The sequence below is a fragment of the Hesperophylax consimilis genome, chromosome 8 (assembly GCF_061612785.1).
Source record: "Hesperophylax consimilis isolate HC1 chromosome 8, BYU_Hcon_1.0, whole genome shotgun sequence".
Classification (NCBI taxonomy): Eukaryota; Metazoa; Arthropoda; class Insecta; order Trichoptera; family Limnephilidae; genus Hesperophylax; species Hesperophylax consimilis.
The window spans coordinates 36,812,270-36,956,448 of NC_142843.1; the positions used below are offsets into that span (position 1 = coordinate 36,812,270).

Below are 144,179 nucleotides of genomic sequence, written 5' to 3' on the forward strand. Positions count from 1 at the left end.
AGGCTTTAGTTGTGTCCAGCATTCATGTTGTTTGATATTTATTTATACGGAAATCAATTTTAACATCTCGGTTAATCGATAAATTATATAACAAATAAGCAAAAGGAGGATGGATGCGACAAGAAAAAAAATATAATCTGTAAAATGAACACATTTTTTTCCTAGAAATCCTAACTTCATAATACAACGACAGGTCTACAAGCAGTGCACTTTTATTCGCCTTGTGCGAAAATCACAGCATACCCCCACGGCAGGCTTTCTCACAATTTATCACCCTCGATCAATTTCAAGATCTTTAGCAAAAATCAGATTACGCGTAAATAGTAGTAAAATATTAAATCGCCATTGAAAAATAAATGCTTTTAAAAATTTTCGAATACGATCGAGGTGCGATTCAGTAATTCCATCACTAATGTCCACGTTTATTATTTATATTGTCTATGGTTTTGACATCGCCGGCGTTTTATCATGAAAAGCCGATAGCAAAAATATTAATTTGAATCGTCTAGATTCGAAACAACGGTAGCGGCTGTCATTTGCCCCGGTTGAATTAAAGTGTATCATTGTTTTTATTTAATTAAAAAATCTGTCGGGTGGGAGTTTGACTAATTAATGTTTTAAATAACAAACTCATGAGTGACATTTGTGTAGCAGAAATAACAAGGCATAAATTATGGAATGGCTTTCAGTCATATTACTGAATACAGTAGTACTTCTACTCCTCGAAACTTCGGGAGTGACCAGCATAGGTGAAATAATTTACGCGATCAACGCCGGCGGTGAAGCCCACACGGACAACTATGGCGTGCGATACGAGCGGGACCCGCTGCAGGGAAAGGTCGGCACGGCCTCGGACTACGGCAAACAGCTGCTCATGATTGGGCGCGTCAATCCCAATGACCAGATTCTGTTCCAGACGGAGCGTTACCACCACTCCACCTTCGGCTACGACATCCCAGCCAGTTCGGACGGCGACTACGTCCTGGTGCTGAAGTTCAGCGAAGTGTACTTCAACTCCGCCAACATGAAGGTGTTCGACGTGGTACTGAATGGAGACCACACCATCGTGGCCGATCTCGACATATACGACAAGGTGGGACGCGGAGTTGCCCACGAGGAGTATGTACCTTATAGCATTAGCAAAGGGCGGTTGTATTACAATGAGGAGGAGTCAGACATCCGGGGTGGCAAGATCCGCGTGGAGTTCATTAAGGGTTACCGTGACAATCCCAAGATCAATGCTATGTTTGTGGTGCGCGGCAAGATGGAGCACGTGCCCAAGCTGCCGCCGCTACTTCCGGAACCCGAGGTGGACGAGGTGAAGGAAGAGAGTGAGGAGAAGGTGTCCAAGACACGGCGACCCAGCGGCCCTAAGCAGCCCGACCCCTACTCCATGGACGACACCTCCATCATGCTGCCTGTGTTCATGGCCATTGGAGCCTTCATTCCGCTGCTGTTCTGCCTCTGCAAGCTGTGATGGCCGAGTTCTGTGATTCCATGACCTCGTGACACAACGCAATCGCGTATTGTGATACAATCCCATTTGCAATAATACAAATAGTAAGTTTACTATTTATCTAGTCTCATACTTATTCCGGTAAAGTTGATGAATTCCGTCTAACGCACGCAACTTTAAAATAACACTAGATTTCAACTTAATTACCACTGAAAAAAATTGTTTAATTTGGGGGATATGTAAAACATCCACAAAATAGGTTTTTTGGGTTATTTTAATAATTCGTATTTCCTAATCTTCGAACTTAACTTTGATTGAGAAAAAATTAAACTTTAATACATCTTTTACCATCTACCCCGACATAAATAGTTGTTTCTTGAAGTAATCAAGATGAAACATACTGTTATTTTTAAATTTGTACATATTAAGCGAGGCGGAATTTGGCAACTCTATCCTTATTCCAATTATGGATGAGAAATTCAATTATTTGCATTGTCATCTTTGTTTAAAATATTTTAACATGCCATTCATTTTAAATTTTTGTGACAAAATGTAGCGTTTGATTTTAATAATAGTCTGTTGCTTACTTTGTAAATTCCCAGTTCGTCAACCGTCAAGCCTCTGTTAATATTAATTATATCACTTGCGTAGCGCAGTTTTGTGTTATTTCACTTCAAGTGCGCATACCGTATTCACCTGTGAGTCGTAACTCACTCACAGAATGTTCAATGTACAAATTGCTATTTTATTAAATTATTATAATTAATATATCACTTAGTTTGCTAAAGAATAACCACCGTCCTCGTCATGTTTCTCTTTTCTAAGAAATAGAATATTTAAAAAATAATTTTATCACATTTATAAAATCCATTCCAAATTATATTAAAGCCAGCCCTAAGTCTTAGAATTTAATCTCACATTCGAGAACTTAGTAGCTATGCAAAAATTGTGTTGAATTTTTTATTATCACTTCTTGAAAAATCATAAATCATGTTTATGTAAAATAGTTATTCAGCTTTGAATTTGAAAGAAAATTTGTGCTAGTAATTTTTTTGCTGGAAAATTTTGATTCCATTCTTGATTGAAAAACCATTGCAAAGGTTGTTTTGCAAACTAGCAAAACCCTATGGACAACATGCTGTCAGAAAACCTCTTCAATATCACAATAATATTGCAAATCTTATTTAAATACAGAAATAAATGGCTACTATTTAACATGCAGAATGGCAAACAAGTTAATGTGTATTTTTTGCATATTATGCTTTATGCAATTGTGTTTGGCTATGTGAATAATCAACATCACATAGATATTTTAATTCAATCTGTTTTCTTATTCTCTGTGTTATTTTGCACCTGTGGGAATTGTTATAATTTTAATAACATTGATCTGCCATCAATTCAAGAAATCATAATTTAGGAAAGCATTTTCTGACTTGCCATATGTAATATTCATATTTTACATATTATTGTTATACCGATGTTACTACCTACCCTAGCAAGGTACTTTTTTTTAGTATCACTAATACATGAGAATGAATGAATGGTTGAATGTGTATTTCAATTCTGTCAGCAAGTTTTTTTTTGTGAAGGCAGATCAATCAGTTTTATTTAAGAAAATCTAATTATATTATTGTTGAAAATAACTTTTAACTGCTACGTTTTTCACCCACTACTTTTCAGAATGGTTCATTTTATACAATTAAAACATCTAGGTCAGGGATAAAACAAACAAAAAATCATATCTTTGAGGTTATGAATTGTCTTGTTTATCATCAGGCAGAAAGTGAGGTAAACATAAACGCCTGGAAAGATGTTGTAAGCTTTTTTTAAATCATTATATGTATTACAATTGAATTCAACCATGAATAATTAAACACTACTTCAAATAATAGAAATTTGAAAAATTGGATGCCATTCTGCCAGTACAATTAAACAGCTGTACAAATTTGAAATCATTGAGTGATTCTTTTGTATTTCTCTTTGATGTAAGAATAAAACAGTTTTGTCAATCCTAAATTATTTCTTTGATGATTGTTAACCCCACAGACCTATTGACCGTTGTATTTCTTAAAGACGCTGTCAGATGGTGGAAGAATTTGTTTGTATTTCCGCTTTGCAATAAAATCCAAATAAATGGAATATTTCTGAACTTATCTGTAAACTAAAAACTGCTTTTGAAAGGTAATGAAATACGATTTCAAATTTTATTATTAGAAATGAACATATATTTTTTTATGCAATAAAAGTTTTAATGCAAACTCAAAAAAATTTCAAAAATGGCTCATATTATGTTTTTTCGTCTAAACACTAAACAACTAAAATTACTGGTAATGAAAAAAACCACATTTTATTAAAATAATATACTGTAAACATTATAGTCATGTAAAAATTTCATAAATTTTTCTCAAATTGCGGCCTTTGGTTTCATAGAGGTGTTCATTTCAATTATTTTGCTTTTAACTTCTAGATTTGAATATAAAGCGTGTTGTTTTCTCTTTCAACACTGCTTAAATCTTATTTCTCATCGTGACAGTAATGGAGACGCAACGGTATCTATTACACCACAAGAGCTGTTCATAAAACTGAATATTGAAGTATTTCAAAAACATTGCCTTGGAAATATTGAGATTTTTTATTTTTACACAATGGCGATTAATGCTATTTTTACTATCGATTTTAAGGGGCATCAATGTACATGACAGACACGCAAGTAAGAATATTGTAAAAGCTCACCTTTTATTTCAGTTTAGCTGTAAAATTTACTTTAAGCATTGTCTCATTCGTACATTTCATTGTGTTGTCGAGATGTTCAAGAAGTAGTTGTATCTGAATATTATGAAAAAGCACAAAATATAATAATACACTTGATTTTGTATTAGTAATAGATGTTGAACCTTGGTTTTAACTTATAAAGCATAATGTGTTGTGTTCATATAAAGTATTCATTATTTTTATAAGGTTGGACCATTAAAATATGCAAGCTTGAATTCTTCGTCACCATACGGTCCTGCCGCTGAGAGCTCCATGGTTGCCTCTCTTTCTTTTACATGCTTCATTCATGAGAAAGAGGTAGCGGTTACATTGGAGCTATCGGCGGTATGCCTATTTTATACCTGGCTGACTGGAATGAATGTAAAAAATATTGCCTCATGAGTTTGTGATTATTTATTTGTCGCGCAACGACATCTGGTTGCAGAATGTTTATCCTTCTAAGTTTTAGCTACATATTTATTTGTTCTTGTAAATGCTGTGTTTTGTTTATATGAAATAAAAATAATTAATAAATGACTGAATTATTTATCAATTTTGATGCTTAAAAAATATTTGTAAAACTGTATTATATATATTTGCATTTATTTATATTATTTTATTGGCAATGTGTTGAATTTTACATAGTGATTTATGTATATGGGATTATTGTGGACGTGTGAAATAAAACTGTTTTCCATAATATCATATTTCTTTATTTTTTTCCAATTAAACTTATTTTTTCTCACATTTGATGGAGACATTAAATCTAACATTATTCTTCAGACAGACAAATTTTCAGATATCAGATTACTTCATTATAATTTCAATTGAATTATATTTCATACATTCATTGTTTTATTCAATCAGTTTAAAAACAGTAACACCAATTAAATAGCCTTCAGGTTGAAGTAAGAAATTATACAATAATATCTCAATTCACAAAGCAAAAAACATGAACAACTCATTAACGATGACTTAATAAAGCCAATGGTTAGCTAAGTTACTTAAATGCAAAAATCATGTTTATAATATAATAATTACTTTATTCAATATTTTTTATTTGAGTATTTTAATCGGCGCCACAAACTTTCGGAATGTGGTCCTTTACCCTGTACAATTTGCTTTTAAACATCAATATATTTATTGTTTTGAGTTAAGTCTCTTGTTGTGTATATGTGTGGGGGCGGCTTGCATTTGGTGGGAGAGCTGAATTAGTTTCCTCAATCTGAAATAATAATAACAAGTTAACTCGGTTCTTTCTGAGAATTCTTCATAAATTGTTAATTTTTGTGAAATGGTTCATTCTGAGAATTCTTCATAAATTGTTAATTTTTTGTGAAATAGTGTTTTCTGAAGAAAAATCACTAATGTAGATTTCTAAATTGTTCTAGTCGATAGGCAAATCAACTGTTTCAGCAATCAAACAAAATCAAACATAAATTCTATACTTTGATATTTCAACAGACCAGAGATTCAATATTTTACCAGCCCAGTGTTTAGACATTCTAATAGACCATAACAGACAACTCAGTTTTTGAATTTCAAGTCCAGAGTTTAGACATTCTAACAGCCCAGAATTTATGTATCAAGCTGGTGTTACGGTACATAATCTAACAATCCAAAGTTTTGATAACATTCTCAATAGATCAGTGTTTAGACTTTTTAACAGCCCAGTGTTTTGACATTCTAACAGTTGTGTTTAGACATTCTAACAGCCCAGTGTTAAGACACAGGTATGTCAGTATAATTTTCAGTCCAAAGATACGCATTGTAACCAGAGATGTGCTTTATTTCAAATGGAAATGCAAAATGGGTATTTTCCATTTTGCATTTTAAATGCTTTTCTAAAAACCATTTTGCATTTTGCATTTTAAATGCTTTTCTCAATGGATTTTCCATTTTAAATGCTTTTATGCAACATTCTTCCTACTATCTCCACTCATCTTTTTTTCATAAGCCCCAAATATCAGTCGGTCCTCAACCTCGCTATGAGAGATAATTTACATTTGTCAAGTTGCTCCCTGGTAGGAGCCCTGGCAATTGAGTGATACCAATAATATGTTATGCACAAACATAGAAAGCAAGACCGATATTAAGTACCTAGGCATAACAATAGACCAGCGTTTAAAATGGTCCCAACATATAAATATTCTGAACGACAGAATAAGGAAACTAACATATATATATTTAGAAGTTTAAGAGATATTTTAAACGAAAAATTACTTAGAACCACATACTTTGCTTTCTGTCAATAAATTATACAATATGGCTTTATAGGCTGGGGCGGTACATATAAAAATCAAACACAAACAATTTACATAATATCACAAAAACTAATAATAAAAACCATATTAAAAAAAACCCTATTCATATTTGTCCGAACTTTTATTCAGGTCAGAAAATTAAGTGCACTCATAGACATATGAATATTAGTAGACCTGCCCTAAGTGATTAAAAGCGTATTATCCCCACTCCCCATACCGGTTCCATTGGAGCCGGCTGGGCTCGCGTATGGCCTCAAGTGAAATTTGAAAACGTGACGTCATCATTCTTGTGCGAACTATGGTCGAGGCATCATCGGTTCATTTTACGAAATAACACGGCAAAATGTTGACTTGTGATATGAAAACTTGTAAAAATAGATGTGAAAAAGAGAATAAACCCAATTGTCGTATTACATTCCATAAGTAAGCATTATTTTACTTTATTTTAAGCTTATTCACACCGTATTATATGGATCAGTTTTAGAAACATATACTATCACATCACAATGTAGCGATTCTCAATGTGCTCATCGTTGTTTACTGGGGTAAGTAAATTATGAAACATTTGTAAAAGTGTCTTAACTAAATACTCTGAAACTAACTACGACTCTGCAAACAGAAGAAATTTACTTTGCCGAATTTGGACTTCGCAAATTAGTTCATAACGTGGCGAGTAATTTGCGCTCCCATGTAAAAATGTCTATTCATTCAAAAGCAGATTTTACTTTTAAGAACTAAATGGTGATATTATAATGCGAGATGCCTATTTACTGTCAGATTGATTTATTGACGTATCACAGTCAGCTTTACCCCCTTCGTTCTTCAACAGTTGATTTTACCCCTCGCCATTATCTTCTCGTCTATTAATTCCTATGTCTGTGAGTGCACTATATTTCTACCATGCAACATTACAAATTTATAAAAACAATATTCTCAATAAAATTGCACCCTTTAAAAATAACAGAAATCTTAGACAAACGTCAATACTTCCTACTCCTAAATGTAAAAAAACAATAGGACAGTTCAACCATGAATATCTCGGAGTTAAATTTTTTAACTCATTACCAGAAAAAATTAGAAACGTGAATGCAAATATAAACGAATTCAAAAGCCACCTTAAAAAGTATTCCGAACAGTTGAACTGAATCATATCAAATATAAACCAATATAACAACACCCCCCATACACACAAGCCCTGCTTAGTTATGGGGGTACATCAAATACTTATATTATATTATGTAATTAATAACTGTACTATATTGTGTAATGTAATTCGTGTATCTTTTTTTACTAATAAAAAAAAAAATAAAAATAAAAACAAAAAAAAACCATTACAAAAAATACTGATTCAAATACTGAACATGGCCATGACGCTGTTATATTAACTACTAAGTTCCTATGTTTTTACGTTGGCAACATTAGTCCCGCGCAAATTTTTTGTTGTCTCATAATCTGTAGTCATGGTGTTTTTGGATTTACCATCATGTAATATTTATTTATTTATTTATTGGTAAAGGTAAGAGACAAACAGCTTATACATAAAATACAAATATAAATATATACATGTTAAAAACAGTCAAGCCAAAAAAGTCTCCTATATTAATATTGATTGGAGATGGAGTTTTATTGCATTAAAAAAAAAATATATATATATATATATATATATATTTTAGGTGAGGAGGGGAGGAATAGGAATTTAGGATGAGGATAGGAGATGCTCTGGATACATTCCATACTATAGTATTAATTTTCGATCGTACGAGTTACTTCTATTCGATATTTGTGAAGTGTATTGCTAAAAATATCTATGTTTTGAAATTTAGTATTATATTGGGCACATATACGTGGAATTGGTGAATTTTTTCTAAAGTTAGTTCTACATGTAGGTAAATGAAACAAATGGGATTGCCGTGTTGATCTTGTTGGAATATGAATATTTATTAAATTCATTAGCTCTGGTGAGTCGAGGCCATTGTTAAGAATTTTAAATAATAAAATTTGGTCAAAAACCAAACGTCGTGTATGAAGTGAGTTGAATTTGTGGTAATTAATAGAATCGGCGTAATTTGAGAAATGTAAGTTTTGTTTATAATTAATGTGTTTAAAAAATTTTTTTTGAATTCTTTCGATTCTTTCAATGTGGGCTTGGTAAAAAGGAGTCCAGATCGGTGTGCAGTGTTCTAGGTGGGGACGGATGAACGCTGTGTAAAGGGAATATAGAGTCTTACGTTTGTTTATATGTTTGTTCTACATTGATTTCCATTATTAAATGACAAAATTGTTTAAAAATTCTATAATTATTTTAATTGTTTGACCTCAGAAACCATTTTGCATTTTCAATGCATTTTGAAAATAGGTATTTTGCATTTTGCATTTGAAATTCTTTTCTAAAAACCATTTTGCATTTTCAAATGGAAAAGTTTTGACCCATTTCCATTTTGCATTTCAAATGGTTTTGGGTACCCATTTTGCACATCTCTGATTGTAACACATACCAGGAATCATACCACGGTCAATCAATAAAGGTTTTATCGATAATGTCGGTAACTTGTCATCGTTCCTGAACAATAAATCTCGAGTTATCATTATTTAAGCATGTGCTTAAACAGCTTACTAAGTATTTACAATATCTTTTTAAATTTTTATTGCTCGTATATAAATCTCAAGGGTTCTTTAAAGTTAGTGTGATAATAATTTAACAAGTATTCTATTTTTTTTTAATAATATTTTGTTTTCAATTTAACTTATAATTGTAATGTAAAGGCCCAAAATGGCTTTAATAAATAAATTGAAAAAATGGTGACTGCAACTCTATAACGAACAAACAAAGGTTCAGAACGACTAAGGACTGGTTGTTTCAAAGAATTTGAACAATTCATCAAATTTCAAACTTGACTTTAAAGTTCTATGAAGGTTCTATTCAAGTTCTGTTATTATTTCAGTTTTGTGAAACAACTGGCCAATGATGATATAATAACAACTTGAATAGAACCTTCACAGAACTTAATCAACTTTGAAATTTGATGAATTGTTCAAATTCTGTGAAACAACCCGTCCTTTTAGTGTTGTTAATTTATTCAACTTGATTTGTTGTTTGTACATTAGTGATCTGCAGTCGTGCTCGGGAACGATGACAAGTTATCGATCGACCGTGCTAAATACCCAGAATCAGCCTTTAACAACTTCTATACGATTTTCCAGTTGTAATCGATACTATAATTATCTGATAAAAGTGGGCTGTGCCCACTGTCATTTGTCCCTGTTATAATTACTACAGATTTATGACGAGGCTTTATAAATCTGCTGAATAAACAACACATTGATAGAGTGATTGATTAAAAGTGTAATAATATCAATAAACGATAGCAAAATTTATTGAACCACACTATCAACGGTTCATTTGGCTGTTTAACCTTTGATATGTGTATTTTTTATATACCGGCGCCATCTAGTGGAGTGAAAGTAAACTAATATTGAAAATCTGTATAAAGCATCATAAATAAAGCCATTTTTTTTTTATTTATTATTCCAAACATGATTTTTTTTAATTCAAGCCCCGTTTATCAAAATTACACTTAGAATTTATGTATTTTTGTTTATTAATGCACTTTTTAGATGCAGGGTTATGATGCATTATAAATTTGTAATATGAACATAACAACACCAAGAAAAATGTAAATCTCCATGGACACTCAACAAAAATTAACATTATTCCAATCCTAGGAAACACTTCCTTGCAAAAGAGTAGTGGATACATGGAACAAACTTCCACAACATGTCATCTATGCTACTAATATAAATCAATCTATAGCTCCATTGGATTCTTATTTGGAGAAAAGAAAAAATGAACTTATTTTAAATTTAAAACAACTCGGTTACTGTTAATCTTATTGTTAAATCACATATGAACGCATCAGCAGACTGCTGCCTGCTATGTATGTTTGTATGACTTGATGTGCACTAGGTAAGTGTAAAAAACGACAATTGCTGTTTTTCATCAATCGCATAACATCGGAGGTCTGGAATAATTCACTGTCTAAACGAAATGCGTCTGTACCATAGATAATAGAAACAATGGAGATGGACCACGAACCATTATGAGTATCTGCACGTGCATTTCATGTTGCCAACATCATTAACCCATCTTTCTGCAAATCGCATGTACGCAAGACGGTGCTCCACCTCTGTTTCCATCTACATACCAAACGCATAACATTCATTTGTCTGTGCAGTTTGGTCATAGCTTGGCGACAGTCAGCACGCGTCCATGCCAACTCTGTGTAGTAAATAAAATAGTATCCAAGAAAACTCAATGACCTTCCCTTACGCAATAATATTTTTATTCAGGGACTAATGTAATACTTACAAAGTTTGTTGTGTCGGTCTCTTTATCTTTGGCCTGCAAGTTCCTCGTCTATCTTTTCTGTATCCGTCAATGCACTCCGCTTGCGTTTCTTCAACAACTGTCGCTGCTGTAGAAGTCGAGCTGTTTTCTGGCTGAACCGTTGTGGCACCTTTTGTTTCTTTATACACAATTTCCACTGGGGTTGTCAAGATCTGAACTGGAATCCCCGAACTTTCAGAAATACTGATGGGTTTCTGGGTAGTGCCGACTTCTTGACTGATTGGTTTTGAGTTTTCGGTTGAACTGTTTAAATGTGTGGTGTTTGGTTTGGGTTTTAATACCGGAGATGCTGGAGTTATTGCCACGACCCTTACAGTTGTGGTGGGTACAGTTTCTTCTACAATATTAGTCTCGGAAATCTTCTTTGTGGTTGTGGCAGCTGTGGAAGTCGTGGTTTTGTTTTCACTGGATGGTTTCACAGTTAACTCTGCGTAGTCGTAATTGTAATCATAATCCTGGAAAAAATAACTGTTTTTCAGAAATTTTTATTCATAAAACTTAAGAATACCGCCATTATTTGGTGGGTATGTACCCACCAAATGGTGGGTATGTACGCTTTCTTCTTCCTTTGCAAGCAACTATTTTTTTATGATTTATTTTATAAATTACAAATACATATAATATACAGCACTTTTCTAGATTTGCTTTTATTTATTACAATTGCATATTGTCAAATTCCTACTTTTGTAAAATAATACTAAATTAATGTGTAATTTTTTTTTGACTTCGGTACCATGTAGGTACCTATTTTTACTGCTGGGGGTCATCTGGGGGTTACACCATATTTATGGGTTATACGGTGACTTAGGCAAAAACTAAGCAAAACTAAGCAAAAACTAGGTTGCATGGGTAACTATTAAAATAAGTTTTTGTTTCATCGCTTTTCATGACTCTGTATCACTTTTTGGTGGTGTGTTGAATTTTCATTTTGATGAAATATTATGAAACCGGGTTATGTAGAGTTGGGTCCTATGAGTACAGATACAAAAAATACCGGTGACAAAATACTCAAAAGTAATACTGACCTGAGGATTGATTCAGAATAAGTAATTTCTAATCTGCACTCTCATAAATTCTGCCCACAAATTTTCTACGTAAGCTTGATTCCCCCATTAATTATTCAAAATCCATGGGGGGGTTGTTAGAGAATTTCTGTAAAACATAATTCCCCACAAAAAAATTTCTAATGTGTTCATCCACACAAAATATTTCAAATTTATGGGGGGGGGGTTGTTACAGAACTTCTGTGAAAAAAAATTCCCATTAAAAATACCTGGTTAAAGTACGTATAAAAAATATTTTGTCCCGGTATAAAATACTTGAGTACTTTGGAGATTTGTCACAAGTAGAAAGTATCGCATGAAAATACCCGGTATTTTTACTGGGTACGATAAATACGCCTCACCTCTAATACTTAGGATATAGACATTACCATCGTGAACTTTTCTGTAGGCCTTAAGATATAGGATTCCGTTGTATATTATTTTGATGTATCTCATAAAGTTTAGCCACATTTAGCAATGTAGGCGCCCGAAAATATATTTTTTACGACTTGATTACAAAACATTGGCTGTTTTCTAATTTCTATAAATATAATCTGCATGTATTATATATTTTAACCTTCCGGAAGAAATTATCTAAATGATAGTGTAAACCCTATCAAAATCCGTTGCATAGTTTAGAAGAACTAAGCGCATAAACAGACGGACGCGAAAGCGAAGTTAAAATTTGTCAAAAGTAGAAAAAAAATATTTCTCTACCTTTACAATGGCTTGTATTTTGTGTTAGTTTATAAAAATAAACACGTATCTATAATTAATACGAAGAAATAGTGTAATATAAATTCTATTTTATAGATTACCTAGAAGCTGCACTCCGACATATAACATAAATTAAAAATAATCTCACGTATTGCATTTCATTTCTAGGAATCCGATTCACTGTTAGCCATAAATACGGTAAAAGAATATGCAAATTTTTGAAACTTCGAACCAACTACAATAGACAAACAACATAAAATAGAAATGGGCATTTGGTAAAATACCGTAAAAATTAAGGTACCTACCTCTGACCCGCCGAGTCCACCTCCCAAAAGCGCCACAATTTTTACATCTTTTACACTTATTTGTATATTTACATGGCCCGTCTGTCTCTGATCATATGTGACGACAGGCTCAGTGGGAGATCCATTTGTAATTGTACAAATTAATAATAATATCACTCCGCACAACAATAAACTTTGCCTTTGTAAAATAGACATAATTTAAAATTGGATAGTTGGTAATTAAAACTAAGTATTTGAGATTTTTTAGTTTTCGTACAAAATTATAAGACTTTCAATATGTAGCGGTGATAGCTTCCGCGCGTGGAGAATGCTTTACTGTGAATGATATTTCTCTTGCGTTTAATCGAAAGCTTCTTCAACTATCCGAATAATATGTATCTAGAACGAGATTGACAAGATTTTTTGTCCAGCCGAAACAGTTATCCCGGTGTGAGCAGGTCGATAGCCTTTCGACACCGCACGACCTTAGCATTGCTTGCATCTTACATCGCTTCCATCTGTTACCTACTTCTACTTCCTGGTAATGGTAACTGGCAGCTGTGGCTGGAACTGGAAACTGGAACCGTGGAGTCTGGAAGCTCGCAGTAAATCGGCGCTCGAGGAAACCCTGTTTTAATGGCAAGATGGAAATGCACAAAGAGCCGAAACAAGGGCTTTCAATTTTAATTAACAAATGAAAATATTCATCAAGCTCATACAAGTTTACATAAATAATGTATTGGTACCTACCTAATAGCAGTCCTACCGTGTTACATATTTTTATTATTAGAATATTAGGTTTAGTTATTTCATAGTTTGAACAAAATTCATCAAATTTCTGAGTAAATTTTAAAGTTCTGTTATTATTCTCAGTGTTTTCAATTCAAATAATAACAGAACTTGAAATTTGATTAATTGTTTCTTGCACCCGTATGCTTATTGGGTACCTACGGTACCTACATATATGAGATATTATGTCTTAATGAATCTTTGCACAGCTGTGCAACTTTATAAAATCTACAAGTTTTCTTTTGTTTTAATTGTTGCGATTTGCGATCGACGACTTCCTCGGGTGTTCTCGACTTTTTCTACTATTTAAATTTGCGTTATATATTCTCATTATACTTTTTTACATCGTTCATCCCATAGAATAAACAAAAACACAAGAAATACGATGTGGGCGTGTTTCGTGATCCAAAAGTTTGATTTTATTTGCTTAATTCAAATACAGAACTGTATTTCATCATTTTTTTCATTTGGGTAGGTCAAATGGGATGGTGATATACGATATCAGGCAAGTGTATCATCGTGAACTAAATGGGCTAGAACCAAAATGTACTAAGTCAGTGGTGACATTGGTTTCCGTTCAAATCTAAACAGAAGCATTTTTAGTGTGTATATTCTGTTCAATTATAAAACAATATACAGGGTGTTAAGGAACGTACTCGAGTTACTTTAATCAGTGATTCCGGAGGTCAAAATTTTATCTGATTTTTTTTTACTGCAAACAATGTCAGAAATCACTGGTAAGTCGAGTACATCCCTTAACACCCTGTTTAATTATAATAACAGGTAAAAATGTCACCTTTACATTCGCACTAGAAAAAAGGGTAGGTATTGTTAAATCATTACGTGAATGCACATTACTACCTAAACGTCTTGCATCTACACAAACTCGCTTTTAGTTTTTATTTTATTTTCATTGATCAAGAATATTTTTTAGGCTAGCTTTAGACTTAGTTTTTTCATAAATTTACGACTTCTAGCCAATGGGCATATTGCATTTTGAAAATCCAATACGCCCATTGGCTAGAAGTCGTAAATTTACGAAAAAACTTACAAGTCTAAAGCTAGCCTTACGTAAGTACCTACTTTTGTATTAGATTGGTGTACCTACTTTCCTACTTGGGTAGTTTTAGCAACTGGTCCGGAAATAATGTGGTAAGTACTTACCTATATTTATTTTTTATTTATATATTTAATGCCCAGAGGACTTTACATGTAGGTGGTACAATTTCGATGACAGAAAATTTTGAAACATGAGAAAGAAATAATAAAAATAAAATTACATTAAAAAAGAAATATACGCAGAAACAGAATTAAAAAGAACGAGAACATAAATTAAAAAATACAGCGATTTGACTGGTTTACAAAAATACAACTTCCATTTAGGAATAGCGCAAAGTTAATATAAAATATATCGACATCACTTAAGTATTGGTTTCCCATAGTGTGAAACCATTGTATTGTGAAGTTCGCAATGTAATTGCGCTTTTATGTGTGTTGCAGTGGAATAGTGTATTTTGTCGTGTTGTTATTGTAGGTATTCGTAAGTTTATGAGTTGCAGAAGTTCGCAACAGTCGAATTTAGAGTTTAGAATTTTTAATAAAAAAGTTAATTCGTTTATTTTACGCATGTCTTCCAATGTGTGTATTTTTAGAGTATTTAATAAGAAATGATATTGTAAGTCTTCTAGTGGGATATTTAATTTAAAATTTATAAAGCGTAGATTTTTTTTGTATTCGTTCAATGTTATTAATGTGAATTTTGTAAGAGGGAGACCAAACTTCTGAGTTGTATTCAATTATGCTTCTAACTAGAGATATGTATTACAGTTTAATGGCAGTTTTTAGCTGTTCTTAATACGAAGCTTAGTGTTTTCATGCCTTTGTTTACAATTTGGTGGATATGATTGGCGAAACTTAGTTTTTCATCCAAAATAATTCCGAGATCTCTCATTTTGTCGTATTTAAGATACCTACTCTTATTACACTTCAAAAGTTTAAAAATATATAATTCACCCCTGACAGGATGGGGCCATACACCATATCGGATGGTACATAGTCGTGGGGAGTTGTTTCATAAAACTCCGTGGGATATTGACGGAGAAAAGGATATAAAATATACGAAGAAGGTCTAAAAACCAGTTTATCAGCAACGAAACTCCGTTACGTCGGTAAGTCCTCATCTTCAACAAAGTCAGAAGCCATTGGAGTAAATTAAAACACGATTAAAGAATTAACGACGTTTAGGAGGTGTAAGTCTGGAAATAATAAGATGAAATTTCAACAAAATGAAACATTTATTACACAGTTACGTCTGCCGATTTCTTTTTCGGAAAAAATACTGTTACTTATTTGTATTACATACCGAGTGGGGTATGTTGAGGCTGAAATGAGTTGATAAGGAAAGGAAGTAGGGAGAGGAAGGTTGGGAAGTGCCTGGCTATTCAAACATGTTCACCAAATACGGCTAAAGCCATTTCAAGTTACGTTTCACATCTGAATTGTAATTTTCACCAGGGCGATATGGAGAGTATCATCCCCACTGGGTACATGCTAGGTAGGTACCTACAATAATAAGTATAATAATGGTTGCCAAATCTACAAAAATTATGATAAAATAATAAAAAAAATAAAAAAATTTATTCCTATATTTTTCCCAATTTTTACATTAATTATATACAACATTATATACATCAATACGAATAATGGGAACCCACTAAGGCGCAGCCTGTGCGTGGGTAATATATTTGAGTTATTGTATTATTGTACCTAGAAATAAATAAACTGTGGGCATATAAAAAAAAAAAACAAGATACAATACATTTTGTCTAAGCGGTTTGTATAAAAAGTGTATAGTGAAGTTATAAGTGTTTAGTGTAATATATGGTGAATATTTTATGAGAAACATAAATTGATACAAATTAAATAAAAAAGTTCCAACTGCTGTATCGAAAAGCCATAATTTTAACTCTTTTAAACATTGAGGAAGTTTAGTAATCACTTGAATATTTTTCGGTAAAAGATTGAAAGTACGAGGTCCAATGAAACTGCAGTGTGTTTGCATTTGTTTTGTGTTCGTTTGGGGAGTATAAAATACATTATTATTTCTAATGTTGATTCTGTTTTCATTTATTTCGAATTTATTTTTGTTAAGATGTATTTCAAAGTTTGCAAAATAAATACTTTACGGAGACAGAATAGTTTACATTCTTTGTATAACTCATCTGTTGAAAATGTTCTTTTCCGACTATACATAACTTTGATGATATAATTTTGAGTTATTTGTAAAATAAATAAAGCGCACCGCCCATCCTATTATTCCGTATATGAGTGAAGATTGCACCAAAGAAAAATAAATAATTTTCAGTTTTTCAACATTGAGCACTTCTTTTAGTCTGTAAAATGTGTAGATATGTGAGATATCTTAAGTTACAGACGGTATTAATATGCAATTTATTTTTTCTACCTTCAACTCTTGCGGTGATCTGTCTTTTTATTACTACTATCTGGCTGTTATTTACTTTACCGGTTTTGTTTTATATTAAGTGCTAAATTATGATATGAACTAAACTTGTCAATTTGACTGGCCTAAAACAGGATTCATTCTAGTTGGCTAGTCAAAGTTTTCGCATGTTTTATTTTATGTGAAATAAATTTATTATTATTATTATTGGGTAAAAGTCATTTTATTTGCTTTGCATATTGATTTTTCGACAAAAATATTTTTTATCATTTACTAATGTTTAGCATAAAACCATTTTTTAAACACCACTTTTTTACATCTGATGCCGACTATCGCTATATTATAATACTCCGGTTATAAAAAAAAATGTATTCTGCAGATCTCTAAATAATATAAAAAACAAGTCTTTGTTTTGTGCATAACTAGGATCATTATTCAACAATTTCTTATTATTTATGTCTCTTCCTTCAAACTTCCGACATTGAAAGATTATTTTTTTCTGTAATCTAATCTTTAATCCGTGAATACTTGTAAAAATATGTTGTTTTCATTGAAATATTGATTACCTTACATAACCAAAGTGAACATGTTTTGATGAGCGTAGTATTACTTACGCTTCCATAAAATATACCAACAGTTCTATAATAATATTTTCAGTCTAATTATTTTTTTCTGAAATATAGATAAAATATTATATAGTTTATTTTAAATTTCCCACGTTCTATTTAGATCCAGAAAATAATTCATTATTACCATGGCAACTTGGCAACACATGAGTTTTCTTCCGACCGTCTAGAAGCAATCAGAACTTGTCGAATACTTTATACAAATATTTCCTATCTATAATATCCGCAAATTGCACGAAGGGTCTTATTTCTACAGCAATAAATATTTTGAGATATTTCAGTATATATGTATCACTTTTTCATTTGATATTCTAATAAATTATTTTCTAAGTTATTATAAAGACAATATCATATTCGGCGATTTTATATGTAAGTAATTAGTGCATAAATTGCGGTTTTGGTTAAATAGTTAAATATTTTTTCTCGTAGAATTGGTGTGCTTATAGCATTGCGTAGTTCACTTTTCTTCCCATGTTTATCTGTCAAAAGGTCAGCCAATAACTAAGTAGTGACGTGAGTTATTATTCTGCACGGTTCTTGGCTTTATATTTGGCTACCGTTTTGTTTGTAGTGTGTAATAAGAACTATCGGTAATTGAATTGTCGTGACACCTGACGGCCGAATCTGATTAAATTTGGCGTAATGTCTTTGTTTATAGAACCGCGTACCGTGTTGGACCGAAAAAAAATGTAAACAAGTCCGAAAATGTTGAAGTTTTGGAAGAATACGGGTAAATAAAAATGATTATAAAATACTCTCAACCGACATGACCTATAAAATATGTTGTTTTAATTTTTTATGTTATTTTAGCGAGAGGGAAATCGAAATTTTCTACTCGGCCGCCCGAATCGCAAAAGGAACGGAATTCTCCCACCAATTCCATGGGAAATTTGGGGGCTTCTTCGCAAAGCCTCGTATTCAGCTTTGATAATATTACAGATGATACTGGTGGGTAATGTCTTTATATATTAATTCACTTGCCTGGGTGAAGATGTCTATAACTTGTTGATGACATTATTATTTAGAATTTTCTGTCTTATCTCTAGTAATCTTACTGACCCCACATTTTAATTTTTAAATTTCATTAGTAGTGGTTACCTTATATTTTACTTACTTTATACATTTCTGAAGTGGACAGTTATAATATCCCATGACAATTACTTTAACCATTGATTTGTAAAATAAGTTTTAAGTATTTTATGGAATTTGCCTAATCTCCCAAAGAACAGGGAAATGCTTTCAAAAATACAAATATTTTCGTTTGTATTTGCAGTTTATTGACTATAGATTAGGTTTCAATAGCTTTATCCCCCTTTTGTACAATCCGCTCAATCGTTAGGCTAATCTATTCAAGGGCAGAAGATAAAATGCTTTAAAATATACACTCTATTTTGTTAGCAAATAAGTGTGACTTTGTATTTCCCACTATGTTCGGAGATGTTTATAAACAATATTAATTGGAAATTTTATGATTTTCCAGAAGTAAATCAAGATATCAGCAGTCATTCGTCCCGTTTATCTAAAAAAATAAATGATATACTTTCCGACAAACAATCACTATTGTATTTCGCCCAATACTTGGACTCAATTTCGGCATCGTCGATGATAGAGTTTTGGATGGAAGCTGAGAACTTTAAGAAGGCGGCAGAATCTCTATTCAAAGCCCAAATGACCAAAAAGAATAAAGGTATCTCCCACGCCAGCATCAACAGAACCGTCAGCTTTGACTCTTCCATCCCCATACAGAAATTTGAAGACAGAAATTCAGTCAAACTGTACGGATTTCCACAAATAACTAAAAATATTTCCAATCTAGAAAATGTTAAAGATAGAAGCTGCGCTCCGTACGTACACGCCAGCTGCTCTGACATATTAAATACTAACCGCGATCAACCAACTCAAATCGATAACAAACAAGAACTCCTCAACGAAGCTGTTAGAATATTTAAAACGTTCATCGCTCTGGAGTCCCCGCATCGTTTAGACCTCCCGGATGAGATTAGAAACTCCATCGTTTCATCAATATGCCACCCCGAAGGTTTGATTGATCCTGACATCTTTGGAATTGTGCAAAAGCTTGTATGTGCCCAATTGGAGACGCAACATTTTGACAACTTTACACAAAGCGCTTACCACTGCAAGTACCAAATAGACATCCTCACCGGCGGAAACTTGACCATCGAGGATATTATCTTTAATCAAATGGCACTCTTCTACTTTACGGAATACATAGAACAAGAACATTGCACTGTTTTGCTAGAATTTATCCTAGCAGTTGTCAACTTTAGGGACCAGCTCACCAGCGATATAAATTACGATGCGGAGCAAGCTCAGAATGATGCAATTATTCTCTACGATAAGTATTTCTCTCTGCAAGCCACGAGTTCATTGGGGTTTCCTAGCGAGGTGCGTCTGGATATCGAAGAGAACATATGCAGAGAAGGGGGGCCACTCCCTTCCTGCTTCCACAAGCCCTTTAGGCTGGCCCTCAAGGTGCTGCAGCAGTACATATCCTCATTCCTCACATCACAATTATATTATAAGTATTTATCGGAGATGATAAGCGCAGTGGAAGGAAGTTGGCAGGATACGAAGCGAAAGAAGTCGTCGTCAGATTGTAGCAGCGAGTTCAGCATCAACGCCAGGAACACGCTTTTAGCAATGGAGGACTTTCCTTCGAGTAGCCGGAAAAGCAGCAAACGCAACCAGGCAACAGACATGCGAATAGACTCCAAGCAGCTTTACAATGGAGATCTGCTGTGGCGCAGAAAGACAGACCGGGGATTGTGCTTAGGACGAGTGAATAGTCTAGGAAGGTTCGAGTCCTGCATGGAGCCCGACCCGGAGAAGAAGGAGTCTGTGATAAAGCGTGTTGTGAACCGGCTGGTGCATGGGGACAAGGAGAAGGCGCGCGAGGAGCTGGCGTGGCAGGTGGCGCACATGATAGTGAAAGACATCACGGATGTCACCATGGGGATACCTGAAAATCAATTATGATACGTAACGCAATTGTGATAGATAATACTTATCTTTTAATCATTATGTTAACCATAGACATTTTTAATGTAGTTATTTTAGTTGTCATTTAAAAATAATATATATTTGGTACAAAGCATTTATTGAACAGTATTAGATGTAAAATTAATTATGTTTGCGACATTTAGTTGTTAACCCATTTTATTGCATTATGTATCTCTATTAATGAAATTAATATACTTTTGCAGAGAATGTTAGTCCATCCGTTCACAGGGCAACTGAAACTGGTTGGCGATCAAGCTTCTTCAATCAATCAATCAATCGAATTTCACAAATTATCTAAGCTTGTTTAACCATAGAATGAAGAAGAACACTTCAGCTGTCATCTGTCACTATCATATTCCGTTAAAAAATGTCTGCAGAATCTAGTGATGACGAAACTGCCATTATTTTTTTTCTTTTCTTGCATAGTCAGAAAGCCTATAGTCGTAAATACACAGAAATTTTACAACCTTAACAAATTGAATGTTTTCCTGCTCGGAGATATCGTTATCTTACAGCTTTTGAGGCATGGACAAATTGCAAATTTCTTGAAAACTTAGATATCTATAACTGGTAACTGGCAATTGAAAACGTGCATGCGGAGTTGCGAGCGAAAACTGGTTTTTGGTGTGCGGACTGTCATTGAAATACATAGGATACATAAATACAAAGCAAAACGAACTCTAAGCAGAATTCTTGCCTGAACAGACTATGCAATAATTACAATAGCGTATTATCCAAGGTTGATATTTTCAGTTGCGAACTTACCAAATACAAGAGGTCCATAAAATAATATTTTTCTGATAGTTTGTGAATAATGTTTACGTTTATATATCTATAATGATTTGATTTATATCTACAACCTCTCTTCATGGCTATAAATTTATTGTTTTGTAAATTTTTCGTTTTATATAATCTTTTGTTTTGTATAAATTTTTTTAATTCATATTCCTTTCTCACAAATTTAAATAACTTATTCCATATTATGCTGTCTCAGTAGAGGTAAAGTCACAAGGAGGAAATCCATAATTGATTTTATTTTACTACATAATATTTATGTACAAATTGAATGGAAACTGTCGATTTTCTGAAAATGAATAAATAAATAGCAACTTGAATCGCCAACTGGTTTTTTTCAGTTGCCACGTGAACGGATAGACCAAATTTTATAGGCATTAAATTTTAAAAAATGACATTAATAAATTACTGAATAGATTATCAGATGATAAAAATTGCAACAAAGAATTAGTTCAAATAGTGCCAGTTATGACAAAATGACATAAACCTTTGGTACAATGCAGAAAAGATGTATGTACTAATATTTTGCGATGCAAAACAAATACTATTTATTTAACATTTACCAGAATGTATGCTACTTGATTACTTACTTTTCAGATTAATTTTATGTAGATAAAAATATGTAGATAATATGTATCATAATGATTGATATATTTAATATGTGTGTGAAATCACAAATTTTGATTTACTTTTTGTTTTCAGAGAGAATATTTATATTACCTACTTTTACGTGTTGATTACTATTATGTAAATACTTTCCAATGTCATGAAGTACATTAAATAAAATATAATACAAAAATCTAGAGAATGTTTATTTTCACAAGTAGGTTAAATCTTTTCAAAATAAATAAATTGGTTCCATCAAAAAATGGCTCCTCAAAATGACAATTCGACACACCTTTGAAAGGTGATATAAAGTCATTAAAAGTTATGAAACAAAAGCTATGTTAAGTAGTTACATATGTAACCTATTTAACCTAGTTTTTGTTTTATTACTTTTCATAACTTTATAAAATTTTTATAGGTGTGTTGAGTTGTCATTTTGACGAGTTATCTGGTCACCAAATAAATTATAGATATGTCGTTTGTGTTCTAGGAATTGTTTGAAAGTAAAAGCCTAGTAAATTTATTGATTTAACTACTATAATAGGGGTAACTAAAAACTCAAGGTTCCATGATGACTCAACACAATGACAATTCTACATACCTTTAAAAGGTGATATAAAGTCTTTAAAAGCCATGAAAATAAAACGTTCACCGGATAACTCATCAAAATGACAATTCAAAACACCTTTAAAAAGTTATATAAAGTCATAAAACTGATGAAAAAAACGAGTGCTGACACATATTGTAAAAAATTAATAAGAATTGCAAAATATTTGTGATAAAAAAAAAACAAACAAAATCAGCACATAATAAAAATGTAAGAAAATATTATTCTGTAAAAGTATTTTACCAAGTCATTATTTCCAGTAATCCTTCCTCATACTGGAATATTTTTATTTTTTCTGACTTTATGTCCGGGTTAAATCTTCCCCACAGCAAAAACTAAACCCTTCCACACACTTTTCCACAAATGATCATCTAGTCAATCCACATTATGCAAGTGCATAATATAAGCTTAATAAATACAAGAACAACACGTCAAATCACCAGAGATCAAATGGGAAAATGATTCACCGACTCCAGATATTTTCATATCAGAGGGTTCGGCTCTGTAGAACTTCTAACTGGACCTATAAATCCTACTGATCCCTCAATATAAATATTTTAAAAATCTTTCGTAATCCTACATGTATTTAAAATGACTGATTTTTGCATTTTTAAATATAAATTCATTGACAGATCTAATACGCGCCAGTAGCCGAAATAACAAATGGTAATATTTTTATAGTCTGAGAATGCCAAATTCTTTTAATCCCATTTCCTAAATCTGTGTATTTTCTTATTTTTTCAGAAACAGATTTTTGAATATTACGGGAATTTGGAATAGCGACATCAATGATATAAGTTATTTTTTTAATTTTGTCATGTAAAACTATATTGGGTCTATTTTGACTAATCGTTCGGACTGTTGGTGTAGTTTTATCATAATATATTTTATAAAATTCATTTTCTAAAAATGAATTTGGTTCGTATTCATAATATGGTACTTACTATATTACGGCAGTCAACGTGTAATATGATAATATGTAAATATTATATAATACGTACAATATGATAATTACATATACATAAAAGAAAAAATTCTCTATATAACTACAAATTTACCATATATTTTATTAAGTCATTGAAATTTACAAATTGCATTTTGTGAGATTTTCTCCAAATACGTTTATGTGTAATTTAACTAAATATCTAACAGGCAGTTACTAACCATCACACCGTTTCACGCAGGGGTAGGCAGAGAGGATGGCCCTTCAAACAGATCGGTCTTGGCCCACACTCTTTGCTTGATTCACATTCATATATTGTCTCATTTGTGCCCCTCTGTTATTCTGGCTCTTGACATAAGTACTTGATTCTCTTGGTAGTTAAAACTCAACTTAAAGCTCAAAGTTAACACACAAACAAATCAAAGTTCAAGAAGCTTACAAAGCTCCGAGCCTGTAGTTTAAAACTTGAAGCTTAAAGCCCAAACTCAAAGCTTAAAAAGTTAAAATCTTGAAAGCTCGAAGCTTAAAGAGCTCAAAGTTTAAAATTTCGAAGCACAAATTCGCTTGCACATCATGTATCAGACAAGAGTCCTTTACATTGACTGTAAATAGGCGGTGCTGGGTTTTCTATTCGGTGAGCTGCTATATGTTCAGGACCTGATCCAGTTGCTGTAATATCCAAGGAGAGAGCAATCGGTAGTCCAAGGAAGCGCAAGGTCTGAAGTCAAAGGCGGTTGTAGTGTTTCCAATATGAATCAGTGGGTCCTCACTCTCAGCCCGACATTGGTGAGGAAATCCTTATAACTACTTAGTATTAATGTTTACATATTTCAATCTTACTTTACAGCATAGACGCGAGTCGAGCCTTTCAACCTCTATATTTTTATTTTGTATTACTGCGGCGAGAATCTATCATTAATTTGCGCAATATATGTAAACACAGAAATATTTTACTAGCTATTTCGTCTTTGCAGTGATTGGCTGACGGTCGCCGGTCAGTGTTTGGCCTGGCTTCGCCTGGGCAAAAGAGAGGGGATGCGACGTAAATACTGTGTCTGCAGCGCGCGCTGTACTCAGTACTCCCCGGCTAGAGAGGGGATATGATGTAAATACTAGCTTTCTTATCCTTCTATGCTGCTTTGTGGCCTTTGGATAGCATTGCGTTCGATACACATTATGTATTGTCCTACTACTATCTATCTATTCGTAATCCGGCCATACTTTGTGTTTTACCCACGTACTCCTCATGACACATTCTTTTGGTGGAAGTAAAATTGTACAAAATTACTAGTAGTTCTGTGAACAGAATTCACAAAGTGTTGATTACTCCGACTTGGCAGCTCGCAACAGTCCCAACGCTCATGCTCTCTTTCGGAATAAAAAGGTACTATCAAACGTGGCTACCATCTTAACAGGATTAACCAGACACAATAAAGTAGCAATGGGTCATGACCATTGATGTAAATTAGTCAGTATTAATGACTCTTTTTATTAAGAGAGGCAGCCACGGTACCAGCTCAATATTTTACCCCGGTACGACTCTCCAGCTACGGCTCCTAGCATATGAAGAGCGTCTCTTGGTACCAGTATGTCAGAAAATAAGATGCTAGGTAGTTAGTAGGTGTAGATACATATGTCTGTAGCGATGCTACGAGATTCGTCTAGAACGTCTCGCCAATACAAAAAGCATCGTAACCGGAACATTCCAGACAATGCGAAGCGTTCCTACGTACCTACCTGCCTACGAGCTACCTACTTGTGGGCGAACTACCTACGTCAACACATTGCGAGTTGGACTAGCACATTCCGCACATTCGCTAGAAGGTTCTAGCCTATTGCCTAGGCATAATTCCAGTGCCATCGAAACTACCTTACTTACTACCGCCATCGGCCAGGCTATATAAATAGGCTCGACGCAGCGAGCAGTCAGTCAGTCATTACTCGTTCAAAAATTTGCAAGTCTCGCAAGTGACAACCCTCGCACCTCCGCTGCGCGCAGGACAATATACACGGCTCTGCACGGTTCATTCATGGACTCCAACGGGATCACAGCGCCCTGGCCCCATCGTTCCTGGCCAGCGCTACATCGGATCACACAGCGCCCTGGTTCCAGCACATCTGACCAGCGCTACATCCACGCACCTAGACCCTGCGGCATTCTCGCCGGTCTACGCATCTCCCGCACAACCGCCGAGGTCAACCGCACCTTCGGCTTCCCTGTTCAGCACTGGAGCACCCGGAAGACCCATGATCTTCACCAGTTCCTGATACAACAACGAGTCCGTCACCAGTAGCGGCGTCGACTCAAAGGCCCGCGCTTGACCAGCACTTCACCGCCTGCATCCGGAGTCTTCATCATCGGTCCTCAAGTCATCTCAAATACGGCAACCTGACTCAAATAAAACTCTGTGACCTTCACAACCTTTTTCATTGCGTGCCTCCTCACCAGATCCCCAAATGTCTAAGTCTAGATGTCGGACTTTTAGACGCCGTTCACGACTCTCTCTGAGTATGTAATCAAAATTAATATTTGGATAATTGTAATGGAGCTATTTTTTCTAAAATATCTCCTGATAGAAAATAGTTAATGTTCAATGAAAAGCCGTGGTACGGTTTACTGGGAGTCGTACGAATACGGCTCATCAAAAAGAGCTAGCTCAATTGTTGCGCCTCGCTTATGAACGACTCATCGCTAATATAAAGACATTAAAAGCGATGAAAAAAAAACCAACCTACATAATCTACTTTTTGTTTCATCACTTTTAATGACTTTATATCACTTGTGTGTGGTGAATTGTCATTGTGTTGAGTTGTCCATTACCCATAGTAATAAGTGAGGGGGTGAACGAAATCAAAAATGTTGTTTTTTGTTGACTGGTTTTTTTTTTTAAGGGCGGTGTCAGTTTACACGTAGTTCCTATGAGCATTTAGGCCATAGGCCCATTGTGCTATCTCCCATTTTACCTCAATCCTTTAACAACAACCCAGTCCCTTTAATAAAGTTCACCAGGGTTGTTTTGGGTATGTGGCTATGTCTTCTGGTTCTACTGTATGTCTCCCCAGGTATCTGAGCCTAGTTCCCACCAGGGCAGGACATTGGCACCATAGGTGAATTGTAATCTCTTCAACCTCTTCACATTTCCTGCATCTATTGGTGTTTTCCACTTCCAATATCTGCATGTGTCTCCTGAGATGGCAGTGTACCGTTAGTAGTCCTACCAGTTCCCTCAGCGAGTTTCTGTCCATATCGAGTAGTTTCATGGTTCGTCTAGGTGTTGAATGCATAGTAACAATATGATTCTGCAATGTTATGCAATATATTTCTAGGTTGGCATTTTTTTATACATTTGTAATAAGTCTTTGTAAAAAAGTTTTAGTACTGGCTGACTTATAGGCTTCACCCAAACACCGAGATTTTTTTTATATTCCAAAGAATGATTGTATCGGTAAAATATTGGGATTAGGAAAGCTTTCTCAAATATTAAGCATTTGATTTTGGTCAGGAAAATTTTTCCGTCTTCGTTAATATTTACTTTAATATTAATTTATTACAGCGAATCTTAAACTCCTGCTTTTGAATAAAATATGTATATAAATATGATCTGTTTTTTGACATATTGATATTATTTAAATGTTGATGTCACTAGCACAGCACTCGAAGTGGTCACTTGGTGGAATTGACGCTTGACGTGCTCTCGTGTCTCACGTGTCGTCACGCTTGTGTTGTATAGGTTAATTAAGCATATATATAAATGAAACAGAATGAGTTGTAAAGATTTATTTAAAAAAACTTGTTTTTATTTTGAAATTTTTTTTCCCAATATAGGTATACAATATTAAATTTATTCGAAACAAAAATCACACATAATATACACGGCTAAATAAGTCTTATTTTTTTTACCTTGTAAAGTTCCATACGTTTGAACATTAGCCATCAGTGCCAAGTAATTTATTCAAAGAAATTACATACAAAACTATTTTTTACAAAAAAATAGCACTATTCAAAAGCACATCTGGTATAAATTGGTGATGAAATTTAAATATTTAAACAATATTTAGTATCAAAGAACACTTGTGAGACGGCCACTCTAAATCACTGAGCAACCGAGTCAACCTATAATTGAATATTTAATTAATTACTGTTGCAATCACTGAAGAAGATAAAATTAATAAATCGAAACGAAACATAAAAGACACAGAATAAAAAGGTTACAGTCGCAATTGGGAATTGAACCCAGGACCTCTATCTTACCGGGATAACACACTTACCTCTGAGCTACTGAGACCTGATTATTTTCCACCATTTTTATCGATTTAGGAATTAGTAATATTATCTTCAATTATCATTATTTACTAGCGCAGACCTGTGAAAAATCACAGAATAGTCTGAATTCTTGAAAATACAATTTTGAAATGGCAATTTAAATAATTTTCTGTTAAAATGTTTACTATACTACAGGTAAGTACTTTATTGCATATCGGAATTCTTCACACAATCAGTTCCAATTTTGAAAATGACAATTAAATTCAAAACAAATCCGAATTCATTGAACCAGAGTTACACATACAGACAGACACAATCAAAATTAGTGTTTTTGATTAATTTTATCTTTTTCTTCATTGATGCACGAAACTGCGCTACACAAGTGTTATATTATTATTATTATAACCTTTAAAGTTATTTAAAAAAAAATATTATTTTTTCAATTATATTTATTCACAGGAAACCAAATTCTTAATAGAAATCATTATGTGGGATACTATTTTAACCTTTTCTATGCTGGATATTTAACCTTTACAATGCAACTTCATAGATGACGTATGTGTGATTCATACGGGGATAGCTGCCGATTGATTCATACGCGACAGCGGCAATTTCAACACAATTTATCCCATCACGTGGCACATATTGACACAGAATATGTGTTGACACAGAGAACACATTCAATTTTGCGCTCAATACTAATTAACAGTCTACATTTGTTTTAGTGAAACTTCATGAATAACGTATGTGTGATTCATCAGGGATAACTGCCGATGGATTAACGCAACAGAGGCGTAGATAAGGTTAAAATGCATTAATAATTATTGTAGATTTTTATAATTCTAAAATTAATTTTATAATGTAACTTTCAAAGAATGCATTCGTGTGACTATGATGAACACAGTAAAAAATCAAGTGCAGATGTAAAATAATATGGCATTGTTTATTATTAGATTTTAATTATTATTTTAATAACTACGACACAGGGCTATTATAGAAATACACAAGGGCATTTTTAATGGTGGTTAATAACTACTCGAGTGATCTTTGGCATATTATGGCAAATTTATAAAAATGTTTTGAGCAATCGCTTGTCATGTACCGAATTTATAGAACTCATTTTGTATATGGGATAAACGGTAAAATCTAGGTGGATTCATTGGTTTTAAACCGCAGTAAGCAGTTTCATATGATTCTATATTAATATTTTGAGGAATGGTATTAATTAAATATTATGGTAAATATGTATATATACAACTAATCTCTCGAGTGGTTATAATTCAGCCTTAAAAATGGCCCTAAATATATAACTTTGTAATCTGCTAACTCAAGCGATACCTCAAATGATTTATACGTTAATTCTTTAAAGGTAGTTAGGAAAATGTATAAGTGATAAAATTTTTAAAACTAATCTTTTAAATTCTACAAAATACATGCCAAATACAAAATGTGCAGTTTGAAAACGCTTACAGTCTAACAACTTTTTTCACTAGAACTGGAAACCTTCATACATTTTCATAACTATCCATATAGAATTTACAGATAAATAATTTGTGGTATCAGACTAAAAAGCGTATGTTTTTAAGTGCTGACACTTATTGTAAAAAGATAGAAAGAATTGTATATTATTTCAAAAAGATCAGAACGTAATGTGTGTAAAAATATTATTCTGTAAAATTGAGTAAAAATTATTTATACATATTTGACATTAGCAATGCTGCTGGCCTTATCAAGGCAATCTATCCCGTCACGCAACATGTTTTGAAACAATATATCTGGGTTTTTGTGAAACATTGTGGATCATATCGTTGGCTTAATTCTTTTTTAAGTCTGCAAAACTTATCTTAAACTAATCTCAATGAACTGACACGCCCTCTGTCTCTTATACTCTCCAATAAGTTGTTCAGCTTACTAAAAAAGCGAGTGATTCGGCTGAGCATTTGGCAGGTGTAATTCGGCCTTAAGTATTAATGGAGTGCAAAATGGTACCGTGGACATTTTACTAATTTGTGTTTAAAAAAAGGTTTTTTTTTTTATGAATTTACAAGTTTTACTATTCGAAGAGGGACTAATTTTAACATAAAATGGCATTAAAATCTATATACATGGTGTCTGGAAAGTGGTGATTATCAATAAAACTAATTTTCTTTAAATTTTTCAAGGATTTAGATTTTTTTTTTTTCGGCAAAGTATTCAATAATTTTGGAGCCGGGTCTATGCTTTGACACATTTTAAAAGACATTAAACAGCTGATATCAACGTGACTGAATTTTTCAAATTTGGCGTAAAAAATTCCAACTTCGGACACAATTTACTAGAAAACGAAAGCTAAAATTTAAAAAGAGTTAAAACTGACTCCAAATGTGATGAAGATTCATCAGTTTCCCGCTTGTACCACTAGTTTCCGGACACCATGTAAATGCGAAATCTGCGTACGGGGACAGCCGCCAATGGATCACATACGACAGCCACAAAATTAAGCTTAAAAAGGAATGTAAAATTAATGAATATATTTGATTAAATATTTTAAAAACTACATTAATATTATTATTGCTGCAAGTACATCAATTTCGAGTTAGCACTTATCTCTTAATGGCACATAAATCAATTAATTTTAATACCGGAACCACATTATTGCATTGTAAATCTATAATAATAAAAATAAAATTACATTCGATCATCGACTTGCTGGAAAAAAATTACCAACTATAAAGCGATATTTTCAGTTATAACGACATTTGAATACAATAATAATGAATGGCATTAAAAAATTATATTATTAGTTTAAAAACTCCAAATTTTTAGTTGACTCACAATAAAATTGGCAAAAAATAATGTTAGTTTGTGAAATCCTGTTTATGACCCCACAAATATGTTATGTAGATTGTGACCTTTCTGTAATACTTGCCGAGTGCTCGGCCGAGACTGTGAATTTAGAACTTTTTAGGAGTGTGTGACGTTTGTTGTTGTAAATCTTCATTTTCTCTTTTTCCTCCTTCGCGAAACCATTTTAACAGCACTTTAAACTAATCTCAATGAACTGACACGCCCTCTGTCTCTTATACTCTCCAATAAGTTGTTCAGCTTACTAAAAAAGCGAGTGATTCGGCTGAGCATTTGGCAGGTGTAATTCGGCCTTAAGTATTAATGGAGTGAGTCGATGAAAAATTTGGATAATATATTCCAGACGAATTCTTTTGTCATAAAATATAATTAGAATTAGTTTTCTACTCCCCTGGAGTCTATAATAAAAAATAATTTGATGAATTTGAGCTCGACTCAGAGTTCATTTTAAAATCACAATTAAAAAAGACACATTCTAAGATGTTTTGTTCAAAATTCATATAAAAAGGCACACTTTGAAGATTACAAAAAATTTAAACGATATACATTTCAACATATAATTATTTTTTTAGACTTACAATAGTAAATTTTTACTCATAAGACTATTTCAGAAATATCCATGGGTGGAATAATTTATTTTAAAAGTAATTTTGTGTATTTCCTAAATTTATTTAAAAAAACTTAAGTTAAAGACACTAGAATTTTTGACTTGATTAAAACCGTATTTGTAGTAATATATCGCTAGCAGATAAAAGCCGATGCTGTTTGAAAAAATCAATGATTTGTTTTTTAAATAACAGAGGGCGCCACTTCTGTTTACAACAATCCTCAACTGTACAGTCTTTAAGATAATAATACTATCAGATAATCACTGAAATGATTTATTATTTTTAGGATAAAAGTAACAGGGTGCCTCTGTTAAAACTACATCATATTTTGATCTGACTTTTAGCAGGATTATTATTACATCCCAGTTCCATCATTCAAATATAAAAAAATTATTCAATATGTTGATGAGTTTGTATTCAGATTTTTCCTCTCAAGTGACAAATCCTAGTAATATGTAACTTAACCTGGATATTTTCCAGTTGCCGGCTTATATATCTATATCTGCTTAACTTAATCTAAGTTATCTCGCTTCAAATTAAAGGCAGTGTATTAATAATTCTAACATATTATAATGTTGAGACCAATGAATAGACAATACACACTAGAAATGCCTTTTATGTCGCCATTGGCTTAACCTTTTGGTTCTAGTCTATTAGGCTCCATCTCTCTTACACGGCCTGACATTGTAAATCACCATTACATTTGATCGAAATGAAACTCTACGATGGTACACAGTTCTGTATTTGAAATTTATGTTCGATCGTTCACTTTTGTATCACGAAACACACCCGTGAGACTGATAAACATTAATTAATATCATATCTCACATCATCTCTTGCTGACCTCTACCGATAAAATTGTGAAGAATAAAAGTTTTTATTTTGTGACACAACGTTTATATATAAAGAGTCAAGAGAGATTAGAAGAATGCTAACCGGTAATCATCACAATATATTCCCTCAGGAATGGAAATCCTGTTTTTAACATCCCACTGCTAGCAATGCCAGTACTGCTTTTAATTTAAGTAAAATATTGTAATGTACATGTATATATTAGCAGGGGTTCATGGGGTGAGGATAGTCTAGGTCCTGGCGGCGGATGCCACTGCTAGCAGTGGGATTGTTAGCTACAACAGCGTTGTCGTTAATTTAAGTACCATAATAATGTAACATAGATATATCGACCACTCCTACGTAAACTATTGTATCTTCAAAATCGTGATTGTTGAGGAGAGCAGTTTAAAGTTTTTTTTTTCACACAGCACAAAGGAGTTACGATAAATGACCGTGTAAAAAAAACCTGTTTACATATTTTTATAATTTTGTTTGTTAATTCCCATATATATTATATATTCCACATTTAGTTGATAGTCCGGTATTGCTAGAATTGATAAGCTTCCGGATTCCACAACGTAATACTAGAAGTCAGGATTTATTTCAGTGAAGAAATTCTGTGACTAACTACCATATGTATTCCTCTTTGCCCAGAATACTAATGGAGGGAAACAATTATACCAAGTCAGTGGACATCTTCAATTTATCTTTGAAAAATTTAAGCAATTCAGTTATGTACAATAAATAATATATATTTCTTAATATTCATATGTAAAAGCCCCGAAAAAGGGTGTTAATTAAAAAAAAAAAAAAAATTGTATAGCATCCAAACTAGATAGGATTAAAACACACAAAATTACCATTTTGTTGGTTACGATACTTTCAGTAGGAGGGGTCGATATTTACATGCAAATTTTTTTGAATGAAATTTAAATGTTTATAAGTACAAGTTAATCAACAATGCTTAAGACACGATTTAAGAGTAATTTTGGAATTATTTTTTATCAGAAATGATAACCTCTATTTTTATTAATTATATTGTTCTATAATAAATTCATGAATCATTGCATTACAATTTTCTTTTTACAGGATCACAATTTGACCACAAATTATTACATAAAAATTATTTTATTATTAAAAAAAAAACAAAGGACTGAGCTCTGCTGTATTGAAATAATATTGTCTTTCGAGAGAGAAAATATTTATCAATCTCGGCAATTTAAAATCGGCAAAAGGACACACATGTTCAGCCCTCATGATTGGCAAGAAAACTGGCACCTTTATAAAGTACAAATAAATTTTATCGTCAATTAACAAACAATACAATACAGCCACGAGTCTCAAAATTCTCTTTTTTAATCAATAGAAATTTAATTTAATTTAATTTTAATCCACTTGATGTAGTTCTCGACCCTAAATAAGTTTAGTTATCATATCCCGTACTTTTATTTTTGATAATATACAACAAATCTAAAACAAATTACTCATTAGTTTATTGTTTCTATTTAATCTTTTCAATGCCGGAATTTTCGACAACTTGTTTCCCACCATGTGACACAATGTTTGTGTTATAGCGAAACTCCATAAATCACATATGGGACATCTGCGTAGATCGGGTTAACAATAGGAGATTGTTTATTCACTGACGATACATAAACTCTTTTTATACTCTTATTAAACAAGAAACTAGGATGCTACGTGGCTCACATGGACGACAAGGCGTTGATGCTGTTTCTGGGGTGGTCGGTGAGGCGGAGTCTCGAGGGGGGACGGTGGCCGAGGAGCGGGGTCTCCGCATCGGGCTGCTCCCGGCGTGACTTGAAGTTGGAGAAGCAGTTCACATCGAACGGTAACTTCAACTTCTGCATTCCCGGTGTCCATCTTCTGTAGATGATGGCGTTGAGTAGCGCTTGCAGGGGATTCATCAGGGCCTAGATGGTAATATTAAAAGATTAATTTTTTATCATACTTATTAACCCCTCCGAAAATCGCCATGTAAGCACTTTAACTGTCTTTAACGAAATGACATTTTACGAAAACTTTTTGTTATTACCGCTTCACAATTAAAGCTCTATAAATGAAACATTTCTGAACGTAGCCGAATAGTAAAAACTGTTTTAGAAAAGTTACAAAATAAGCTTTCAAATTATTATATTACAAATAAATATTAGCATTTTTAAATATTAAAATTTAGAACGCAAACATTAAAAATAGGTTAAAAATGACTCACGTCATGTTTTTAGGTGAAAATGGTACTAAAATCACAGATTATGTAAACAAAAATATTTATTCTATTGTATATATGTGTAATAAACACTTTTATCACCTCATTTTTTTATGATTTCATATAAAAATATTTTATAAAAATTTAATATGTGAAGCGCGCGGCGCTACCGGCAGACATTTTGCGCGGGTAAAAATGTTGTGTCAATTATGCGACTGTCAGCAGATTCCTGTTTTGTATTTCCATAGACAACTTGGTAGTGATGTGTAGCTTGATCTATAATCGACCTTTTAGTTTTTGTTTGAGGGATGTAACTAAAATAATAACAGAGTAAGAACGATTTCTATGGAGAGACACGCGTTGACGTGTAAACACGCTTATTGTACTTGACTGCTATCGTTATTTTATCGTGTATATCTGCTTACGTTGCTGACCGGTTAATAATTATTATTAACCTGTGGTGTCCCAGGAAATTCCAAGCTCAATTTCCAAAGGCTCAAATTCCAAAATCAAAGTCAAGTGTCCACTTAAATTTTTTTTGTGTCGCATTATATAAGTATATGATAACAATTCTTCCAGATTTCGGTAGTTTATACAACTGTTGTTACTAATAATATTATTTTGTACAAGAAACCTGTAAATAAATAATGCTAAAAATATAATTTTTATGTATTTTTATAACAGTACTGATGATGGTACGGAGGTACCGAAACCGGTAGTCTTTAAAAATTTCAATAAAGTGACTTTAAACAAAGTGTTTTCCTTTTTATTATTTAAAAATATAATTATTCATTTTGACGTAAAAATTTTGACATTTCTTACGAAGTTAATTTTCTTGGGTGAAATATTATAAAAATTACATCAAAATAATGTAGATAAAACTATCTTTCTGATGATACCTCAAATCTATTATTTCCACAATCAATTTATATCAAAAATAATGAAAGAAGACGCTTTGACACTAAAAACGCGGCAAATATTTCGTTGGCATTCCACAGAAAAATTCTTTGTAAAAAATCTGAAAAGCTAGAAGTCATTCTGGTATTTGCTGCGTAAAGAACGAGAATAGCCCAAGCGATTGTGACCTTGTTCTTCATACAAATTCCTTATACATAAGGGTCCAAATCGCACATAATTTTTTATTTTTTTTTTAATTCGTAGATAATGTGCCGCACTCACATATGCGGTCCCGGGATATGACGGGTTAATGAGCACGTCCATAATGATGGGAAAGTTATATTAAGCAAAGCAATGGTGGATTATGATGTATATCAGGATACAATATAATAATACATGTAACTATGGTGGCAGGGCTGGCTCTGAGCTGAAATGGCGCCTGGCGCGAGAAAAATTTTGACACCCCTAATAGATGCACTGGCAAACACTGTAATCGTTGATTTGTATATTTGTGTGGCGCCGTTTTTATGAAAAATAATCTCAAGGGAGATATATTAGATATTATCGGCGTCTTGGCGCGTTGTCAATTCAGCGCCCGGAGTGGACTACTCCAATTGCACCGGCGTAGGGCCGGCCCTGTATGGTGGACAAAAGAAAAAACCGTATCTACTTTACAAATTTACTATATTTCATGAAGCTTTGGAATCGGCGATATTAGCATTATTTTTTGATGAAATTTTTGAGAAAAGCGATATTAGTTTTTGCAAAAAAAGTGTGTTGTCTTAACTTTTTGATATATTGCAATAAAAAAAGGGGTGAAAAAAAAAAATGTCAAAACCATAGGCAAAGAAATATCTAGAATGTGTAATATGTATCACATGCATATTTTAAAATAACAGAAAATCTCATGAATAATATGAAAAGTTGCACTATTTGCCTGAAAATTGCGAATTTTGCGTTACTCTAGTGAAAATGGCAAAATTTGTGTTTTTCACATAAAAGTTAGCATCATTGCAAATGCAAAACATTCAGTTCTCTATTAGTATTTGCAGCACACGAAAGAATGGGAATTTTTTATAACAATAAAGTACGCTTGAATACTCTGTTCATATTATAATGAAGAACCATGAAATACTTAAATCGTTGAAAGAAAACAAAGGCCGAAAGACAAAGAACATCCTGACTGAAGAACCTCGGAGAACGGTACATTTATAGAACAATGTGATTGTTCAGAACGTTTGCCATTAAAGTAACAATGGCCAATCACCCAAAGGAGAGCGACAATAAGAAGACATGAATCTGTTAAATATTCTTGCAGTTTAGCCAATCTTCTAGATTCATAAAAGCTTTATAAAAAGAAAATATCAAATATTAATGCATGCAAATAAATTAATTGGAGAATTTTTCCTTACCATGATGTACCAGACAACGATGATGACTTTGATTGGCAGATTGAACCAGAGGGTCCACAAGAGAATTCCATTGACGATGTTGGGGAGCCAGCAGAGATAGAAGGAGATGTTGATCAGCGTAAATTTGAGCTTCAAATCGTGAACCAGACTTCTTTCCTTGCTGGTTATCTGGAAAGAAAATAGAAAAAAACAGTTAATACTCCATTTTAACATCAGGAATTGGCACAACCAATAGTGAGATAAACGCATTTACAACAACCTCTTTATTTATTTTTTATCCATTCAGTACACCACTACACAAGTAAAGGTCTCTTTGAAATGATTTACCTGTAGTTTTAGAGTATTTTTCCTGCATTTTCCTACAGCTGGTGATGGCCCCGTGTTATGGCAGACGTTAAGCTGTTGATGTACCTGTGTTACGGCAGACAAATGACTATCGGATGCATCTTTCAATCGATAACTCTTTAGTGTTCCATCCTCCACACTTACTTCTTTCTGTTCTTACTTACATATTATATTTGACACATACAATAAGCTAAATATTGGTCATATTCAGTGCCTGTTCTATGGCAATAGTAAATATCTATAGATACAGCATTTTGGATTTACTATGGCGCTCAATCAATTCCATTCATCGACTTACACAAGGAATTGACAGTGGCACAATGCTGTAACAGAAAATAAACACATCTGTAATGACAGAACATTACAGTTTAAAATACAGCATACTGTTTTGCTATTACAACACCGTTGCCATGCGGGAGATGTAACAGCATATTGGCCTCATATATCGTTAGCTACCCGTGCCATACTATGTGTAAATCGCATGCCCATCACGTAATGTATCAATATACTATATCTCAACATGGCTAGTTTTGAGATTGCTAATGTTAAACTTTTTTTATACAACTTGTTATTTTCCTCACAAACTACATAATGGTAATTAACAATTGGTTAAGGGTTTGATTGAGAAATAATTTAAAATGTTTAACTCTCTGCACGCGGCCGTATCAACTGTTGCTACGGCAAAAAGTCCATACTCACACGCGGCTGTATCAACAGTTGATACAGAAACTTTGAATGCCGATATTCCAGCGGTCTTTCCTCATAAATTTATTTCCCGCTAGCTTGAACATTCGTAGAACTATCACGATGCTGACATCTACAAGAATTTCTCAAAAATAAAATTGTATTTCATAAACAAACATCGATAATCAAGTGCGCCTCTTCGCGCCCTCGAGTGCCATAGTTTACAATTTTGTCAACAGATGGCGCTAGTTCAATTTTGTTATCTACGCTTGCACGCGCCGAGTTAATCTGTGGAGTCTGCCCCGGTAACATTCTTTGTTCTTGTAGATTAAATTATTACGAAAAATTGAACTTTATTCGTTTACTATAGATATCAATATATATTTTTTTAATTTCTCATGTTTGGTATAACGAATTTAATTTTACTGCATCCGCAAGCGACCTTGTTGTGCCGATTGCGCGTATTTTCAACGTTTTACTGTGTTAAAAAACTGAGTTGTTGACTTCACTATATACTTTATTAATTTCAATATATTTTGTTATATATTAGTTATATATTACTAAGTGTGTGTTATTTTCGTGTTTTACATACTATTTCAAAAATTGAAATGTGACCGACAGAGATTCCTCTAAATGCTTTAATAATTAAAACAATATTTATTACGTGACATAAAATTTATGTGTTATTTAGTGTTGAGTTTTAGAAAAAGTTTTCATAACTAAAAATGATAAGTGATCATGGTGTCCCACTTGTGTCTATCAACGCAGTGGCCTAAGTACACACACGCCGAGTAAATGGTGCGACCACATTCAAAAGATACGGTGCGTTTTTGTATGAAATTTTATGTTTTTGTTTTTATAAACATTTAAGAGTGTTGACATATAAGGATTTGTTTTCATATACATAGTCCAGAATAATCTGTTCTGTCTATATAGTCCAATAAATCATGCCAGAATGCTATAATTTGACATTTAATTGTGTACATAGGTATTTGAAAATATGTACCGCGTATGGGTATAGATAAAACGGAGCAAATTAACGCGATCAAAAGGTTAAGAAAAAAAAAACAAATATTTCATGAATTTTAAAATACTCAATACATTTGTATTTATTTTTATAACATTTTAAATGAAGGGTCAATCTAACCTTTCACCAAATTTGAAATTGCTACTACTATTAGTTCGCGAGGATAGTAACAAAATGTCCAAAATAGTTTAAAGTCATTTATCTCAAAAATAGATTTTTTGAGATACAGCGTATTGCCATTACAAGGGCGTCAGGCAATAAAAGTAGAGGAAATGTCAAATGACAAACCTGTGAGTAGGCCCCAAAGACGGCGATCTCCATATCCTTGGAGGAGAAGAAGTAGATGATGGGGTTGGCCACCATAACCACCGTGATGGGGATGTAAGTGGCGCAGTAGTTGGGCAGCACCCGCACCAGGGCCCCCTTCAGAGATTGCAGGTTGTGACAGCTGGGAAAGACAACCAAATCCTTTATTTATTGTTATACTTATTATGATTATTACTCTTTGTGAAGTTCTAACATTGACAATGCACTGTTAAAAACGTTTCTATTATGAGAGTATCTTCCACTCATGCCGAAATATACTATATGAATCGTGTAATTTCTATACCCGCTATATCAACTTTCATTGATTTGGAGAAAACCGCAAAAAACTGTCACATCTCTAGCGTACATGAGTAATTGCATTACAATTTTTTATATAATGAATTGGAGTAATAAAATTTCGAAAAGCATTTATTTTTCTATATATGTCTAGCAATAATTAAGTAATTTCGATAAATAAAATGGATAAAGCGGATTTTGATACTCACTTCGTGATATAGAGGCTTTTGAAAGTCTACCATAAGTCAACTGAGACGATATGGCGGGTTTAGAAACACACGCGTAGATCATTTTGACACACGAGCGTGGCGTCAGAGCTGCGGCCATATTGTATTTTGGCAAAATAACTGCTTGCGATTGGTTGAATCCGATATAGCGGGTTTTGATAGTAACTTTCTGTATGATATAGCGGATTTGGTTTCTCACTCGCAGTTTTAACATGGTTTTTGGTCGTGATAAGGAGGGTTTTGAAACTCAATTTTAGGCTACTCTTGTTGCTCGCAAAAATCTGAACAAGATGTCATACTCAGATCATTTTGTCAAAAAATCGGATATACCGGGTGTAGAAATTATAGGATTCATATATATTATTTCAAAAGAGTAAATTGTGAAATACACAAAACTATCAAATAAAACATACTTGCGCACTCCGAGATTTGAACTCGCGTCCTCCAGCATGCTAGCCGAGAGCCCGAGCGACCACGGAAGCCGTCGAATAGAATAAAGAGGAAAACTAGATGTGCCTTCCATACAAATTTGATTGGAAACAAATGTCGTCACACACAACCCTGGTGAACTTTATAAAAGAGACCGGGTGACTGTTAAAGGAATGAGGTAAGATGGGAGATAGAACAATGGGCCTATGGCCTAAGTGCTCACGGGAACTATACGTATACCGTCTCCGCTCTATAAATAAATAATAATGTCATCACTGTTACTGTACCTTTTGGTCCTAGACCATTTAGCAAAAGCTTTGCCTTACTTAAAATCGACTGACGTTGTAGATCTCCAACACATACATTATTTAAATTTCATAATTATGATGAAACAAAGTTTTGTATTGGAAATTAAAGGCCTGATTGACCAAATATTTGGATCACGAAACACGGCCACGTGGCATTTTTTGTGTTCTTCTTTATTCAATATTTGTACCATATTTTTCAATCGTTCTGAAGTAATTGTGCACTACCCTACATTTTACACGTTACGGTGACAGACAGCACAGATTATACAGGGTTTTCCAATAGTAGGTGTTATTTTGATATTCAATCGTAAAAGATCAATGGTTTCGTTGCTTGTGTGGCACGTAGCGCCGTCTTGTTGAAAGTAAACGTTGTCCAGATCAATACCATCCAATGCCGGCCATAAAAAATCATTAATCATCTCTCGATAGCGCAATCCATTCACCGTAACTGTTGCTCCAGCCTCATTTTCGAAAAAGTAAGGTCCAATGACTCCGCCGGACCATAAACCGCACCAAACAGTCACACGTTGAGGATAGAGATGCTTTTCAACAATAACTCTTGGGTTTTCCGAGCCCCAGATGTGACAATTTTGCTTGTTGACAAAGCCACCGAGGTGCAAATGGGCCTCATCACTCAAGATGATTTGCATTTGATTCACTCAAGTGAATTTTGATAATTTCAATGCGTTGTTGAAGCGTGTATCGTTCCATTTTTATTAATGGCGTAGTTTCTACTTGTCAAATGTCAAAAAATGACAGCTTCAAAAGTAACATCTACCGAAATAGCGGGCTATTCAAAATAACACCTCTTATTGGAAAACCCTGTATATAATATTTGTGGTTAAAAATTGATTCTTATTATTTTAGGTTCAATGTCATAGCTAATAATTATTTCTCAAACCAATATAGATTTCTAAGTAACTTCCTGTATTACCGACACAAATAATATGTACATTTTTGAATTGTGTATATTAACAATTCAGTTCAGTAAATCATTCTCTCCCATGTTAATACAACCAAAAGAGTTAGATATCCTAAAAAGGGTTCCTTCAAAACAACACTAAGGTCATAATAATAATAATAATAATAATAATAATACTTGGATGACTTGTATAGCGCCGTTTTTGTGCAAAAACACCTCAAGGGCGCTGTACAAACTTATAATACATTTCTACAGTGATCTATGTTATTACTTAACTATTTATGGAGAAAATATACAGTACAATACTTACCTGGTAGGTCACTTGAGATTAATACTTATTTAACATTATCTAATTGTTTATTGGCGAAATTTAGATACAGGATTTAGGACTTAATTGAAAAATTGAATATAACTGGACTTTCTCTTAGGATTGGTATATTTAATTTAAGGGTACGGCAGCTTAAAAATGTAAGTTTTTAGTTTAGACCTGAATTCTGTTGGACTTGTTATGGATCTTAGTTCCGGAGGGAGTTTATTCCAAGCCTTCGGCCCAGATACTCCGAAAGCGCGATCACCAAACTTAGTATTTGGCTTGCGCATAGGTTCTATCAGTCTGCCTACAGCTGCTGATTTTGCTGATCTAAGCGTTGACTGCCTCAGACCAGTGTTTTCCGGGAAGCATAGTTCAGAGATGTAGGGTGGGGCCATTTCATTGATGGATTTAAACACCATTCAGCACAGTTTGTACTGGATTCTTTCAGGGCACTTGAGCCAGTGAAGGTTACGAAGGTGTTCTGAAATGTGCGAATATTTTGAAACCCCGGTTATGAGCCGTGCTGCTGCATTAAACACTGATTGAAGTTTTTCAATTTGATATTTTGGAAGGCTGGCATAAATGCCGTTGCAGTAATCGAGACGTGAGACTACGTAAGAGTTTATAAGTAGTTTTGTTGCTTCTGAAGGAAGGTTTCTTCGGACAGACTTGAGTTGTCTTAGGTGAAAAAAACCGGTGCTTACAGTCCTATTTATTTGACTTTTAAACGAAAAGTCTGAATCTAAATTGACACCGAGAAGTTTGACTGTTGTTTTTGGGATGATATCGCTGCCGAAAATAGTAATAGGTGAATTGTCTATGAAATGTTGACGTTTGTTTGTGGCTGCCCAGAGAAACTCAGTCTTAGATGGATTGAGCTTCAGCTTGTTTGAAGACATCCAACGAGTTATTGCTTCTAGACATTCAGTTATACGGATTTTGAGACTATTGATTAACTCTATATTGGTATAACTCTAAAAACTCTATCAGGATTTGTAAAGTGTTATGTACAAGTGAATAAAACAATACGATCTGATATTACAGAAGTGTTTTATATTACAAGATGCAAGTAGCACCGAAAATCTCCATCTGCTGAAAAAACAAAGAGCCCAAAAAGGTTAATTATGTATGTTGTATCTATGAAAGATATTCCACTCACTTAGCATTTGGATAGTAGAGGATGGAGAGACCAGTAGCTGTAAGAACGGCGGGGAGGCCCCACGACACGCTATGGTACACAGTGGTGTGGCTGTCTCTGTTACGCAGCAGCAAGTGCGTATCTATGGCGTAGCATAGCGTCCAAATCCATGTGGCCGTGTAGAAATATTGCGTCCAAGCCTGGAAAATACATCAGTAATTTATAATCGGTAATATTTTGAACGGGCCGCTTGCACGATAATTTAAAAAAAATATATTATGGTTTTGGATTCAGTCACGTCCATTTAAAAAATCATACCTCCGAATATCAATACCTAAAAATATAGAAAACTCACATCTACTCACTGTGGTTTAAAGTCAAATATAGAATACTCACATCTACTCACTGTGGTTTAAAGTCAAATATAGAATACTCACATCTACTCATAGTGGTTTAAAGTCAAATATAGAATACTCACATCTACTCACTGTGGTTTAAAGTCAAATATAGAATACTCACATCTACTCACTGTGGTTTAAAGTCAAATATAGAATACTCACTTTGGTTTAAAGTCAAATAATCCAAATATATTTATCATATTATATAATTTTTCCCATATATTTAGCTTTGAAAAACTTAAATTTGGGTAGCTATCGCTGAAGGGCATTAGCGGTTTTATCCAAATTTGGGTAGCTATCGCTAAAGGGCATTAGCGGTGTTATCCAAATTTGGGTAGCTATCGCTGAAGGGCATTAGCGGTGATAGCGATGATATATAATTTGGTTAGCTACCACTCGAGTGGTTAAAAGGCGTAACCAAAATAGAGTTTCATATTTTATTCATCCAATTAAGATTAATAAATTTTCAATTTCAAACATTGTATGCTAAATTACAAAGGCCGACCCAGGGTTGGTATATTACTTATATTAAAAAAAAAAACAGTTCTCCGTGGTACAATTCTTCAGTTGGCAGGCATCATAGAAATATGAAAGTAACTTAAAAAAATTAAGATGAAATCACTTACCGATGTTATGGCACAAAATAGAACGTTAGAAGTATCATCTTCTATAGGAATCATGCTTTTGTAGTTCATCCACAAGGCGGATCGTACCATCACACCTGAGATCAAAAAGAAAAGTTTTAGGAATTACTTCACCACCTGTGAGTAAAGTGTCGAGTATCTACGCTTCAACTAACTTTAATCGCAGGAGCCATTGCTGTAAACACACAGGGATTTACTTGATGGGTGTTACTCAAAGGTGTTGAAACAGATAATATACGCTACCGAGTAGCGCTGATCGGCAGTTTACTCAGCAGTGCAGAAATAACACTTAAATGTATTTATTGACTTTTCAAGAGCCAAAAGTACTCGTTGGATAGGAAAAATTTGTATTCATAGAGCGCCGGCTTATCCATACGATAATCTGACATTCATACATTGTTTATTACCCTCGCTACACTCTTGAAGTATTGGGTCATGGGAGCTCGGCATTCCAGAAGTTAACAGCAATAATTTTACTGTGAACTTATCTGTTCACTGTGAAGAAATCATATTTACAAAGGAATAAACTTGTGGGTTCGTCCCATATCCCACGTGACATAGTTTTAATATTAGCTATCCATTCTTATACAAATAAAATACCAAAACAGGCATAATGTACGTAATATTCATAATAATAATATTGCAATCCGACCTAAATCTCCACTAATGAGTGTGTATTGTAAGACAGCAATACTTTGTCTATGCATTGTTGGTACTTAAATATGTACATATCGTAGCCAAGGAAGAAAAGTTTTGAAAATATTTGTGTTAATACGTCTTGACCACTGAATATTGAAAGGAACGAATAAGGCAAAGATAACACACTGGTGTGATAGTCAAAAGGGTTAGGCCTCTTATGCCTGCATCTTCCGTTCCTCTTGAAATGCTATGGCTTATAGATGCTCGAAAACTTCAGCTGTAGTCGCCGCCATGATTTGTTCAAAATACCGCATGGCAGAACTAATGTTCTAGCACAGCATAGCATGACACGAGAATGGCGCTGAGAACGAAATTTCTGAGAGTGGATGTATTTATTTCCTCTTTAAATAGCCTTAACAGGTTCACTGCCAGTCTTCGACAGTGAAGGCTTGAAAAACCATTTTTTTTTGAAAAATTTCATTTTATATCATAAGATATTTTTAATCATACAATCTGTCAAATAATGACACTCCTTATAATGTCAAGCACACTTCCTTTCCTTTCATATTAATTAAATCACAAGGACGTTTAGGTCACAAGCTTTTTATTGTTTCGTTAGAAAATTTGAAGAGAAATAAAGCATGAGAAAACAAAAGAGAACTGATTATCTACTAAATTAACAAATAAAATGGTTGCTATTGTAAAAGTGACATCTTTTAACAATATTATAAATAAATTTTTAAATTAAACACAGTCCAAAATATTATTTTAATTTTCTTTTGTTTTTATATTGAAGCAAAACGCCAATTGGCAGAGTTTGGGTGCGGAGTTTCTCAGAACCCAAATGACGGAGAAGTGTCAGAATGAGAAGATTGTATTGTAATTGGATGAATAATCCGTCAATATGAAAAATAAATAAAAAATCCATTGAAGTGACTAAAAAGTAGCCCTAATGTCATGTCGCTACAAGCGAGTACCTCCATATACTGCAATGGATTTTAAAACAGTGACGAAACTGTTTCCGTGACAAAAGTAATCCGTGTGTGCCTGGCCTGGTATTAATTGATATTATTTCTGATGTGATAACTCGCCTAGGGAAGCCAGGAGATCAGCCACCGCCAACCAGATGATGATTTGCCTCCCTCGGGTGCTAACATTCGGTCTAACGTGCTCTTCTCTCGGAAGAATCTGGAACAAACGTATGGATTGAAAACATCTACGCATGGCTTACATTTTTTAAATTTTAAAAGATTACAATTTAGGTGATTTTCTCAGCTACCATACTAGGCTAACGCCCGTATTATGGTAGTCTTACATGATTATTGTAAGAATAACAAAATAATATTTTGTACATATAACAAATAATAAAACATAATGGAAAAGTACAAGTTATGGTAAAAAAAACATTTATTCTAGAAACCATATTAGAAATAAAATTTAAGATTAAACTTATTGATAAAAAGATATCAATTATTAGATATAATATTATTATTAATTAGACATCAATTAAAGAAAATAAAAATATTAAAATACATGAAAAATTATACCAAATTATTATATATAATTTTTTTTTCTTTAACACAGGTTAATCGTTGTATATGTACTTATCTAGAAATGTATATTATCTCCATATAAAGTTAGTACTAACATAGATCATTGTAGAAATGTATTATATATTTGTACAGCGCCCTTGAGGTGATTTTGCACAAAAACGACACTATACAAATCGTCCAAATATTATTATTATTACCTATTTATGGTCACATTTAAATTTAGCGATAAAAAACAATTATAGAGTTAAAACTTAAAACAGCGTTAGGAACTAATGTATTCTTTAAAGAAAGCTCACCCCCTTTCAAACAGCCAATGTTGAAAACGGATAGTAAAAAGGGATATAGAATTATTTGATTTTATATCGGTGTTCTATGCATTGTATATTTTAGAGCAGAATATTATTAAAAATTCCAAAGAACATACTACATAGAACATTACCTTAGTGCTTCTAAACTACGCAACGGATTTTGATAGGGTTTTCGCTAACATTTAGAGAATTTCTTTAGAAGTTTATATATATATAATACATGCATATTATAATTATAGAAAGTAGAGAAAAGTCTCCAAGCAATGGTCTTTCTTAGTGCAGTGGAGAGGTTTCGTTTTCAGTCTGTATATGGTGTCAGTATATTATCTATTTCTGATCTCCCCGTTTTATTTTGGTATATTATGTATTTCTGATTCTCCATGTTATATATCCAGCTTTTTATTAGATATTTAACCTTTTGAACGCATTAATTTGCTCCGTTTTATCTATACCCGTACGCGGTACATATTTTCAAATACCTATGCACGCAATTAAATGTCAAATTATAGCATTCTGGCATGATTTATATGACTATATAGACAGAACAGATTATTCTCCACAATATGAAAACAAATCCTCGTGTGTCAACACTCTAAGATGTTCATAAAAACAAAAACATAAAATTTCATACAAAGACGTACCATATCTTTTGAATGTGGTCCCGCCATTCACTCGGCGTGTGTGTACTTAGGCCACTGCGTTGATAGACACAAGTGGGACACCATGATCACTTATCATTTTTAGTTAGGAAAAGTTATGAATGACATACAAGTACTAACGCCATCCGTTGACAAAAATATAAACTAAAGGACTAAAAGGCACACTTGATTATCGATATTTTTTTATGAAATACAATTTTATTTTTGAGAAATTCTTGTAGATGTCAGCATCGTGATAGTTCTACGAATGTCCAAGTGAGCAAGAAATACATTTATGATGAAAGAGCGCTGGAATATCGGCCTTCAAAGTTTCCGTAACAACTGTTGATACAGCCGCGTGTGAGTATGGACTTTTTGCCGTAACAACAGTTGATACGGCCGTGTGCAAAGAGTTAAATGTTACAATATTTTTCTGAGCTTTGAATGAGAGTGGGATTTTGTTGTCGAGTTTAGTGTCATATTATAGGAAGCTTTTTTGCCCAAATGTTGTTATTCCACCCGAGCGATTTTTGGCATAATATTATGCTAAGTTTGTAAAAACATTTTAAGCGATCCCTTGCCATAATGTGCCAAATTTATAGAACCTAAAGATATGGTATAAACAATGAAATCTAGGTGGAGTCACTGGCTTTAAGCCGCAGTAAGCAGTTTTATATGTTTCCATATCAATATATTTAGGAATCGTATTAATTGAATAATATGGTAAATGCATATATATATGACACCAATCGCTCGAGTAGATCCTGAGGTCTAGTGTTTCTAATGTATCATTTTAACTTTAACTCTAACTTTTTATTAAATGAACGAGAAAAAGATAAGTTACAGTTTTCTTACAAATTCCCCAAACAAAATAAATGTGTTTTCGAAATATCAAGTTCTCTCAATTTTTCTACGATTGGAGTAGAAATTAATTAAATTGGTTAACCTTTTTGACAACACTTTTAACATTTGATATTAAAATTTGATTATTTAGAAATAATTAAATGCATACATCGGAAATAACATTTGATATTAAAATTTGATTATTTAGAAATAATTAAATGCATACATCGGAAAGTAAATTTTATCTAGTTCCTAAAACAGTACTTGTTTTTACGTAAATCAAAATATAGCGCATTTGAAATACTCAGAAAACATTGCAAACTGAACAAGAGTGTTGAAAATACTGAAGGATTGAGGTTATAACATAAAGAGTGATTTAACATACTTATTTATTTATTGATGTATTTTTAAATGTAAGTATGTTAGTTGTAAGTGAACAGTAGTTATGGGCTTTAGTCAATAGATATAAGTCGTAGATGTAAGTCACTAGTTTTAAGTCATTAGTTATAAGTCTTAGTCGTAAGTCACTAGAAATAAGTATTTTATGTAAGTCACTACTTGTTATGAATCCTAGTTGTAAGCCAGCTGTATTTATTAATTAATAAATATATTTGTACAGCGCCCTTGAGGTGATTTTTCACGAAAACGGCGCTGTATAAATTAGCCAAATATTATTATTATTATCTTGTGGACTTGTGAATTTGATAAAATCACTAAACAAATAAATGACTACCTGGTACAAAGCCCCCAAAATTCCGATAATGGACGACGTCAGACACAAGGCATTGTACGAGTTTGTGTTGAATTCATCCATAACCATGACGGCCATGTCTGTTCCATTGCGGCCGTGGTGGCAGCAGAAAGTCTGTATGGTGGGGTCCGCCATCATGCCACTGTTAGACACTGCAAACACAAACTAACCGATAAACAAACAAACTCATTGCAATCTAACAAGAATCACTTCAGATTGACACAGAAACATCCATCAATGAATGCACATAAAAACAATTACAAGTTAAATGTTATTTGAATACAAAACAAACCTATAGGACACGGGTGAAACATGATTAAAATTATAGTATAAATTGATTGATAAAATATTAAATAAAATTCTTTCACATTAATGATGAATAAACCAAGAGAGTTGTTGGCCTACCTACATCAAACTATAATAATTCGACTAAGATTTCTAGGATGCATTTATTTATCTATGTAGGTAGATCATTTTGTAAACAAATGAAGCAATATGCATTGCACCTAAACCCATTGATGCATAGTATTGCTACTAACCTTTTAACACTGCAATTGTTTTGATAATTTCGCTATCGAAACATGTCTCATTAGTTTAAGTTATAATGTGAAATACACATTTTTAAATTGTTTATCAGTTTTCAGTCATTCACACTCAGAATAATTAATATAATGAATATAACAGTAAAACTAGGTACTATAAACTATGCATAAATAAACCACCCACAAACTATGCTCAAATTGGCTCAAATCATGCTAGAATCTGCTAAAATAGCAGAATGATAGTAGCATGATAGTATGATAGTAGTCATAAATAAACCACTCGCATAGTAGTTGACATTTGAGAGGTTTCTGGTGTTGCCATCATGAAAAATAAAATATTTACATATTACTACTTTTTATAATGCTAAATAAGGCTCCGACCATAGCTATTGCTCGTGTTGGTGACTTGTAGGGCTGAGATAGCGGTCCACCGCTGATGCCCTTTTTATTGTAATTATTTCGTATGGAGAAATTAATGTTTGTGTTGCCAAGAAATATATGCAGTGAGTGGTTTATTTATGGCATAAATAAACCACTATATAAAAAAGGCACCGGACACCAAAACGTTATCTAAGTACTAAAGTAGGGGAAGCCGGGGACAATTGTCCCAATTTGGTTCTCTTATTTTTATCTGCGTCTTAGTTTAAAAAAATACTCATTCTCAACGGCAGATAATTTGGTTGTCTTCCAATTCTTATAATATTATTTCTCTTAATCTTATAGAAATTAAACTATAAGCGCATAAACAGATCAAGGGAAATGCTACAACCCGAAGGTCAGTTTTATCAGTTGTGGAATTTTGATAAACACAGAATTTAGGCAGCAATTTTAGTAATATCGGCGAGGAAACAGTTATTTTATTAGTTTCTAATATTACTGTTCAACATTTTAATTGTATTAGACAGATAGAGATAGAGACATAAGACTTTAATGACGGGGGTGCTCGACGCTCACATTTTAATTATTTCTGATGAACGTATTACTAAAATTTCAAATGTTTCTAGAGGGATCTCTACGTATGTAAGTTATTTATATTTAAGATTAATAAAAACAAGACTTTACCATTAATATGTTTTATTTAAAACTGTTTGAAAATTTTATAAAACAATTTTCAACTATAAAATTAGCGGTAAGCTACAGATTTTATTTTTCTAGACGATGAATTAGTAACTGCTCACTGCGGTTTAAATCACATTAAGACAATCGATTTCTCAAAGTTTGCAAAAGCCAACTTGGCATAGTATGATTAAAAAACCGCTCCAGTGGGTAGGCAAGGGTAGGGTAGGTAAGTATGTAAGTGTGTAAGGTAAGTAGGTAGGTCAATAATTGTTGAATGATTTTTTTTGTCTAGCTTCGTTTTTATTAAAAATAACCTCAATGGCGATGTGTTATGCTGCATAAAGACACGAGAAAAAAGCGCAAGCCAAGTCATGAATTACAGGAAAGGAAGAATCAACCGCCATCTTCGTTTCGCGCCATTTGCGGTTGCTTTGTTTGTTTCCCATAAGTCCTGGTTCAGCTCTTCAGTACGGCTCGCGAGTTTATACACACCATTAGGTATTATCAATGCCTTGACGCTTCAGCAATTCGGCACCCGGAGCGGACTGTTAAAATTGCGGCCATACAGGGCCGTTCCTGGCGGCACACCTAACATCTAACAGACCTAACACATCGCCCTTGAGATTATTTTTCGTAACATTATTAATTATTGAATCACCTACCCAGACGTCGAACAAGGGGCGCCAAAATTTTGCTCCCGCTAGGCGTCGCTTGGCTCAGAGCCGGCCCTGTAAAGAGATTCCGATCTGAAATGAGTCTAATGGCGTTGTTGTGATGAAATTTGAACCAGGAACTAAATTACTAAGTTAGCGAGCAAGTGGAATTAAGGAAAGGTGTTGTGTTAAACAAAAGGCAGACGTCCATTACGGCAGTGTTCCGCAAACTTTTTGTTAACTTTCAAGGTACACCTATCAAATCAAGAAATTTTAGAGGTACACCAAAGAAAAAAGCAATATTTATTTATTACTAAAATCAATATACCTAATATGAAAAGATGTTTAGTGAGAACTGTGAGCCTGTTTAACCCATTAATGCCCACAGGGTCGAAAACGACCCAACCACTTTCAGCTGCTCTCCACTTTTTATTATTATTTTTTTTTTTTTGTTTCCCTCTTAAATTATTTCTTGGTTGGTACTTCTGCAAAAGCAATAACATATTTGATACTGCAGTGACATCTGTGGTCACTAAGTGAAAGTTTCTAACTACCGTTGACTGCTGTCAGTTTTGCGAGTTGTCATCCTAAGATAAACATGTAAGTACTAATTACTGTATATATGATAATGAAGCGTTTTGCATTTTTAAATCACTCACATACTATGTACATACAATTCAGAATCATTGAAAGTCTTCAATCTTTGTTAGGATTTTATTTATACATGGTCAAAAATCATCTGGGTCGAAAACGACCCAGTAGGCATATATGTGTTCTTTTCATCCATAACCTAACTTTTCACTGTTTATTATTTTGTCTTCTTTATGAGTCACTAACTAATATATGTATTCCGAATAGGTCAAGAAGGACTCTCACGGCACTGGAGATATTGGAGGAGCTAGACACCTTAGACGACATCCAAGCAAACTCCGTTGATGTATACCTCACTCCGCCCGACGATGGTGGGCCAGAAACTGACGGAGATTCGGGAGATGAAGACGACTGTGATGATCCGAACCGACTAAGCCGGAAACAACTAATGGCTGAGGCAGAAATAATCTTAGATAATGGTGGCGTGTCGAATGATAATGAAAGTGTAATACCACCTTTAGCTGTCGCGACTGTTACCAACAGTGTACCAACTGATAATAATGGGACAAAAATGTTCACCGTTATTCGTGGTGGAAGAAAACGAGTGGTGAAGGGAGGTACTTAACCTGATCAACGGAAATGGGTAGATGGAGATTTGCCGCAAAACCGCACTATCGGCTAGTTAGAGCCTGAGCAACTTGTCAACAGCCTACTGAATGAAGGCAGTCACCCAGCCGATTTTTTTGAATTCTTCATGCATACAAATGTTGTTACCAATATTGTAAAACATTCAGTCAATTATGCAGTTTCTAAGAATTCACCATCCTTTGAGTTGTCTGTTGATGACATGTACACATTTATGGGCATTCTTTTTGTAAGCGGATATGTGCCGCTCCCACGCTGAAGAATGTTCTGGGAGTCACAAGACGACGTGCACAACGTTTTAGTTTCGGGTGCAATGCGCCGCAATCGCTTCGAAGAGATCTTTCGATATTTGCACGTTGCGGATAGTAATCAATTACCGGAAGGTGACAAGTTCGGCAAAATAAGGCCATTGCTGAATGAGCTGAACGATAATTTTCTGAAATATGCTCCTATCGAGGCGGAGGTATCCATAGACGAGTCTATGATTCCGTACTTTGGGCGTCACGGATGCAAACAATTTATCCGTGGGAAACCAATCCGTTTTGGATTCAAAGGATGGGTTTTGGCCCATAGACTTGGGTATTGCCTCCAAGTTGATTTATATCAAGGGCGTGATGACTTGAGGGTTCCAGAGATGGGTCTTGGGGAATCTGTGGTTCTAAATTTTGCAAATACATTGAAAAATTCATTCTAAAATTCAAATTTTTCATAATATTTTTTGATAATTTTTTCACGTCAGCTAAACTTATTACAAAGCTGGGTGAAATCTGTTTCTTTGGTACTGGTACCGTGAGAGACAATAGAAGCGAAAGATGTCCACTTACTGAATCTACAGACATGAAGAAAGCCCAAAGGGGCACCTATGATCATAAACTTGACCAAGTCAAAAATATAATAGCTTGCAAGTGGAAGGATAACGCTGTTGTGACGGTCATGTTCAACGAGACGGGTGTTCATCCACTGAAAAAAGCACTGCGTTACAGCGCAAAAGAGAAGAAGAAGGTTGAAGTGCCTCAACCACATATGTTTTCCATGTATAATAGATTCATGGGAGGAGTAGACCAAATGGATAACAGCGTCGCGAAGTACCGCATTGGGATGCGTGGTAAGAAATGGTACATGCCAATTATCATGTGGCTTTTCGATGTCTGTATTAACAATGCTTGGCTGCTTTCAAGGGCGTGTGGTCAAAAACTGGACAATTTGGGTTTTCGGCGAGCAGTCGCACGATGCCTAATCATAAAGTATGGTGTTCGACCTGCCGCTTCGGGACCATCTCGGCCGGTGAGCAGTGCATTTAGTGTGCCCGTTGCTGTCAGAACACACAAAGCAGCACATCTTATTATTACCAAGTAGGCTCGAAGAAGATGCGCAGTTTGTGCAAGCTAGACTACGAAGGCCTGCACAAAATGCACCGTTGCTCTTCACGATAAATGTTTTGTGCTTTTTCATCAAAAGTAAATAATTTCAAGTTATATTTAAAACCTATATGAATAAGAAGTAATAATTACTTAATAAATAATTATTGTAATATAAGGAATTGATATTGTAACATATGTTTCACATTGTAATAAAGATTTTAAAAAAAATGAATTGTATACTTCATATGCCCACCGGGTCGTTTTCGACCCATTGATTATTTAAGGAACCGATCTAAAAAAAGAAAATTCCAGAAATTACTTTGCTTGTATAAAAATAGTGAGCAAGTTCCCAAAGTTTCATTCAATTTAGATTCAAAAATAGTTGTGGGCATTAATGGGTTAACTGAGCACAGGCGATGAAAATTTGGAGCAATCGTTGATAAGGCTGCTCTCATCTCTTCATTGGTCGTCCTCAGGCGTTCTCTTTTTTTCGATGTAATAGTGGTGGGAGTTGAAAATCCCAATTCGCATAAGTAGGCTGTGGCAAATGGTAACATATTTTAAACAGCACGCTTTGAAAGCAGTAGATGCTCATTTTTTATATGCAGCCAAAAATGTGCTAGCTCTACTTTGGAAAATTTTAGTTTTAATGTGCGATCAGTTTTTAACTCCATGAATTCTTCCTGCTCGTTTATCGGCAAGTGTCCAAGGGAAATGTTATCCTAGAGTGGATTTCGTACGCAGTCCATAGGTTGTAGGTCACACTTAGGAAAATAACAGTTCATTTATTCTGCTAATAGCTCCAAGTGTTTCACTATCAAAGCCTGCACTTTTTTCTGAATTGGCATCCATGACATTTGGAAACAATTCATTACTACCATTGACAGCGTGGCTGATCCACAATACCAACTTAGCGCGAAAGCTTTCAATTTTGACCGAAGACTTTAAAATATAAGAATTCTTGCCTTGCATTTTTTTGTTGAGCTCATTATATATGCAAGTTTTACTACCCATTCTTCTTTTTTACAATCAGAAGCAAAATCTGAACCCTGGGCCTCTAAAAACGTCTGGGATCATGGTAATTTTAATAGCACTTTTCCGCGAGAAACCCATCGTACTTCTGTATAAACAGAAGTGACTGATGATCTGCTCCCATTTGCTTTATCTTCACAATACCTTGATTTTTTCCGCAGCACACCAACTGATGACCACGGTACACCAGTGCGCCGCGGCACACGCTTTGCGGAACACCGCATTACTGAATAGTAGTCAACAACATTCGTCTGTTTTAAGCAGATTTTTTAACATTTTACCAGGAATTAAAAGGCGAAAACAGAACTTGTTGATTATAAATTGTAACATCTATTTGAAGGAATGGATGAAGGACACTTGAAGGAGATTATGGATCCGCAGGATGTGGCTTAAACCACTGCCGGTGTAATCGAGAGCCTGTTGTGGTAGGTAATAGCGGAAGCGCCTCATAGGTATAGAAACTCATTATCTTCTAACCTCAACATATTATATAATGTACCTAATAAGAAACTAATCAATCAAAATGAAACATGAAGCAGAACAAGGCACAGAAAAATAAATAAAAACAACCCGTAAAAAATAAAGTCTTTTACTGTAATATATATATTTTCGAATGTCTTTTAAAACTTTTTTTTTTGTTTTGACTGAGGATTAATCCTCCCTACCCGGGAACTGGAGTCGACAAATGAACCAACTGAGCCAAATCACTTTTGGATAAGACCGACATTTATTGCGTATATTAACTGCTGTAATATCATCCAATTTCAAAGAACTTCGTAAATGTTCGGTGTGAATAAGTGATTGACGAGTTTCAGCTCGATCTTATATCGGGATGTGGGCTAATTTCCACTCCCAAGTTTGCATTCCAATCATTCACGAAAACAAAATAGAAATTCAAATAGATGTATTTAAAAAAGTAACGATTGCAACTGGAAATCGAGCCCAAGTTCTATGTCTTACCGAGACAACGCCTCTAACCACTTAGCCATGTGACCTATTTTTTTACGTCATATATCTATCTAATTATACAGGGCTTTCCAATAAGAGATGTTATTTTGATATTCAATGGTAAAAGATCAATGATTTCGTTGCTTGTGTGGCACGTAGCGCCGTCTTGTTGAAAGCAAATGTTGTCAAAAGTTGTCCAGATCAATAACATCCAATTCCGGCCATAAAAAATCATTAATCATCTCTCGATAGCGCAATACATTCACCGTAACTGTTGCTCCAGCCTCATTTTCGAAAAAGTAAGGTCCAATGACTCCGCCGGACCATAAATCGCACCAAACAGTCACACGTTGAGGATAAAGAGGCTTTTCAACAATAACTCTTGGGTTTTCCGAGCTCCAGATGCGACAATTTTGCTTGTTGACGAAGCCACCGAAGTGGAAATGGGCTCATCACTCAAGATGATTTGCATTTGATTCACTCAAGTGAATTTTAATAATTTCAATGCGTTGTTGAAGCGTGTATCGTTCCATTTTTATTAATGGCGTAGTTTCTACTTGTCAAATGTCAAAAAATGACAGCTTCAAAAGTAACATCTACCGAAATAGCGGGCTATTCAAAATAACACCTCTTATTGGAAAACCCTGTATAAAGAAGAATTCCTGTGGTGGGCGGACGGAGCGGATTTGATTTGTATACAAATCTACAGCTTTATACGGAGATTGAGGAAATTTTGTGGACACTTGACCTTCAAAGATCTACAAGAGAATGGTTTTCAACTGGATAACAACATGATGCTCCACTTATTTTTTCTAAAAATCTTCACAAAATTATTTGTTAGGGGCCTCCCTTTTTTTAATGATCTGTTTCAAGTTTCGTTTATATTACTTAGTATTATCTTGTTCTTCAAAGATTTATTTTCTTTATTCAGTGTTTTTATTTGTTTTTACAGTTTTTAGGTTAGGTTAAAACCACCAAGCTAGGCACATGCCCGTGTTATGGTGGTTGATTATATATACAGTACAAAAAAATAATAAATCAAGTATGAAATATAGAAGAAACTAAAATAATATAAAAAGCATACAATTTAAAAGAAAATAAAAAGTATATAGTTTAAGATAGTATGTGAAATACATTAAAATAATTTGACACATAGCACTCTTTTTAGGGTGAATTGCCTAATACAAAAAAAAAAAAATAATAATTTGAAAGAAAATATCAAAAGATTGAAATATAATAGATTATTTAAAAAAAAGTATGGAATATAAGACATACAGTAAAAAGTAAAGAATTGAAAGGAGAAAAAAAAATATGTATAAGAAGTTATTAAAATTATATACCTATAGCATCAAAATGAGTATGTATTACTAGGTAAGCAAATGTAAAAATATGGTAAACAGTTGATAAGTATGTGCGAGTTACAGTGACATAATATATGGATACATTATTCTTCAGCATTATAGATTCTTGTTTGAACTCCGGCTAATAATACTAGAGTGAAAAAAATATTGTCACAATATTGTTCTCAACAAATACTGAAGCAATCCTAAAGTACATGAAACCTTTCGGTGGTGTTAAACCAATTTAATTAATTAATGCAAAAAATAATTAATCTTTCTGTTAATATTGTGGTAATTTAAAAATGAAAACTTTTTATGGTGGTATAGATTCATTTTTCCCTTATTTATATTACTTTGATGGGTATAACCTTCAAAAGTAATTCCAATAAAATGTTAATATTTTACGTAAATGCAAACTGCTGATAGCTCCATTGTAACATCTCCACCTCTCTTGTAAACAGCGCATGTAACAAAAACTAGAAGATACGACGACTGTTTTTGCAGAATTATAACAAGCAAAAAAGCGAACAATTAAATCCATCTTTTTTTTAATGGAGGAGATTGATTTTTCATACTGGATATTATGTAGGTAGGTACTTACTTTCAATCTCCTAATCCGCATTCCAGTTGAAGTGTTTTTATAACCTATGGGTAGGTACCAACAAATTGCAAAGAAAAATGTTACCTGCCTTCTCACTCTTATGGTATTATGGCCATAATGCTCGACTGTCATTATTATAATGAATATTTTAGCACTAAACTCTGTTTCATAATGTTTAACTCATGGCAGATATTTAAAAATTTTTCCACAAATTATGAAGTTTAAAATGATCATCAATCAAACATGAAAACAGATTTGGCAATTATTTATTACCATAAGCGGATTTAGGGTTTTTTAAATGCGCCAGGAGTATTAAAAAATGTATGTAATAGCTGTTATTATAACTGTTACAGATTTTCTCAGATCTACTGCTTATGTAAATGTAATCAAAACTTTACAAAGGCATTGCTTATTTCAAAAATATGATTGTCGAGTTTAGAGCCCCCCAAATCAGTATTGATTTAATCTACTCCAGATCGTTTAAAAAAATCTTTGAAAAATTCTTGTAATTCAACTTAGCAACAACGATACCTTTATTTCACGGTAATACATACGTAACGCATAGTAGATGCAAAATCCACGCCAAGACAACAGTTTTGATTTTTTTTAAACGTGATGGCATTTCCGACAATACGTTTTATGACTCCTTCGCAATTTTGATGCAAGTAGTTCATTTTTATAATGATTAATTTTGGGGTATTATGCTGTGTTGCGCTACCTTATTTAGCCAAAGTTTCAGACAACATTACAGTGTCCATCATCAGGGGAGATATTGTAATATTGTCCGAAACGTTGGCTAAAGAAAAAGGTAGCGAAATACGGGAAGACCTCAAATATATATATATTTTTTTTTTGGTGAATCCAGTTTGTGGCGCAACAGGGCATTAATTAGTTAAATCCGCCCCTGTATCGGAGCAAAGGAGTTATCAAAACAAGTTTCTGAAATAAATAATATGTTTATTTTTAGATAACCTACTCGTAAGAGAGATATCATTATGGCAAGACAGCATAGTTTGTAAAAAAATATATTTTTTGTTATTGTTTTTAACACATTATTTCTTATTAATATTAATTAATAACCTAAACATATGAAATATAAACGACGCAAATTGGGTATTGGCGTTTTAAATGTATTACAAATAAATTCCTTTCGAAGAATATGGCGTGGGTACCTTCTGGGAAAAACACCAAGCGTACATTGTATATTCAATTAAAAGTACTATAAATATGTTTTCTTAACATAACTAGAATCAACCATCATAATATTTTTATGATGCTCAAATTTCACAGAAATGAAATAATTTAAAACATGACATATTTTAACAAAGTCAATGCAATAATTATTTCTTAATAAGGTAATTATTACTAAGACAATACGAAGTACAGATTCTCGAAAAAATGTATAAATTGAATGAAGAATTATCAGCCAATTATTTGCCATTATCAGAAGGTAGGAGAGTAGTCGAATTGGGTGGTAGGGTAGTTGATGGGTCGGAAGGTAAACTAGTTATCGATTCAGATGTTGAATTAGTAGGAGAAGAAACGATTGTTGAATTAGTGAGAGAAACGGTTGTTGAACTAGCGGGAGGAATTGTTGTTGAAGTTGAATTTGAATCCGGGAAATCACTCGCTAATTTGGCTATTATTGCTGGTGCCAATGGTATCACTCTGAATTCATCCTCGTTCAAAAGTTCGTTGACTAATTTGCAAGGGGGAACCAGTGGGTCGTACGCATCCGAGATGCTGGTACTAGTACAGTTCAGTTTCCCTGGTAAAGGCTTGTTCGCTTCTTTGTTCAAGTCCGTCAAAAAAGAACAAGGGATTGTTGTGTTCTCCGCAACTCCCTTCCTTAAAACAGTTATGGAACACTTATCTCCAGTAGTAGTAGATTTAGGAACAGGTAATACGGTTTCATTTACTTTCACGTTCGGTGCAAATGAAGTAGCAATCTCGCAAGGAATTGCGATGACATTATTTGTTCCATTTTCAGACAGCAAAGTCAGCGTGCAATTTGAAAGATCTTTTAAAGGTGCTGCATTTTGCGTCGGTGTATTTTGTGTTGGGTTTCTGTGGTTATTGTAGCTAGAAGAATAGCTGGGCGAATCGTGGTAGTAATGATGAACGTTATTCGAGTGACCTGTTGATCTTGCCAAATTCCATATTGCCAAACCACCCAAAACATTGGTTAGGGTGGATCCAGAATTCGAGTGGTAACTTGGAGCGTACATGCCGTATCCAGCATACGCTGGAGGACTGTACATGGGTGGGTGGTAGGCGGTAAAGGCCGGCGCGTGGTATACAGGTTGGCTGTTGAATCCATTATAACCAGGAGCCTGATATCCATATCCACCGGGTGGACCTTGCACAGGGTGATGTGCGCTGTAGGCTGGGGGGTGCTGCGCGCTGTACGCAGGAGGGTAGTGGGCGCTGTATGCCGGGGGATTCTGAGCACCATACGCAGGAGGGTTGTGAGCACCATACGCTGGAGGATTGTGAGCGCCGTATGCTGGTGGATTGCTGTATGTCGGTCTCATGTTTGTGGCTCCCGAACCAGATAGGCCACTACTAGGGGGGTATGCCGGTGAATTGTGCGAAGGAGGGTAACTAAAGCTCGGCTTCATGTTGACAGCAGGGGGAATAACACCGTGCGAACCTGCACCAGACAGTCCATCGCTTTTCGGATAGGAAAATGAATTGCTCGGAGCGTGCACTGGAGGAACATAACCACCAAACTGAGATGGATTATACCCATTATACACGGGTTTCACATTGGTACTAGTCAAGCCTCCAGGGCCGCCAGACAACCCACTGCTAGGGGGGTAGGAGGGGGAATTGCTGGGCGAACGAATTCCCCCAGTCCCCGACAGTCCACTGCTCGCGGGATACATGCCTCCAGATGTGATGGGAGGTCCCTGGGGATGCATCCCAGAAGTTCCTGACTGCAGCGAAGTCTGATGCACTTTCCCCACACTCGGTTGGTAGGAAGGGTTGTAAGCAGGCTGATGGTATGACGGTGCCGGCTTTGGGGCGGAGTACGCCGGATATGAAGGCGATGGCTTTGATATTGAGTGCGAAGGTCTGGAGATAGAAGGAGAGGGCCTGCTGCCCCAGGAGCCCCAGGAATGCGAGGAGCCACCGCCGCGGGAGCCCCCGGAGGTTCGCCCCCCACCCCCGGACCTTCCAGCCTCATTCTGCACAACGCACATTAACAAAAACACGAATGATAGTCCGAGAATCTTCATGATTCTGATTTTAAAATACAAACCACGTTTAAATTACAATAGTTCAAGTTTGGTTCACGACCACAGTTTTACAATGTTAAATTCAATTTAATACTAATAAGTTATCAGTTCCGTCTGTCCGTTTCGGACAGATTCACGCTATCGACTGACCTCTTCATATTGCTCTTACGTCTAGCCGTGAACCGGTTTATATCATTTAGTTATGCGTTCTTGGTGTATGTTTTTTGCGATAAGTAAGTCTTGCGGTCATGGGTCTCAACAAATTACTTGGTAATTCTTAATTATTAACATAATAAGATATTTTTTAGGGATATTGTGGCCAGCTACTAGTGACAATCATAACTGATACCATTATTAATGTTATTCTGCGATCTACGTTGGATTACAGTAGTAGTACTATTTGATTTGTTTAATAATGCCTTTTCCTGCAAATGTTACCCAATTTTTGAATGTTTAAACTTCATCAGGACTTCAATTCGAATGGAAATCGAACTCTCATTCCTGGGATGCAATCTAAACTACACCACCAGCAAAATCTTCTTTTATTTATTTATACACAAATTGAGCTACACATAAATGGAGTGCTGGTATCTACCCTGATGTATGGAAGTGAGGCGTGGAACTGGCAGAGAAAGGATGAAATTAGATTGAATACTGTTGAAATAAGATCCCTGAGGCGTATGTGTTGTAAAACCATGTATGATCTTGTGAGAAATGTGGAGATCCGCAAAGAGTGCAAGGCTGATGTAAGTGTAATGAGTAAGATAAAGAAAGGGACGCTTAGATGGTTTGGGCATGTAGAGCGAATGAGTGAATTATAGGAGCCAAGTGTAGGAGATATATGATGTAAATTCGAATGGTAGCAGAAGTCGGGACATGCAATGTTTACATTAGCCAAATTTAAAAAATGGTCCGACGAAAAATTATTAACCATTGTTGAATTTGCGAACATAATATACACTTTTAAGTCGGCAAATAGGTGAGATACGTTTAGGCCTTTTTACTTGCATGTCATATTGTATGATGCAATAACAATAGGGTCAAATTTATATTCGTCATAGTTTAATCATACTGAATGATTGGACAAAACAATACTTTTTTTTTTTTTTTAATTTTTTTTTTTTTTTTTTTATTTTTTTTTTTATTTAACATTTTTTTATATAAGATAATGTGTCCTTACTGGGGTACCCCGTTCTAAGGTCACATTGTACATGGTTATATGTTTGAAATAGTATAAGTACATATGTTAAAATACTACATAGAAAATTAAAAAAACAATATTTAGAGAAAAAATAAAACATAATACGAGCTTTAGTCTTTGTTGGGTTGCAAAATTATATCTATATTCTTCCTTCCCTTATCCATAATCCATTTCTTAATGTTTCTTTTGAAGTCAATTATTTTTTTAATGTTTTTTATTTCAAAAGGGAGGACATTAAATAATTTTATAGAATAATACTGCATATTTCTTTGTCCAAAAGTTGTTTTAGTTGTAGGTTGGTGTAACATGTGTTGTAATGTGGATCTTGTGAGTCTGTCTGAGTTTGTCTGTGTAAAGTTGTCCTGGTTTTTGAATGCGTAAATTAGTATATCTTTTGCGTATAATTGTTTTGGTGTCATTACATTCAGGGTTTTAAAAACATAGTCGGTAGGAGTTCTGATGGGGATCCTAAGTATAATTTTGAGAATTGCCTTTTGTGTTATGAGGACTGGTTTTATAGTGGAATCGCATGAGCTTCCCCATCCGATAAGACCATATTGTAGTTGAGATTGGGCTAATGCGTAGTAGATTTGAATTAATTGTTCTTTGTCTAAAATGTTTCTTATTGTTTTGAAGAAATAAGTTAGTTTTTTTAATTTGTTGCTCACATTTTCTATTTGGGAGTTCCAATTTAAGTTTTGATCAATAATTATCCCAAGGTATTTTATTGTTTGAATTTCAATCAATTTTGGGCAGTTGCAAGGAATTTCATGGTTCGCGGTTGAACAATTTTTATGAATTTTTATGTTTAGATTTGAATTGACTTTATCTGTCTGTTTGTTGTAAATTTTGAATTTAATATATTTAGTTTTTGTATCATTTAATGTTAGTGAATTTGTATCAAGCCATTGTTTTACCTGATTCATCCCTTCTTCAGCTTTTACGAATACTGTCTCCCACGACTTTCCATGGAAGAGAAGAACTGTGTCGTCTGCGAAACTAATTACTGAGCCGTGACAGTTTAGATTACATAGATCATTTATATATATCAGGAATAAAATCGGCCCTAAGACACTGCCTTGTGGAACTCCGTATTGAATGGGTATTGGTTGACTTGATTCATTTTTAATCCTGACTAGTTGTGACCTTTCTGACATATAGCTTTGAATGAGATTCAGTTCACGACCTACGATTCCAATCTTTTTGAGTTTTTCTAGAAGATATGTATGATCAAAAGCGATCGAAAGCTTTACATAGATCTAAAAATATTCCGATACACTTATTACCATTATCGAGACTATGTTTTATACTTTTTACAATAGAGGCGATGGCATCGGAAGTTCCCATATTTTTTCTAAAGCCGTATTGATTTTCAGATAGTATGCGGTTTTTTTCAAGATATTGAGTGAGCTGTTTCTTAATAACTTTCTCTACTATTTTTGAAAGATTATTCAATATTGTTATCGGTCTATAGTTACTTATATCCGCTTTATTTCCGGCTTTAAAGATTGGTATAACAGAACCCAATTTAAGCGATGCAGGAAAGATACCATCCTTGATACATCTGTTCACAAGGTGGAGAAGTGGTTGGATTAGTTCATCTCTAGTTGATTTAATTATTCTCATTGAAATGCCATCTGATCCGGAAGTGAGTGTTGGTTTCAATGAATCTATAATGATTTTAATGTCATCTGCCGTAACTGTAACTGTATACACTTTAATACAACTTTATACCAAACACATATTACGTCCATTTTCTTTTTTTGTGGTTTTCTAAACCTTCAAAACATTTTTTTCTGTATTCACTAAATCATATGTATATTTCAAAGCCCAGGGCGTTGATGATTAATAATTAACAAAATTTTAAAACGACAGAAAAATCGTTGAATGTTCTCCCCTTAATGTAATTATCTTAATAATTTCCACTTTTTCATTGAAGACGAGACATAATAACACATTAAATATTTTTTTCGATTGGTTTTTGTTTTTTATTAACATTATGATTCTAACCGTTTCAGACTTATCTTCATTATTTAACACCCTTTATTTTAATGTTAAGTCAAATATTTTATTGAAAGAAATAGATTAATTATTATGTTATTGGAAAACCCATAGAATATGACGCACAATTAGTTAACGCAGCAGTTATTCAGAATTATTACTGATTTTACAGCTGGGCAGGAAAACAACTTCGTTTTACCTCCAAGACCTCTTTCGTGAAGGTTTATCTGGTCAATTTGGAACATATTATAATGACCGAATTTTGCACTACAAACTACACTCACTGACGGTCAGACGTAAACTTTCTGACGTACTGCTCCTACACAAAATTATACATGCATCAGTTAATACACCAAACATTTTATCCCAAATTAACATCAATATTCCATCAAGAAAATCAAGAAGGAGGATGAAAGACATTTTCTATATTAAAGCCTACCACACAAATACAGGATATTTCTCCCCTGTACCGCGAACATTAAGAAATTATAACATTATACATGGCTCTAATAATCAAATAGACATTTTTAATGACAAATTTAAACACTTCAAAAAAAATGTATTACCTTTAATCATATTAAGCTGATATTGTGATGAAACCATTGATGTGTTGTATTTAGTCTATGGATGAAACCCTTTATTTAATGAGAAGCAACATTGTACCTACCTAATCAGTGTCTCACCAGTACAGGTGTGACAATAACAAATCGTTTATGAACATATTTGTATTTACCTTTTACCCATTCTTATTTGTTATTTACTTCTGCATATTTAGCTTATTCATTTTGTTACTATTTTTGTTATTATCATTTTGTTATTATTATGTATTTAAACATCCATGTATGTAAATTCTTGGGCACCATGCCTGTTTTATGTACTTAAATAAAAAAAAAATAATAATATAAAAAAAAAAAAGACGTCATCTAAACCAGAGGTTCTCAAAGTGGTCTATATGGACCCTCAGGGGTCGATATCGGCTTGCTGGGGGTCTATGTTAGCGAGAAAAAAATTTGGGGGTCCACGAGATTCAAATGGGGGTACATACGAGCGGACCCCCATTTACCTCAAGTCAACTTTAGGAGTTCCGAAAATGACACAATAGACCTAACACAAATATAATAGACTGAGAAATTACTTATATGATATTTGCATTTTTACATTTCGTAAAGTTGTTAATTGAGGTATATAAATGGAGTCTACGTTCCTTTTCTCGTCAGAATTAATATATTCGAGCAAAACATTGCACATTGGAAGCCGCGAATTTTCATAATTCCATAATTTTGAAAAACGTCCAGGGTAATAATGACGTTCAACATTTAAATATACTATATACAGACTTCAAAACTAAGTTTGAGGACATTTTGACTATCGACATGGAACGTTGAAGAATCGGAAAACATGTGACAAGAAGAAATGACCGGAATAAGCACTGAGAAAACTTAAGGGGCAGTTCTGTAGAGCCAGCTACAGAAAGAAATTCCCGTAGCTTATCCTGCTTCTTTTTCATTTGGTGTAATACCTCACAAGGGTGCCCCTGTCTGCACAATTTAAAGACAGAGCAACTATACCGCCACCCGGTTGTTGGGCAGGCAAGGGAAGGGGATATTTGCTCTTCTCTGCGGCTTATTTATGTGAGCAAGGATTTTCCGCTTTGCTTATCAGACAAACAAACAAGGGCCGACCCTTAGTGTTGGTTTTTTTTTTTATTATTATTATTATTTTTTAATGTGAAACCCCACAAGAGTCTTAACTGCTCCCAACCGTCTGGAGCCAGTGAGACTATGGCATCCCCAATTGGGGCATGTTGTGAGACTGATGGTAGTGGGGATGGGGAAGAGGAAAGTGAGGAAGTGCCTGGCTATTCAGATCTGGTCGCCAAACACGGTCAAAACCATTTCAAGCAACGTTTCAAATCTGATCCACAAATTAAATTAATATTATTACTAAATTTATTAAAAAAAAATTATTTATCGACAAATACAAAAATGAGTGTATGCTTTTGTGCCAGCGGTTTCATTATTAATGTTGGTCCATCTCTCTTGTTTCCATTATCTATAAGCAATAATTATTATTTCTAAGAACTGTTATTATTGTGAAATTGACCAATTGAGTCATATTGTGTCACTGATTCCTTACTAAGAATTATTCTTTGTAGATAAGCTCTTTCTCGATTCCATTCTACTTTACGATATCAAAACATAATTTTAATGTATTTGCCTACATACTTACCTATCCTGCTTGTACGTTAATAAAACTCTCCAATAGTTAGCTCTGGCGTAATGAAATTTTTACAACTTTTTCCTTCTGGTCGATTTCAAGGCCAATGAAAATATTTTAGAAATATCCGATTGACTATGTATAAAAATTAAACAACAATCTTGTCTGTTTCATATTATTATCAAATATTATTTTAATTATTAAAAGTTTTTGAAAAATAATTTTGAAACCTTGTCCAATCCATAAATTATTATACATTGATTTTATTTATTAATTTATTTATACTCCCATTGGGCTTTTACATACATCGTTCATAAAAAATAATATTCTGAAGATTCTGAAGTTCACAATAGTAACAGTAAAAATACATATAACACATAACCATATCCATTTGATATATTATAACAGCAAGTAAATAGTAAATGCATACAATAATTATTTGTAGGTATAATAAATCTGTTGTACAAAAATAAGAATATGTATTGTTAACAAAATATAGAGCGTTTGACTGGTTATCGTGGCCTGTTAAATCGAGGGCGTTCGGTCTGCCATTTTACATACATATTTTACGTAGTTTATATAAAAAATATTGTGAAGATTATATGTATAGAATAGTAAAAGCAATAATATAACCTTCACCATTTGATATATAAAGTAAGCAAAAAGCAAATGGAAACATGATAGTTTGTAGTATACCTACTTCTAAGGTATAAAGACGAAAATTGTTAATAAAAATTTTAAGTTTATCTGTATATACTAGGTAGTAGTTGTATTAACATAATAACTATGCGACGCATAAAAGCTAGTGTATATATTAATGAAACAATGTTACTATTTTGGACATAAGTAAAATATATATGTAAAGCTGACCGGTTTCTGAACCGTTCCTTCCTCGGGGAAAATGTGTTAAAAAATAGGTGAACATTTATTATTAAGTGTTTAAGTGAACATCGGTTATGTAAATCCCACTTTTTTCCGGAGTTGGCAGTTGGCCATTTTGTGGAAATTGTTTTTTGGACATGAAATTGTAAAGTGATTGGTCCTGGTTGGGGCTAGAAGAATATGCCTCTTTGACCCCGCGTCGCGAAGTCACGGATTGCTGATGGTTCTCCCGAAATTCGTGAGTCTTGGAGACTGGTTGGGCCACGTGCTTTTCGGATGGAGATTGTGGAGACAGCCTGAGGCTGGAGACGCTCCTTGGAGGTGTAGCGCCCTTCTTCCCAAAGAGAAGGAAGACCTAGGCTCTCTGGATTCCGCGCCGTCCCCAGTTGATGAGGTCGGAAGTCCCGTCCCGGGTCCGTTCCTCTCTACCAGAACCAAGTTTTCGTTCGTCATCCGTTGTTTACCTACAATATTCGGCTTCGTTTAGTTAGCTTAGTGTGTTCAGGAGTCCATCTGGTATGTTTATGTTTTGTATTCTTAATATTACATTGGTATAAATTTAATCCTTAACTTTCATTGGTATAAATTTGCACTCCCATGTTTTGTTTTTTGATGCTTACAATAGAGTTTTATAAAGTTCATCTTCTTTTATTTACTGATTTCCTACCCACTAGACAGAAAACTAGTCCCATAATCCTGAGCTGCGGTCTCTGCTCTGCCGTATAAATTCCACGGCATTGAACCTGATTATGTTTCCTTTACACCTGAAGCAGACGGGGAGAGGAAGGTGGGGAAGGTCTTTCAGATCTGTTCACCAAACACGGAAAAGCCATCAAGCAACGTTTCAACTCTAAATGGTGGTTTTACACCAGTGCGATACGATACTGAGAAGCCATTGATATATTATGCATTTGGTCGATGTTGAGAGCAGTTGGGACTCCCAATCTGAAAACACATTTCGCGATGGTAAACTTAGCGTAATATCACATTTCTTACAATTAAACTGATTGATCAGTTTTGTAAGATCTAAGTAAGAGAAAATAATGTACAAATAAAAAAAACTGAATAAACACATAAAAAAAAATGGAGACTTATTGGTTGTTGTCTATAATATATTTGTCAATGTTGTCTATTATTTTCGAAAGACGGAATTCGAAATCACTAATTTGATTATAATTCGGGAACGGTATTGCCAAATTTCGCACTGCTACGAGATACACCGTAAATAATTGCAACAGAAACGAGCTGAAGTAAAAATAATTATGGATGTTGTATTCGTACTATAGTACTATGTATGGGTAATATGTATTCTTATACAAGAATGACATTTGCCACCATACAGTAGCAGAATAATAAATTGTCGGCTGCTTTTTTTCCTCTATCCTACAAAATGTCAACTTGTCTTTCCTTTGAGTCGTTGAAGAAACCACAAAACCTCCTGTGAGTAGTTTCTGCGTTAAGAAGGTCACCTCCGAGGAGTGTTTCCTTTTAAACGAACTCGAGTTCTAGGAGTGGGTCCGCGTTCCGAGTTCTTGGGTACGAACTCTATGACGCACAGTGGGCTGAAAATCGCCTTTCATAGACACAGAGACTTGAATTTTCAAGGGTATTTTGTTTAGCTATAAATGGATTGTGCTGATCATTACTATGCTATAAAATTTCGTATGAAGCAATTGCGTGTACAAATGAAGGAGTTATCATTTTTTTAAGAAAAATTTGTATGTCACTGACATTAAAAATGAGGCTATCTCTGGAATTATAAGGTTGGCCATTATATCCTTACACACAGATATACTACTATTTATTTTTATTATTTTGACATTTTTCGTATTGTGGTGCTACTTGCGCTTTTTTTTAAATCCTCAAAGTTAAAAAAAAAATTATGTTGATGATTCATTTAAATTTTTAAATGTTTTACATATGAGTATGCTTTGTCTAGTTTACAATATGTTATTTACACTGTAAGCCAAAACAGTATAAGAAATCCGGGGCCAAGTTCGAGTCCCGCAAAGGACTCGGGTTCAAGAACTCATCCCGTCTGAACTTACACACCGCTAGCGAGCAGTGAATATTATTCTGAATAAAAAAACACAGATAAACAGTAGATATCGCTTCCAAAAAAGTATATCTCAAATTTTCTCTTATATAAATAAATTTACAAAAATTCTAAAATCATAAGACTACTAAGTAGGTATTTAAATACCCACATATTTAATTATTAACCATATCTGTGGGCTATATGACCGGTCTGTAGTTGAGTTGGTATCCGCCTAGGAAGTACCTAGTGAGTTAGGTGAGTTGGGTAGTAGGTAGTGGTAGTAGTATCGCGCCCAGGCGTAGTGAGTTCAATCCCTCAGATGGTTAAGTCCTCCATCACGACACAACCAACTTTTTCCAGTTACTGTAGGTAGGTTACGATGGTAGTAGGAGATTTTCAAATATTATGAGTTTATTCGTAACATGGGAATGAGGTGTTCTTATTTTTTTTTTTTACTTAACTTTAAGAAAAAAATCATATATTGCATTACACAATGTGTCCAAAGAAAAGAAACAATCTCAATGACAATTCTTTTTTCAAAATTTCTCCAAGCAGTTAGGTACCATAGGAAATCCAAATAAACGCGACAATTTCACATTTTAAAAATAAATTTTACTGAACCATAATCAAAGTTGCCATCTGGTCAAAGTAAAACTTGCTTGAATAGTAAAGTGGATGCAGTAGATTTTCGAAAACGAAAATGAAATGCACAAACAAATTTATAGACAGACGAAATGCAAATTAAAACAATTTCATAATTAATAATAGAAGAAAAAATAATAAAAGCCATTTTTTAGTAGCATGTCAATCGGTGTTTTATTATTAATTTTATTTACTAGGTTTTTATCCACACTAGGCGGTAAACTACATCTAGGAATCTAGTCGGTAAGAAAAATAATCCACATAACAATATCACAAAAAAATTAAAATTAAATAAAAAAATTATATAGAAATATATGTATATATCTTCGAAATGTCCGGGGGTAAAGTGCACTAACTTCGAGAGGTGATTATATACACATAAGATAAATATATTTTTTCGAGATTCCAACGTTTTAAGGTAGGTAATTTGTTTGTATGGTGAAAAAAACAATGGAATTTCGAAAAAGTTAATTTTATTTTTTACTTCTACCACCATGTAAAATCAGGCCCAGAAGCTTGAGCACCTGTATAATATATTTTTATGTTTTTGATACCATTGACTACTTTCATATTATATTATTTGATTCCATGGGGTACTTTCCAGGAGGAAAACATGCAATGTGCCCCCCTTCCCCCCATGAAAAGTTGGAGAAAGCGAATCCAAAGACTGTGCAAGGAGAGGCTGGACCTGCAATGGACGATGGCCGCTGAGATTGCTCAGGTCATGGACGCCTGAACGGGCTGGAGGCGCCTGCGAATATGACAAGGTGTAGCAAATCTGAGAAGTGATGATAAAGATTGCCATCAAATTAATGTTGATGATAAAGATCCGACCAAAAAGCAGATAACTAATACAGTCATCACATTATTTATTTTTAGTTTTGGACTGAAGTTAGTTGTTGGTTTTGCTGGTGTTGTGGGTTGAACATTCTTCTTCCTCTTAGCTTCGTTGTCGTTGACGTGTAATTGTATTTCTGTATCGCCTGTGATAGCTGTTGATGGGAGTCCAATAGAAGAAGAAAGACCAGTGCCGATGGAATGGTTGAGAAGCTGCCGCGGAGGGAGATCGTTCAAGGTGGATTTATTACCCTTTATCAAGAGTCTAAGTTCTTCAATTGTAGATTTCGATAAATGTAACACAGCCGATTTAACATCGTTGATCTTTGTCTTTATATTCCAAATATTTTCACTAAGGTTTGATTTTTTGGATCGATTAAGAGGTTGCTGTAGAGGGAGATCGTTCATTTTTTTATTACTCTTTATCGAGGGTCTAATTTGTTCATTTGTAGCATTTAGCGTCGATTTAACACCGCTGATCTTTGTATTTATATCCCCAATCTTTTCACTAACGTTTGATTTTTTGGATTGATTAAGAGGTTGCTGTAGAGGGAGATCCTTCGTGGCGGTTTTATTACTTTTTATCGAGGGTCTAATTTGTTCTTTTTTAGCATTTAGAGTCGATTTAACACCACTGATCTTTGTCTTTGTGCCCCCGAACTTTTCACTAAAGTGTGATTTTTTTTTTAAACTTAGTGATGTGGGATTCAATGCTTCCGATTTTCTTTCTTGCGATCCATTATAACTTTGTGAATAGGGAGAAATCTGAGCCACAGTGATCAATGGTTTGGTTTGTGCATTATGTCCTTTTATTCCGTCATGTCCACCATCATTCAAAATCCCAGACCGGTTTTGTGGAACGCCTAACGGTGCCTTCACAAAAGAACTAAAATGTTGACATGATGCACTCTTGATGACTCCCAAACAAATGCAAAATAGTGTGAATACAAAAACTTGCATGATTGCTTCAGAGTAAAACAATAACTTTTATATTTTAGAAGCACGATGATTTTTGATATTTTTGAAGTGAAACTTCTTTACCCGCGTCATGCAATTTCGAGTACCGGAGTAAAACCAACTCATGACCGAAACGAAAATGCGGGACCGATTAAAGTTCATTTGATCTAGTCAAAGTTTTGAAGTAAAATATAAATGCTTCTTAGCTCATCTCGACAACTGGCGTTGGTGGTGTAATGGTCAGCGTAGTTGCTTTCCAAGCAGTTGATCCGAGTTCGATTCTCGGCCATCGCACATAATTTTTTTGTTTTTAACGCCTTTTTTTTTTTCAATGGTTGACCATAATATCAATCCACTAAGTAATATTTTAGGCCTGTAGCATACTTGAAAAGTTAAAGAATGATATAAAATTTTTTATGATGTTAACGATAAAAAAATAAAAAAAAACATAAAATTACCATAAAAAATGGGCCAACGGCACGCGGTGTTCCCAAGCGGTCACCCATCCAAGTACTGACCGCGCCCAATGTTGCTTAACTTCGGTGATCGGACGAGAACCGGTGTGTTCAACATGGTATGGTCGTTGGCAAACGCTAAACAATATTAATTTCTATTCTACCTGCCAATAAATATATGAAAATTAGTATAAAAAAGCCCTAATAATACTGAAAACATTAGCAAGGTGTGTGCGACGTTGATAAAAATAATCATTACATACGCGCTTGAAAAAGATCGTAATTACATCCATAACTTTGCAGGAATTTTTTTTTTCAATGGTTGACCATAATATCAATCCACTAAGTAATATTTTAGGCCTGTAGCATACTTGAAAAGTTAAAGAATTTTATGATATTATTAATGATAGTAACGATAAAAAAATAAAAAAAAACATGAAATTACCATAAAAAATGGGCCAACGGCACGCGGTGTTCCCAAGCGGTCACCCATCCAAGTACTGACCGCGCCCAATGTTGCTTAACTTCGGTGATCGGACGAGAACCGGTGTGTTCAACATGGTATGGTCGTTGGCAAACGCTAAACAATATTAATTTCTACTCTACCTGCCAATAAATATATGAAAATTAGTATAAAAAAGCCCTAATAATACTGAAAACATTAGCAAGGTGTGTGCGACGTTGATAAAAATAATCATTACATACGCGCTTGAAAAAGATCGTAATTACATCCATAACTTTGCAGGAATTTTTTTTTTCAATGGTTGACCATAATATCAATCCACTAAGTAATATTTTAGGCCTGTAGCATACTTGAAAAGTTAAAGAATTTTATGATATTATTAATGATAGTAACGATAAAAAAATAAAAAAAAACATGAAATTACCATAAAAAATGGGCCAACGGCACGCGGTGTTCCCAAGCGGTCACCCATCCAAGTACTGACCGCGCCCAATGTTGCTTAACTTCGGTGATCGGACGAGAACCGGTGTGTTCAACATGGTATGGTCGTTGGCAAACGCTAAACAATATTAATTTCTACTCTACCTGCCAATAAATATATGAAAATTAGTATAAAAAAGCCCTAATAATAAGAGAGAAGAATACTAGAAGTTTCACTTCTGTCTTGCGTAGGCTTGACACACCCACTTTTTTTTTTTCTTTAGAACAGATTCGCACTTGCCACAACTTTTGTAAGTGATGCTAACCCTGACAATTATCCGATATTTATACCAAATTCTACGCCTTCTCAAAATCTGAAACTTACTTTATCAATTGTATATTGATAAGGGAAATGTCAGTGATCACTATTGTGGTAGGTGCTACAATAATCGAAAAATATTCATTTATGACTAAGGCTCTTCTTCCACGGGTATACTCAAGTATTCGATACTCGACGATTCAAGACGTCTTGACGTCTACCGCTATGCGTCAATTAGGTAATCCGGTTAAAAACGGGATTGCAGCCCCTTAACGAATGAATTAATGGGTTTCCTGTTAAAATTTTAGTAAAATACGAATTTATTATCGCGATGTCGGAACACGTGTTCATGAAATTTCGTTATTATTTATAATCAAGTCAACACGTGTTTTGGTATATTAAGAATTTACTAAAATTTTATCAGGGAATGGCCTGCAATCCCGTTTTTTCCGGATTATCCAATTTGAAGAGATTCTCAATACATTGGCAATACTCATTTTTCTCCGTGTTGAAAAGTAATGAAAAAAAAACAGGTTTCCTTAGGATAGGTTTATGAGCATTTTTCATCACTTTTAATGAATTTATATCAATTTTAAAGAGTATGTTGATTTACCGCCGGCCTGAGTTACCCATGGAACCCATCGAATATGTTGTCACTTGACTAGAACATTATTATTTGGACTTCTTAAACTTTTTTGAATAGTAGCAATAATTCATAATAGACTTCTGTTTTAAAATAGTCTAAACATAAGTCCTATATTTTATGGATAAAAAGTTATGATGATCTAATATATTTTTAGCATCAACACCCTCAATACAGTTGGTCGAGCGGTCCAACGCGATGGGTTGCAACCCAGGCGTCGCGGATTGCAATCCATCCTCAGTTGGCTAAGTCCTCCATCATTGCACAAACAACATTTTCCATTGGAATAGGTTCTACTAGAAATTAAGCTATCGTCAGATTATTCGTAATCAGAAAATGTTTGGCTTTTTAAAAATGAAATTTAATTCTGGGGTCCCGCACCGGGCACCTTCCAAAATACTGTTGGACGTTTTATACAATGCTAATTTTCGTCCAGTTTCAACGTGTATGGGTAATGCATATAGATTCGGGATGAAAAAAGGATAATTCTATTTTGGTACCGAATTTCATGCAGTTTAAGATGGCCGACATTATTTGACATCTTTCGTCTGTCATTGTTTTACGTATCTAACTTTATTAAGTGGAATTGTTGTTTAGTTTTTTACGTTTTAAATTTAAAATATTGATAAAAAAGGCTATGACAGTAATAATGAAAGTATATAATGATTCGATATTGAGAATTATGTGAATATATTTGATGAATGTTGGCATTGTTTTCACGTGATCTATAGTTATGTTCAAGATGTTGTCAATTTTTGAATATTTAGTGCCGTAATCAAATATTATTTTTTCTCTAATGGAAACAAACTGTATGAAATTTAAAGAAGATTTTTCATATGGGTCCCGAAATATTTTCCATATGGGAAACGAAGAGAAAAAAAGTATCGTGTAAAACTCCCATAATACTTGGGTAATTTACATTGCACCATTTTTATGAAATTTCACCTAAAGGGCGATTAGGGGGAGTTTCGACTGTATCGATAATATTTTTTTTAAAAACAAATATTTTTTTCTTGATTGAAACTGAATAAAAAATAAATCAAATTGGTTCTTTTTTTATTCTGTTTAAGCAAAATATCAGTTTTCATTCTAGTAATTCAATATACGAGTATAACTGATGTGGAATGTGAAGAAAAAGGATGTTGTGGCGATAAAAGGAAAACCACATTCAGTTAAAATTTATCGACATTCCAAAACACTGTGTAAACTTTATAGTTTATAGTTTCCACCGTGATAAATATTATAAACATATCGAGGTTAAATAAGCTGGATCTGACAATAGTGCAATGAAAAAGCACTATTGGTGATATTTTATAGCCCTATTGGTGATATTTTATAGCATTATTGGTGATTTTTTATAGCACCACTGTTGATATTTTATAGCAATATTGGCGATAGGTATTTTATAATTTCAATTATAATTATAGATTGTTTCTGACCTTATTATTGATGATAAATGGTGGGTTTTTCTACCAGTTATGGTATGCCCAAATTTTTTTTTCCCTAAATTTCACACCGAAATTTCCCTAGAATTTCCCTGCATTTCAGAATGGATTGTGTGGGGTATTGCTCACTCATTACTGGATTACATGTATTTAAAATGACTGATTTTCGCATTTTTATATATAATTTTTTTGATAGATTTAATTAACTACCATGTATTATTATTATTAAATTGATAAAAAAATTGTGAGTTTCTAACAAAATCCTCTTGCCATAAATACTGTACTAAAAATAACCTTTTTAAAGTATTTTGGTAGATAAATTTGAATTTTCAAAATTTTGTAAAGAAAAACCATAAATCCTTATAATGCCCTTCTGAATTAAAATAAAAATTTCATTGGGATGAACAAATTTAAAATCAACATCAACATATGGTTAAGTAAACATGAAGACGAGGAAGTTTTAAAAATTATGAAGACAGCGTAAGTTTAAGAATCAAATCAAAATATGGTTAATTAAACATGAAGATGAGGAAATTTCATAAATTATGAAGACAGCAAAAGGTTAAGAATAAAATTAAGATATGGTTAAATAAACATGAAGATGGGGAAATTTTATAAATTATGAAGACAGAATATGGTTAACCTAGAGTCAAAGGTAAAAGAGTAAAAGGAATCCCTAGCGAGGAGGACTGTGAAGAAAAATAATTTCTGTTAAGCTATGCTTATAAATATTATTATTATTATATAAATATATTATTTATCTTAAATAGTCTTAAAAATAAAGACTTTTCAAAAGTGTAGTTGTTTATTTTTGGTCCTCGACTTGAGTTTAGTTTATTCGATTTATATTCATCTGCCTAACGCAAACTTTTGAGATATTATTTGGTGGTATTAATTGTACTCGTATTGTTAAGGTTTGTATGAGCACATGTTGAATCTCTTCGAGAGATGCAAATGGAATAAGTATAATGATTGGCTTCACACGAGTGCCAAAAAAGTGCACCAGACATACCATCACTGAGAGGATGAGGTAGTGAACATTGCTATAAAAAGTTTGCCTTCCACTGAAAATACCCGACCAACCACTAATAATTGCTTCAACATCGTATTTGATTTTGTTCATGATTTCCCTTGCCAGTAATTTTATCCATGCATTAACCAAAGGGGTCAACGAGTCAGAAAAATACGGGACTGAGGGGATACACAAGGTGTGCCCTTAGGGGTTTCCGAGACCTTAGACAGCCAGCTCCAGTGAATTGGGTGCGCATTCCTTTGGGACAATCATACGCACAGATTCACTGCGAATATCTTCATTTTAAACGCACATGTGTCCGCAAGAACTGTAGAACAGACCGCGATCCAAGTTGTGAAAGGGCTGGATTATCGTTCTCTTTCTAGGACGAACACTTGTTTTGAGGTGACTTGTTATTGCAATGATTTTGACTTTTGGCAGTTCAACTTGTAGTGCGTTCCATAGAAAGGTTGTCAGGTAGTCCAAAGGTGGTCCTAATTGCTGTGGTCAAAAAGAAATGGCAATAGTCGAGTAGTGGTTAAGTGAGTTGGAGAGCAAAGTCGGGAGGAGTTGGCGGGTTGAATGCTTGTGCCACACCTTTAGGCAGGTAGGTACTACGATGACTTCCTTAAAAAGTATTTGATACTACACAAAAACTATTTGATGTAGTTTATTTAACACTTTAACAAAAGTCTGGTAAAGACGGATTAAACATATCGACTGATTATTTTGGATAAGTGCTCTTCTAATCTATCGAGTTCAAGTTTCGGGGAAAGAAAGGTTTATATTTGTTTATAAGATTAACATTTTTAACATTTTTCACAATAACAATCATCACAAGTCTGACGTTTGTCATTTCGCTCCCTAATAATCTTATATTTTCTTCTAAAAACATCGACCCTTATCCTTCAATTTTTATACCAGCTGATAATATTCGTAGAAGTGAATTAAAATACGAAAGTGAGTGCTTGTCTGGAGTGTAAAAAGTGCTAAATCTAGAGTTTTAGTTATTTTTCAAAAATCTTCAAGCTACCCACAGTATTGTAACCTATTGCAGCCACAAGCCAAACATAAGATGGATACAACATGCAAATATTGCGTTAAGCAGCTGAAAATGGCTGAGTGTATAAAGTGTTCAACCTGCAAATGCACCATCCATTTCGAATGCGCTGATATACCGGCAAGTGTTTTTAAACGTATGTCGCAAGGTAAAAAGGATGCGTGGGAGTGCAATAATTGTACCCAAACCCTGGACAATTTAGATACCCAATCCTGCTCCGCAGATCAAAGCAACGTACTCCTAACTGTTGAGATTAGAAAAATGGCGCTACAAATAGAAAAAATGAGCAGTAAAATGGCGGAATTCGAAAAAGTCATCATTTATAATAATAATGTCATGGAAGATTTTTCAAGTAATATGAAATCTATAAACGAAAAATTAGCTAAAGTTGATAAGCTAGAAATGGAGGTCTCAGAATTAAAACAAACAGTTTACATGTTAGAGAGGGGAAACAACGAAAGGGACCAGGAACTACTATCCAACAATATAGAAATACATGGAATGCCTGAGACCACCAACGAGAATCTACCTACCATGATGTCGAATATCGCAACAGTCATTGGATGCCCTCTCCATCAAAGCAACATTGAATACGTTAGCAGAATCAGTAAGCGCCATCGTACACAAGCCACGACAGATGGACGTCCGGGTAACATAATCGCCAAATTCACCTCCCGCAAGAAGAAGGACGAATTTGTCGCAGCCATCAAAAAAAGAAAAGGAATCACTACCAAGGCCATCGGGATGGTTGGAGCTGACCAGAGGATCATCGTCAACGACCATCTTACGCGGAAGAATAAATCTATATTGAGGTGCGCTAAAGCCTTTAAAAACGAACACAGCTATCAGTTTTTATGGATAAGAAGTGCAAAAATCTACCTACGGAAAAACAAAACATCACCACCCATACACGTCTCATGCGAATTACAGCTAAAAAAACCTTATCTAACTACCATTGCAATGTCAAACCACATATCCTCTAACTGCAACTACTATTTTTTTCGTATTTTTTTTCATAATTTTTTCAATATCACCCTTTTTACATTAACCCCACATGCTAATAATTACACTAACTGCTCACTACTACATTCTATAATATACTCACTCACTTAAATCGATAATAATAGTATGTTGTGCTTTGCTAAGCCCAGTGGACTCATGACTAATAACATAACTCTAGAACATAATATTCTTCAAATATATTCTACAGAAACCGAACATAATAATGTAATTACCGAAAATTCACAATGCATGATTCATTAATAATTTTTTATCAAAATTCAAGAGGTTTGCGCTCGAAAACACTGGAATTTCATCAAAATATACTGCTCAATAATTATGACATGATCTTCATTACCGAAAGTTGGTTGGTTGATAGTATCCGAGATGAGGAATTATTCGATAATCGCTATTCTGTTTACAGAAATGATAGGGATATACACCGCACTAGTAAATCAACTGGCGGAGGCGTACTCATAGGAATTAAAAAAGAATTTTTTGTTACCCCTCGCTCTTGGAAATCAGACGCTGAGGATATCTGGATAACTGTCAATACATCAAAATCGAATCGTCATTGTTATAATATTCATATGTGCTGTGTGTATTTACCTAGCGTCGGTCCAAAATTAACATCATCAGAAAGATTAGCATTATTTACTAGTCATACCAATACTATTTCTGACTTAACAATCCGTTTTCCCAATGACAAGTTTTTAATCATTGGCGACTATAACATGCCCAATATCGAATGGAATAATCAACAAATGCCAAGTAATAGAGATCAATGCGCACTCGCGTCATTAACTGCTTATCTTTTGCAAATTTAACCCAATTTAACCATTTACCTAACAAATACGGTCGAATTTTGGACCTCGTCTTCTGTAACACTTCAGTTAATGTGTCGCTTGACGACCACCCATTAGTTAAAGAAGATGCTCATTATAAATCACTGATTGTAGAACTAGAATTTCCATCCACTATTGCAACCCTCTCAACTCCTCGAATAATAAAATTATTCCATAAAGCAGATTATGCAGAGATCAATGAGAGACTGAAAGAAACCGACTGGTCAACCGTTATTAATGCACCGGATGTAAATACAGCGTTAAATTCGTTTTATGTTATAATTGAACAGATTATCGAAACGTTTATTCCTAAGAAAGTTGTGAAATCTGGAAAATATCCACTATGGTACACGGCAGCCTTAATAAAAATAACAAACGAAAAATTAAAATTCTTTAGAAAATGCAAGCGTTATCGGAACCCCCTTGATTATCTCTCATTTGCATTGCTTCGCAAAAGGCAAAAAACAGTCGCTTCAGCAGCTTACAAAACCTACATTTCTACAATAGAATCCGGTATACAGCATAATGTTAAAAAAATATGGTCCTACGTCAATTCTCAAAGAAAATCTCCTGCCATCCCTGATCATATGAATTACGGTGAAAAAACTGCTAATGACAGTAGAGGAGTAGCCAACTTATTTTCTGAGTATTTTGGATCTGTATTTTCGAATGCTCGACCTGCACATACAAGCAATGCCAGTCTTTGCTCTAATTCAAATAGCATAATCAACTCAATCGAGATCAATGAAGACATCACATTCAAATACCTTAAGTCCATTGATATCAAAAAGGGGCCAGGGGATGATCAACTTCCAGGGATCTTCATAAATTATTGTAGTAAACAATTGACAGCCCCCATTTTTGTTATTTTCAAACTATCGCTATCTGAAGGAACATTTCCCGACAAGTGGAAAACAGCCTTGATTACCCCGATATATCAAAATGGCAGTAAAAATGATGTCTCGAACTATCGACCTATATCCAAATTACCAATACTAAGTAAAGTATTGGAAAAAATTGTTTACGATCAATTATATTCTACTATCTCACCCTCACTCTTAAATAATCAACACGGCTTCATGAAAACTCGCTCCACAACTTCAAATCTTGCATTTTTTACAAATTTTCTTCATGCTCAAATGGATATGCGATGCCAGGTAGATGCCATTTATACGGATTATTCTAAAGCATTTGACCGTGTTAATCATTATATTCTTTTACAAAAGTTATTAGGTCTAGGAATTCACGGTGACCTCTATAGATGGATCGCATCATACGTCAATAATCGTCACCAAATCACGGTTGTCAATGGTTTTGCATCTTGCTTAACGGAAATCGTCTCAGGTGTGCCCCAGGGGTCGCATCTTGGACCACTCTTATTTAATATTTATATAAATGACATTTACGTTTGCTTTAAAAATAGTTACTTTGTTTTATACGCGGATGACATGAAAATTTATAAAGCTATACAGTGTTTATCCGATTGTATGGAATTGCAAAGCGATCTTGATAATTTTTACATATATTGTGAATCAAATTTATTGTCCTTAAACATATCTAAGTGTCACTCGATTACATTTACTAGAAATAAAAACAAAATCATCTATCCATACAACTTGAATAACAAACCTTTACAACCTATGTCTACGTGTAAAGATCTAGGTGTTTACTTAGATAGCAAATGAATTTTTGACAAGCACATTGAACACATTATTTCAAAATCCTACAGAATGCTAGGTTTCTTATTAAGAATGTGCAAAGTTTTCAAAAGTGCTAAGACTCTGAAAATGTTGTTTTGTTCATTGGTCAGAAGTCCACTGGAGTATGCTTCCACAATATGGAATCCTCAATATAAGGTATACATAGATTTAGTAGAAAGTATACAGAATAAATTTTCGAAACATTTACTCAAGAAATACAACAATACTACAAATAATATGTTAACTTTACAAAAAAGACGCACATTGTCAGACCTGTTGTTTCTACATAATCTGCTAAATAATAAAATAGATAGTCCCGAATTGCTATCCGTCATTGGTTTAAATGTTCCAACGAGGCGTACCAGGCACACTACACTATTTCATATTGAAGCCAACAATACCAATGCAGCAAACAATTCAGTTATTACTCGCGCAATCACAACTTACACCCATTACGAAAAATTACTACATTTAGACATCTTTCATGATTCCTTTCTAACATACAAAACTAACTTATTAAATTTCTTAGCATGACATATTTCAAAAATATTTTCACATCATTTTTCAAAACTCCTATTTATTAACAGTCAATTACAATTCGTGAGCTTATTATAATTCTTGTTTTCAATTCATTTATTATTTATTATTTTTATTATTATCCACACACTTCCTTCCTTTTATAACAATCTCAGGCCAAATTACGTAATGATATTTTATGGACATACGTAATAGGTACTACAACTATGTAATAACTAAAAATATCTAATTGTATCTAATTGTACTGTGTGTATCTTAACAAATAAATAAATAAATAAAAAACGATAGTGTTGTTAGGGTCTAGGATCTTGAAAGGAGTTTTAGATGCTGGAGGATGATTTGATTTAACATAAGCTAATTTATCTAAATGACCCATGTTGTAGGTTGTAAGAGGGAGGAAACAAAGAGGCTGGGAAATTAATCCACACCCGAGTTGTTGAACTCTGGTAAGAGTCGTAGAAAGTCTAAACTATATTTATTCCGGCCCCGATGAAGATATCGTGGTATTGACGAAACTAATACGCAATTTCTATGATTTCAATAAAAAAATAATGAGTGAAACAATGTTTTGAATTGAATAAAAATTACATTAATAAATTAAATTGATTGATTGTGACTTTCAATTTGTTGAAATAAACGGGATAGGATAATATTATAAGGATGTGGTTGTCAGGAAATAACATTCATATATTATGCACAATTGATTGGCATTCCAAAGTCATCACACACAATTGATAATTTCTTATCCGGTGTAGTAGTTTTTAATTTAGTTCATTTTGCCTTAAATTAAATATCTACTTAACTTGCCTTTAATTAAATATGTACTTCCCATGATTTTTTTTCAGATAGCACATATTATCTTAAGATTTATATTACAGACCTTTTTACGAAGCATAACTTGTGTTGAAAAGGAAGTACGTCGTTTGCCCACTGTGAGTATAGAAAGCGGTCCGTCCGACTGCTAGTCGATGCTATGTTAAGGCGACACAATACTCTAATAACGAGGGTTTGCTCGAGGCTCACATTTTAATTCCTAACTACAATTTTTTTTTTCAGACCGATACCTACGGATTATAGTTCTAAACAGTACCTGACCACTAAAATATTTTACGTAAAACGGATTGAACCATTTATAAAACGATTTTCAACCATAAAATCAAGCACTAGATTTTATTTTTCTTGACGATGAATGACTAACTTCCCGAGGTATTTATTTAGTAACATCCCAAATTTTAGCAAAACGTTTATCAGAATTAATTAAAATAAACCCCGTGGAAAATCTTCTAGGCCTGCCATGAGAATTCAACTGTAGAGATCTCGGGTCGCATATTTTTGTACACGCCTTTTTACTTACGTAGGATTCCGACTACATTTTGGGGTATTGTGGTATTCTGTAGCTGAAATTCATGAATATTTTCGATATTTTTTAGATTTAAAGGAAGGATGTTAAAGTAGGTAGTAGGATGTTAGTATTCCTAGATAGAAGTAGGTATTTTGAACGGTTTCATGATAACTCAACACACTTTTAAAAAGTGATATAAAGTCATTAGAAACGATGAAAAAAAATAATTTAAACCTAACCTAACCTAACCTACTTAGCCCAGTTAATAAAGTTTTGTTTCATCACTTTCCATGACTTTTTAAAGATGTGATGAATTATCATTGTGATGATTTATCCGGTCACCATTTTGAACATGAATAGTGTTCAATATATGAATTTAAAGATATTTATGTATTCCTAGAGGTAGGTAGGTATTTTGAACATGAACATAGTGTTCAATATTTGAATTTAATGATATTTATGTATTCCTAGAGGTAAGTAGGTATATTGAACATGCAAAGTGTTCAATATTTGAATTTAATGATATTTATGTATTCCTAGAAGTAAGTAGGTATATTGAACATGCATAGTGGTCAATATTTGAGTTTAAACGGTTTAAGTTTTTCGATACCTCAATGGTTATTTAACTGTTTTTTTTTTAAATTGTATAATTGAATATATTTTATTATAAATTTTGTCTATTATAGATATCTACTATATTTAATATTGTAAAAAATAGTTTCAGTTTTATTCGTTATTTCTTTGTATTTTTTTATTTTATCTAATTTTATTTTAACTTTATACTTTTCTCACTTTAAAATTCATGATGTCTGATGTTAAAAATGTAAATACTGGATTATGAAAAGGCCTTATGGGCGTCAAATAAAAAATACAAATTACTTATTTTAACTTCAAGCAATAAATGAAAAACACATTTCTGATAAGTAATTTTATATTGATAGAGACATTTTTAATGAGAACATTTGTAAGAACCCAGTATAAATAAATAAATGTTTTTCGAACACCCTCAGAAGCGTGTGGGACGACAGCACTCTGATGTGGGGGTTTTTTAAATGACAGTTTATTGATTTCGATAAAATTTTGTGGTTATTTTCATAGTTCATGCGGAAAATAACCTAACCATGTTCCAGAAGGATAATCCAATCAACAAGACGTCAATTTGTGGAATTGGGCTTGAGCTTTTCGCAGTTATGTTCATCTGCCTGTCAGTACTCTTCACGACAATTGGTATTGGAATGTCGCCTTTGTATTCGTACAGCGGAGGTTTTCGTACACGCTGAACCTCTTCGACAGGTGCAGATGGAATATTACTGATTGGCTTCGCACGAGTTCCGGAAGATAGTCCACCAGACAAACCATTACTGGGAGGGTAAGAGTGTACATTGTTTTGCAGATGTTGTCCTCCATTGCCAAGACCTGACAGTCCTTGACTTGCTGGATAAATATGACTCAGAGATCCCACGTGAGTTTACTGCACCTTAGGTAGTGAAGATAATACAGGTTTGAGTAACATTTCTCTGAGTCCTTTTCTCCAGGCGTTGGCAGACGGAGATAAGCGAGAAATATAAGAAAGGATGTGGAAATCATGCAGACTTTTTGGTGTTTTTGATAATATCTGCGATCTGCGACAGCTCGCTCCAGCGGCCTGGAAGCGCATCACTTGGTGAGAAGCATGCTGCTAAAACGCACACTAAAGTTAGTGTAAGGATCTTCATTGTTTGATTTTTTTAAACACACCTTTTAGACTAAAACAGAACTTTCAAAATACTTTGATATGCTTTGTTTATTTAGCACTCTACAACCAGATTTACATATCAAACGCTTGGTAAGTTCTCATTTACACTATCGACTGACTGAATGCACACATTGCACACTGCACAAATGTTCATCTATCAAAGTAGATAAGGTGTTTCTAGGAAGAAAGGGTTTGAAATAGATAATTATTGCTTTGTGGTGTGGGTTTTCATTGGAATTTAGATATTTGTTTGCTGAGGTCTAGGATTTTGATAAAATTATATATCTATAGGATTAGCTTTTTTTTAGCTGCTGATGCCCATCGAAGGCTACCTTGATTGGGTCTAACGTGCTTAATTCTGAAACCGCTTTAAATGAATTATATTTTTATGTGTGAAAAATCTTAAGATCTGCTAGTTATTGGTTTAGTTTTATTGTGAGAGCTATTTTGGCGTTTGCTCTTCCATAGAAAGCATCAATTTTTTTTATACGCTTTGAAATCTCGGAATTTAATGTCAAGAGTCTTGACTACTTAACACAGTATTTTGTAGATGGATGGAGTTGATATAACGGTAGATAGTTGCTTGTAAATAATGTCAATATAAGATACGTGGTCCTTCTGATAGTAAGTAAGAATTTCAAGTTCTTCTATACATGTATTTTGATATTATAGAAAAAAATTATTACTTTCGCTAAGCTTTATCATCTTATTTTTTTAACCGCTGCGGCCAATCTTGTGCAAACTGTTTAACAATGTATTCAAGGTAACTGTTGCACCCACAATATTGTTCAAATCTATTATTATTTTCTAGGTTTAAGTGTTAAGGTAGGATAGTATTTATAAGGTGTTCCTGAATTTTTTCAACCGCGAACCCCTTTTTTCAGGATATCGAAATTTACCTAATAATTTATGTGGTGAAGACTCACAGTGGGGTAATAGAACCTACAAATAGGGGTATATTGCGATGTAAATTTAGGGAAAGGTGATAAAGAAGGCGTAGAGGAGAGTTTGGTGAACTTGGCTATTCAAAACTGGCCATTAACTGGTCTAGCCCAAACTCGGTAATATAAATAAATAAATATAATATGGATAAATCGGTAATTGCCGTGCACTTAATTGAAACCGGCCACTACTTTGAATTTTTTCCCGTAATCCTGGTAATAAATTTCTAAGATCCAAAACGCATCGGCTACCCTTAATATGTAAACGTAACGTATACGATGGGTTTATACGTTATCGTATTCCGAAAATACAATTTTTGCAAATATATTTATTTATACGCCTAAAAAGACTTTTATATAAAAGTGTACATAGGAAAATATCTCTGTTATAAAGGAAATACTTACAGTATATAGATATAATCCAATACAGGTATATCAGGTACAAAATAGATCTATCAATACACAAATGTAAAATTGTGATCACAAGTATGATGAGAATACATTAAAAATAATTTAAAAAAAAAACTAAATATGAAACAAAATTAGTAAAAGGTAAGAGTAACATAAAATAAAATAGAAATTAGAACAACACTAAATATAAGACAAAACACTAAAACTACAGGACTAATTGTACCTAAGCATTTAAACAAATATGGACATAGAACACTGGACTACATGATACCTTGTTGCTTAAATATGTTACCTGCTGAAATAAAAAAATGTACAAATGTAAAAACAAATATTATGTTGAAAAATTGAAAGAAATAGTTTGTATTAGAGTCTAATACAAACTATTGGTAGATTCTATCACTGTTGTGTATATGTTTTTATATATTTAAAACAAATTGTTATTTTTTATTGTTATCACTGTTGTCATTAAGTAAAATAAGTCGTATCTTTTTTTAATATTTCTATAAAATATTATTTTTATTAAATGTATCAATAGTACCCCATACTTATTGCCCAGATCGCCGGCATAGTCCAGTGGTAACGCATTGGACTGCCATTCCGAAGGTCGCGGGTTCGAACCCGGCGTGCGCAAATAAATTTTATTTGATTAATTTGTGTTATTTCACAATTAATTAATTAAAATAATATATAGTATATTTGCGGCACGTTCCAGAGTGGAAGATACTACCAGTATCGCCCTGGTGTAAGACCACCATTCAGAATTGAAACGTTGCTCCAAATGGCTTTAGCCGTGTTTAGTGACTAGATCTGAATAGCCAGGTACTTCCCCACCTTCCTCTTTCCCTTCCCCACTTACCTTCAGCCTCACAACATCCCCCAATTGGGGATGCCATAGTCTCACTGGCTCCAGACGGGAGCAGTTGGGACTCTTGTGAGGTATTCACTATAAAAAAAAAAGATCATGCATCCTATTGGTCAGTGAGTGTGTCTGATAGTTGGTTGTGTATGTATTGCAGAAGAATGTTATATTTTGTCTTTATTCCTATTCGGCACATGAAATTTAATAGTGGCAAAGATGGGAGGACTGTCAATTAAATTTTTTAAGACTGTGTAACACAACCAGGTCTGAAAGAATTCTCCTGTCAGACAGTGTTATTATATGCAATTGATTCATCAAACGGACATATTATATATGCTTTATATTATATGTTGTTTTAAAAGGACTAAGCGCACAGATAGACAGACTAGTTTAAAAATGTACATAATATTAAAAATCCAAATTTGTTTGCGCCCGTACATACCTACGCAATATGCATATAAATAAATAGTTACAAAATCAATTCTTTCAAGAAAGACATACAAATACAATATTGGATCGAATCTCCGATACTTTCTTGAAAGAATTAAGTTTTTTATACGGACAAAAGTACTTATTCATATTCATATTAGAATAGAAAAAATAATTCGTCTTAACATTTTAAAGCATAACTTGCAAAAAGTGCTTATTCGTAAAATAATTAAATTAGCTCCATCTATGAAAGAGCGGATTATGAATTATTTCAAGTTTACCCATTGGCTTGTAACTAATACTCGTATCATCCAATAACATTTTTATAAAAATCTGATTCCCTTGCGGCGACCAGTAGTATCTAATAAAATAATTATTTCAAACAATGCAATTCGAGCTCTGAATGGTTATTAAATCTACAGAAGCTTTTATAAAATTCCGCTAGGGCTAGGAAATGAAAAAAAATATCATGATTACGTATTTATCTTCAGTTTAGCTTTTAGAATATTCCGCTAGTTGTCACCGCGGCAACATTACATTGGAAAATAATAATACAATACAATTATTATTCACTTTTCTTTGTTGTTTTGTATTGGAAAATCTAATCTCTTGTATATACATTTGTTATTTTAACGTTAAAAACACGTGCAAGCTTTAGTAGCGCTATACAGCCGCGGAAAGTGAAATATGATATTATCTGCAATTAATCAGTAATTCATTATTGGTACGACCTAACACATTGTCATTACTTATCACACAACAATATTATTTATAACTCGACCTCCGTTGCTGACCGCTAAGATCCTTGAGTCTAGCCCCAGGGGACAAGGTTTCACAAGTGGTAAAAGAAAATAAAATATATTTATTTATTTTCATTGGGTTTATTCACATATGGGTAGAATCACTACCATCTTTATTAATACAAGCCATGCTGTAGAAACTAAACTGACAACGTTTTCAGACTTCTTGCACTGGGCTTAGCAGGGTTTAGTACTAAACTCGGTGGTAGAATCAATCATCAAAAATAATGATTTCGGTTGTATGTTTGTCCTGCGTAACTCTTGTTGAATGATCTCTGGAACTCGAAGATGCTTTCAATTTAAGTCTGATTTTCAAAATTGGAACTGTTTGTGTGATGAATTCAGACAAGCGGTAAATTACCTACCTATAATATAACATTTGAAAAGAAAATTAATTTAATTTCTTTTTCAAAATTGGAATTAATTGTATGAAGAGTTCAGACAAGCGATAGAGTACCTACCTATAATATAACATCTTAACAAAAAAATATCTAAATTTCACTCTCAAAATTGGAATTGACTGTGTGAAGAATTCAGACAAGCGATAAAGTACCTGCATAACAATTAATACATTTTAGCGACTATTGTTTATTGATCATTCTGCAGCAATTATTGTCCTTATTCTAATGTATTGAACCTTCTTACCCAGAAACTGGAGTCGGCAACTATACCAACCTCGTCATCCGATTACAGAGAAATGCTCACATGTCCGCGTGTGTATACATGATTGCCACCAAAAGTTGGCACATTGTCATCGATAACGATTCTATATGCCGAGCTTCAGCTCGATCAATACACTACCGACAGCAAAAGTTAAATTAAAATAATAATATAAGTATTAGGAATATTTACTCGACATTCTTGAGTCAGATACATCTCAGGTAAGAATCCCGTCTGAGTCGAAACATTGCTTTCAGCAATCTTAAATGACTAGAATCTTAAGCCAGTAGTCTCCACCACTTACAGCTTTCGCCAGCTTCAATAAATTCCTTCAAGTAGAACATGTCTTTTTTTGTCCATTTATTTTTTTCCCGAAAAGGGAAGTACTTACCTGTATGTTACCTTTATTGTAAAACGACATCATGTAGCCTATTGTAGGAAAGCGCTATGTTCACATCCGGGCGGGTTTTATTTCCACCAATGATATTATCACTGATACATAAATTATAATAATTACCTTAGGCACGAAAATTGCATTTTAATAGTCATCAATTTTACGGCTTCCGTGCTCTGACGCAGGAATACAAAATTCAGGTACCTACTGATATTGTTAAAAATTCACCTGTTGATTTTATTTAATCACTAGCTTGTACAGTCTGTGCATATAGAAAAACAGATTCAGCAGATTTCCCCGTTTATAAAAAAACATGTTTGTCAAACAGATGGCGCTGTATAACAAAAAACATGTTTTTACCTGTCACAGGTGACATCTATATAATATAGGCAGATAAAAACACACCCATATTTGAATGCAAAGTTGTGTCAAAATTTCAAAGCAATCGGTGAAGAATTCTCCGAGATTTAAGATTTTGAAGAAACGAAAATTTACATTTTTTTATATATTATAATGTCTAGGAATTAGAGGTGAAGTGTATATACTAGAACAGATGTTTAGAACAGATATTGCGAGTATTGTATGGCCTCAACACGGCTAAGCCACCCAGCGAGGCCAACAAAGGCGATGCAATACGTCGTTTAGTATTTTAAATTGAGCCGCTATCAATGACAACCCTTACGTAGATGGCGATAAGGTTTAAATTCCCGCTTAACACCATCCGCCTGTTTTGATTTATGCAAGAAAAAAACATGGCCAAAAAGTGCCTTTTATTTTATTTTGTCGATGTTCAGGCATAAACATTTTTTTTTCCATCATTTTATAAATAACTTAATTTGTCACATTATACAATAAAATCATAACCGAAAATGGGTTCGTAAGTAGGAGATTTTGAACTTTAAAGCAGTTTTCATAGGCCTATAAATTATTTTTTCAGGGCTTATAAAAAGACTTATCTAAAAAAAAATCTATTATTTCAAAGGCCAAGATGTATTCTACTAGCAGTATTTAATTAAAGCATCTGAAACATTTCTAGGCGACCAAATTTTCAAACAAAAAACACATGATTTTGAATTACTACGTATGGCATCGCCTTAATGGATTTTTCTATGGAATGTCAAATATTGTACTAAAATAATAAGAAAAAATTAAAAAATTTCGCGTCTTGCGCGTTTTGCGAGTATTGATTGAAGTATTAGAAATTCTCTAGCTACCCCTCAATTTTATGTTGAAAAATATAATCATGATAAATTATGGAATACAGTACTGAGTGGGCAATACCCCACACAATTTTTTTTGGCATACCATCACTTGTAAGTAGGTACAAGTGCGAAATACTAGGGAACAGGTATTTGGAAAAAAGTATTTATTCTCACTTGTACCAAGTATCAAGACTAGCTAGTACGACTCACCTCTACTAGGAATCATATAATTATTTATATGCTTCGTAAACTTCAGAACTAGAGAAAAATCACTTTTTGTTAATTAGTGTTCTACTAAACGTTTTTATATGCATTGCATGTAACTTATTTAATAAGAATTTCAATAATATGGAGGTATTTTCGTGTAATTTGAACATTTAAAAATATAATTATTAATAACACACTGCAAGTTATCATGTTGTTGCTATGAATCCTGTCCATTTGCATGCCATTTTAAAAACAATTTTATTGTTCAGTTTAGTTGTAGGTATTATGTTATTATAGTAAGGATAGTTGTGCTATGTATTGTAATTTATTTGTGTTCATGTATCTTATTTAATTTTATTTTATTTATTATTTCCAATTTTGTATTTTTTCTAAATAGTTTAGCAAACATGTAATAGTGAAAATTTGACATTAGATTCCATTTGTATTGTATACATTTATTATTTATAGACGTTAACTAGTCGGTTGGTTTTCCAAAATAAATAAATATAATTACATTCTAAAATCAGCATATGATAAACCAATTAAGTTCCATTCGTTATTTAAATATACAAACAAATTCTCATCGATATTTGGTCGATACAATCAGATACTACAATCAAATATAATACGTCAAACTAAAGTAAAATATTGGCAGTATCAATAATGCTGGCCGCTAGAGGCGCTGGTGCAGCATTTTGACGTTGACATTCCTTTCAATGGCGGTAAAGGGGTTAAAAAATGGCAGCATTATGAGAGTTAGAAGCCTCGACAATTTTATTTAATTTTCAAATAGACTTTTTAAAGGGTAATTCCCATAACCCTAAATTAATTGAGATATTAAAATACACCAGTGATAGACACTTATAAAAAAAAATTCGGCTTGAAATGGCTTTAGCCGTGTTATTACTCAGATCTAAATAACTTTCAAGGTACATAAAAATCTCCCGTTCAATCAAATAAATGTATATCATTGAAAAAAGTGATCCCTTGCCCGGAATAATCCTGTATCTTACAAAACTATCACCAATGTTGAGTTATTGATGAAATTTCTATTAATTAAATTGCTTTTTTTTCTTCAATTCTTATTAAACTCTTTTTTTCACAGAATGTGAACAATTCTTAAGGTTAATTTTCAAATTCTGTGAAAGTTCTATTAGATTTATGTTATTATTTCAGTTCTGTGAAACAACCAGCCCATAATGGGGGAATATCACAGAACTCGAATAGAACTTTCACAGTACTTGAAAATTAACTGTGAAATTAGATGAATTGTTCAAATTCTGTGAACTGGCCGTTAAGAATTGCGTATTGTGTTTTAATTATAAAATGTTTTGAAACATAACGGGTTTCTTTTTTCCATCTTTCTCAGAATAAGAAATTATTTGTGAATACAAAGTTATTTTAGAGTGAAATTTATTATGGATTGAGAATATCATTGGTAAAAATAATTGCAAGATGATACGGTGGTACAAAATTGATTTATTCAATATGATACAATATTTACACTAATGCATATTTTAGAATATTAAATAAAAACCTATCCTAAAAAATAAAATTATTATTATAGGAAACATACTTTGAATACTGGACCTCCATGAATAAAAGAAGTTTTACAAATATGATATTAATGTAATGCAATTTTCCTTGACGTTGTTTCGTGACAAAAATAATTATGTTGTTATTTTATTGCAACAATATTAATACAATCATTGACTAAGTATTTTTCCTATTTGTTTCCGTGTAGCAGTCATTGAAAATCATCGTATTGATGCTGATTATCGCTAGGAGATATAACTTTATTGAATTGAAAATATAACTACACATGAAATAGAAATATAAACAATATAAGATAATTATTATTGATTAGACGACTACCAATTATCAAGTCAATGATTGTTAAACAATAAATTTCAAATACAACTTATTAATGATGGTTTAAATTGGGAAAACAATTGATGATTAGACTAATTACTTAAATTCATTGATACTATTATTAACGTAATATAATTGTTTCGAAATAATTACACGTTGGCAAAATGTGGTAAATGAAACACAAAGTTTTTTAAAAAACATTTGGTAATGTTTTGAGATTAACTTTTGATTTAATTTTTTCCAATAGAATACAGTGTTGGATATTTAATGCTTTTGTACAGCAACATTGCCCTATTGCAGTCGTGGAAAATAGTGTTATTTTGACTTGTATTCAATTACCACATTATATGAATGTGAGAGAATGAGTTAAAACGACTAGAACAGTTTTTGTTTTATTCAAAATTATATTGTAAAGTTCTGTAGGTTTCGAAATAACGATCACTTCTAAAAACAGATGTGTTTTAGTGTGCTGAGTAACTGCAACTTTCTTTTAATAGTTTGTCGGAAATATCACTTTAGAAACGGAGAAATAACTTTCACTTACACAAATAACTAGCGTGAACAAAAATGCAATCAGTATGGAAAAAATTAACTTTCTGAACATGTTTATAAATGGTAAAATAGCCTCTGGTTTATATTTATTTGGATATGTAGAAGTTGTTGATGCGATGCATTGCGATTTTTTAATTATTTATCTACAATACAGATAGCATTAAAGAAATAGAGGTTATTGCAAGCGAGATTCTAGCAAGTATTATTATAACGGTTAAATACAAATCACGTACACTCAGTGATTTAACTAATTGGTTAATTCCGGTTTAGGTGAAGCCCCGATTATCAGCGATGTCATGCGGTCACGTCGGCAGGGGCATCATTCTGGTGGCTTTACAGTGGTAGCATCATCTGCTGGAATCACAGTTGTTGTTGTTGTTGTTGTTGATGTGGATGATGTCGGTTCGAGTCCATTGACAACGGTTGTTGTAGAAGGTGTACTCAGAGGGATGACCTCTAAGGGAGGTTCAGGATCATTGTTCTCTACCCCGGGAGGATTCTCTACCCCCGCAGGATTCTCCGTCATATTCTTCGGAGCCAAACTGGACAGCGACTCGCAGGGAATATTCGTTACGACTTCCGTCATATTTTTAGTCAATACGGTGATGGTGCAATTCAATGGACTCGAGCTGTCAGGTACGAAGACAGGAACCGTGGAACCCTTGGCTAACTTCGCATCCGGAGAGAATGAAGTGGCCATGAAACAAGGAATCAACACAATGTCTGTGTCGTTGGCACTCGTCATTGTCAAGGTGCAGTTCACTAGGTCTTGCAGGATCGGGTCTGGCTCGTTAGGATGCGCGGGGTCAACCTTAGCATTAGGGTTGTCCTTGTTATAGTAATGGTTGTGGGTGGTGCTGCCACCAGATCTGGCCAGGTTCCAGACTGCCAGACCGGCTAATATAAGTCCAAACTTGTTACCACTCAAAAAACTCGATTTTGGTTTACCGTAATATCCACCCATGTTATTATATCCACCACCTCCGCCAAATCCGCCAAATCCACCGCCGCCAAATCCTCCCATACCACCGTAACCCTGTTGACCTCCATAACCTTGTTGACCACCATAACCCTGTTGACCGCCATAGCCCTGTTGGCCACCGTATCCTGGCATGCCACCGTAGCCCTGAGGTTGGTACGGTGGTGGATGTCCTTGGTTAGGATATGCTCCCGCCTGAGCGCCATAAGGGTTGTTATTGTACCCAGGCTGGTTGTTCGCGGGGTACGCACTGTGACCAGCGGGTACATTAGGGTTGTATGGCGGAGGCTGTCCCTGCGGGTTTCCGGACCCTGAGAGCCCGTTGCTGGCGGGGTAAGCGTGTTGCTGACCGGCAGCGTTGTTAGCGGGGTATGTGTGCTGTCCAGCGGCTCCAGATCCCGCGCTGTTAGCAGGGTAGGTGTGCTGTCCCGTGCCCGCGGCTCCTGTGCCTGACAGGCCAGGACTGGGCGGATAGGCGTGCGCCCCGCCCGCACCTTGAGCACCACTAGCACCTGACAAGCTGCCTCCAGCCGGAGGATACGCAGGCGGATTGTTAGGATTGCTCTGAGACTGTCCGACGTCTTTTTTCACGGCCGTGTCTTTGTTCACGTTCCACCCGACTGGAGTATCCGGTTTTTTAGGTGCTGGCTGCGGATGCGGTTGGGGAGCCGACGGTTGTGGTTTAGGCTTGACGGCCTGGCTGTTGTAGCCCGGGTAGCTGAGACTGGCGAGCCCCGAGTGGCTGAGCCCCGTGTTGGCGGGCTGCTGGGGCTGTGGCTGGCGGCGGCTGGAGCCCCGCGAGCCCTTGCTGCCCCCGCGAGAGGAGCCCCCTCGGGTCTTGCGCGGCTCGGCCCCATCCAGTAACAGGAGGCACACCACGACACACACGGCTAGTAAACTGAACGATCTCATCACTCGCGTTCTACTGACCGCCGCGAGGAGCACGCACCGTTCGACACAAATATGATTAATGGAATAATAGGGGTAAAACGACAATTGTCTCGTTAGCGAATCACAAGAGAAGGTACGAGAAGCGAGGAGCGAGTGACGTGCGACTGCGGCGGTCGGTAGAGGCCCCCTCCCCCCGACCGTCCCCCCACCAACCCCCCCTGAGCACCACTTACGGCAATGGCCCGAGGTCTCCCCCTCCCAGCAGTGAGTAGTCACTCCACATAATAACTTGTTTACTTTTTACTCCAAGAAGTCAAATAGCTTCTGTTTGTCGACGGTAGATTACAACTCTAATGGTCAAGTCAGTATTCAACATGCAGCATTATCCGTAGAGAAATCCTCAATACATTATAAAACAAACTAATTCATTATGACTCTATGATATTGCAAGAGATATATGATGCGGGATAACCACCATATTTCATCAGTTTCGTTTATGAGATGAAAACTTTTGATTTGAAAACGTTTTGTATTCGATTAACAGAGCATACGTAGCCAAACCGATAAACAAGTATTCACGTACGAAGTATTTATGATGGTGCCCATAGAATTGTAAACATTGGGTTACGATAAATACACGAAATGTGTCATATACGCTATGTGTCAAGAACACAAAGTTGCCTTGAAATTTCCCGACGAATTTCAAAGAGAAAACCGTCAAGAAACATGTCACATACAAGGAAAAACAGGTTTGTGTTTATCACGCGGAAATCACAAGAAGCATTATTTGACGCCTGATTCTGTAATTGATGCCTAGCATCAATAAGACGTCGCCATACAGGAATACACTGATATAACAACGACATTACAGTACAAATAAACACGTTATTGTCTTATAAAATTTACCCAAAATGTAGCAAACAAAAAACCGTGACCGGATAACTCATCAAAATGACAATTCAACACACCTTCAAAAATTAAAATGAAGTCATGAAAAGTGATGAAACAAAAACAAGGTTAAATAGGTTAAGTAGGTTAGGTTTATAGGTTAGTTTTTTTCATCGCTTTTAATGATTTTATATCATTCTCATGTTACCAATAAATCCTTGTTGTTCAAACGTTGTTCATGTTGACAAAGATAGACATTAAAATAATATTTGTGGCAGCGTTTATGTACTTAAAAGTTGCGGCGAATTACTACATTCTACATCACGTGTGTGACTGAGATGACAAGATACGCTTACTCGCTTACACCCACGGAACGCTGAATGAGACGACCTACTGTCAGTAGGTTTTCCTTCTTATACTTATGTGTAGTTAAGTTCACTCACTTTATTTTTTTTTCGACATTTAACCGTTTTCGGGTAGCTAAAAGCCTTATGAATAATTATTTATTAAAATAATTAGTAATTTGTGTGTATTTGCAGATGGATCGAAATTCCTGTTTTTTGCTCGTGAATTATTTTTGGACCTCTTAAATCACAGTAAGGTATTTTTCTGTAAAAAAGAACCTTGAACGACGTGCTAATGGCAATATAGTTGGTGACGGTGACCGGATAAATCATCACAATGATAATTCATCAAATCTTTAAAAAGTTATGGAGCCGTTCAAGTATTACGTAAGCAGATTTATTACAATAATTTACCCCCTCTTCCCCATTGTCACCAAAAGTAAGCAAAGCTCTTACCCCCCCTCCCATGCTTACGTAAAAATTGGTACCTATGTATATGCATTTTTCTGTTAATGTATTCTATTTTTTAAGCGAGTACCTAAACCATAGACATATGAATATTAGTAGACCTGCCCTAAGTGATTAAAAGCGTATTATTCCCCACTCCCCATACCGGTTCCATTGGAGCCGGCTGGGCTCGCGTATGGCTTCCCGTGAATCTTGAGAATGTGACGTCATCATTCTTGTTCGAACTAGCGTCGAGCTATGGTCGAGGCATTTTATGAAATAACACGGCAAAATAGTGGCTTGTGATATGAAAACTTGTAAAAATAGATGTGAAAAAGAGAATAAACCCAATTGTCGTATTACATTCCATATGTAAGCATCATTTTAAGCTTATTCACGTCGTATAATATATGAATCAGTTGTAGAAACATATACTATCACATCGAGCCAACATTGGTCTAATGTAGCGATTCTCAAGTGTGCGCATCGTTGTTACTGGGAAGTAAATTATGAACACTTATAAAAGTGTCTTAACTAAATACGTAAACAAAATATTCGACTCTGAAAATAGAAGAATTTTTTTTTGCCGAATTTGGACTTCGCAAATTTGTTCATAACGTGGCGAGTAATTTGCGCTCCCATGTAAAAATGTCTATTCATTCAAAAGCAGATTTTACTTTTAAGAACTAAATGGTGATATTATAATGCGAGATGCCTATATACTGTCAGATTGATTTATTGACGAATCACAGTCAGCTTTACCCCCTTCGTTCTTCAACAGTTGATTTTACCCCTCACCTTTAATTTCTAGTCTATATATTCATATGTCTGTGACCTAAACGTATTAATTATTTGTGGGAATCCCCGAATATGTATTCGGTTTTCAAACATAGACAAGGTGTGGGTTGCCAATGTGTAAAAAAAAATAACTACTGCTGAGCAGTACTGACGTAATCCCTATCTCGACCCCCCCACCCCCCATGTCATCAAAAATAAGCAAAGCAAAGACCCCCCTGCCCCCCTATAGTGCTTACATAATACTTGAACGGCCCCTATATAAAGTCATGGAAAGTGATGAAACAAAAACTTTACTAACTGGGTTAAGTAGGTTAGGTTAGGTTAGGTTAAAAAAATAAATTTCATCATTTCTAATGACTTTATATCACTTTTTAAAAGTGTGTTGAATTGTCACTGTGTTGAGTTATCATGGAACCGTTGGTGACAGCTTGTCTGAACGAATAAACTTATGTGCGATACTCAACGCAGTAAGTCTTAAGAGGAAGCTACAAGCCAAAAATGTGTATATTATTGGTATACCTTATATTATAGGTAATAGGCATTAAAATCGCTCGACAAACGGAGTCTAGAATCGTTCGATTTCAAGCACAAAACTGGTTTTTATTTATTTTGTAAATAATTTTATAAGAAAGCAAAAAAGTTAATCAAGTGAAACTGTCACAGATAATCTTAGCTATAATACTGTATTTTTTAAAGTTGTTTCCTTTACGCGTTCATACATTTATATTGAAAAAAAAAAATTTTAGTAGAGTTCATTTACATTTTTTATTGAGTAATTTATTATTTTATTTGTATTTTTCTCAAGCGAAAAGATAGGAAAACCTTCATTTTATCTAAAGCATATTTTTTGGTATTCATAATGAACACCAATTCGTTATAAAGATTAATCAAAATATTGATTTAGCATTAAACTTCGCCTTAACCTTCCAGCGGGCGCGTTGAGAAATTTCCCTTGAGCGGGCGCTTGTCGTAAATTTTACGTCATCGAGTTTTCTCCATGTAAGTGTTGTTTTCTTACACAAATGTTAGGGAATTTTTTTAAGAATATGAAAAATGATAATAGGCAGTTATTATTTGACTTTCTTAAAAAAAACGAAGCAACACTCTAAACATGTTAATATTTCAAAACAAAATATTCTATCGACCTATTTAGTCAGAATCTATATTCTCATCCTTTAATTGTTACAAACCACCTCAGCTGAAGAATGGTTCTTGCATGTAATTTACTGGCAACGGCAACACTTCATTGATGCTGAGGATCTTTTCTTATCCAGTGCACATAACCGACAAACACCGCGTTTTGGAAAGCTTCTGTTTTCTTCTTCTGTTATCGGTTAAACTGCCCGACCGTAATTCACTTTGAGAAAAACATTTATATCTTGCGGTAAATATTTGACATTTGATTTGACTCTAGCATAGCTCGAAGCTCGATGCTGACGACTAAGTGGTAAGAGTGGGGGAAGCGATAAGGCGCGTCTGTCGTAAATTTTACGACAGCGCGCCCGCTGGAAGGTTAAGTATGTCCACTGAATCTAGTTCAGTGAAACCATGTGCATTGTCTTAGTAACCAATCTTTACCTTTTAATTCATCTTAGCTGTACATCTACTTCAACTAAAATTATGTGACTAGCTAGCCTGCTTGATTCACTGTACCCGGATTGAGGTGATTTCGGCTTAATAGACCCGGCACTTAGTTCTACTTGGTATTCTGTACGCCAAAGTATTAAAAAAATCACTTTCAGTCAAAGTAATTTGCATTCTTATTTTCCTTGATTGTGATTTGCAAGGCGAATTGCTGACTGTAAAGCACGTACATATTATGTAAATGATTCTGTGTTGGCGGTGAATCATCATGATTACAATATCATCATCATAAAACTTCTCAGAATTATCAACCTATCAACTAACAGCTACCAACCGTGGACAGATCGTGAAAACTTATTTTGCCGCTCACTGGAGAAATTAATTATTGGACAATAAAGTTTTTGCTAACGTAGCAGCAATGATATGGTATATTATATTCTAAAATCCATTGAAATTAGTTCGACGGTGATAGGGTCATCATATACAGGGTGTATCGGCACGCACCCGACAAACTTTAACCAGCTATTCCTTAGCACATTTGGAGTAAAAAATGTTATGGGCACTTTGCTATCCGGTAACATTTTTTTTAATAAAACATTTACTATTCATATTTTCACCACAAGTCACCAATGTTTTATCCTTTTTCAAAGTTTGAAAACCCGTCTGGCAATATTTTGTTCGAGTTTTGTTGAATAATGTACGTACGTACCTACGTTGGCGCGCTTTTACAATCACAACTAAATGGCACGGCACCATTCGTCTCATTTTTAACTATTATTATTTAGTGTAAACGAAAGAGCGAGGACACTTTTTGACACACTTGCTAATAACAGCTGTTGAACACGAGAAACAAGGCAAATAACAGTGACGGAGTGTGGATTTTTTTATTTATTTTTTGTTTTTAATGGAAAAAATGTTACCGGACAGCAAAGTGCCCATAACATTTTTTACTCCAAATGTGCTAAGGAATAGCTGGTTAAAGTTTGTCGGGTACTTGCCGATACACCCTGTATAATAAAATCATTTATATTACTTTGCTAGCAGTCCACAATGAAGTACTAGTACCTATCCTGATGTATGGCAGTGAGGCATGGAACTAACAGAGGAAGGACGAAAGCAAACTGAATGCTGTATAAATGAGATCCCTGAGGCGTATGTGTGTAAAACCATGTATCATCGTGCGAGTAATGTGTAGATTCGCAAATAACGCAAGGCTGATGTAAGCAGAGTGAGTAAGTTTAAGAAAGGGACGTTCAGATAGTTTGGGCATACAGAGCGAATGAACGAAGAAAAGAGTGTAAGGAAAATATATGACGTGATGTTAATGGTAGAATAAGTCGGGGATTGTGATTTGTTAACCCTTTCAATAACAGAGTTCTTACTCAGGAACATGAAGAAAAAAAAATATCCCTTGATTTTGTGAAACAAAACGTCCCATATTTTGCGTATCGCTTGTGGAGGTTATTCATCGTTTCGTCTATTTTTTCTTCTAGGTTGTAATATTAATTTCAGCGACAAATACATTTACAAATCCGACAATATAACGACATATAAGGATCTAAGCGGATTTAAGCTGTTGTGCTTGAAATGGGATCCATTATAATTTTTATGTTTTTTTTAAGTTATCTTAATTTTTATGCATTTTACACTGTAAAATAATATTTCTTTTAGAATTAAACAATTGTTTTTTATGATAGGGTTTTTTTAACGCCAATATAAAATAACACCTTGAGAGCTAAAAATAAAAAAAATAAAAATAATTAGAAAAAAATCAAAATTAGTAGGTAAAAAAATATTTTTAAACACAAATTTTTTTAAAATAATTATTAAAGGTGCATAAATATATACGTGGAAGCAAAAGAGAGGTGCTGAAAGGCTTAAAAACTAAAAATGGGAAACCATACCCGACTTCTTCCACACTCTTTTCTCCTGTTGTCTAACAATAATAGAGCAATCAATATATTAGCGTTCTATTTTTGACATATTAAATGCACATAGTAGATAGACGTAACTCGTTTTAGGAATGACGGTTTAAGGTGAAAATAGTGACATTTACGTATACAAGATTTTAAAAAACCACCCCATCTCCTTTTCCCACCTCTTAAAGAAGAATTTTGATGATTCTTGTTGAAATTTTGCACACCTGACGTTCAAAATTAATAAGAGGAAAATTACTTTCACTCTCCACCTCTGATTTCTAAAAACTCTGTGTACAGCCCGTGCAACGCCGGGACCTCAGCTAGACCTCTAATAAATGTTACATCAAAGTAAATAAGGATAAAATAGCAACTTTAAAACAATACAATGTGCATTTTTTTCAATATTGTGTCCTCTGTGTGCAAAATGGTATCTTCACCAAGCAAACTTCCTAATAAAAATGTCTTTATCTGAAGTGACCTGACAGGTAAGTATGTTTCCTATATCTTTTTCATAGTAAGTCATATTGTGATCATGCCCTTGAGGTGATATTATTTCAAAAAGGGCGCTATATAAATTATCCAATTTTTATTTTTCCGATTTTATGTCCGGGTTAAATCTTCCCCAAAGGAAAAACTAAACCCTTCCACACACTTTTCCACAAATGATCATCTAGTCAATCAACACTATGTAAGTGCATTATATAAGCAAAATAAATAGAAAACGATACAAGAACAACACGTCAACTCACCAGAGATCAAATGGGAAAATAATCCACCAACTCCAGATATTTTTATATCAGAGGGTTCGGCTCGGTAGAACTTCTAACAGGGCCTATAAATCCTACTACTGATCCCTCAACATAAATATTTAAAAAAATCTTTCATTATTCTACATGTATTCAAAATTACCGACTTTTGCATCTTTATATATAAATTTTTTGATAGATCTAATACGCCTAAATTTTTAATGAGAGAGCTAGGTGTAATGCCAGTAGCCGAAATAACGAATGGTAATATTTTTATAGTCTGAGAATGCCAAATTCTTTTTATTTCATTTCCTAAATCTGTTTTTATGATTACTATTGTAGGTATAACTGCTTTAGAGTTGGGATCTTTTAGAGCCAGCACTTTTTATGTAAAGAAATATCATGCTTTCTAAATTCTGCCACAACGGTACCTAGGTATAATCTTAGTCAAAGACAGTTTGTTTAGGTCGTGTGGGCTCTTTTGTTTGGTTTGCCTATTATTTGCTGTCTGAAACTTGTTTTTCATCGTGCCAATATGATCAACGTTCTCAGGAAGATAAAAATTGCTCACAAAAAACCACAACAAAACAGTTTTTTTTTAATATATTTTTTTATACGAGTATTTTTTTAAATCTATTTAAGGTAGAGAAATGTCTGGATTTTCAGATCTGATCACCAAACACGGTACCTATGTAGGTATTCGGGTTTTTTTATTTTCATATGTGATTCAAAACGATACTGACTGTAAAAGGGTTATAATAACTTTTGGGCGTCTAATAACTAATTCCGTAATAGAATCATCTACTGATATGATATAAATTAATAAAAACCTCCAGGAGAGAAAGAAAGACATTACTACTTTTCTCGTTCCTGAAATATGGACGTTTTACACGATGCTTTTTTACATCCAGTTTCCAAAAAAAAAAGTGTTCTATTTTGAAACCGATTTTCGTTCAGTTTAAGATGGCGTGCCTACATAACTTGACATCTTGGCGTCTATCATTGTTTTACGTAAGTATTTTAGGTGTTATATTTAAAATATTTATAAAAAAAATCAATGCGTTTATTACTGATTATGGACGTGTATTCATGTTCGGTATTTTTCATAATTCGTTGACGGCAACAGCAAAGGCAAATGACAGATAATTCACATGATCTTTGGTTATGTTTAAAGTGTTGCCATTTTTTGACGATTTAATACCGTCCCAAAATATTATTTCTTCTCATGTACAAAATCGCGAGTGTGAAAATAATTATCGCTTAAAGCAAATACTTTTTATATGCGGTTTCCATATGGGGATCGGTATGAAGAAAATCGTCGTGTAAAACATCCACTAACCTCTCTAGTGCAGACTTATCCTTGGATATATCCAAAAAATCATTTTTCTGAATATAACTATTCTGGAGAAACTACTTATAGTATTTTTTATAAATTTATAAACGCATTATCTGGTAATTAGGTACAATTTACAAAAAATCATTTCGTAAAAAAACAAATAAGTATTTACGAAAATGGAATCAGCTGGAGGATGGCTCAAATTTAGATTCGAGACACCAAGAGATAATACTGTATTTTGTCCTAATAGATAAATACCAAGTAATCCTATTACAAAAACGTGATTCTGTAATCCGTTAGTCGACAGTCAAAAGTTACAATATTCAGTTCAATGCGTATTGCTAAACACTAAGTCACGAGGCGACGGAACTCCAGGGCTGGACTGGGAATTAGAATGGGGAAAATTATCTTATTTATTTTTATAATAATATCAACTTGATTATGTTGCGTCGACTACCATAATACGGACATGTGTCTAGTGTGGTAGTCGAAAAGCATCTAAAAAACCCGTATCCAAATATTATGAAAAAAGAAAAAAAAATCTGCAAATAAAATGGTTTAATTATTTATTTTTTTACGTTAACTCCAATACTGTCATCTTTGAGTCCCGCTAGAGAGGTTAAAGGTCTTCTTCAACCAGTGTCTCCCGATTCGACTTGCCACGTAGTACGTAAGTAGACGATTCCACCGCCAAGACCTAGACAAACCCCATTTAATTTATTTATTTATTGGATAATTTGTATAGCGCCGCTTTTGTGAGATATCACCTCAGGGGCGCTTTACAGTTGATGCAGGTATTACAGAAAATATAAATATTACAAAAATAGAGTGAAGTTAAGTTAAGTAAAATGAAGTATAAGAACAGGTGACACGAAGATAGAAGATGGAGACTCTGCAGCCAGAATCCTAGATGGTGAAGAAACTGGGCCAGCTGCTGCAGCGAAAGAGTCCACCGCGTCCACCAACAGTGCCAGCACGAGGTTCGTCATCCGTCCAGGTATGTGTCTGCTGCTAATAAAGCGCTGACACACTATCCTCTCACAGATACCAGACCTTGGCAGCACCGCTGTGACGTTCTACGAAGATAGAAGATGGAGACTCTGCAGCAAGAATTCTAAGTGGTGAAGGAACTGGACCAGCTGCTGCAGTAAGAGAGTCCACCGCGTCCAACAACAGCGTCCAGGTGTGTATCTGCTGCTAATAAAGCGCTGACACACTATCCTCTCACAGATACCAGATCTTGGCAGCACCGCTGTGACGTTCTACGAAGATAGAAGATGGAGACTCTGCAGCAAGAATCCTAAGTGGTGAAGGAACTGGACCAGCTGCTGCAGTAAGAGAGTCCACCGCGTCTAACAACAGCGTCCAGGTATGTATCTGCTGCTAATAAAGCGCTGACACCTCACATAGATAAGAGACCCTGGCAGCACCGCTGTGACGTTCGGCAAGTCCATCATTTATCTCCATGTAATCCTGTTCCTGGTAATTGTTGAAGTGGTGCATTCTGCCCGCAATAAAAAGCGACGGTTGGGGTAATAAATTACCCTGGGATTAGTAAAAAAAAAACTTGCCAGGGTCCAAGCTTGCCCTGTTTCCGAGAATTTTTTTGAAAACATCTGAAGTGCATTTACCGATCGCCGTTCGTTTCGAATGTCCAATATTTTTGAGCAAATTTCCGAATATTCACTTTTAAAACACGGCACTCAAATCACATATTATAAAGTTCTAATAATTATTAAGTTTATTTTTATTTAAGTTCAAATGTTGATTGATTGATTTTTAAAATAATTTCAACGGGATGTTGCCTCATTTCCCTTGCAAATACTAAAAAAAAAACACACAGCGGTTGGAAGAAGCGCTAACCCCTGCTAAGTCATCAAACGTAGCGAACCACTTGGGATGACCTATAGCAGAAGTGTTGGTTATCCAATAAATGGTTTCCGGGGCGGCAGTTCCCATTCCCGTCTCTCAAATTGAAATACTCTTTCGTTTGTTTGTTTGATAATATATTTAGCACTTTATAGGCAACAATAATGCACATTTTACTATGCTTACGTAATATGTAACGTTACTGTCACTTCACTTATTCATTTTGTTTAAAAAATTATTGAAAAAATTTCCAAACTTTGATCGGAGAACTGTTTGGCGGTTCAATGGAATAATTTCATATTAAATTTTGGGAAAAGAAAGTTTGGTGTTCCCTCTTTATAAATCTGTTTATATAATATGTCTGAAAATGACAGTAAAGGAGATATGACGATTTTTATGAGTGCCGGATTTAATGGTACCTATTGGTTTTAATCATAAAAAAACCACTCAGTTTTAATGGTACCGATTGCAACGTATGATTTGTATTGCCCGTAGAATGTCTATTCAATACTTACAAATCATTAATCATGCTATGAATTTGAATGGAGGAATAATCAAGATAGCATAATTAGCGCCATGTATTATTAGTAGTCCCACCAGCGGCGGCACGTACCAAGGGTCAAAAAGTCAATGACTAATTCTAATTTGTTTGAAAATGTACCGCGAGATAGCGGGCAGCGGCGAGTGGTGACATCTGACGTTCCAAATTGAAGTTCTCTTTCCCACACACCTATGATTGGCTGCACGAACCTAAAAAGCCTTGGACGAAGCAATTCAAGAATAATTTTAAGCCGCGGGGTGAGGGGCAAGATGTATGGAAAATGCCAAAACATAATTAATTTTTGTTTAATAACATAAATGATTGCATTATATTACAAACTAATTTGAGAAATCTTTTTGAATGGTGCTCTATCAACAAACTTGCATTGAACATAAAGAAATGTCAGTTCATTAATTTTTACAGAATAAATAATCCAATATTTTTTCAATATACATTAAATGATAAAAACTTAAATTGCGTCAGTGAAATTATTGACCTAGGTATATTGTTCGATAGCAAACTAACTTTTGTGTATCATATTAATAACATTATCAATAAGGCTCTTAAGACTCTTGGATTTGTTTTGAGAATTTCAAAAGACTTCAATAATTTAGGCACATTTATCATGTTGTACAAAACCCTTGTTAGATGCCAACTAGAGTATAACTCTACATTATGGTCTCCCTTTTACAATATTCACTCCGATAATATTGAAAAGATTCAACATAAGTTCTTGAAGTAAGTATATAAACTATAAATTGCATATTCCTGTAGAAAACATTGATTATAACTACTTACTAGATAAATTGTCCCTATTAAAACTTTCTGAAAGAAGAATAAACACAGATTTAATAGTACTACATAAAATACTTCATTACAAAATTGACTGTCCTGAGTTACTCCAATTAATCAGCATCCACATACCCAAAAGATCTTGCCGAAATTTACTACCCTTTTATTATTACAACACCAGGACACTGTCTTATCAAAATTCCCCAATTCCAAGACTTCACAGTCTCGGAAATAAATACTCTGATCTGAGAGATATATTTCATCTTAAAAATAATCAATATAAATATTGTTTATTTCAATTCTTTTATAGATCGAGAAACAAATAGACATCTATAATTTCCGCAATATATATATTTTATTTTTATTTTGAATATCTATTTATGTGAGACTTCTTATCATTTTTACTAATGTATCTTATTTTATTAGATTCTTTTGTTGTAACATTTAATTTTTTTTTTCTTTTTTCGTTGTATTATGTTTCCTTTATTGTTTTAATTTTGTAGAATCTATAATAACTGTGATACTCTACTATTAAACTTTGTAGTGTGTAAAAGCCCATTAGGGCGTGTAATAATAATAAATAAATAATAATAATAATGACATATCACTTTCCTTGTCTCAACAAATTCCCAAAAAATAAGCCGTTATAACTGCATTAACAACCTAAATATAAAATAATAATAGTCCATTTAAATCACACTGATGCTCTAACCAGGGATTTTTAGGTCCATGATTGGCTGGGTCAATTTGGCAACATAATAATTGGCGTGAGGGAGACAACACGATGAATATTATGCATTTAAAAGAGATGGTTTGATAAACGTAGGTTGGTTTGCACATTGAACGCTTGTCGCATGAAACAATTTATGTAATTTGACCAATTTGACTCACGTACTCTTGTGAGTGGTTTATTTATGTCTTGATTTATACGAATTTATGTAACTCTTTATGTATATGAATTGTATTTAGGTCGATGGATGCATATAACAAATATAAGCGTATACTTATCACAATATCAAATAAAGATTAGTGGCATATATTGTTTTTTCAAATGAACTAACACTTCTGGACCCATAAGGTGCCTCTGAGTCCCACCCTGTTACAACCGTAATTTTTTCACGCTCTCCACTTTTGAATCGAATTTCTATTATTTATTTCAACATCATTTTCGTCACCAAAATGTCATTTCAATTGTTTATGTTTATTTATTTACAGTTATTGCACTTGAGTAGGTAGGTACCCACGAAAACTTTATTGTTTAGCAAGCGTGAAATTGTTAACTTAACGATATTATTCTACCGTAAATAAGTCTAAAAATAAAACAATTTTAATGTTTTAGAGGCATCGTTTTATACTTACTCAACTATAGTATAGGGTTTTCCAATAAGACGTGTTAATTTGATATTTAATCTTAAAAGATCAATGGTTTCGTTGCTTGTGTGGCACGTAGCGCCGTCTTCTTGGAAGTAAACGTTGTCCAGATCAATACAATCCAATTCCGGCCATAAAAAATCATTAATCATCTCTCGATAGCGCAATCCATTCACCGTAACTGTTGCTCCAGCCTCATTTTCGAAAAAGTAAGGTCCAATGACTCCGCCGGACCATAAACCGCACCAAACAGTCACACTTTGAGGATAGAGAGGCTTTTTAACAATAACTCTTGGGTTTTCCGAGCCTCAGATGCGACAATTTTGCTTGTTGACGAAGCCACCGAGGTGGAAATGGGCCTCATCACTCAAGATGATTTGCATTTGATTCACTCAAGTGAATTTTGATAATTTCAATGCGTTGTTGAAGCGTGTATCGTTCCATTTTTATTAATGGCGTAGTTTCTACTGGTCAACTGTCAAAAAATGACAGCTTTAAAAGTAACATCTACCGAAATAGCGGGCTATTCAAAATAACACCTCTTATTGGAAAACCCTATAGAAATAACGCACATAAAATCAACCTGTAAAAAACAAAGTTTTTTTCACTTTCAATTTTCCTCTTAGTTGCGCCATCTGTTGCACAGGCTAATAGCCAATTTCAAAGATTTTTTTTCGGTGTGACTGAGGATTGAACCTACCTCTCGAGGGACTGGCTCTTAAACTGCAGTAAAACTCATCTTCTATATCACTAATCGGTGCCATGCAGAAAAATTCGAGGATCTAGAATCGTTTTATCAGTGTATTTTTATGTTTATCTTAAAAAATAATAAAAAATTTAATTTGACTGAGGATTTAACCTTCTTCCCCGGGTCTGTAGCTAACACCTAAGCGAAATCCTAATTGGATAGTACCAACATTTATGTCGTATATTAGATAACTATTGTAAATTTATATTGTCACCCAATTTCATAAAAATGCGCGTGTCCACGCGATTGAGTGCATGAGTGCCAAACGTTGAAAGAATGCATTGTCATCGACAATGAGTATATCTGCCGAGTTTCAGCTCGATCGGATGTCGGGAAGTGGGTTATTTTCCAATTTCAAAAAGTTATTAAATGTCATATTTGTCGATCTCATATTTCAAATTCAGAATTAACAATATTATCTTGCAACAATTTTTTTACCATATGTTTCGCAGCTACCTTTTTGAATGATTACAACTTCCTAATGAATTGGTTTGTAACCTAAATAGTGTCTCGGATAAATATATGCGATTTTGCTAATTATAATAATTATGTCCCAATGGTCGAGTGGTTAAAGACGCTGTCCCGATAAGACAGAGATTCTTGGTTCGATTTCCAGTTGTTACCGTTATCTTTTTTATTTTTCCGTGTCTTTTTCTGTTTCATTTTTCTTTTAGATTTATTAGTTTCATCTTCTTCTTCAATTTTGTATAACATTGATAGATATAACCTTCAAAAGTTTGGTACAGTAAAAAAAAGTGGGTGTGTCAAGCCTACGCAAGACAGAAGTGAAACTTCTAGTATTCCTCTCTCTCTATTTTCATTTCATCAAAAATTAAATGAATTAATTAAATGAACTACAACTATAAATGTAAATGTAAACGCAACACAAAACGCGAACACAACTTATCACAGCGGGAGCACGCTGCTAACTGATTCACTGGCCGTGGTGGGCGTGGCCGCGCAAGTGCGCTACCGGCCGACCTGCTAAACCGAACTCGTATCTCGCTCGTAACTCAAAGCAAAACGTTCGTGAGCGGCTCCCCCACCTCAACAAGCGCATATGGTGAGAGAGGGACAGTGAACGGTGAGCGGTGGTGGGGGTACCCGCATTTTCGTGTCGATCCTGACTCGGTTTTACTCCGTCCCCGAAAATCCATTACGCGCCTAAAGAAGTTTCACTTCAAAAATTGAATTTTCAAACCATTTATTTTAAAGCATAAAACACATTATTCTACGACATACCTAACGTATCATATAAGTACATGTTTCTATTTGAATACAATCCATGTTTATATAATCATTGTGATTGTTAAATACATCCATAGATCTTTCTGCAGATTCCATTTGTGTCCTTGGTGTAACATACGGGACATTTGGCAGGCACTAAAATCATATTCCTGGATGCAAATTGTTGAATTTCCTCTGCAATTCCGGCTTGCTTCTTCAGGTTCCCATCGATAATGGTATTTTGCTCTTCGTTACAACCGAAGGTTCCATCAATGTTGTGTCTTGGAATCGCACTGCCTTCTCCCACAGGTACTAAGCAAAGTGACACCAAGGCATAAAAGAAAAATGCCATCTTGAAATAATCCATTTTGTTCCTTTTTAAAAGATTAATCGGTGGTTTTAGCGGAATAATGAACTTCTGTCAAACGCAACAACAATAACAACTGTGAAGTTAGGCGACAAATAAATAATAATGTATTGGGTATTGTCCTGCAGCTGAGAGCTTGTTGTTACCTCTCTCTATGGTTAAATGCGTTGTTTATGAGAAAGAGGGAGAGGTTATAAAAGATCTATATATCACAACTTACCTTATTTGAATTGGGTTCCATGATATATTTGATAGAATCGATTCAACGAGAACAGGATTTTGAAGAGATAGAAACCCAAAAGTTGAATAAACTTCTCTTTCGCTCTATGAAATAAACCATGGAGTAGAGAAAAAAGAACTCAAGAACTTTTGCTTGCAAATAAAGGACGGGTTGTTTCACAGAAATTCTAATGTAACATTGTCATCAAATGGCCACTAAGCGCCATTTTCTTTTTTGACAGTTGGATGGTCTCCGTTAAATGCCGATTCTAAGTTCCTTTCAGCTTTTGGACAAATTGTGATCAGCAGAAGAGGACAACTATACTTTAACGCATTTAGTACAGGCATTTAAGGGGGACTTTTCAAATTAAAAAAAAAGCAATATGTTGGCGAATGGCCATTTGATAACGTCACACATCTGCGAAAGAACTGGGCCTAAGTGTCATCATGTCAAAAATGGAAGCGTTTGTTTTGAAAATAGAGACAAGCGGTAAAATACCTACCTACAATATAATATGTTTAACAGAAAACTGTTTTAATTGCTATTTTTAAAACTGGAACTGATTAATCGAGAAATCGGACTAGACTATGCGTGATTTTTCACGGGTCTAAATAATATAGTAATTTAATAATCTGTCGACGGGAGCAAGAAATATCATAGGGAAATTTCAAGTATCCGCTAATGTGCTAAATGTCAACATAATCTATCTCTCTATATAAATAAAAATGTAAATGTTCGTTTGTTCAAAATCCTAAAAATCCGAAATTTCTTCACCGATTGCTTTGAAATTTTGACACAACTTTACATTCGAATACGCGTGTGTTTTTATATATTATTTTCTATATTATATAAATGTCACCTGTGATAGGTAAAGACATAAACATAAACAACAGCGCCATCTGTTGGACGTAAAAGCAAAACGCGCTATTGTTTCTATCTGCACAGACTGAGCCACCGCAACACGTGGCGGGGTAAAGCTAGTAAAAAATAATAATAAACGTCTAAACGTGAACCTGCCGACAAGATAAACAAACCAGGAGCACATAAATATGATTGGGTAATTCCTTTGTTTCATTTTTATTTTATTTGGAAAAATAACAGTTATAATTATTACAAGGTATGGTGTAGTAGGTGTTAATTATTTAACCAATAATAGATTTTCACTTAGGTATTTTAATTATTTAGTGAATATATATAATATTTATGTAAGAAAAAAAGTTACATTAGCCTATAGGGATGGGATGGCGGAAGGGAGGGGTATGGGATGGATCTAGTCTGTGTAATGTGTAGCATGTACGTATGTGTATTAATAAAAAAATTATAATGATAGTATCTAATAGTATTATTGTCCCAGCGTCTGGACGATGTAGGCCCTGTGATTGGTCAAATTCAAATTGTGTTTAAATAAGACTTTAAACATTAAGACACGATTTCATACTGAAATAGAATCGCCACATGTAATACGATATTTCTTAAAAAATATCGTTTCTGCTCATACAATTTTTGGATAATATCGAAGAAAATATGTTTTAGAAAGTTCATGATCCATTGGATTAATTACATTACAGTGAAAATTATCCACAATTACGTGATTACGTTTGACGTTTGACGAAAAAAGCACGCGTTCATTCAACATGGCCGATACGCACCGTGTCAATAGATAGCCGACAGAGCGCTCCTCTGGCGGTGAAGGAACGAACCGAAAGTGGCTGGCGCGAATATTTAAATATGCAAAATTACTTGACCTTTAACAAGCGTTTTATAAAAAGATTTCTTCTGGAAGTTTATTTAAACTTTGCAATGGCATCTATAATATTATTATGCGATCGTCTGGACGGTCTGGGCCCTCTGATTGGTCGAATTCAAATAATTTTACCATAATTTACTCTATGCAAATATTATTTTGGTATTTTGGTTTCTTTTACAAGTAAGGAAATATTAAAAAAAAGGTTATTATAGGTTAGGATAGGCTATGTTGGGTTATGCTAGGTTAGGTTAGATTAGGTTGGATTAGTATAGTTCAAGTTAGTTTATAGATAAGGTTAGATTAAGTTGGATTATTATAGGTTAGGATAAGTCAGGTTATGTTAGGTTAGGTAACGTTAGTTTGGGTTATTATGGGTTAGGTTAGGTTAAGTTATTATAGGTTAGGTTGGGTTTGTATAGGTTAGGTTAGGTTAGTATAGGTTAGGTTAGGATTGGTTCGGTTAGGTTAGGTTGGGTTAGGTTGGGTTAGGCTAGATTGGATTATTATAGGTTAGGTTAGGATATAGGTTAGGTTAGGTTGGATTATTATAGGTGAGGTAAGCTTAGGTCAGGTTAGATTATTATAGGTTGGGATAGGATATAGCTTAGGTTGGATTATTTTAGGTTAGGTTAGGACATAGGTTAGGCTGGATTATTATAGGTTAGGCTGGATTATTATAGGTTAGGTTATTTTATTATAGGTGAGGTTAAATAAAATAATAGTCAAAAAATCATTTGTGCTAAGTAGGCACTATTTTGCCGGAATATTGTATTACATTATATTTTTTTAATTTACGTTTTTCAATTGTCTCTAGCCGCTCATTTCAGGAATACCGAAAAAAGAAAATGTTATCAACAGAAATTATTCAGGCTGTCATCCCATACAGCGAAAGCGAATTTTCATTTTACGTTATTAAAAATTAAAAAGCTAAAATTAAAATTTTCCCAAATGCTGTTCGATTCCTTTTATAGTAATTAAGGTAAATCAGAAGGTATTATTTAAAAATATTTCCTATTTTCCGTGTCCAGCGATTCTGAATATTTACCTATATTAATTTACCTTTAGCCATTTAGGCAATTATTCGGGAAAGGTAAAGTTTTACCCGAACAACTGTCATTCTTATTATGCCTAAACGCCTTCCTGTTCCGTGTTTTAACAATATATACTCACCCTCTCTCTGTGAATGACCTAATATCTACCTATTAAATGTAACTGTTGTTAGTATCACTTAAACTGGGCGAAGCCCAACCAAGTGCCGCCCGCAGGGCCTAGCAGAAAAAAACCCGCGGAGCGGGTTTTTAACTGCTAGTAATTATTTATCGATTTTAGGTTTGAAATTGTGGGGTGCTGAGTTAAATAAGTCCAATTGAAAAATTCAAGATGTTGTGTAGAAGCCACATAAAACGAGAAAAAACATAGAATATTAATATGTAAAAATAATTAGTCATTTGTAAACTTAAATGTACAAATTGCTAAAATAAAATTAATAAATAAATAATTCACTGTATGAAGTATTCAAATTGTATGAAGCACGGTGAATAAAAGCATTTTGTTTTGACTTCGTGTTACATTGAGGGATGTTTAATGTATTGTGTGATTTTGTCTGGTTTGTCCGATGGATAGGTACTCTTAATTGAATTCTTTCTAGTAATTCCGGGCAATCCTATCACAGAGGTGGCAATTTTTTGTAAAAATAGTACGTCTGCGGAGTTTCTACGACTTTCCAGTGACGAAATCCTGAAAAACGCTGCTGACTCCTCGTGACTCAGACGAGGACGATAGGCCCGAAAATCAAGGTATCGTAGAAAAAGATATTGCACTTTCTCAATCCTTTCTATGTGTGACTTATACGTGGGATTCCAGACTTGAAAGGCGTACTCCAGAGAATATGCGTACATACGCAAAGTACAGCATTTTCATGTTTTTTTTTTTTTTTTAATTTTTGCAGGTTCTAAGTACAAAGCCAAGTACCTTGGAAGCTTTTGCAACCATGGATTCGATATGGCGCTCAAAAAGTAATTTCGGATCTAACACTACTCCCATGTTTATTATTATAAATATTTAATGCTCAGCGACAGTAGTTTTTAAAAATCACATAACAAGGAAACCATTGACCTTTAAAAAATAAATAAATGTATTTTTTAAATTTTCCAGTTATTTTCGTACCAATTAAGATGTTGGATAAGATGACTTTTTGGTAAAGGTCCGTTTACACGCAGCGACTTGCATGCGCAATCAGTTTGTGCAAAAAAGCACGGTACCTACACTGTGCGGAATCCACACGACAGCGTAATGCATGCGCAAACAGTTTGCGCAAAAGTCGCAATCATTTGAAGTGCAGGTATGCAAGCCTATTGTGCAAAATAAAGAAAATTTAGTTTGCTCAAATTAAGGTGCAAGCCGTTTGCGCGGTATACCGTTTTGAAGTGAGATCGAGTGAGTAAACGAACATTTAAGAAGTGTTTAGCTAAGAAGAATGAAGATATTGTGATTTTTAATATAGGTACACTAACTTGGTAAATGTGTTTATTCGCGCATATATAAAGTTACAGAGTTAAAGTTGAATCACTTGCACCATGCACACGTCATAACCATTTCCATACAAACTTTCACAATATAAAACGTATCTTGAAAACGCAATATGTAGACAGCGCACTCCATAGACTAAATACGACATACAAATACATCAATGGCACACTCATTACATACAGGGTGTATCGGCACGTACCCGACAAACTTTTAACCATCTATTCCTTAGCATATTTGGAGTAAAAAAAATTATGTGCACTTTGCTGTACGGTAACATTTTTTTTAATAAAAAATTTACTATTCATATTTTCACCACATGTCACCACTGTTTTATCCTTTGTCAATGTTTGAAAACCCATCTGGCAATATTTTATTCGAATTCCATTGAATAATGTACGTGTGTACCTATATTGGCGCGCTTTTACAATCACAACGAAATGGCACGGCACCATTCGTCTCATTTTTAACTATTATTATTTAGTGTGTACGAAAGAGCGAAGACGCTTTTCGACATACTTGCTTATAACAGCTGTTGAACACGAAAAGCAATGCCAATGACAGTGATGGAGTGTGGAAATTTTTAATTTTTTTGTTTTTAATTGAAAAAAAAATGTTACCTGACAGCAAAGTGCCCACAACATGTTTTACTCCAAATGTGCTAAGGAATAGCTGGTTAAAGTTTGTCGGGTTAGTGCCGATACACCCTGTATACATTTGACTACAAAATTTACAATACATTCTAACATTATCGAAAAAAATGTTTTCAAAAAAAAGTTGTAAGATTATGCTAATTCACCGCCCAAAACCACTTTTTAACTGTTAAAACGAACTTTTTTAATGGTATTTTTACAGAGCTCAACTTTAATCCTTATAATATGTTTACTATCGTGACCTCTAAAAACAGAAATCGTAATTTGAAAAGGATTACGATAAAACCATTTTAATTTCTTTCGGTTTGTACCTACATATTATATTATGGATTTAAAAAAAAAAATTAACATCTGGTTCCATCTTCTTACCCCCGTCCCATTCGAGTCGGAGTCCCATCTCTTCGTCTGTGAACTAAAGTGGCGCCATCTCGCCGAAGAGTTTAAGAGACATTGGTGAGCGCTGTTCATGTTTCGGAGAAATTTCAACACAATAGTCAACATTCACGCTCTGTGCGTATAGATAATTGATGTACCCAGGTGACGTTTCTCGATGAGCGATACGCAATTCGCTCACACCACGTGACTTATGACACATGATACGAAGAATGAAAATTCGAGCCGGTTGAATTTATCTTAATACTTTTATAGTATTACATTTATCTTTTACGATTTTATGTTCGGGTTAAATCTTCCCCATAGGAAAAACTAAACCCTTCCACACACTTCTCCACAAATGATCATCTACCCAATCAACATTATGCAAGTGCATTATATAATATTTATTTATGTTATTTGCTTTGATTTCGTTAGTATTATTATCGGTTGATAATTATTATTTTTAGATTGACCGAAATTTTGGGAGAGCGTTGCTCCAACGTTACTGCTACGAAGGTCTATGTCCCGGCCTCCGTGGTTGAGTGATTGTGATTACAATCCTCGGCTGCGAATCCGAATGTCGCGGGTTCAAATCATAGCTTTCGCAAGTTAATTTTCGTTGATTAATTTGTGTGTTTTAACAATTTATTAATTTAATCTCAAACATATATTATGGGATAGCTGTAGTTCATACGTTCAGTTATGAAATCATATGTAGACAGTGATTTTCCTCTTACTTTGAACGTCAAGTGTGCAAAATTTCATCAAGAAGACTGTTTGGTTTTGAAATGAGAATATGCTTAGTTCCTACCGGGATGTAGTTTATCCAGTTCCTACCTCTCCGTAAGCATCGCCTTGCTGGAAAACTATTTGAATTATGGAACATAACAATTGCAAGAAAATAGTAGGTACAAATTCGGGTGCGATTGTTTTGAACAAAGAAAGGAGTCTAAGATAAGGAGAATGTACGACGTGGATGTGAATGGTAGAAGTTGTAAAGGACGCCTTAATAAAATTTATTTGCAATAATATTATTTCTACCTAATGCACCTAGTTTTCCAGTACACAAGAATTTACTAAATTTACAAACCTTACTCCAAACCATTCACAACCCCGAGCATCGCCGGGTACACGAGAGATATTATAACGTCGCTTTTTGAGTAAAATGTATATACTAATTTGGCTATTATCATTAATAATAATGACACTGTCGTGGCCTAGGATAGATTTAACTTACCGTTTTATGTTTAAATTACATAACAGCATCAACTTACAAAATCCATAATAAAATACACACTAATATAATGGCCCTGATGATCTGGCATTATATTAAAATCAAGGAGGTTAAGATATTTTAATATATCATTTGATTAGCCGTCAGCAAGCCTGGTGCATTAAGGTAGCAACACACTGGGTCGACGTACGTACGCAAGCAACGCATTGAGATATCTGGACTAATTACAATCCATACATTTCCTATGGAAATGGACGTGTAAAAATAAAGGGGGGTGGCGACACGCCTCCAACGAGTTGCTTTTACATCTATGTATTATCTATGAATCTACTGTTTTGTTTGGTATTTCTATGGTTGTTTGTTTTTTATATGAATACCGCACAAGCACGCGCAAGAATCCGATCTGCTCTCAGCGAGTCTGAAGCCAGTGAGACTGTGGCATTACCAAGGAAGGAGTTGGGGAGGAGGTAGGTGTGGAGTACCTAAGTAAAACGTCCTCAAATTCGTTTCCTGAATCGCTAGACATGACAGAGCTACGAATTGCGTCTTCCGACAAAAACATTACATAACCTAAAAAATACGCGTCAAATCAAGTGACGCGCCTGCGCACCGCGTACTTAAGCACTAGAGACTACTTTCTTACGACAAAACCACACATTAAAAAAACAATCCAACGCTCAAACAAAACACATTCATTCAACGCACCCCGTACACTTTAAACACCTCACATTTTCATATTACAACTGTAGGTTTTCCAAATAAAAGAAAATAACAAAAAATTACCTAAAAGTGGTCATGCAATAAGTGTGCTTTTAACTTTGAACCATCGAAATTTATTACAAACTTGACACTATATTTTTATATAACTTATTCACACACCGTTAAGAACATTTTAGTTCAATTCAATGGTAATTACTAAACCATTGCACAATTTTCCACTTTTAATGATGGTGGTTTTCAAATATTGTTTCTTTGATATACCTTTTTCATGTTGTTGGAATGTTATTATTTATAATTTAAATTATTTATTTGATTTTTCGCTAAGATTATTTTCTTTAATACATAAAGCCCTAATGATAAACATGGTGTAAATGTTACATAATTCATAAACAACCATCTATCTGAAAACCTTACTAATAAACTTAAATTATTTAAAGTGATAATTAAGAGCTATACACATTCTTTATACAGTAAAGGAGTGTAGTTTATTCGTTGTTTATCTTCAATGTATATTAAACGTTCTTTGGATTCATTGTTTGCTCAATCATTGATTTATATTCACTTACACATGCATAAGGCATTTAAATAATCACTTTCACCGATTTTTTTATAAAATTCACATGCTAAGAGTCAATTAAAAAATAATATGCCAGAAATAACCTTACTTTTTCAACACGGCAGTCTGCCAAAATGCGACGTTGCCAGCTCTATCGCAGTCCAGTTAAAAATATGTTTTATTAGTAAGAATGCAAATCAGAGCTTTTACAGTATTTGTTCAATGTGCAACTAAAACACCGTTTAAAGATTGGGAAGTGATTTTTTTAGTAAGACTGATAATATCTAAATGACTTAAAATAATTACTTGAATAAAAACAAAGTCGTTTGGTAAATTATTAATTTATTTTATTAATATTTCCAATATTTCGCGACTCATCGATTGATAATAGCTAAACAAGGCACCAACTATAACTAAATAAACACGAAACATTCCTTAATGATCAAAAATCAAAACTTGTTTGTACTAATTATAATATTATAACTTAATGTGTAAACAATATTATTATTGTTGTTGTAATGCATACATATAAGCAAAAATAGATTTTATATCCAAATCACTTTATTTTATACTGAAAGTCAAAAGGTCCTATGTGCCAGAAAAAGTATTTGCTTCGGGATAAACACTTCTTAATTTTTTTCTGTCACTTACGCCTTTGTAAGTGCTCTCTATTCAGTTCTATATTATTAAAGTTTTAAAATTAAAAACAGAAACTTGAAAAGACCTATGTACCAGAAAACAGGATGATGTTTTTTTATTTTAAAATTGATAGTAGGTGTATTAAAATGTACTAATAACTTCAATAATATAAATGTTTAATTTTTTTTCCGGCACTTACACTAATTTAAGTTCCTTGTTATTACAAATCGATAATTAAAAGGCAGTTATAATTTAGAAAGTGCCAGAAAAAATATAGGTACGGCTGTTTTTTTTATTCATGTAATTAATAGTATATCATAATATACTATAAAAAAATCGTCTTACATTTTTCTGGCGCTTACACCATTTTTAGTTTCCGTTATTCCATAAATATATATGAAGTATTACAGATTGCCACTTATTTATATCACTGCATAACACAAAATTCCACTTTTTACACTTCTTAACAACTACAGGTTTTGTGCTTGCAAGATCGTCTCAGATCCTCCAGCGTCTGTGGATCCTTCATCACATGCCTGTATTTGCCTGCAGCGTCCCCTGGCATATTTTTGACAAGTTGAACAGCTTTTCGGAACAGTGAAAATATTTCGCAATGCTATTTCCGGAACAGTTATCTCCTCCTGACACTTCCCTTTGGAGTCGGGAATCTGGCCCTTAGGACATACGATGGATCCAACAGTGACAGTACTCGAAATGGGAGTTTTGTCTGCAATAACTACCACGCAGAGCGTCGTAAGTGCGCAAAAGATAAATACTTTTATGTCCATGTTGAGGAGTCGTGGAAATGCTACTAACAAGGTCCCTGTCTGGTACTTACTTATATATATACACCTAGTTATATATATACACCTACTTATATATATACACCTACAAGTTGTTTCCCAGGACCGGATCAACAACATCCTTCACCTGTGATTTTTTCCACATATGCAATAAGGTTGACGCCATGGAATAAAAAACCTTCCATACACACGGTGTCCGTAAATTCGTAGTACAAGCGGGAAACCGGTCAAAGTCGTCTTTGTTGGATGTATAACTTTTTGAGTTAAAATTTAAATTGGAAAAAAATCGGTCGCTAGGATATTAATAATGTATTCGAAGCGTAAACTAGGCACAAAAGATTTTTTAACACTTTAATCCCTGAAAAAAAGTTAAATAAACATACCGAAATGCTCAGGTAAGAAACAGGTTGATGAAGATTCGCCAGTTTTCCGGACACAGTGTAGATTTTAACGGAAACACATTTGCGTCACATCGTTTATCGCCATCTCTTTTGAATTTCATAATGATGGCGAAACACAATAGTTATGTATTTATTGTTTATTGTGCACAAATTCTTATATTTTTGTATCACGAAGTACACCCACATTTGTGTTCTTTTCTTTTTTCTATGGTTGATGAAATTTTATGTTCCAACAGTGTAGGTACCTTTTACGCCATAGATAATGGAAACGCTGGGAGTATTCCATGGAAGCGTGCCGAGTGCTACCGAACTACGACCAAACTGCACGGGGAAAATACTTACAGATAAAAAATAGTACAAATTTATTAAGAATCTCTTCAAATTAACGGGATTGCAGGCCATTAACGAATGAATTGATAGTTATTCTAATAAACTTTTAGAACGTGAATTCACCAATTAATGTAAAAATAACACAACCGATGATTTTCTTTTATCGAAGGATGCAAACACTTTGTGATGTGACATTATATATTAAATGAAAAAAATACACTTTGTAAAACACCACTTTCATTGTGAATATTAACAGCCAACCAGGTTTCGCTTAGCTCAAGCTTCGTCAGGGCTTATTATATCAAATAAAGTTATTTTCATACATACACATATATATAGAAGAAAATAAGACAATGAGTGAAGGAGTAGGTTAAACAATTTAGAAGCCCTCGAAATTAAAAAAGCCGTCAAAAATAAATCAAATATAATCAACAATCAAATCAATTTAACTAATAGTCCAATATTTAATTTATTCCGTTAACCTCTGATAAAACTGTTTCCTCCCTTCCCCTTCCCTACCTACCCATCCTGTAATCAGTATACATCCTTTCTCGTTCTAGCACCAATAAGGTGTCTGCTCTTTTATTTCTATCTCTTTCACTCGTGTCTGTTATTTTATTTCTATCTCCTTCACTCATTGTTTTATTTTCTTCTATATATATGTGTCTGTATGAAAATAACTATAGTTGATATAATAAGCCCTGACGAAGCTTGAGCTAAGCGAAACCTGGTTGGCTGTTAATATTAATTCATAATAAAAGTGGTGTATTACAAAGTGTATTTTTTCATTTAATTGATGATTTTCTAACTCACCGCTATTATTGTGTTTATTTGCAATTATTACAATTTCAATAAATTTGTAAGTTTTTTTTTTGAAAAACGAACTTCATACTGATTACAAACAATGTGTCTATTGGCAGTTGTTTGACTTATATATGACAAACAATATTTTTAAATTCGTTAAATAATCTTTTGCATTATTGATATTATGTTGATCCGGACCTGGTTCTCCTGAACAAATTACTTCTGTCAGGTTTTATAAGTAATATTAATTTTATACTAAATTTTGTAATTAATTATCAATAAATTATGTTGAATACTTACATACCTGAGAACCTTGACGTATTATTAAAATAAATTGACTTCATACATCGATGCTTTAGAACCATAACAACTTATTTATGAAATTCTCTTTTCTTAGAAACGGATATGTTATTGCTTCTGACGGCATTATGTGCTATCTTGTATTTTCATAGCGATACTCTCTTTGTGCTAAAAATTGTAAATGGGAATATAGACAGCCCAGATTTAATCAACCTCGTTGAATTCCATATACCTACGAGAGCCATTCGTCCCAAAATTCTGTTTAAGGCGATGCCATAGATACGTAGTAATGCAAAATCTTGTGTTTTTGGTTTGAAAATTTGGTAGCCTAGAAACGTTTCAGATGCTTTAATTAAATACTGTGTGTAGAATACATCTTGGCCTTTGAAATAATCGAGTATTTTTTAGATAAGTATTTTTATAAGCCCAGAAAAAAATAATGTAACGGCCTATGAAAACTGCTTTAAAGTTCAAAATCTCCTACTTACGAACCCCTTTTCGGTTATGATTTTATTGTATAATGTGGCAAATTAAGTTATTTATAAAATGATCTAAAAAAAATGAAATATTTATGCCTGAACATCCACAAAATAAAATAAAAGGATCTTTTTGACCATGTTTTTTTCTTGCATAAATCGAAACAGGCGGATGGTGTTAAGCGGGAATTTAAACCTTATCGCCATCTACGTAAGAGTTGTTATTGATAGCGGCTCAATTTAAAATATTGCACGACGTAGTGCATCGCCGTAAATGTAACAATGCTTAACAGCAACCCAATTTCTACCGATTTTAACAAGTTTCTCGTTAACTATTTAAGCTTTTAGGTTCCAAAAGAAAAGTATGTTATTTTTAAAGATAATGTCCATAAATTTGTTATGCCGAAACATGAATTATATAAAATTCCCTCGATAGAAAAAAATCGCAATGTAAGCTTCCTAAATTATTAAAAACAGTTTTTTTTCTGTTATTTAATATGTTATAGTCATGAAGAAATTCACAATGTATCTTTAAATACAAATAAAGCATTTGTCCAGAGATTTTTCTCTATTTTAAACGAGTAGATTTTTTGTCGCTTACGTCTGTTCATTCCAGTCGTTTTGAATATTAGCGCACTCTCTCTAACATTTGGATTTACGTAGGTCCCTTTCAAACAATCGTAATTCCTTACAGTAATGTAAATATAGCTGTCGGTATTACGTTTGTAAAATGACAAGTATTTATTGTGCTGATATGTATTATACTCGTATGTCTGTACCGAAATGTTATTTCTGGATGATGTTTTGTATATTATCGACATGTATTATGCTTGTAAAAGCCTGATGGGCGTTAAATACTTAAAATAATAATAATGCTAGGACTGAGCATTTCATATACTTGCTTGTACCTAAATAACATGAAGTTAGTAATAGATACGCAGATGTAGCGTATCTATTTAACTGCACGGAATGTAGGTACAAGAAGGTTATAATATTTTACAAATCAATACTAATTTAACCTAAATACCTATACATTGAGTTTTTAATGTATTTTTTAATCTCTTACTTTTATATCCGTCTAGAGTTTCTGTTCATTTTATACTTTCTGATATCATTGTGTATGATTTATTATTAACACCGTTGATATTGAATAAATAAATAAAAATATTTTTCTAAATAAAATAAATGCAATAGTATAACTTTGTTTGAAACACAATATTTTTTTTATATCAAAGCTGTCCGGTTTCGGAACAACCGTTAACAAACTTATATATATTTTGAGGAAGGAACGATTGTTTCAAAAGTGGTCGGCTTTTGATATGACAGTTTACTGTTTCAAACATTTTATTTAAGGGCGCGCAGGAGCGCCGAGAAATTTTAACGATAGGTATTTGTAAAAATTATTTCTATTTCGTTCATCTCAGCGGGGACAGCAAAAGCGCTATCGGTGTATTGGTGAACCCCAATGCGTGTGTGTGCGTGGCTGCAGGTGTTGGAAGCACGAATCGTCGCGCCGCGCCCGATAGCGACTTCGCGTCATATTATCGCGATCAGTTCTTATTATTTCATTTACTGTTATTCATTTATTCCAAAAATTAAGTAGGTGCCTAGGTACATATTCGTAATAAAATAGCGAAGTCTACATTATTTAATATTGTATTGTACTTAACTTTATTATTATTATTACTTACTACAAATATGTACGTAGATACATTTATTTTGCCTCCGTGGTTGAGGGGTAAGGCTCTCGACTTCGAGTCTGGAGGTCTCGGATTCAAATCACGGCGTGCGCAAGTAAATTGATTTTAATTAATTTATGTTGTTTCACAATATTAAAAATAATATTCATTAAAAAGAGTATTAATTAAATATAATATAAAATAATTGTCTGGAGAAATAATGATACACGCGGCGACTTAGTTACGGCCAAATCAGCTATCAGCTTACAGGGTTTTGTAATACTAGTCCAATTAAGTCGCCAATTGGGGAATCCACAGTCTCACTGGCTCCAGACGGGAGCAGTTCGGACTCTTGTGCGGTATTCACATAAAAAAGTCACGTCGCAACTCGCAACTAGAGCGCTTGCTGTTCGCTCATCACCTCAGTCACATCGCGACTTGTGCGTAGTTATATACATGTGACTGCCTGCTCCGAGCTCATCTTCTGCACACGCACAAGTAAAAGAGACTTGTGGGTGCGTGTATACAGGTTGCTGCACACATAAAAAAGTCATGTCGCAACTCGCAACTAGAGCGCCTGCTGTTGACTCATCATCTCAGTCACATCGCAACTTGTGCGTAGGTATATACATGTGACTGCCTGCTCCGAGCTCATCTTCTGCACACGCATAAGTCAATGAGACTTGTGGGTGCGTGTATACAGGTTGCTGCACACATAAAAAAGTCATGTCGCAACTCGCAACTAGAGCGCGTGCTGTTGACTCATCATCTCAGTCACATCGCAACTTGTGCGTAGGTATATACATGTGACTGCCTGCTCCGAGCTCATCTTCTGCACACGCACAAGTCAATGAGACTTGTGCGTGCGTGTATACAGGTTGCTGCCTGCTGCAACAGATAAGTCAATAATCTTCGAGATTGTGGAATATGGACTGATATCCAACAATTCTTATTGTCTCTAATAGCAAATGCAGAAAGTCTTATTATTGACGTGACAAATAACACTGTGGAGCAATTTAACAACGTTATCGCCAAATTTATAGGTGGAAAAAGGGTAAATTTTACTACAAGAGGATCTTACCAAGCAAGATGTTTTGGAGCAGTAGCTTCGTGGAATAGTGAATTGGCAACCCATTCAAGAACACAAAAGAAAATCCAAGGCCACAGTCCCGGCAAATACACGAAGCACTTTATAGAGAGAAAACGACGTTCGAAGGAGAATACACAAATGTGTCGAAAAAAAAAACTAAAGTATAATGAAAATACGACAGAAAAAAGAAAAAAAGTTACAGGGCCCGATGAAAATTATGGTCAATTGGAATTAGAACCAGATATGCCACCTGAAATATTTGAAACGAAAAAAGAGGAATTTCTCAAAGAATTATTTTCAACGAATAAGGAAGAGCTCGAAAGGAATACGGTAGGCCAAAGCAATAACAATCTGTGGGCAATTGAAAGACGTAAGCGGATAACGGCGTCTAACTTTGGAAAAATATATAAGCTTCGGCAAAAAACTTCAGTTACGGGAGTATTAAACTCTTTACTGTACTCACACATCAAAGGAACTATGGCCACAAATTATGGAAAAGAAAATGAAAGCCTAGCAATAGAGCAATTTAAAAAAAAACAAGTTTGCAGGTATCCGCTTGTAAGCTATTTATCGATAAAACCAAAAACTTTTTAGCGGCAAGTCAGGATGGCCTTATCGGTGAGGATTCTATAATTGAAATTAAATGCCCTTATAGTATATCAAATATGTCACCAGAAGAGGGAATTGCACAAAAGATAATTGATTACTGTAAATTTTAAGACCATTCTTTAACATTAAAACGGAATCATAATTACTTCTACCAAGTACAAGGCCAGTTACATATTACTCGTCGTAATTATTGTTATTTTGTTGTGTGGAGTCCAAAAGGTTTGCTGTATGAAAAAATTGAGAGGGACGATGAAATCTGGCAAAAAATCGTTCCACTGTTAGAAAATTTCTACCACCAATGCCTTTTACCAAAAATAATTGACGGTCGCATACCAAGAAATTTACCGGCGAGGGAAAGGTCTGGACCATAAATTGTTTTAATTTCATTGTGTAGATGTTAAACAGTAATTTTTTTACAATAAAGCGTTTAAAAACAAAAAATATTAGATCATTGAAGAAGATTGAAAATGTCAAGTGATGTAGGAGGTATTCCCAAAAGTGCATTTTTCTGTAATAATATAACGTATTAAAAAAGTTAAATAAAAACTAAACTAGTTATGTGTATGTACCTAATATGTAGCACAATAAACAATATGGTGCCTCTTATACATAGATTTCAATATTCATTTGTATAATATGATATTATAATAACATAATCGATTCAACAACATGTGGTAGATGCATGTACCACTGAACATACGCTGTACCAGCATTCCATCAAACGATCAGTGGTGTATGTACTTACCATCACACATTTTCTTGTAAAATATAATTTTTTTTTTTAAATCTAGAACAATATATTTAGTCAAATATAAAAGTTTTTTTTTGGTTCGGTAGTTGTATCTTAAAAAAAGTGTCCTATAAAGGAATAATATTATGTTGAGTACAACCTTCAAAAGTTATCAAAAAATATTTTAATTAATTTTTGTGTTCCATATCCAACTCGGCAATACGGAACGGAATCATCTCGGGGTCTGTCTATAACAGGTGTTTTTTTTTCAATTTTTTTCCATTAATTTATTTGACGTAAACAAATTAAATTTGTCACAATAACTTTAGTAAATAAGCTCGGTAAGTATTGGCACACTCAAGATAAGTAACCAAACAGAAAAATAATTTTAAAAAAACATCGATAACTCGGGACATGACAACACTAGTGGACTAGAGTATCGATATAATTATTGAGAATGTCACATCACTTCGTTGACTGTATACGTATTCAACAAAACCCTCTCCGCCCCCCCTCACCCCCGAATACTGAGAGAAAGGGACACATGCACCTCAGCCTGATAATACCTAAATAAAATTGTCAAAATCGAGGTTTTGTAGTCCTCATTTTTCTACTCCAAAACTGAACCGATTCCCAAGATTTTTTTTACCAAATGTATTGAAAGAAAACATTCTATGTCTGTACGTTTTGTTTTTTTTTTAAAAATACATCGTCTTATTTGTATACTGAACGTTTGTTGATGGCGTTAAAAAAAGGCAATTTTAACCATTTTTGAAGGGTTATAACTCCTATAAAAAGTAACTTATCAAGAAAATCAAAACGTACCGACACGCTTGCGATCAATATTCATATTATGTAAAAAAAATATTTTCTCTAGTGTCAAAATCCAGAGAGGGAAATGAGGAATACGTTTGTATGGAAAAAACACCACCCGGTTTCCTCTTAAAGCCAAAAAGTTACAGCAGCATTTAAAATTATATTTTTCTTCTTCTGTTTCTAATCCCGGATTCGATTCGATTCGATTATACCATGGCCACAACCAAGGTTCGTAGAAAATATATTCAACAAGGTTTGCTCATACAACACTTTCGGAAAAAAATGCATAGGGCCGCTCGCAAGCTCGTGACGTAGCTTGGAGTCCAGTTGGAGTCCGAAAGGAACGATCTATTTTATTTTTCACTAGGTATATGATATTATATTTTGGTAAATTCAGGTTTATTTCCCCGCACTTGCTTGTACATACTAGTCGAATGGTAGAAAAAGTTGGAGACGCCCGAGAAAGTCTTTCTCTGCACTGGAATAACTAGTATAATATTACCAACGTATTATAAATAAATCATTTGCAAATGCATTGTATTGCATTAAATTCAAATCTCCCGGTGGAAAATGAATTTCAAGCAACGTCACGATTTTCTAACCAATCACCGCTCTATCCCCTCGACGAGCCAACATGTTTTTAAGGGACGTAGTTGACTCACTTTAACCAGTGATTTCTCACATTATTTGGAGTAAAATATGTAAATGAAATTTTGGTCTCAACAACAACAACAACAAAAAGAAAAACCAATAAACATTGTCTGAGTGACCAGTAACGACGCGACGTGTGAAATAATTATTTTTTTTAAATAGTTTTTGAAAAAAAAATTTAAATTTAAAAAAAAATCATCATAAAAGTCACCGGAGTCCAGATTTTTTTTACATTTTTTACTCCAAATTATGTCAGGATTCACTGGTTACAAGTAATTCAAGTACGTCCCTTAACACCCTGTGGGGGTTTTTCACTATCTCTGATTATGTTCTGACCAAGCACTAATCCGCGGATTAGTCATTTTTTCGTTTTCACTATATCTGAATAACGCTAACGCTCGGGTTAAAGTTAGATTTGACTAATCAGTGCTCGAACTTCACGTTAGGCGCTATTCCTCGAATCAAAGATGGCGTCAAAACATTCCGAGTTTAACAACTGAGAAGTGAGTCGAATTTTGTAGAATGAATTTGAATGCTTGTATGATCCATCCTGAATTATTTGATTGTGTTCAAAATAAGAAACAATGTATTAATTCGACACGAATCTATCTAAAATGACCTGATAATCAACATAACATAACCAAAAAAATGCACACTTCGCGGTGTGCGGACTGTGACGCATTACAGCCGTGGCAGTAGATGGAGAAACTGCAAACATTTTGCGATGTTGCCAGACTATTTCGAGTGTTATCTATCCGGAAGTTCGAAACAATGGTGAAACGGTCACCGTTGAATAACGAAGTTATTCTGAACTTTAAAGCCATCCAACGGATAGCTATTCAGATATTTAGCCCGACATAGTGAAATACCCCCTGTATATATTTTCTACAAGCCTTGGCCCACAACCTTCGATATTGGTTTCGTGTTTCCTTTTTATTTCTGTTCCATTTTGGACTCGTGCTTTATAATGCAAGGTCTTTCAACAACTTCCAAAACGGTCTGCATTATTTATGGTCAGAATCTCTGGTGCATATAAATTTTATTTATATTTTACGTTTAATTCATATATATTTATTAACAATTGTCTGTTGTGGGCGAGCGGGCGGCCTGGCTTTGTTTTATATATAAATCTACAGTTTTATTCCGAGATCTATGAAATTTTGCACACATGACCTTCAAATCAAAAGAAAGGTCGTTGTTAACATGAGATTTAAAAAACCACCCCGCATCTCCCTTCTTCACCTCTTAAAGCAGATTTTTAACACTTTTTGATGAAATTTAGTATAAAGCACTAGCGAAAGACTGTCATCGTAATTTGACAATCGCGCGCCTGGTCATGTACTCTAGTCGGCCTTGTCTTTGTGAGCACGCTACTAATTGTCTACTTTTCCAGATAGCAACGACTTTCGGATTAAACCCTAATGGTGATAATTCATATAGCCTCGTTATTGTGAAAAATCACCTCAAGGGCGCTATACAAATATTATTTACCAGGAGCGCTGTAAATTTGTTTGTGTGTTCCGTGTCCAGTCAATCATGTCAAGATGGTGGCCGTATTTGATAGTACCTTTTTATTCCGCCAGAGCGAATGAACGATGCAACTGTTGCGAGCTGTGATTCAGAGTAATCAACATTACGCAAAGAGTACTTTTCCCAGAACTACTACCTAGTCGTAAAATGTACAAACAGATATAGAAACATACTTACATTAACATAATTCCTTACATTTATATATTAATAGCTGACATGTACCCGGCGTTACTCGGAGACTTATAAATGGTTTGGGGTAAAGATTTGAGGTTATGAATTCTAGAGTGCATTTTTAAGGTAGAAATAATATTATTCTATTGTAATAACTATTTGATTTTACCATATCTTCCTCGGGTGTCCTTAACCTCTCCAACCATTCACGTCCAAGTCATATTCATTCTCCTTACACATCTTTCTTCGTTCATCACTTTAGTCTCATTTTACCAAAAATACTTATCGGATTCATGTCTTTCTCGGGTGTGATGTCTGTGCGAATGTATATGAGTGCAAGCGAGATAGCATGCTTGCGAGATCTTATAAAAGGCGATGCACGTAAGTTGTGTCCACATCCACATTCCACATTTTGTGCCTTTTTGGCTCGAAGCTCTGTACGCCAATATATCAAAAGTGCAAAAGGAATAGATTTGCTCACATTTTCGCACTACTGCATGAAATGATATATTCTGTAAATGACAAGATAGATAGCTATTTTAGCTATATACATTAGGTTTGCAACATTGATGAATTATATTTAGATGAGACATGAAGCGAAAAAATAGATTGCACTAACAAAATCCACCTAATTCGTGCTACGCGCTTCGCTGATCGCGTTCTAATAGTGGAACTCGTTTAGATATCAGTACGCAATAGCGCCTCTAATTGTAGGTATAGCTCTATGGTTTGCAACTGTTACTGTACCGTTTATGGGAATGATTTTCTGAAGAGTGGCAGTTTATTAAGATGTACATATTACTTTTTTTTATTTTTATATTAACTCCACACAGGATGCCCTGAAGAAAATAATTTCCCTCAGGGCCTATGTCATCTTTGGGGATGCTGTGTGTAGGGTCTTTTTGTGGAGAGGAAGGAGTGAACATGGGTCTTGAAGAGTCCCATGTTGTAGGAGGGAGGAAACACAGAGGCCGGCAGTTCGTTCCACAGCCGAGCTGTTGAACTTAAGAACGAATCGTAGAAGCGACCCGTTCTCATGTGACAAATGTCAACCGTGTACAAATGTTGGGCGCGCGTTTGGCGTGTATCCCGACTACGCACCGGTGCCGAAGGGATCAATGACGCTAGTTCCTCAGAGCATCTTCCATTGTAATACCGATACAACAAGGACAGCATACCTACCTGACGCCTGTGCTCTAAAGATTGCAGTCCGTTTGTTAAGATTGGGGAATCTATCAAACGGACCGCCCGTTTCTGCACAGAGTCAAGGGTTTTTTTCAGGTATTTAGGGGCTCCGGACCAGAGATGGCTGCCAAATTCGACAGTAGGGCGCACTTGCGATTTGTACAGGGTCAGCAGTTGTGTTAAAGTATCTGCGGGCCCTGTACACTGTACAGTACGCCCAGCTTCTGAGAGGCCAACTTTACTCTGGCTTCGATGGAGCCCCCGTACCTGAGCTGGTCACTTATAGTTATACCAAGCATATCAATGGAAGGCCTGTTCGGAAGATTGCTTCCGTTGAAGGAGACTAGATTATACTAATACCAATATGGTTAAATCATGCTTACGATAAAAAGTACCAATTAATTAAATCCATTTTTCGATTAATCACGAAACCTTCGATATCGGTATCGTGTGGTCTCAATTCGTTTCCATTTTAAGTTCACGCTTCATAGAGCAAGGCCTTCCAATGAGTTCAAAATACGGTCTGCATTCAATTAGTTGTCAACATCATTCACGTCATAAAATTTATTATTTTATTAAACTAAATGTAATTCAGATATTCTTCAGAATATTATGAATTAAAATAGCTTGCCTGCATAAAAATCGTAAAGTCAACGCAATAGTGAATTATAAATGACGTGCACGATTTAAAAAATATATAATCGCGAATATTTTGTAGTTTAGTGCAGTCTATACGGGATCTTTGAAACATTTTCGTTAGTGCAGTCTATATTGGATCTTTGAGACATTTTCTTTAGTGCAGGCTATATGGGATCTTTGAAACATTTTCTCTAGTGCAGTCTATATGGGATCTTTGAAACATTTTCTTTAGTGCAGTCTATATGGGATCTTTGAAAAATTTTCTTTAGTCTATATGGGATCCTTGAAACATTTTCTTTAGTGCAGGCTATATGGGATCTTTGAAACATTTTCTTTAGTGCAGTCTATATGGGATCTTTGAAACATTTTTATTAGTGCAGTCTATATGGGATCTTTGAAACATTTTCTTTACTCTATATGGGATCCTTGAAACATTTTCTTTAGTGCAGTCTATATGGGATCTTTAAAACATTTTCTTTAGTGCAGTTTATATGGGATCTTTGAAACATTTACTTTAGTGCAGGCTATATGGGATCTTTGAAACATTTTCTTTAGTGCAGTCTATATGGGATCTTTGAAACATTTTCTTTAGTGCAGTCTATATGAGATCTTTGAAACATTTTCTTAAGTGCAGTCTATATGGGATCTTTGACACATTTTTTGTTGTTGTTGATATTATCGTATATAAATTGTATTTTTTTCTTCATTTTATTTACATGGTTGCATTAAACGACTATTTTCCATAATTCCTTAAATATCTTATATGTACTAGTATTTTCCATAATTCCAATATTATCTCATATCAGTAATTAATTTTGAATATGCATAGACTCGACAATGAGCGTATAGATGTCGCTGATATTTTCGAGTTAAATCTTGACACATTCATTGCCAAAGTAGATAAGCACTTTTTAGTTAATGTAAATAACGTGTAATCATAATTTAAGCGTATGGTTGAGTATACACAATATATTTTTAAATTATTAATTTTTAATTACTTCTATATACTATATTTTAAGGGATCTTTATAGTTAGTGTGATAATACACTTAATAAATATATTGTATTTTTTGCTTTATTTTTTAATTTTTTTTTATTTATGTTATTCTGTTGTTTTCAATTTAATTAATAAATTATATTTTATGTAATCTGAATGCTATAGAAATGAAATCCGTGAGGTGTTTGTGTGTTAAAATCATGTGTTTACGCCAATAATGGCTAATTGTCGTTTCATAGAGAATTGTTTATGACAATGAATTTTGTTCCTGAACCCCCTTTTCCTATCCTTCATACCTCTCTTCTGTGTCCGGGAGTCAGTCAAAAACCAACAGCCGTGACGCGAGGTGAACATTATTACCCATCGCATAGCAATAAAAATCATCTTAACGCATCGCAATAAATAAAGTTTGGCTAAATCAAAACTACAGTGGAATTAGCATCCCAACCAGTGAATGTTCCTCCACCTCTGTAAGTATCCTTCTACCTTTATAAAACTCTTTGCCAAAGAATAATTGATTATGTTATTAAAAAGGTCCACAGCTTAAACACCATGTATGGTCGTGTGAGAAATGTGGGGATTCGAAATAATACAAGGCTGGCTTTTTCCTGCCTGCAATACCAATACAAAACAAAGCAGGGCCTCCGTGGTCGAGAAGCTCTCCTCGACTACGAATCTGGAGGTCACGGGTTCAAATCCGGCGTGCTCAATTAAGTTTTTTCAAAAGTAATTTGTATTGTTTCATTTTGGTAAAAATTCTTAAAAAATAATATAAAATATATTTTGCGGCACTTTCCAGAATGGTAAATACTCTCAGTATCACCCCGGTGAAATACCGTCATTCAAAATTCAAAAGTTGATTGAAATGGCTTTAGCCGTGTTTGATGACCAGATCTGAATACCCATGTATTTTTCCACTTTCGACCTACCTCATTTGGGGATGGTATATACTCACTGGTTCCAGACGCTTGAAAGCAGTTGGGACTCTTATACGGTATTCACATTAAAAAGGGTAACAATTTTGTGTTTATTTCCTGATTTTGCCTAAATATTCTGCTTTCCAGTTATTATTTTAAATACAAACAAAATACGTATTTAAATAGGAATGAATAAATTATGTTTGTTCTCTCAAATAAGATTAAAAACTAACTTTCACAGCAAATATTGAATATGTACTAAAAATGAAAGACTAAACTATATAGAAACACTACAGAACTCATTTTTTAAACTATAGTTGGTCCACATTTAAGCCTGTGACAGACCATGCTACAAGCGCGCTATATTTGAACATATCGCTTGCCATACATTCGCATTGGTAGTGTATGACGAGCGATGATGCGTATAGCGTAATATGTCGCCTTAATATTGCTCTATATTTGGCCAATGAAGATACCCGAAAAAACTAGGAATTATTAAAACATGGCTATGAGATTAATGATTATATTAACCAAAGAAAAATATACAAAAATAATCATAAACATACGGCTATATATATACATACAGGGTATATCGGCACGTACCCGACAAACTTTAACCAGCTATTCCTTAGCACATTTGGAGTAAAAAATGTTATGTGCACTTTGCTGTCCGGTAACAATTTTTTTTAATATATATATATAAATAATTTATAATGAAACCAGGAATGCAAATAGCATTAGATTGCCGTATAAGAGAAAACAGTGTCACAGAATTGCTTTATGTACAGAGTACTAAAATGTATGATGCGATGCCTGAAAAACTGAATGTATTAAAAATGTCGTGCTTACTATTTTAAAAATTATTTTAAAACTAAAAAATGGTTTGACTGGGGATTGAACCTTCGTACCCAGGAACTGGTGACAACAACTGTTATCCGACTTCAGGGAAATGCTTACATATTCGCGTGGGTATAGGTACATGACTGTCAACCAAAATTGATAAAATGTATTGTCATCCAACGAGCCTATCTGCCAAGTTTCAGCTCGATCGGGATGGCGAGAAGTTGGTTAATTTCTGTTTCCAAGATTTGCATTCATTCATTACCGAAAACAAAATTGATATTCAAATAATAATAATAATAATAAATAATAATAAAGTGTTTATTCCGGTATTTGGGTTAGTGCAGTCCCACACATTCCATATAGAGATATAATAAAATATATAATCAAAAACAAAAAGATAGAACAGAAAAAACAAAGAAAAGAAAACAGAATAAATTGAGAATTAAATAGAATAAAATGATAAAATAATAGAATAATAGAGAGTTGAAGCCTTTAGGGAGCCGTGACTATATTAGGCGCTAGTATTTTTCTCCAGTGTGCGTCAATGCTGGAGGATGGAGTGAGGCGGGCTTCCATAGTGAGGATATTTTCAGAGCTTCTTATCCTTTCCCTCATTCCTGCCACCCTGGATCTAATAAGGGCTGCATATCCGGGAACTCGCCCCTCCGTGAATATACGGGAAGCGCTGCAGTATCTGGGGAGACAAAACATTGTGCGGAAGGCGTTGTTGTATTGGACCCGTAGTCTTTCTATACTACTTTTATAGTAGATAGTTTTAGATCTATTAAAAAAGAATTTCGATGGATATTTGAAAAGTTCCAACGCCCACAACACAATTCTATCCATTTATGTCTTCAGTGATTTCCGCAATATTAATAAAACTCATAATACGTGTTTGTCCACACGTTTATTTCAACGCACATAAACTTCACTTATTTATTGCACAAATTACAATGTATTTTTATGATGTTTTCTATAAACTGCCACAAGTAAAACAAGTAGTTATTACCGTCTGCAGCAGATCCAACGATTGGAGACAAGCGTATTTAAATTTGAAGAACTATATCGCAGATTTCAGAAGGCGTAACACCGTGCACCCAACATCACCAAGAACACGATGATCGATCCTGATCTCCCGATTGGATTCTTACACTCTTCACGGATTGTCATTAGGTACACAATCATAGACAACTCTACAGCGTCCCATTCTAAGTTTGAAGCACTCTGCACAAGGGAATCGGATAATCCCCCTCAACGATCTTTTTAAAACACGTTTATTCCTTCTCTCGTGACTCTTTCCATTGAATTCTAATTTCTTGTCTTCTGGATACTTGATGTGCCCAGCAATGATAGTTGTGTAGTCTTCTGCCATAGCCAGCAAAGAAAACATCAACGAAATACAAATTAAAAGTGCGATCTTGGTGTTCATGCTGGCGGTCTTGTTAATACTGTTAAAGAGGACAAATATAGGTATACAAGAAACCTTCAATATAAATTTTGAAAGTTGAATTTGCATACTTGTTTTAGTTAGGGCTACCAAATTTGGTTGAGAATTGAGGACATTCTCATGATTTGAATCTGTTTACAGATTATTATCCAATAAGACACATAGAAATGACGGAAGAAAATGGCACCTACTTATAAACTACATACACCTGAACATGGCAATGACAAATTAAACAAAAAACATGGAAGATAATATCTGAACAAAGTAGTTTTATTAGTTGCTTTGCATTGTGGTTAGGCTGTATACAAAAGTAGTTATTATATGAAAATTTTATTAAATGTCTAAATGATATTAATTCCTAGCTTGGTAGCTTGCCTGTTCTAAGCATCGAGTTATGTTTAAATAGATTCTAGTTCCTTGCAACATCAGTGTGAAATATTGAAGGAGTAAGAAGGGGGGGTGTGGCGGCTATCGATGTCGCCCGAATCCTTCCGACCGCGAACGAACTGAACGAACGAGTCGAAGGTACAATATCTCGGTGTGCATGTAGGCATTTTGAAGTTATCGCTGAAGATCGCGGCGAGCGCTTGTAATTGACTGATGCCCGTGATATATCACAGTGGATAATGAACCGATATGCGTGGCCCATACTTCAAACGCCAAAGCTGGCTATATCTATAAACCTTATGGTTATAAGGAACCAAATGCTAAAGTTATGCGTTGGGTATTATTCTGTAAAAAAAAAATTTTCTTCATGATATATACCTACTAGTGATGGGTTGTTTCAAAAAAATCGAACGATTCATAATATTTCAAAATTAATGTTCAAGTTCCATGAAAGTCCTATTCAAATTCTGTTACTATCTGTGAAATAACCGTGTCCATGATGAAATAATAACAGAACTTGATTAGTGCTTTCACGAACTTTAATTTTAACTTTGGTGAATTGTTCAAATTCGAGGACCTGGCCGGCCGAGGAATCGAACTCACGACGCCGACGGAACCCAAACGCAATACCAACACAGCCTCTGACGGGTCACAAGAATGCCTTTTACTATCTGTTTTTCCATAACCGAGCGGTTGAACTCTAGAACGAGTCGTGGAAGCGATCCGTTCTCATATGACAAATGTCATCTACCATCATTCTACCTTCATCAGTATCATTGTCATCGTCATCTCTTTGCCGCTTTGGGTCTTGCGTTGGACAATTATAAGACATATACCCATAGTTCACTTTTATTCGCCACAGCTGCGGCTTCCTACCACCGGCAGTTAGTTAAATATTTCTTATTTCCATATTGTATCCCTATTTGCAAATGGAATCATCTTTAGATCCGCTAAAATAATTAGAAGACAGTCGAAAAAACATAGGGTTTTTCAATAAGAGGTGTTATTTAAATAACCCGCTATTTCGGTAGATGTTACTTTTGAAGCCGTTATTTTTTGACATTTGACAAGTAGAAAATACGCCATAAATAAAATGTAGCGATACATGCTTCAACAACGCATTCAAATGATTAAAACTCACTTGAGTGAATCAAATGCAAATCATCTTGAGTGATAAGGCCCATTTCCACCTCGGTGGCTTCGTCAACAAGCAAAATTGTCGCATCTGGGGCTCGGAAAACCCAAGAATTATTGTTGAAAAGCCTCTTTATTCTAGACGTGTGACTGTTTGGTGCGGTTTATGGTCCGGCGGAGTTATTGGACCTTAATTTTTCGAAAATGAGGCTGGAGCAACAGTTATAGTGCAACGAGCGGGCTGACGAACTAGCAAGGAAAGGGGCGAAAGCACCACTTGCGGGATCTGAGCCGGCCGTAGGAGTAGCAGCTTGCCACACCTAACTACATATCAAGGGGTGGGTCAAATCCCAACACTGGAAGGAATGGAAGAAGGCACCCGGAATGAGGCAATCTAAAGTACTCATAAACGGACCGGACCCTAACCGAACCAGGCAACTACTCGATATGGACAGAAACTCACCGAGGGAACTGGTAGGACTACTAACGGGACACTGCTATCTCAGGAGACACATGCAACTGTTGGGAGTGGAAAACACCAACATCTGTAGGAAATGTGAAGAGGAGGAAGAGACTCCAATTTACATATGGTGCCAATGTCACGCTCTGCTGGGAATAAGGCTCAGATACCTGGGAAGACACAGTGTGGAACCAGAAGACATCGCCACATATCTAATGACAGCCCTGGTGACCTTCATAAAAGGGACCGGGTTAATGGCAAGGGAATGAGGTAAAATGGGATATAGTACAATGGGCCTATGGCCTAAGTGCTCGCGGGGAACATAAGTAAACCGCCTCCGACTAAAAAAAAAAAAAAAACAGTTATAGAGAGATGATTAATGATTTTTTATGGCCGGAATTAGATGGTATTGATCTGGACAACGTTTACTTTCAACAAGACGGCGCTACGTGCCACACAAGCAACGAAACCATTGATCTTTTACGATTGAATATTAAAATGACACATCTTATTGGAAAACCCTGTATTATGTCAATAATATAAGAAAGATAAAGGTACAAAGTTTAGTTTATGTTAATTCAAAAGAAGTCGAAAAGAATCGCAGAAGAAAACTGGAGACTTGTAGCACGAAGAAGGATTTTTTTGAAATAAGTCAAAATGTTATAAACGAATATAATATCCTTCAATTTTAAAATTTCTTCAGGGCTTATCTTTGGTAATGCTGTGGAGAAGGTCTTCTTAAAGAACGTTTTTCTTACACTTCTTATAATTAAGTCATCCAAGGGAACATATTTTGAAAAAATATGCAACCAGAATTCTCCTGTTCATTTTTATAGATTCTCCATCAGGACCTGGCTGTTTTTTATTTTATTTTAAATTATTGTTTTTTTTTATGTGAAACCGCACAAGAGTCCCAACTGCTCCCAACCGTCTGGAACCAGGGAGACTATGGCATCCCCAATTGGAGTATGCTGTGAGGCTAAGGTAATGGAGAGGGGAAGGAGATGGTGAAAAGGAAGGTGGGGAAGTATCTGGCTATTCAGATCTGGTCACCATACACGGCCAAAGCCATATCAAGCAAACGTTTCAATTCTGAATGGTGGTCTTACACCATAGAGCTATATTCAGAGTATCTTCCACCCTGGAACGTGCCGCAAAATAAACTATATGTTATTTTAAATGACTAATTTGTGATATTAATGATTTGAACCCGCGACCTCCGGCTTGCTAGTCGAGAGCCTTACCCCTCGACTACGGAGAACGTCAGTTGTCCATAAGGACATTAAGGACTGCTTCCATTTACATTTGACAGGATCATCGCAAAGGCCACTTTGATACAGAAAAATTGCAGTTCACTGTATAATAAGTTGGTCGATGATTTTTAAACGTCCACTGTCCGTCGCACAAATAAATAAATATTTTTAAAAGACTATTCAAAACGACTTTCTTATGTATTACTACCTTTCTAAAGTGTCCATGTTTCCGTTAAATTAATTTTCATAAGTTGTGGCCAGAGTCGGACCTGAAAGAGAGATGACAAGTCTTTGATTTTTTTTAAGAAAAGTTTATTTCAATATATGAGAATTAATAAAATTTTCTATGACACACATCAAAACATAGTCAATTTTTTAAAACCATCTCAACACACTTCGTTAGGGTAAACTTGCTAAATCAAATTTTACAGGGGAAGTTTCGAATATCTTCAACACACTTCGTAACGCTAAAATTGCTACATCAAATTTTACAAGAGAAGTTACGAATATCATCAACCCACTTCGTTACGGTAAAATCGCTAAATCAAATTTTACAGGAGTAGTTACGAATATCTTCAACACACTTCGTTACGGTAAAATCGCTACATCAAATTTTACACGGGAAGTTTCGAATATCTTTACTTTGTCTGTATGTGCGATGTCAATGATTTGAAAATGATAACTTTAGCCGAGTTTATCAATGCGTCCGAAGTTCAATTCATCTGCTGAAGTACTTCATAATTTACTATTATTTTATTATTTATTGCACATATATAAGTAGGGATTACACATATTTTTACAACTCCTGTATCACTGTGTTAAAAACGTCTAGTTTACAAATATTTCATTTCAACAATTGTAAATATAGATATTTTAGGTACAATTAAGGTTAATTTTGCAGGTTCAGCGCACGGATGACGTCACGCACCCTCCCGCTTCTTACCGAACGGATTGCGATCGTTTTGGCGGGCTTAAAAATATTCAAATTTGGAGATTAATTTAACCGATTATTATTAATTTAATTAATGAGTATGTCGATATTTTTTTTAAATGGACCAATTCCTTATTCTAATTATATTAATAACCATTCACAATGTTTAATCGTCTGTGGACAATCGATTGCATATGTCAAATTAATTGTATTTTAATTTATTACTGCATCGAATTCTAAATATGGTGTACTAGCTGACGTGTACCCAGTTTTTGTACATTTTTTTCTACTTTAAATAAATATAATATCAATGTATTATAAATATAAACCTTCCGGAAAAAAATCTATAAATGATAGTAAAAACCTTATCAAACTTGCATAGTTTAAAAGAACTAAGCGCACAAACAGACATACGCGGATAGTGACTTTGTTTTATACTATTTAGAGATGCTAGGTCACATCTTATGTATTTATTTATTTATACGCCTAAAAAGGCTTTTACATAAAAGTGATATATGATGCAGAGTACATAGGTCTTGCAGGTAACCGGACAAAGCAGATCAGTGACAAAACGGCTCATGTTTAAATTTAGGTTAGGTTAGGTTGGATTAGTGTTTTCATAAATTTTATTCAGTATTCTGTTTGTCATGGAACCATGACATGTTTTTATCGGTGACCGATGATAATTCATCACATTTTTAAAAAGTTATATAAAGTCATGAAAAGTGATGAAACAAAAACTTTATTAACTGGGTTAAGTAGGTTAGGTTAAGTTAGGTTAATTTTTTTTTCATCGTTTCTAATGACTTTATATCACTTTTTAAAAGTGTGTTGAATTGTCACTGTGTTAATTGGAACCGTTTGTATTCGACCCTCTATTTTTACAATTTCCTTGAAGGTTGTAGGTTAGGAAATTGAATCTATTTTGTGTTCAACGTAGACAAGTGTAGAACTGCTTCCTGGTCGCTTATTAGTTATTATCAGAGATGTGCAAAATGGGTACCCAAAACCATTTGAAATGCAAAATGGAAATGGGTCAAAACTTTTCCATTTGAAAATGCAAAATGTAAGATGGTTTTTAGAAAAGCATTTCAAATGCAAAATGAAAAATACCTATTTTCAAAATGCATTGAAAATGCAAAATGGTTTCTCAGGTCAAACAATTAAAATAATTATAGAATTTTTAAACAATTTTGTCATTTAATAATGGACATCAATGTAGAACAAACATTATACATGATGGTAAATCCAAAAACACCACGACTACAGATTATGAAACCACAAAAAAATTGCGCGGGACTAATGTTGCCAACGTAAAAACATAGAAACTATATCTAACATTTAATATTACAGCGTCATGGCCCCATGTTCAGTATTTGAATCAGTATTTTTTGTAATGGTATCACTCAATTGCCAGGGCTCCTACCAGGGAGCAACTTGACAAATGGAAATTCGAGGTCTCTCATAGCGAGGTTGAGGACCGACTGATATTTGGGGCTTATAAAAAAAGATGAGTAGAGATAGTATGAAGAATGTTGCAAAAAGCATTTAAAATGGAAAATGCATTGAGAAAAGCATTTAAAATGCAAAATGGAAAATACCCATTTTGCATTTTGCATTTCCATTTGAAATGGATTTATTTGAGATAAAGCACATCTCTGGTTATTATTATTTTGGCATACTTGTATTGTAGGATTCTTCTATTTATTTTTTTTTCTTTTCTCTTACATACATTTTACAGAAGATTACAGTTTACATAGATAATATACAGAAAATGTGCTGAGGTGGTCGCATATTTTTGATAAAGTGTTATTTTGCCATCATAAGTAAAAATACAGTATCCAGGAATACTGAGATATCAGAGAGTCTACTGACATGCATCAGAAGGAGGACACTGTGGTTCCACTCGTAGTATTGTATATTATGTAAACTGCAGTTAAGTTGACTTAGCACACGGTTCTGTGAGCAATCGACATAAATCGAGTGCTGTAATGGTACTTATACATTTCCGAGCCGAGCCACGAATTACGTGAAAGGAATGAAGCAAATGCAAGCGGCATTTCGCGCCACGTGCGATTGTTCGTTCCTTTCCCATAAGTTGAGATTCAGTTCGGCAGTTCGGGTCACGTATATATACGTAGCATAGAAAAGTCCCACTCTGAACTGTGCCGCAGATCGTTACCTTACTACAACAAAGTTAATTTTCTGCGCATGGTCTTACAGCACTAGGTTTTATACCGACGCGTGGGACAGCTATCGTTTTGCTTGAGTAGAATACACATAAATAAATAAACAACTCAATAAAAAAATAAATGTAAAGTACTAAAAAAAATATTTTTTCAATAGAAATGTATGAACGCACTAAAGAAAAAACTTTAAAAAAATACAGTACCGCCTACCAAATTGTTTGCACATCATTCCATTAAGGCGAAGCTTAATGCCAAATCACTCTTTTGATTAATCTTTATAACGAATTGGTGTACATTATGAATACAAAAAAATATGCTTTAGATAAATTGAAGGTTTTACTATCGCTTCGCTTGAGTAGAATACAAATAAATATATAAATTACTAAATAAAAAATATAAATGCAAACTACTAAAAAAAATATTTTTTCAATAGAAATGTATGAACGCATAAAGGAAACAATTAAAAAAAATACAGTATTATAGCTAAGATTTTCTGTGACAGTTTCACTTGATTAACTTTTTTGCTTTCTTATAAAATTATTTACAAAATAAATAAAAACCAGTTTTGTGCTTGAAATCGAACGTTTCTAGACTCCGTTTGTCAAGCGATTTTGATGCCTATTACCTACAATATAAAGGATACCAATAATATACACATTTTTGACTTGTAACTTCCTCTTAAAAACAATAACACGGATTTACTACACATCAAACGCATAACTTTAAAAAATAATATAATAATAGGTTAGGTTAGGCTAAGTTGGTTTAGGTTATGCTACTCGTAGTTGAGGTTGGATTGGATTTTAACGTCTTCCTTTTTTTTCAATATTCTGATTTGTCAATGTTCTATTTTGTTATGGAACCGTTAAACGCTTTATAATAAATTCGTTATAGGTTATATTTATAATATCGTAACTAAATGTTTTTTACTAAAACTAAAATTATCTACGCCATATGATTTAATGACATTTCTGATAAATAGATTATAAACGCATTTACGAGGACATATATATTAATCACCCGCCGGAAGGTACGACAGATTGGAGTGCTATCAAAAGTGATAATAATGAATCTGAAAGTGTTGTTCTTGTTCGTCGCGCTGGCGACTGTCTGTTCGCTGGTGATCGCGGAAGAGTCAAAGGACTCCAAGATGGTAGAAGAGTCAAAGGACTCCAAGATCTTGCCAAGATTTGCGCACGAAGGAGTTGGAGCCCATCGCAAGATACGAAGTGATCCAGATTGTTACAAACCTGATCGTATTGGAATTTGCAGGCTGGTTATCGGCTGTGAAGATGATGATGATTAATGATAAGTAAGCTATCATGTGGAGAATATAATATCTTATATAATTTTTTGTAATGTTTTGAACATCCCTCAAACTTTTCATATTATGTAAGATAAATAGCAATAAAATTCCATTCGTTTTATTTCTCCACAGCCCCCGCATTCAAAATTTCTACGGATTTGTAACATATTTCTGTTGAACACTTTATTTTTTTAAGTTCCTAACTAACTAACCATTACGCCGTTTCCCCGCAGGGGTAGGCAGAGAGGACGGACCGCCAAACAACTCGGTCTTGGCACACACTCCTTGCCTCATTCACATTCATACATCGTCTCATACATACTCTTCTATTATTCTGACTCTTGACATGGCCCGACTCGAGTATCTGATTCACTTGATCGTGCCATGTCTTCCTCTACCATGACTTCTGCTACCATTCGCATTTGCATCATATATCCTCCTTACACTCCCATCTTCGCTCATTCGCTCTACATGCCCAAACCATCTAAGCGTCCCTTTCTTAATCTTACTCATTACGCTTACATCAGCCTTGCACTCTTTGAGGATCTCCACATTCCTCACACGATCAAACATGGTTTTACCACACACACTTCTCAGGGATCTCATTTCAACACCATTCAATCTACTTTCATCCTTTCTTTGCCAGTTCCATGTCTCACTTCCATACATCAAGGTAGGTACCAGCACTCCGTTGTAGACTGGTAACTTCGCTTCTTTGGACAATTTTTTGCTAGCGCCAACTGGGTTCAGTCCTCCATTAACGGAATTACCTGCATTTACCCTTCTTTCAATATCTCTGTCAGACTTCCCATCTCTCGTAAATATACTTCCTAAATAAACAAACTCATCCACCTGCTCCAAGAAAGTATATGTTATTTTTGTAAATAATATCTATAGACTTGTAGAGCCGAAACATTAATAAACATAAACATAAACATTAATACGGAATTCCCTCGATAGAAAAAACTCGTAAAGTGTGCTCCGAAAAATATTAAAAACACGTTATGTTATATGTATGAAGAAAATAGCAGTGTATCTTTAGATGCATTTTTGAGAGATTTTGGTCTATTTTAAACGAGTCGCATTTTATAAAAAATATTTTCAAAATTGTAGCTTAATTTTTTTTATATTAGCTTTCATAAATACATTCGTATTTATACAGGGTGTATCGGCACTAACCCGACAAACTTTAACCAGCTATTCCTTAGCACATTTGGAGTAAAAAATGTTATGTGCACTTTGCTGTCCGGTAACGTTTTTTTTTAATAAAAAATTAATTAAACATATTTTCACCACATGTCACCACTGTTTTATCCTTTGTCAAAATTTGAAAGCAACATCGCAACTCTCGCGTGTTGCTGCGAACGAAGCCCGTATTACATAATCCAGTACCAGAAAAGAAATATTTTATTTAACAATAATGATTATTCACATTTTTCGTATGCGAATCACTGATTGTCTTCTTGTATTGTACACATCAGTTTTATTTTTGTATCTAAATTGTTTCACCTCTGGAATGCTTTGGTTTCACCTCTTACGCGTTTCACGTATTAAATAGTCTAATTTTGAAACTAAGAAACTAATTAGTAGATTTCCTGAATTTATAATCGAAGTCCAATAATTCTGAGCACTTTTAAAAACAATTTTCCTCACTTAGGTACTTATCAATAATAATAATTGGATTATTTGAACAGCGCCGTTGTTTTTTAAATCACCGTAAGTGCTCTGTCAAAATGTTACTTGCTAGGCTATCCTACAACGTATATTTTTTAATAAATTTAGTTATTTACAACTTCGCGGAATGTGATTTATGAATATTATTGCTTATGTTAAAAGCCTTCCAGAATTACCGGAATATAACGAGCAGCTTGACA

The 144,179-nt window shown here is 34.3% G+C and overlaps 6 protein-coding genes and 3 non-coding genes across 10 annotated transcripts; 2 read left to right on the forward strand and 7 right to left on the reverse strand.

Moving 5' to 3' along the window:
• The first annotated feature begins 449 nt into the window (after positions 1-449).
• On the forward strand, positions 450-4,907 carry LOC149421975 (malectin-A). The gene has a single exon (XM_089634199.1). It carries the CDS (start codon positions 674-676, stop codon positions 1,475-1,477), a length of 804 nt encoding a protein of 267 aa, XP_089490325.1. The 5' UTR covers positions 450-673; the 3' UTR covers positions 1,478-4,907.
• Positions 4,908-5,065: 158 nt separating this feature from the next.
• Positions 5,066-13,229, reverse strand: LOC149421976 (uncharacterized). Its single transcript, XM_089634344.1, has 3 exons — positions 12,942-13,229; positions 10,838-11,331; positions 5,066-5,432 (listed from the first exon to the last, which is right to left on the reverse strand). The coding sequence occupies exons 1-3, from the start codon at positions 13,134-13,136 to the stop codon at positions 5,348-5,350; spliced, it is 774 nt and encodes a 257-aa protein (XP_089490470.1). The 5' UTR covers positions 13,137-13,229; the 3' UTR covers positions 5,066-5,347.
• Positions 13,230-18,294: 5,065 nt separating this feature from the next.
• Positions 18,295-22,380, forward strand: pkaap (A-kinase anchoring protein pkaap). Its single transcript, XM_089634631.1, has 3 exons — positions 18,295-18,525; positions 18,606-18,743; positions 19,276-22,380. The coding sequence occupies exons 1-3, from the start codon at positions 18,501-18,503 to the stop codon at positions 20,790-20,792; spliced, it is 1,680 nt and encodes a 559-aa protein (XP_089490757.1). The 5' UTR covers positions 18,295-18,500; the 3' UTR covers positions 20,793-22,380.
• Positions 22,381-27,584: 5,204 nt separating this feature from the next.
• Positions 27,585-58,034, reverse strand: LOC149421978 (G protein-coupled receptor 143-like). Of its 2 annotated transcripts, none has more exons than XM_089634200.1 (8): positions 57,393-58,034; positions 48,603-48,772; positions 45,619-45,715; positions 43,871-43,965; positions 42,868-43,046; positions 39,195-39,354; positions 36,851-37,018; positions 27,585-34,248 (listed from the first exon to the last, which is right to left on the reverse strand). In XM_089634200.1, coding segments are annotated over exons 1-8 (1,098 nt in total). In that variant the 5' UTR covers positions 57,394-58,034; the 3' UTR covers positions 27,585-34,020. The 2 variants fall into 2 exon arrangements, with proteins under 2 accessions (XP_089490326.1, XP_089490327.1); XM_089634201.1 differs by lacking the exon at positions 57,393-58,034 and adding an exon at positions 49,160-49,446.
• Positions 58,035-58,328: 294 nt separating this feature from the next.
• LOC149421979 (uncharacterized) lies at positions 58,329-60,784 on the reverse strand. Its single transcript, XM_089634632.1, has one exon. The coding sequence runs from the start codon at positions 60,632-60,634 to the stop codon at positions 58,823-58,825; it is 1,812 nt and encodes a 603-aa protein (XP_089490758.1). The 5' UTR covers positions 60,635-60,784; the 3' UTR covers positions 58,329-58,822.
• An 11,094-nt stretch (positions 60,785-71,878) lies between these two features.
• Positions 71,879-71,997, reverse strand: LOC149421980 (5S ribosomal RNA). The gene has a single exon (XR_016302575.1). It is a non-coding gene; the product is annotated as a 5S ribosomal RNA (ribosomal RNA).
• Positions 71,998-72,320: 323 nt separating this feature from the next.
• On the reverse strand, positions 72,321-72,439 carry LOC149421981 (5S ribosomal RNA). The gene has a single exon (XR_016302576.1). It is a non-coding gene; the product is annotated as a 5S ribosomal RNA (ribosomal RNA).
• A 323-nt stretch (positions 72,440-72,762) lies between these two features.
• Positions 72,763-72,881, reverse strand: LOC149421982 (5S ribosomal RNA). Its single transcript, XR_016302577.1, has one exon. It is a non-coding gene; the product is annotated as a 5S ribosomal RNA (ribosomal RNA).
• An 18,865-nt stretch (positions 72,882-91,746) lies between these two features.
• LOC149421983 (uncharacterized) lies at positions 91,747-94,734 on the reverse strand. The gene has a single exon (XM_089634633.1). The coding sequence runs from the start codon at positions 94,600-94,602 to the stop codon at positions 93,031-93,033; it is 1,572 nt and encodes a 523-aa protein (XP_089490759.1). The 5' UTR covers positions 94,603-94,734; the 3' UTR covers positions 91,747-93,030.
• Between the last annotated feature and the right edge of the window lie 49,445 nt (positions 94,735-144,179).

Excerpts from the sequence above, each read along its gene's own strand:
- LOC149421975 (XM_089634199.1), top strand. The coding sequence starts at position 674 with ATGGAATGGCTTTCAGTCATATTACTGAATACAGTAGTACTTCTACTC.
- LOC149421976 (XM_089634344.1), bottom strand. The coding sequence starts at position 13,136 with ATGTCTATTTTACAAAGGCAAAGTTTATTGTTGTGCGGAGTGATATTA. Across the intron at positions 11,332-12,941 it reads GTGGACTCGGCGGGTCAGAG|GATTATGATTACAATTACGA; the intron begins GTAGGTACCTTA and ends TATTTTTTCCAG. Across the intron at positions 5,433-10,837 it reads AGACCGACACAACAAACTTT|ATTGAGGAAACTAATTCAGC; the intron begins GTAAGTATTACA and ends TTATTATTTCAG.
- pkaap (XM_089634631.1), top strand. The coding sequence starts at position 18,501 with ATGTTGAAGTTTTGGAAGAATACGG. Across the intron at positions 18,526-18,605 it reads GAAGTTTTGGAAGAATACGG|CGAGAGGGAAATCGAAATTT; the intron begins GTAAATAAAAAT and ends ATGTTATTTTAG. Across the intron at positions 18,744-19,275 it reads TAATATTACAGATGATACTG|AAGTAAATCAAGATATCAGC; the intron begins GTGGGTAATGTC and ends ATGATTTTCCAG.
- LOC149421978 (XM_089634200.1), bottom strand. Across the intron at positions 43,966-45,618 it reads TGATCTCCTGGCTTCCCTAG|GTGTGATGGTACGATCCGCC; the intron begins GCGAGTTATCAC and ends TTTTGATCTCAG. Across the intron at positions 43,047-43,870 it reads TATTTTGTGCCATAACATCG|GCTTGGACGCAATATTTCTA; the intron begins GTAAGTGATTTC and ends TGTATTTTCCAG.
- LOC149421979 (XM_089634632.1), bottom strand. The coding sequence starts at position 60,634 with ATGAAGATTCTCGGACTATCATTCGTGTTTTTGTTAATGTGCGTTGTG.
- LOC149421983 (XM_089634633.1), bottom strand. The coding sequence starts at position 94,602 with ATGAGATCGTTCAGTTTACTAGCCGTGTGTGTCGTGGTGTGCCTCCTG.